The sequence below is a fragment of the Dryobates pubescens genome, chromosome 20 (genome assembly GCF_014839835.1).
Source record: "Dryobates pubescens isolate bDryPub1 chromosome 20, bDryPub1.pri, whole genome shotgun sequence".
Taxonomy (NCBI): domain Eukaryota; kingdom Metazoa; phylum Chordata; class Aves; order Piciformes; family Picidae; genus Dryobates; species Dryobates pubescens.
Genome location: NC_071631.1, coordinates 18,394,256 through 18,535,843, shown reverse-complemented (window position 1 = coordinate 18,535,843; position 141,588 = coordinate 18,394,256). Strand labels below are relative to the sequence as shown.

Below are 141,588 nucleotides of genomic sequence, written 5' to 3'. Positions count from 1 at the left end.
CGGCTCCTGCAAAGGAGGTCAAACGCTTCCAGTCAGTCGCTTGCACCCAAATTTGGAGCTTGCAGCTTTTCAGCAGGTATTTCCAGGGAGCTGCCTTGTCAGCCCTCCTTCATGGGAAACAGTTGTGAAGGGCTGATCATCCCATTTCAGCCATGTAAAAACAGACCTCAGAAGCCTCCACCTCCTCGTGGGAAGGAGTGGGTCTGAAAAAAACCAAAGGTTGGATTTTCGTTCACCCGCCGTGGAGCAGATCCAAAGCCTTGCTGAAACTCCTGCCTTCCTCCTTGCTGGGGTTGAGGGCAGGGTGTTTTCTTTACTTGTTAGGGGGAAAAAATTGTCAACTTTATCTCAACCCTCTGTGTGTGTGTGTGTTTTTATGGTGGTTTGCTAGCACAAGGGGAACTAAGGGTCCTTTCACAACTTTTGGAGCTGGTCCATCATGTTCTTTGCAGAATTTACTCTGTGAAAATACTTGTTAAAGTTGAAGCCCCTGGCTTGCTGTTGATAGAAGCATTGTGTCTGTGCAAAGCTTTAGCCTTAGAATCACAGAATTGTCAGGGTTGGAAGGGAACTCAAGGATCAGCCAGTTCCAACCCCCCCTGCCATGACCAGGGACACCTCACACTACAGCAGGTTGCTCACAGCCACATCCAGCCTGGCTGCAAACACCTCCAGGCATGAGGCTTCCACCACCTCCCTGGGCAACCTGTGCCAGGCTCTCACCACCCTCATGGGGAACAACTTCTTCCTCACATCCAATCTGAATCTCCCCATTTCTATTTGTCTTCCATTCCCCCTACTCCTAGCACTCCCTGACACCCTCAGAAGTCCCTCCCCAGCTTTCTTGTAGCCCTCTTTGGATAATGGAAGGCCACAAGAAGGTCTCCTTGGAGCCTTCTCTTCTCCAGACCGAACAACCCCAACTCTGAGGGAGTGTGTCCTCACAGCAGAGCAGCTCCATCCCTCTGTTCATCCTCATGGCCCTTCTCTGGACACACTCCAGCACCTCTAGATCCTTCCTGTACTAGAGGCTCCAGAACTGGATGCAGTACTCCAGGTGGGGTCTCATCAGAGCAAAGTAGAGGGGGAGAATCACCTCTCTCAACCTGCTGGCTATGCTTCTCTTGCTGCAGCCCAGGCTCTGCTTGGCTCTCTGGGCTGCAAGTGCTCACTGCTGGCTCATGTTAAGCTTCTCATCCCCCAGCACCCCCAAGTCCTTTTCTTCAGGGCTGCTCTCAAGCTGCCCAGCCTATATCAGTGCTTGGGATTTCCCCAGCCCAGATGAGGGGAATTTCCCAGCAGCAATGGTAGAGTCAGCTCTAGGAGCACCTCAGCTGGCTGCAGCAAAAGGCAAATGTGGTATTGGGAAGTTCACAGACCCACAGGTTGCACTGGGCTGGAAGGGACACTCAAAGGTCCTCTCGTTCAACCACCCTGCAGTCAGCAGGGACACCTCCAACTATGGCAGGCTGCCCAGGGCCACAGCAAGTCTGACCATGCCTGTGTCCAGTAATGGGGTCTCAACCACATCCCTGGGCAGCCTGTTCCAGCATTTCACAGAATCAGAGAAGGTTTGAGTTTGGAAGGGACCTCCAGAGATCATCAAGCCCACCCTCCCTGCCAAAACCAGGATCACCTAGGGCAGTCCACACAGGTATGCATCCAGGCATTGTGCAGAGCTTCCACCTGATGTCCAACCTAAGTGTTTCCTTCTCCAGTTTCAAACCATTGCCCCACACCCTATCACTGCAAGCCCTTTTGGACAGTCTCTCCCCAGCCTTCCTATGGGTCCTGTTCAGATATTTAAGATCTCCCTCAAGCCTTCTCCTCTCCATGCTCAGCCTGGAGGGGTGCTCCAACCCTCTGATCATCAAGTTATTATTGAGCTGACACTTAAAAGTTTTCAATCTTCAACCACCCATCAGAGCTGTTAAGAGCAGGGCTTTATTTTTAGTATCATTATGTTTGATCCATCAGTTGTACAGCTAAGAAGGGACAAGTCTGGCTTCCAGGAATCTTTCATGGCTTTCCAAAGACATAAACCAACTCACTTCAAACTGCATTTGATTCAGACTCCACATGAAAATAAAGCACCAAGCCTCAGCCTCACAAATGCAAGTGGGGAAAGATGTGAGGAACACAAATAAGAAGGATATGGCATCTCAGAGAGAGGGGGGAGGGAAATAAACCCAAATATCAGCAATGTGCACTCTGGGAGAACAACAAATGCAGCCACGTTCTGTCCATAACTCAACTGTTACTGGAGCCACTTGGGAAAGGGAGGGGGAAAGTGAGCAGCAGGATGGATGAACTGAAGTCTCTGTCAGGGAGAAAAGAAAAGGAAAGGAAAGAGGAGGGGAGGGGAGGGGAGGGGAGGGAAGGGAAGGGAAGGGAAGGGAAGGGAAGGGAAGGGAAGGGAAGGGAAGGGAAGGGAAGGGAAGGGAAGGGGAGGGGAGGGGAGGGGAGGGGAGGGGAGGGGTGGGGAGGGGAGGGGAGGGGAGGGGAGGGGAGGGGAGGGGAGGGGAGGGGAGGGGAGGGGAGGGGAGAAGAGAGGAGAAGAGAAGAGAGGAGAAGAGAAGAGAAGAGAGGAGAAGAGAGGAGAAGAGAAGAGAGGAGAAGAGAAGAGAAGAGAAGAGAAGAGAAGAGAAGAGAAGAGAAGAGAAGAGAAGAGAAGAGAAGAGAAGAGAAGAGAAGAGAAGAGAAGAGAAGAGAAGAGAAGAGAAGAGAAGAGAAGAGAAGAGAAGAGAAGAGAAGAGAAGAGAAGAGAAGAGAAGAGAAGAGAAGAGAAGAGAAGAGAAGAGAAGAGAAGAGAAGAGAAGAGAAGAGAAGAGAAGAGAACTCTCTGTTAGCTTTCACAGGAGATAAGCATCACACTGTTTGGATTCTGGAGATAAATGGAAGGGTCCAAGGTAAACTATAGAGGGAGAGCAGCTGAAGAGGCTTGTTAAAATCTCCCTGGTGTTTGAGCCTGACAAACTCAGAAGGCAGCTGAGTTTTACCAAGAATTTCTCTCTTTTATTTAAGACACATTTAGATCTTATCTTCATCAGGCAAACTCATTGGTGTATCAACAGTCTGTTGAGTTATCCCAGCTTTTGGAGTCCCCTGGAGTAGATCCACTTCAAGAGCGGTGCTCTGGCCTGAAAACCTCCCAGGCAACTCAACACCACCACTCCCACACCGAAAATCCTCCTCAGCTTTACCTAAATGTATGCTGACATGTCAAATTAATTTCATTTCCTCCTTTGGAATGAGAGCCAAGTGCTGGCTTTTGAGTGAGGCGGCTTTTGACTGTGTTTGGATTGATGCTCTCATATCTCTGGAGGAAACCACTGTCTGAAGGATGTCATTTGGGTATACACTTGGTTGGAAACACCTGATCAGAGCAAAAATGATCTTAACAAGGGAAGTACCTGATTAGGAATCCAGCACTGGAAACCTGCAGTAGAAACTGTAAAAGGACACATTGCAGGAGAATACAAATGTGCAAGCAGCACATCAAAGGTAATTGACCGAAGAACAGCGTGGAGTAAAAGTGGATGGCAAAGCTAAACATGGACCAGCAGGGCAATATCAGGGCACTTCTCAGGCAAATCTCATTTGGGGATGGATGAAGATCATTCATAGAATCAGAGAATTGTTAGGGTTGGAAGGGACCTCAAGGATCAGCCACTTCCACCCCCCCCTGCCATGGGCAGGGACACCTCACACTGCAGCAGGTTGCTCACAGCCACATCCAGCCTGGCTGCAAAAACCTCCAGGCAGGAGGCTTCCACCACCTCCCTGGGCAACCTGTGCCAGTGTCTCACCACCCTCATGAGGAACAACTTCTTCCTAACATCCAACCTGAATCTACCCATTTCTAGTTCTGCTCCATTCCCCCCAGTCCTATCACTCCCTGACACCCTCAAAAGTCCCTCCCCAGCTTTCTCGGAGCCCCCTTCAGATACTGGAACACCACAACTAGGTCTCCTTGGAGCCTTCTCTTCTCCAGACTGAACAGCCCCAACTGCCTCAGTCTGTCCTCATAGCAGAGCAGCTCCAGCCCTCTGATCATCCTCGTGGTCCTTCTCTGGACTCACTCCATGCTTTCTTAGCATGCTGAGGGCCAAACCCCACTTTGGTTCCTGTCCTGTCAAAGCCTCACCCAGCCTGGTCCTACACACATCCAGGGAAGGGGCATCCACAACTTCTTTGGGTGAGCTGTTCCAGTGTCTCACCACTCCCACAGTGAAGAACTTCTTCCTAATGTCCCAACTAAATCTACCCTGCTCTGGTTTGAAAAATGCAGGTAGCAGCTCTCCTGACCACTACTTAGCTTTCTCCTAAACAGAGCCTGAGTCCCTTCAAGCACCTTATTGACCAGGGCTGAGGTTTTGCAGGATCTGGATTTTCCAGTTGGCTTCTGCAGCAGAAGTGTCAACAACACTGGGAGGTCATTCTCCCTCTGTACACCACACTGGTTAGGCTACACCTTGAGCCCTGTGTCCAGTTCTGGGCTCCTCAGTTTAGGAAAGATGTTGAGATGCTGGAAGGTGTCCAGAGAAGGGCAACAAAGCTGGGGAGGGGTCTGGAGCACAGCCCTGTGAGGAGAGGCTGAGGGAGCTGGGGTTGCTTAGCCTGGAGAAGAGGAGGCTCAGAGGAGACCTTTTTGCTCTCTCCAACTCCCTGAAGGGAGGTTGTAGCCAGGTCGGGGTTGATCTATTCTCCCAGGCAAGCAGCAGCAGAACAAGAGGACACAGTCTCAAGCTGAGCCAGGGGAGGTTTAGGCTGGATGTTAGGAAGAAATTCTTCCCAGCAAGAGAGATTGTCCATTGGGATGTGCTGCCCAGGGAGGTGGTGGAGTCCCCATCACTGGAGGTGTTTAGGAGGAGACTGGATGGGGTGCTTGGTGCCAGGGTTTAGTTGATTAGATGGTGTTGGGTGATAGGTTGGACTCAATTATCTCAAAGGTCTCTTCCAACCTGATTTATTCCATTCCATTCTATTCTATTCTATTCTATTCTATTCTATTCTATTCTATTCTATTCTATTCTATTCTATTCTATTCTATTCTATTCCATTCCATTCCATTCCATTCCATTCTATTCTATTCTATTCTATTCTATTCTATTCTATTCTATTCTATTCTATTCTATTCTATTCCATTCCATTCCATTCCATTCCATTCCATTCCATTCCATTCTATCCCACTCTATTCCACTCTATTCTATTCTATTCTGCAACAGATCAGCAGCTTGGCATTTTTAAGATGTCAAAGTCCAGTCTGTCTTCTTTTCTCCTGAAAAATGCCCAGCACCCATGCCCTCCCCCTCATCTCTTGGTGCCATGGTCTAGTCATGAGGTCTGTGGTGACAGGTTGGACTTGATGATCTTCGAGGTCTCTTCCAACCATGGCGATTCTGTGATTCTGTGATCACTCAGCTGCCCACAGCCACCAGGAGCATAAATAAATCAGCTACAAGTTTTCCAAGCAGTACAATTTGGTGGGTTTGTGGTGCTGGGGGTTTTGTTTGTCAGTTGGTTGGTTTGTTTCTAAGGAAGCCCAGCAGTATCTAACAGCTTTCCATGCTGGAGTTTGGGAGCTTGCTTTTCAGAGCCATCAAATATTTATTTTAGGGTAGGGTTTTCTTTCTTTCTTTCTCTTTTTTCCATTAGGTCTTAATTTTCAATATTTTATAAGAAGTTAAATTATCCAGGAGAACTGAGCTGTCCTTTTTTAGGGGGAAAAAAACCCACAACCCAAGGAAGCAACCAAGCAAAAGGGCATTTGCTCCATTAGCAAATGACCACCAAGCACAGAGTGCAGAGAACATTTCTAAAGCAGAGAACTGAGCACAGCCTTTAAAACTCCAGAACTCCTTTTTGCTTCAGATAGGATCAGTTTTAAGGACTGAACAGAGTGGCATCCATCTTCATGTGGAAGAAAGCTGGGGCCAGGCTTTTGGGCAGGGCCTGTGGTGGCAGGACGAGGTGTAATGGTCTGAAACTACAAGAGGGGGATGCAGCCTGGGGAGAAAGAAGAAATCTTTGACACTGAGGGTGGTGAGAGCCTGTCCCAGGTTGCCCAGAGAGGTGTGAGCTGCCCCATGGCTGGAAGCATTGCAGGTCAGGTTGTCTGGGGCTGTGAGCAACCTGCTCTGGCTGCAGATGTCCCTGCTGGCTGCAGGGGTTGGACTGGATGAGCTTGGAAGGTCCCTTTTGACCCAAATTCCATCTTTCTGAGCATCTTCTTTAAGTACTGAAAGGCCACCAGAAGGTGTCCCTGGAGCCTTCTTTTCTCCAGGCTGAACAACCCACACTGTTGCAGCCTGGTCTCACACCAGAGGGGTTCCAGCCCTCCCATCATTGCTGTGCCCCCCTTTAGCCCATTTCCAACAGGTCCGTGTCTCTCCTGTGCTGCAGTCTCCAGAGCTGGCCCCAGCACTGCAGGGGAGGGTCTCAGCAGAGCACAGCAGAGGGCAGAATCCCCTCCCTCCACCTGCTGGCCACAAGTTGGCCAGCACACAGTGCAATCTTCCTTGTCACCAACGTAACTTAGGGGCATACAAGAGGTTGAAATTCCACTCCTAGGAAAAGGAAAGGAGTGAAGAATGTCCATAGGCTGTGGCCCAGGTGTGGTACAAGGGGAATAGCAAGTGAATGGCAGTTTGGGTGAGGGGAAGTGGTCCATGGGCATCTCTCTGCACAGCTCCAGGTGGCAACACACAGATTTATGCCATTTTGCTCCAGACTGAACACCAGCAGGGAGAGCCCAGCTCTGGAGCGTTTCAGACCCTTGTCTAACCACAGAAATATTTCTCCCATGACCCACTTCTGTACCAGGACTACCCAGCCTCCCTGCTGACACATCCAGGGCACCACCAGTGCCAGAAGATGTCACCTCATTGTCCCCACAGATGGCAGCTTTCTGCCTTCCCTACACAGAGGCTGGAAGAGCAGCACTCGGTGATGGACAAACACCTCTGCGGTGGAGCCTGGTGGAGCTGGAACTTGCTGTAACTGTCCTCATTAATGACACACCGCTAAAGGTTATCAATCACGAGCTCACTTGTGGACATTGAAGTGTTTTCCATTCCAAGAAGCAAAGGTGGGCTGGCAGCAAAGAGCTGGAGGTTCATCCTTCCCTCCAGCAACCAGTCGCCCCCTCTCGCCACCATCCCCACCCCCAGTTTGGGGAAATCATTTGCATTCTTCTGCTGAAAGCATTAATTGTGAGGAGAACAAACGGAGTCCCAGGCAATTTGAAGCAGCCCTCATTACTGCCCGAGGGCTTGTTTTGCATCGGCGGCCGTCGCAACAATTGCGCCGCCCTGGCCCGGCACCAAAGCTGTCCTGGGAGGGCTGGTGGGAGAGACAAGGGTTTTGTTCTGCAGGAGCCAGTTGTGCACCTTTAATGATGGCTGCGGGAGCCAGCTCCTGGCTGATGGCTGCACAGCCCAGTGCGTCCCTGCCCGCATTCAGCCCTGATTACCCAGCAGCAGGACCAAGACCAGGGGCCGGGACACGCCGCCCCTCCGTGCTGCTGCCCGCCGGGCTGCAGGGCTCCCAGACAATGTCCTGCTTCTGCGGCCAGAGGCCACCCGCAGCAGGAGATGCCGCTTGCAATTAGGATGTGTTTGTGTTCTTCTTTGCCTGACTTTGTCCCAGCTGGAGGAAAGCTCCAGCCTGGGCTGGGGTGAGCCCTGAGCGAAGCTCTGTGCTGAGAGCCTTGGCCGAAAGGGTTGGAGAACCTTCTGCTCCTCTGCATGGAGGACAGATTGCTGCTTGGGGGGCACAAGGAAGGCTGCAGAGATTTTCAGCCAAGCTCTGCAACAACTCCTAGTGGATTTTCCCCCCTCTATCCCCTTCCCTTCCCTTCCCTTCCCTTCCCTTCCCTTCCCTTCCCTTCCCTTCCCTTCCCTTCCCTTCCCTTCCCTTCCCTTCCCTTCCCTTCCCTTCCCTTCCCTTCCCTTCCCTTCCCTTCCCTTCCCTTCCCTTCCCTTCCCTTCCCTTCCCTTCCCTTCCCTTCCCTTCCCTTCCCTTCCCTTCCCTTCCCTTCCCTTCCCTTCCCTTCCCTTCCCTTCCCTTCCCTTCCCTTCCCTTCCCTTCCCTTCCCTTCCCCTAAGATGTCTGTGTGCATCACAAATCAATGTAGGGAGACAGACATCCAAGACAGGACTAAACCTGTACCTGCTTTTCTCCACGACCTTGATGAAGCTCAACCCATTGACTTTCCTTCCCTCACCCTATCTCACTGGCTTAAATTCCTACATTATCCTAAGCTGGCTGCTAATTCTTGAATGGGTGAGAAGGGCCTAAGGGAAGGAAACTGAAGAAAGGTTTTGCAGTAGTATCCAAGGCTGCTTCAACCCAGAGATTTTGCTTTCAATCCACTTCTGCTTTCTTCCAGCTACTCCAAGACAACTGGTAAGAGAAGAGCAACCATAGATCAGGGGTAGGACTGCTGACAGTGGGGCCAGCAGATTTTGCCCCTGATGCTGGAGCAGCTCTTTGGGATGATCACTGAATTCATAAGTAGCTTAGGGAATATGCTGCCCAGGGAGGTGGTGGAGTCCCCATCCCTGGAGGTGCTCAAGAGGGGATTGGATGTGCCACTTGGAGCCATGGTTTAGTAGTCATGAGGTGTTGGGTGACAGGTTGGACTTGATGATCTTTGAGGTCTTTTCCAACCTTATTGAGTCTATGATTCTATGATGTTGTTGATGGAGGGAAGAGCAAACACTTCAACATCTTTCTTTGTGTTTGCTCTTTGCTGAAATACCAGCAAGGGAGAGCAAAGGAGCTGTGCTTAGCCTCACACTGCAAGAAAGATGTTGAGGTGCTGGAGTGGGTCCAAAGAAGGGCAAAGAAGCTGGGGAAGGGTCTGGAGAACAGGGCTGGTGAGGAGCAGCTGACAGAACTGGAGTTGTTTAGTCTGGAGAAGAAGAGGCTGAGGGGAGAACTGCTGGCTCTCTGCAACTCCTTCAAAAGGATTTGGTCTCTTCCCCCTAGTATCAGGGGACAGAAGGAGAGGCAATGGCCTGAAACTGTGCCAGGGGAGGGTTGGGTTGGAAATGAGGAAATATTTCTTTGCTGCAGGAGTGGTCAGGGATTGGGAGAGGCTGCCCAGGGAGGTGGTGGAGTCCCCAGCCCTGGAGGTGTTCATAAAACCATGTAGACATGGCACTTTGGGACGTGGTTTGATGGCCATGGTGGTGCTGGGCTGATGGTTGGACTCAATGTTCTTGGAGGCCTTTTCCAACCTTAATGCCTCCATGATTCCATGCTTGGAGATAGCCTGGGCTGGACACGTGCAGCTCCCCGTGGCCACAGCTCTCATGTGAGTGTCCAGCTGACATCAGGTGGTCCTCAAGCAGCCTAGCTGTAGCTTTTCTCTCTCTAAACATTTACAGCCAACACAATGTCCATGTGTACGATCAGCAGCGGGCCCGGGCGAAGCCCAGCAGCTGCTGCCTGCATTCCTGCTGGAGCTTGTATACATCCCAGGGCTTTTTAAAGCATCTATTTACATTTGCATTTGAGATCCCTCTGCACTTCCTGAGCAGACTGGGCCAAACCCAGCACTGGTGCAAAGAGGGGACATTGCCCTGACGTCAGCACAGCTATGCTCCTTCCAGCTGGGTGGGAGGACGACCTCTGTTCTTCCCCCATGACACACACATGGATCCTCTGCTTTGTCCTTGTGAAACCAGGTGCTGCTGCCTTGCAGCCTTGCTGCCTTGCTAGTGAGCCCAAGCCATGGTCCCTACTGGAGAACCCCATCTTGTGGACATCCATGGGGCACTCCCTACTGGAGAACCCCATCTTGTGGACATCCATGGGGCACTGTGGGCTCACAGAATCATTTGGATGGGAAGGGACCTTAAAGAACATCCAGTCCAACCATTGACCCAGCACTGCCAGGTCACCAGTAAACCATTGCCCTCAGCATCACATCTAGAGGGCTTTTCAAATCCTCCAGGGATGGGGACTCCACCAGTACCCTGGGCAGCCTGGGCCAAGGTTTGACCACCCTTTCCAACTGCAGTCAGTCTCTGATGGTCAGTCCCTCACAGGACTTTGAAGGGAAGTTCACCTGAGCTCCAGTGAGGGGATTAAACTCCTTCCAAAAGGCAAAATGGAAACTTAGAGATGTGGGCCATGAGGAGCCTTAGATGTTGTCTACAGGGTGAATGCTTCACTCTTCAGGAAGAATAACATGTGAGGATGCTGAGGCTGGTTTTGAGAGCCCAGCACTTTCTCATTTTTGCTAAGAACCTGTCCTGAAGCTTCAGGTAACTGAGATACCTGGCCAGGGGAAGAGGAAAAGGACATTCAGCTGCTGTCTGATGCCTCCCCTTTTCCCCCCCTGCCCTTTTCCCTACCCTTGTATGGACAGGATCCCCAAAGCAAAGGGCACAATTACATTTTTCTGGTCCATTCCAGATGTTTTTTCCTTTGGATGGGAAGATAAAAAGCCCTTGGCATATAGCAAGAGACACAATGATTCTGCATATTGAACAAAGCAAGCTGCAAGGAGATGTACTTAAGGCTGAAATGATGCATTTTGAGAGCACTGGCCCAGGACCAAGAGAGGACTGGAATATCCTGCACAAAGGGTTAAAACATCCTGTAGCTCCTTCTGCAGAGCCCCTAAGCCCAGGTGTGGCCCTGGTGCACCTCAGGAACCTGCTCCTCTCTCTTTCCCAAGCTCCCTCTTATTCACTTTAATTACCTGGTGCACCCCACAGCAGGTATCTCACATGGTTGGTCACATTTAATGGCTCCTCAACAGTGAGGATTTCATCAAATTAACAAGTTCAAAAAAAAAATGTGGAAATGAAGAGAAAATAGGGCCTGGGAGTGTTAAGCATGAACCCCAAATGTGCCTCACTTAACAGTGACATTAACAGATGAGGTTCATTAGTTATTTTCCAACTGGCCAAACCTGAGCTCTGATGGAGATGCAGGGAATCCCAGCAGCTCTCTTGGAATCATTTCACTTTGCATGATGGAAGTGATCCAAGCACTGGGTTCTACACACTGGCCACAGCAACCCCAGGCAGTGCTACAGGCTGGGGTCAGAGTGGCTGAGAGCGGCCAGGTAGAGAGGGACCTGGGGGTGCTGGTTGATGGTAGGCTGAACATGAGCCTGCAGTGTGCCCAGGCAGCCAAGAGGGCCAATGGCATCCTGGCCTGCATCAGGACCAGTGTGGCCAGCAGTACCAGGGAGGTCATTCTGCCCCTGTACACTGCACTGGTTAGGCCACACCTTGAGTCCTATGTCCAGTTCTGGGCCCCTCAGTTTAGGAAGGAGGTTGAGTTGCTGGAGCGAGTCCAGAGAAGGGCAACAAAGTTGGTGAGGGGCTTGGAGCACAGCCCTGTGAGGAGAGGCTGAGGGAGCTGGGGTTGCTTAGCCTGGAGAAGAGGAGGCTCAGGGGAGACCTTCTTGCTCTCTCCAACTACCTAAAGGGAGGTTGTGGACAGGCAGAGGTTGGTCTCTTCTCCCAGGCAACCAGCACCAGAACAAGAGGACACAGTCTCAGGCTGCACCAGGGGAGGTTTAGGCTGGAGGTTAGGAGGAAGTTTTACACAGAGAGAGTGATTGCCCATTGGGATGTGCTGCCTGGGGAGGTGGTGGAGTCACCATCACTGGAGGTGTTCAGGAGGAGACTTGATGGGGTGCTTGGCTGCATGGTTTAGTTGGTTGGGTGGTGTTGGATGATAGGTTGGACACAATGATCTTGAAGGTCTCTTCCAACCTGGTCTATTCTATTCTATTCTATTCTATTCTATTCTATAATGGGAACTGCTCCCCAGCAGCAATGTGCTGGGCTGAGGAGGAGATGCAGTTTGTCATGGAAGAGGAGTGAGGGTTTTGTCTCACTGCAGCATCAGTGTGACCAGAGAGAGAGGCAGAGGGAGAGCAAAGTGGAGCAAAGTCTCCCTCAGGGAGCAGGTTTTCATAGAATTGTCAGGGTTGGAAGGGACCTCAAGGCTCAACCAGTTCCAACTCTCCTGCCATGGCCAGGGACACCTCACACTACAGCAGGTTGCTCACAGCCACCTCCAGCCTGGCTGCAAACACCTCCAGGCATGAGGCTTCCACCACCTCCCTGGGCAACCTGTGCCAGGCTCTTAGGTTTTAATTCACAGGTTCAGAAGAGTGCTGGTCAGCCTTGCTGCCATGTGGCAGCACTGCCAGAGAGGAAATAAAGAAGCAAATGGTGTACTGAATGTATTCTTCTGGCCTCAAGCTGCTCCAGGGGAGGGTTAGGTTGGGTGTTAGGAACAGTTTCTTTCCTGCAAGAGTGGTCAGGCTTTGGAGCAGGCTGCCCAGGGAGGTGTTGGAGTCACCATCCCAGGAGGTGTTCAAGTAATGTGTAGCCATGGCACCTTGAGACATGGTCTGATAGCCATGGTGGTGCTGGGCTGCTGGCTGGGCTTGTTGATCTTAGAGGTTTTTTGCCAACCAAAACACTCCTCTGATTCTATGAAATCCACAGTGAAATATTTCTGTGCTGCTGTAGACAGCACATTCAGCTCCAGCACAGGGCATGCTGATTGCAAATTCCTCCCAGCCCTTCTCTGAAGGACTTAGCAGAGGATGGGCATTAAAATCCAGGAGCCCATCCCCTCTAATGCTGATGGGAACCCAGCCACCCAGCTCAGTGGATTACATCTGCCCTCAGCTTAGCAGAAGCAGCGTGGGAGTACCAGCAGAGCTCTCTTAATGTGCTATTCTGGTCCAGCTACACTCCATGTGTGGACAGACAAACCACTCCCTGCCATATAAGGGGCCAGATGGGAACTGCAGCTTTGCCAGTCTAGTGTCAGTGTGCTGGCATGGACTGGGCACTGTCCTGTCAGTCAGTCACATCAGCCAGTCCAGCAGCAAAAGGCTAAAGGGTTCACAGAATCCCAGCATGGTGGAGGTTGGAAGGGACCTCTGGACATCATCCAGTCCAACCCCCTGTTAAAGCAGCATCACCCTCAGCAGATTGCCCTGGATCAAAATGCCCAGGAGGGCTTGGAATCCCTCCAGAGAAAAAGACTCCAAACCTCTTAGGGCAGTCTGCACCAGAGCTCCAGCACCCTCAGAGCAAAGAAGCTTCCTCTCATGAAACCTTACTGTCTTCCAGTTTGTGCCCATTGTGAGGAGGCTCAGGGGAGACCTTATTGCTCTCTACAACTACCTGAAGGGAGGTTGTAGCCAGGTGGGGGTTGGTCTCTTCTCCCAGGCAAGCAGCACCAGAACAAGAGGACACAGTCTCGAGCTGTGCCAGGGAAGTTTAGGCTGGAGGTGAGGAGAAAGTTCTTCCCAGAAAGAGTAATTGGCCATTGGAATGTGCTGCCCAGGGAGGTGGTGGAGTCACCATCCCTGGAGGTGCTCAACAAAGGCTTGGACGTGGCACTTGGAGCCATGGTTTAGTTGTCAGGAGGTGTTAGGTGATAGGTTGGACTTGATGATCTCTGAGGTCTTTTCCAACCTGGTTGATTCTATGACCTCCAGAGGTCCCTTCCTACCCCTAATACCCTGTGACCCTGTGATCTCTGGAAAGCCCAGCTCAGCTCCCAAGGCAGGGTCACTGTGCTGCCTGCAGTGAGGCTGGCAACAGCCTGTGCTGGGTGCAGGGCTCAGCCACAGCTGCACTGCTGCTGGCACTGATCACAAGTGGGGCAGCTTCTACTCAAAGCCTGAGTTTGATTTAGTTTAGGTTTCAGAGGCAACTTATAAACATTCCCAGCGAAGACACTTCTTCCAAGGGGCTCAGCCAAGTGGGGTTTCCTCCTCATGTTTATGGGAAAGCATTTTGTTTAGATAGAACAGCAAACCAGCAGATCCCCACATTCCTCCCCAGAACATCCCAGCCAGCCCAGCGGCCTCTGGGATGGGAGATTTAGCACAAACTCGAGGGAAATGTGCAGTAAGAGTCCCTTGCTTAAGTCCCAGCAGGGTGTCTGTGGGACATGAGGCACCAGAGGCTGGCTCAGGAGCTGGGAGAGGGTGGAAGACACTGGTGGTAACGAAGCCTGCCAATCAAGACTTAACCTGAGGTTCATTACAGCAGATAAATGCTCCACCTAAGGACTTCTCTAGCCCATGCCTCAATATCACAGCCTGCTTCCAGCCCAGGAAGGCTAGAAAATGAGGGATCACTTGTGCTGTGCTCTTGGGAACTGGGAAAGAAGAGGGTTTGGGGTTTGGCCTTCAGGGCTGCAGCTAGGTTGAACATTCACCTCTGTGTGAACACCAGCAGAAAGCTTTACACCCATGAAGTACCACTGGAAATAGGCTTTAAGTGAGAATGAATTGGTATCTGCACCTCTGAGCAGGGTGAATTTCCCCTGGGCCTGAACAAGTTCTGCCTGAGCCTTTCATGGAGTTCTTCTTTCTTTCATCGAAGCGGGAGGAAAAAGGGCTGAAAACCTCCACTGAGAACAGCTGGCTAATTTTCACTCCTTATAACAAACTCAGGCCAAGATCTGGTTGCTGGCAAGCACAGACCCAACATCTGCAGGAGGAGAAGCCTCTGGCCTCCCCAGCTCGCTGGAATTTTCCAGCTGATGGGAAATAACTCCCAAGTTAACGACAGCATCTGTGGAGGCAGGGATGGGGTAGCCAGGTGGACATCCTTTTGGTACAGAGCTGGAGAGCACAGAACAAGAGACTGAAGAAAAAGCCAACCTTGTGCAGAGCTGGGCTCCACAACCACCCTTTTCCTTCAGGGACTGTTCTGAGTAGCAGGAGCCTTCATGATGGCCTGGCCCAGTTTGCTCCTTGATTTGGAGGACCAGTTTAGGGGAAGTTTCTAATATCCCTCCCATGAGATCACTGACCTCAAAATATCCACTGCCAGTCTCATAAACACAGACACCATGGTGTCCTCATCCAGCAAATGTCTAAGAGCTTTACACAGAAGGTCAATAAAGCTGTTTCTCCCTGTGCACCCCTTGGGGAAATGAGCTCCAGTGCTGCCAAGTGACTTCCCAAGATCACCCATCCAGCTGCACCACCACCAACCTCCTGAGGGCCAACATGTCATAGAATCACAGAATGGTTTGGGTTGCAAGGGACCTTTAGAGGTCATCTGGTCCACCCCACCCCTGCAGTCATCTGCAGCTAGAGCCAGGTTGCTAAGAACCCCAAACAAGTTGATCTGAAATGGCTCCATGCGTGGGGCAGCTAAATACAGCCTTGCTGTAAAGGCTTCAGCTCCTTTGTGATTTGATTCCAGATGCTTCCAAAGGTCCTTTTGTGGCTAACCAATGGTTTTAGCATGGAATTAGACAGTGGGATGCAGCCATGTTGCCTGCAGAGCAGTGCCTGCATGTCCATTGGTACTTGACAGGACTGGCACTCAGGGAGAAGTTGAGCAGTGAAAGCATCAGGACCAATCTCTCCTCTAATTCTGACCAAGCTGAACTCCCCAGACAGAGGCATGGGAAGGTCCCAGCCTTGCTGCCTTGGAAACCAACTGCCCTGGAGTGGTGATCCAGCAAAAACCCTCTCTAAGAACTCCCTAAAAGCCCTCACAGTCCTCCTCCTCAAAGCTCAGCCGGGAAGCAAAGGCTGGCTGGGTGATGCTGGGCACCCGAAGGAGGGAGGCAGCTCAGGGGTTAATGCTCCTGGCAGCGTTTTGCACCATGCCATAAAATGTTTTATGACATTTTTACAACATTGTGCAATGGGGTTTGGGGACCTGAGGAGAAAATATGATGTCAAAGGAAGATGCAGCTGAGTGGAGCCAGCCCAGCAGGTACGATTCCCTCTCCTCTCCTCCCCTCTCTTCCCTTCAGCCTCGCTGCAGGCAGGAGCAGTCCTCCCCACCCCATGGGCCAGCCCAACATTCCTGGTGCTCCTCAGCACATCTGTGCTGGGTTTATGTGCGTGCCACATACTTCCACAGTGAGCACACGTCACATGTTGCTGCAAACAGCCCCAATAAACGTGGGAGCCAAGTGTGCCGAGATCTTACCACATATTAAACACCTTTTAGCCTGATCCATAACTTTGTAATGGGTAGAAAACTAACAAGGCTCATCTTTAAATGGGATTCCATGGTTGCCATTGTCCATTTGCTGTGTGACATCATGGCCTGGGGTGCTGGTGGAAGGGCCAGGAGATGCAAGCTTGCAGCCATCAGCTAAAATCCTTCAGGTCACTAACTTGGTGTGGTGCCCTCCCCCCCATGCTGACTCAAGTGATTTCAGTTGGCCTGGATGAGCTTATAGATCTTTTCCAGCCTAAACAATTCAATGAGACAAGCTCAAACATGCTCATCTTGATAGGAGAGAGGAGGTTCTTTATATGGTGAGACACAGAAGACAAGCAGATGTGTGAGAGGAGGCACTGGAGTTTGTCAGAAGCAAGGCTTATCCCAGTGGCTCAGCATCTTGATAGCCACATGGACGTCATCATCATCATTGTAGAAGACCAAGATCACTTCTGGGCCACCTTTACCCTCCTGGAATAGCTGCAGCAAAGCTGAGCATGGCTGTATGTGGTGCTGCACTGTCAGTCCTTGCAGCAGGTGGTCTAAGGTCTGCCTAAGGTCCATAGAAGATGGTCTGTCTCCTAGCCAGCCATCACTGATGCTGAAAGAGCCACTGTCTAGGGACAGAATGTTGGTGAGCTCAGCCTGGTCAGGAGCAGCAAGGTCATTCTGATGAGTGTCTGTTAGCGCTCCAGAGATGGGGCTCCCCTTTGAATGCCTCAGGTAGGGACAAAACGTGTCTGCGGTTCCAGGGTGTAATTGAGTAGGGCTGCTCCAGGCACGCTGAGATCAGAGGTCAATAAGTAAAAACATTCAGGAGATTTAACACAAATCCCCAAAGCTGGGTGGTGGGGGAGAAGTCTTTATATCCCCCCCACCCCCCCATGCTCTCCCTTCCTTGCTTCAACCCTTCTGGTGACAATGTGGGGCAGGAATGCACTTCTATAACAGAGGCAGCCATGAAGCTCTTCTGTAATCACTTTATTCCAGGAACTGACACCCTAAGAAAAATCCCAAATATCACAGGACTTGGCATGGAATCATACATCTTGGTGACACTAGGTTTGGCAGGAGGCAAAGCTAAGCAAAGCCTAATCCAATCTTCTGCTTTGGAGTTACCAGCACAGCAGCAGCGGCTTGCCTGGGGTGGTTGGGAAAGCAATGCCTCTCCCCACATGGGATGTGGCCAGGCTCTCAGCAGAGCAGGGAGGGGGCTTTAGAAGAAGCCCCAGCGTCTGAACCTCTGCAGGAGGAGACATCCAACTTCACGGCTGATTTGTCTGATCAAACAGAGCAAATCCCCCGCTCTGATCCCGCTGATGGCTCTAAATTGCTTTAGCCATTGTTAAATGAGCCACACCACGGACCTTCAATGGAAGCAAGGCTGCTTTCTTCCCTTTCAAACAGCTCTTTGGCTGGACTTCAGTAGGTGTTTCAGCTCCCTTGGAAGGTTCTGCTGAGACACTGCATGAAAACTCCCCTGGACTGGTTTTGCTCTTTTGTTTCCTCCTCTTGACTATCGAGGTGTTTTTTATTACATGGCTCCAGCCATGCCTGGAACTTCTTTGTGCCTGGAGCTTCTTTGTCACCTGAAGGCAGCTCTGTTCAGAAGGCTGTAATTACAGCCTAATTAGGCAAGAGGGGGAAAACTGACCCCCATGGGGTCAGCCACTGAGTTGAGGCTGGACACAAGCTGTCTGGTCCCACCTCAGCGGGGAAGCCCTGGCTCTTCCCAAACAGGGTCCCTCTTGGTTGCTCCACAAAGTCCTTCGACAGAGGGGAAATGTATAAAGTGCATTGGGAAGAGCTGTCAACCATCCCTAGTCAGTGGTGCCCTGCAGCAGGAGAAGGGGTAACAGGCAAAACTGGAACCCAGCAGAATCTCTCTGAATCATAGAATCAATAAGGTTGGAAAAGACCTCAGAGATCATCAAGTCCAACCTGTCACCCAACACCTCATGACTAACTGAACCATGGCTCCAAGTGACACATGCAAGCCTTTTTGAACACCTCCAGGGATGGGGACTCCACCACCTCCCTGGGCAGCACATCCCAATGGCCAATTACTCTTGCTGGGAAGAACTTTCTCCTCACCTCCAGCCTAAACTTCCCCTGGCACAGCTTGAGACTGTGTCCTCTTCCTCTGGTGCTGCTTGCCTGGGAGAAGAGACCAACCCCCACCTGGCTACAACCTCCCTTCAGGTAGTTGTAGAGAGCAATAAGGTCTGTCCTGAGCTTCCTCTTCTCCAGGCTAAACACCCCTAGCTCCCCCAGCCTCTCCTCATAGGGCTTGTGCTCAAAACGGGAGGAGAAACTTCTTTGCTGGAGCAGGCTGCCCAGAGTGGAGTCTCCTCTGGAGAGATTCCAAACCCTCCTGGGCATTGTGATCCTGAGCAAGCTGCTGTGGGTGCCCTGCTTTAGCAGGGATGATCTCCAGAGGTCAGTTCCACCCCGACCATGCTGGAATTCCTGGTTGTGTCAGCCCCTGCCTCTCCACGACACCACTGCTTGGTGCCCAAGAAGCTCCAGGAATAGAAGCAATTAGAAAAGTTGGATGCTGAATTGCATTGAACCACCCTCACCTTTGCTGCTCTACTGCTCAGGGAGTTTTCCTCACCCCTCCCAGCAAAGGGCTCCTCTTCCACTCAGACTTCACATTTCATGCAGTAATTTTGGAACTGGATCAAACCTGGTACAAATTTAGGCAGCAAAATGGGAAGCCAAGCCAGCACGTGGCACCCTTTGGCAATCACAATCAATCTCTCTGCTGCTGGGGAAGGCATCAGCTGAAAGCCCCAAGATTCCTCACAGCAGGAAGCCAAGTGGCTCCCAAACCAAAATTGTCATGAAATGTAAACCCAAAAGAAACCAACCAGCCAGCCAGGCTCACAGGATGTTAGGGGTTGGAAGGGACTTCCAGAGATCAAGTCCAACCCCCCCGCCAGAGCAGCACCACAGAATCCAGCACAGGTCACACAGGAACACATCCACAGTATCACAGTATCACTAAGGTTGGAAGAGACCTCGAGGATCATCGAGTCCAACCTCTCACCACAGACCTCATGACTAAACCATGGCACCAAGTGCCACATCCAATCCCCTCTTGAACACCTCCAGGGATGGGACTCCACCACTTCCCTGGGCAGCACGTTCCAATGACCAAATGACTCTCTCAGTGAAGAACCCTCTCCTCACCTCAAGCCCAAACCTCCCCAGCTTGAGACTGTGTCCTCTTGTTCTGGTGCTGGTTGCCTGGGAGAAGAGACCAACCCCTTCCTGGCTACAAGCACCCCTCAGGTAGCTGCAGAGGGCAACGAGGTCACTCCTGAGCCTCCTCTTCTCCAGGCTAAACAACCCCAGCTCCCCCAGCAAAAAATCTGAATCCATATGAGGCTGGAAAGGCTCCAGAGAAGGAGACTCCACAACCCCTCCGGGCAGCCTGCTCCAGTGCTCTGTGACCCTCACAGGGAAGAATTTCCTCCTCATGTTGAGGTGGAACCTCCTGTGCTGTAGCTTATATCCATTACCCCTTGCCCTATCACGGGGTGCAAAGCATCTGTTGGTGGCCACATCTCTCCCAGGTGTGCCTGGACACCTCCGTGGGCTTCCTGGCTCCTGGGGCAGCTGCCATCGACAGCATCAGAACTTGGATTACATCAATTCTTTTGCCATTGCCCAACTGAAACCCTGCTCCCCCAGGGAGGCTCAGCTTCACTGCCTGTGGTTATTAATATTGTATTGCCAGCAGCCAGATGGGCCAGGGACACTTTTCATACCTTTTACTGATGTCCTTCACCAGCAAATTATTTCCACTTACCTTTCATCCTCATCTGCTGCAGGTAGAATGAAGTGTTAGCAGCAGCACCTTCTCCCCAGAACAGTCCCCACCAGGAAGGGCCTGGCTGGAGAGCAGACATGGGAAGGTGTCTGTGCTGCTTTAATTAAACAGCTCCCTGGAATGGCTGGGGGGGTGGTGGGGTGGTGGTGCTGTGGTAGTAGGAGGTGGTTGAGACCTCCCTGCCAAGCCTGGAAAATGCTTTGCTGGCTTCCAGCTTTGCTGGGAAGGTTCTCCCCTTTGGGCTTTGTGTTTCCCTTTTCCAGACTTGCTGACTGATACTTGAGGAACTTGCAGCAGTGGGTGCTCAAAACCCCACAGAGCCATCACCAAAGGCTTTCTAGGTAAAGCCTCCACAGACAGACAGGTTCTACACAAGTCCCTAAGCCCCTCACAGCTCAAAACTCCTATGTGGAGTGAGAGGAGGAGCATCTTTAACACAGAATCATAGACTACACTGGGTTGGAAGGGACTTTTAAAGGTCACCTGGTGCAACCCCCCTGCAACGAGCAGGGCTTTCCCCAGCCAGATCTGGTTGCTCAGCCCCCCATCAAGCCTGACCCTGGATGTCTCCTTAACACCACAGTCCTGGGTGGAAAAGTGACTGTGGTGAGGTGCTTCAGGGAGGTCCTTAACCAAGAGGTTTTCTGTCTCCCAGGGGAGAATCAGTCTGAGGAACAGCCAGATGGGTGCCTCTTTGCAGGTCATTTCGCTTGATCCCAGCTCTAGCTGTTATCTATTTGCTCCTGCTGCACTTGAGATGCAAATGATGGCTGAGATAAGCAGAACCACTCTGGGCTCTCTGTTGCCAGAGGAAATTGCCCTGGACTACTCTGCATGCCCCATGGTGTGCAGGGCTGCCCCCACCTGAACTCCCCAGAGGTGAGCCCAGTCCTGGCTTCTGACCCCACAGCTCCTGAGGTGTCTTTGCAGCACGTTGACACCCACGTTGATACCCCAGCACCACCCCTACCTCAGACACTTGCAGCATCGTGGGGTCTGCCAGGGCTTGTCCTGCAGGAAAGCATCTCTCCGAGGCATGGTGGTGACAGGGTTATCTGATGACAGGCTAACACCTCCCTCAAAGTGTCACCAGCACGTCAGATTTGGAACACAGACCTCTGTCGTTAACTCCCCTCCTAATGAGCATTGCTGCTGACAGCTCCAGCGTGACCTCAGGGAAGGTTTGAGGGTGGGCTGGAGGCTCAGGGGGTGTGGATAGGAGCTCAGGAAGAAGTGTGGTGGTAGAAAGAGCTCTGGGGAACAGGCTGCACTCAGACTCTAGAGATGCCATAAATGCAAGGAGTGTGCTGTTCCTGTGCAGAGCACAGCTTGGGCTCAGCAGCTGTTGGCAGCTCACAGCAGGAGGGTGAAGTTTGAGTGATTTGTAAGGCTTGTACCCAGCCATGTGCCCATCCAGCCTCCCTGCTGGGCAGCCCTTCAGCCCCCTGAGCATGGCTCTCAGGGCACAGCATGCATCCATTCTGCCTCTCTGGCTGGAGAGCAGATCCTCCTCACCACCCTCCTCACCTCCCAGCAACAGCTGAGGGTTGGGGCTGGTTCTGGTGGCTTGTGGTCACTTGTGGGCTTTGTAGGAGGGAGAGAGATGGTGAAGTTGAAGGTGTTGGGGTAGCATAACCATGGGAGGATCCTGACAGCACAGCTCTGGCCCAGGTGCAGGTCACCTGGGGATGAACAGCCCACCAAAGAGTAAGTAGGAAGCCTCTGAACAGAGACTGGATATCTAACAACATTGACAAGCTCTATGCCAAGCCATGGATCCTACTAAGCATTGCAGGGGGTTGTTGTACCCTGGGGTACATCACAGGTCCCCAGAGAGAAATGGGCATTTCTGGATTGGAAGTCCCAGCTCAGGCATGGATTTGGGTGCAAAGTACTCGTGGTAGACAGCAGAGGAAGGGCCAGATCAATAAACACTTATTTAGGAGTCACAGTGAGGTGCTTCAAAGTGCTCAGACAATCATGATGACATTTTGGGGGCACTGGGTGATGCAGGGCATTTTGTGATTTGCTACAGAGACTTTCACTCCATGGCCAGCAAGGTGATGTGGCTGAGCTCAGTGGAGGTGCAATACCTCCTTCATGATTGCTCCTTACTCAGCTTGTGCATCCCCAGCAGAATGGATCCATTCCCTATGGGCATGGGGGGCAACCACCATCCTCCCTTGCTGGGCCACTGTCCATGGGAATGTGAGGCACAGATTTGTGCCAGCAATATAACTCTCATTCCTGGCCCAAAGGCTTTGGAGCTTGGCCATGATGATGTTTCCCTGCCTTGGACAAGCCTCTTATAGCTCATCCTTCAAATATTTGCTTCTGAGATATTTCTCCTCCTACAACAACCATCTGATGAAGATCCACATCTCACACAACCAGAAGCAGAGCTAGCCAAAAGCACACTGCTGCTGCAAACAAAACCAGCCCTGAGCTGGACTGGGCCCCAGTGTCCCCACTGCTTCCCTGCTGAGCTTCAGGCAGCATCATTCCAAATGATGCTTCTCCAGCCACACATGGCTGGGCCAGCCTGGGGCCACACTCTGACACAGCAGCCAGAATACAGAATTAACCAGGCTGGAAAAGACCTTTCAGATCATCGAGTCCAAGCTATCACCCAACGCCATCCAATCAACTAAACCATGGCACCAAGTGCCTCATCCAGCCTCTTTTTAAACACTCCCAGGGATGGTGACTCCACCACCTCCCTGGGCAGCACATCCCAATGGCCAATCTGGGACCTCCAGCCCAAACCTCCGGGACCTGCCCTGGGATGGAGTGGCTGAGCCCCTGGCTTCGTTTAGCTTCGCACCGATCCGCCGGTGAGGGCTCACCTGATGCCTGCACTCCCAGAACCAACATGTGCTCCTCGGGCTGGCTGCTTGCTGGGAACATCAGCAGCAAAATAGCAACCAGATGTCATCCAAGAGCCCTCATAAATATTTCATAGCAGCCTGTGAGCCACCCGCTGAAAGACAGAGACCTCAGCACCGGCTCGGAGCTCGTTACTGAACGCGACAAATGCTTCTAATTGGGTTGGTGGCAACGGCAGATATTATTGACAGCAACGGAGGGGACAACCTGCTACACTGTATTTGCTTTGCTCTGGGCACCCCTGCTGATGAAAATGTAAATTGAGGGTGATGGATAAGACTTTGTGGAGAGCTTCTTCTCCGTCTGACTAGATTAACGCCGAAATGTAAGGAAAGGAGGAGGTGTCAGGGGAGGTGGGGAGGCTCTGCAAAGGTGGTCAGGCTGCCCAGGGAGGTGGTGGAGTCACTGTCTCTGGAGGTGTTCAAGAAATGTGTGGCACTCTGGGACATGGTTTAATGGCCCTGGAGGTGTAGGAATCATAGAATTGGCAGGGGTGGAAGGGACCTCGAGGCTCAGCCACTTCCAACCCCCCTGCCATGGGCAGGGACACCTCACACTACAGCAGGTTGCTCACAGCCACATCCAGCCTGGCTGCAAACACAGCCAGGCAGGAGGCTTCCACCCCCTCCCTGGGCAACCTGTGCCAGTCTCTCACCACCCTCATGGGGAAGAACTTCTTCCTAACATCCAATCTGAATCTACCCACTTCAATTTTTGTTCCTTTCCCCCCAGTCCTATCCTTACCTGACACCCTAGGTTGAAGGTTGGACTCGATGCTCTTGGAGATCTTTTCCAAGCAAAACAATTCCATTGTTCTATGAGGTGCAGGCAAAGGTGCAAAGGGAGTCAGCTGTTGGGTGTTTTTGTCCAGCTGTACCCAAACAGGAGCCATGGAGTGAGGAAGATGGATAATTCCCAGGAATCCAACTTGTTTGCTGTTGGAGTGAGGAGCAATCCTGCCACCCCACCGTGCCTGTATTGCTTGGATGTACACCGTGCCACACAGGGACACTGAGAGCAGGATGTGTTCCCAGAGGGCTCCTACTGCAAGCAGAACAAAAATCCCATTTCCTTAACGATCTCCCAGCAATCTCAGAACATGGGAGAAATAAAATGAAGAGGCTGCAGGACTCAGTAAGGTTTTTTTTGGCTCCTGCTCCTGGTTCCACCATGGATTTGCCACAGGCTGCTTGCTTCCCGGAGGCTGCAGTGCTGTCACTGCGCCACTGGGGAGGATGTGGCACAGAGCTGTGAAGGGGAAAAGGACCTGGGGGTCCTAGTGGATGGGAGGCTGACCATGAGCCAGCAATGTGCTCCTGTGGTCATGAAGGCCATGGGTTGTATTAGAAGGGCTGAGGTCACCAGGTGGAGAGAGGTTCTCCTCGCTTTCTACTCTACCCTGCTGAGGCCACAGCTGGAATATTGTGTCCAGTTCTGGGCCCCTCAGTTCAAGAAGGACCTCAGGGAGAGAGTCCAGCACAGAGCCAAGAAAACAATGAAGGGAGTAGAACATCCTTGTTATGAGGACAGACTGAGGGAGCTGAGGGCTCTGTAGCTTGAAGAGGAGACTAAGAGGTGAATGTTCATAAAGATGTGCAGGCTGAGTGCCCAGAGGCTGGAGCCAGGCTCTGCTGGGTGATGCCCAATGACAGCACAAGGGGCAGTGGTGGAAGTTGAGGCATAGCAAGCTCCATGGAAATAGGAGGAAGAATTATTTCCCTGTAAGGGTGACAGAACACTGGAGCAGGCTGCCCAGGGGGGGTTGTGGACTCTCCCTGTCTGGAGATATTCAAGACCTGCCTGGATGTGCTCTTGTGTGATCTGCTCTGGGTGATCCTGCTCTGGCAGGGGGTTGGACTGGATGATCTCTCCAGGTTCCCTTCCAGCCCCTGACATTCTGTGATTCTGTGAACTCCAGGCTCAGTCCCTTGCAGACCCACAGCTCGGGGCTTGGCTCACAGCCCCAGCCGCATCGTGCCGCAGAGGCAGGGGGTCCCCAGGATGTGACAGAGGGCTGTGACCCCCCGTGTGGGCAGGGCAGAGTTCAACCTGTCCGAGTGTCAAATGACTCTGCTGTGGTGCCTCAGTGAGCTTTGCCTGGATGTGTTCCTGTGTGACCTGCTCTGGGTGATCCTGCCCTGGCAGGGAGGGGTTGGACTGGATGATCTCTCGAGGTCCCTTCCAGCCCCTAGCACGGTCTCTGTGATTTGTGGCTGTTTGCAGAGCATTCTGAGGTCTTTGCTTGGGAAAAAAAATTAAAAAGAGCTTTTATTAAAGTTCCTGCCTGCTAAGAGCTGCTGAGGACTAATAACCATGGTTTAAGAAAAGCAATTTGGGGACATGGCAGCAGCCTGGTTCCGTGTGCTGCTGGGTGTGTAATCGCGTGCGTGCGTGCGTGTGGGAGCACATGGACCTCACCGATCCTCCTGAGATCTCCCTCTGCCATTTGGAGGCCAAGGAATCCCACGTGAACCTAAGTCTGTGGTGATATTTTCTATGCAAGCATTAATCCTCTCTCTCTCTCTCTCTCTTTCTTTTTAAGCAGCCCATTTATTAAAACTCGGCAAGTCTCAATTCCTGAAGCTGGTTCCTTGAGATGTCATTATCCTGCTGCTGGAGCAGATTAGCGGATTGCTGGGAGGATGCAATTTGAGCTCAATTAATTCTGCTTCAAGTCCCAATTCAGTGTTGCTAAATAGCTCTCAAAAACCTCTCGTCAGGCTTCCCAGCACTCGGCTGCCTTGGGATTGCAGTTCTGCCAGGGCAGCCCTGCCCAGCTCTGCCCACCCCCATCACGGGCAGATGCTGGGTGTGTTTGCACTGCCACTCCCTCTTTCCTAAGAGGACTTTTCCAAGAATTTCTGCTCAGTTACTATAAACTTGATGTCCAGGGGAGAAAATGCTGAGCTGGTCTTGTAAAGCCATAGAGTCACAGAATGGTAGGGGTTGGAAGGGACCTACAGAGATCGTCGAGCCCAGCCCCACCCCCCCCGTCAAAGCAGGACCACCTAGGGCAGGTCAGAGAGGAATACATCCAGATGAGTCTGGAAATTCTCAAGAGGAAACTCTACAACCTGCTTCAGGGCTCTGGCCCCCACACAGCAAAGAATTTTCTCCCTGTGTTGAGGTGGAACTGGGTTCCAGTTTATGTCCATTGCCCCTTCTGCCATCACAGGACACCACTGGAAAGAAACCAGCACCATCTTCTTGTGTGTGGGTGGAACTGGGTTCCAGTTTGTGTCCATTGCCCCTTGTCCCATCACAGGACACCACTAGAAAGAAACCAGCATGATCTTCTTGATACCCACCCTTCAGACAAATGCCAACCCCAACTTCCAATCCTTCTTCTCTCTTCTTCTGTTAAATCACTGACACTGACTGGAGCAATCCTTTGCCTGTCCACTTGAATACAGCACTGAGAGGGAATGGCAGAGCAAAGCACACAACATGTAAAGCAGTGAAATAAAAAGAATCAGTTCACAAGGCTTGGGATTGTTTTTCCCTCGAGTAAGACTTGCCTTTGACTGTCATAAGTAGGATTAAGCCTTGACTTAACCTGCCCAACCCAGAGCCTTCAAATCCTCACTCATGTGGTTAAGGTTGTGTGGGTGGAAACTGGGCTCCTGGCGTGTGTAAAGTGAGGACTGTGCCAATCACAGCCAGGGCAGAGCCATCCACTGCCTCTTCTTCCAGGCAGGAGTTGTCTTTATGTGCCTTTGCAAAACCAGTGAAAATGGGCCCAGATCCAAGGCTATCCAAACCATTACTGATCCTGACCTAGTTTACAAACAGGTATCAAGTCCACTTCCTTCAGTGCTGTCCTCCCTCCTCTCTTCCTTGCTCTCCCTCTTGTGCTCATAAGCACATACTGCACGTCCTCTTTCCTGCTTCCAGCCAGCATCACTTACAACTGAGCCACCTGATTTAGGTTGGGTTTTTTTTAGCATAAGGATAGACCTTAGCATCATCTTTAGCACCTCCCAATCTGCTGTATCTGAGGGGAGTTTAGGTACCAGGAGGCCATCTGAGACATCAGCAGCAGCGTGAAGAGGAAGCAGCCTCAGGTTGCACCAGGGAGAGGTTAGGTTAAACATCAGGAACAATTCCTTTCCCCAAAGGGCTCAAATCAAGCCTGGAACAGGCTGCCCAGGGAAGTGGTGGAGTTACCGTCCCTGAAGAGGTTGAAAAGCTATGTAGATGGGGTCATAAGGGACATGGTTTAGTGGTGGATGTGGCAGTGCTGAATTAGTGGTTGGACTTGATGATCTTAAAGGTCTCTTCCAACCAGAACAGTTCTGTGATTCTATGAAAACAGAGCAGATGCCTCTTGGAGCTGCTTCTACTGCTTTTATTTCAAGACAAGGAGGCCTTCTGAAAGAGAAAGGACTCGGAGCAGGTGAGGGGCTGGACCTGTTTCCTTGGCAAGGAAGATGCAATGCACAGGATGCTTCCAGCAGTTGTGCAGAGGGAGGTAAAGACCTGTGACAGCTGCAGACTCATCACCCACAGCCTCCTCTTTCCAAATGCTTAAGCTGTAACGAAATGAAACAGAGTCTGTACTGGCAGGTGAGCCCAACAACAAAAGCACTTGCCCAGGGCTCTCAGACACTAGTGGAAATGCCCACGTTGCTGTCTGCCTCCTGATGGGCTTCTAGATGTCTCAGGGACTTGCTTTTGTGCTGCCATCCACCTACCCACATCCTTTGGAGCACCACCCTGGGGCAGCTACACCGAGAAGGTTCAATCCTGTGGCATTGCTGCAAGCACAAAGATGCAAACCAGACCAGAGACTGTCCCATGCCCTGTGCATGATGCTATCATTTATGCCCAAGTGAGCATGCACGCCAGCCTTTGGAGCTGGCAACGTGTTGCACGTGAGCCAGGGACCGTCCCAGGCACTGGCAGCACAGAGAAGTCTTTCTGAACGAGTCCCTCCAATGAAAGGCAGAAAATGTTGCTGGCTGAGAACTGTCAGCTTCAAAGGGATTCCCCTGGCACATTCCAGACCCTTAGCCCATCAGGCAGCAACCTGAAAAAATATTTGGTCCCTAAAGGTCAGCATTTATCACAGTGGTAGCCCAGCTGAGGAGTGAAGGGCACAGCTGAGGGGTGTGCTGGAAAGATCCTGCCACTGGCCACAGGTGCCACACACCAGCCATCCCCCACCAGAGCACCTCCATTACCTCTGTTTTCATTGCCCTTTGCATTCAAGATGGGACAGAAAGCCCTGTCCCTGCTCATGCTGTGCACCCCCATTTGCCAGCATCACCCAGCCTGTGGAGCTCCCAGTGCAGGAGTGTTGATGGCAGAGACAGAATACAGAGCTAACCAGGTTGGAAAAGACTTCACAGATTATCAAGTCCAACCTATCACCCAACACCATCTGATCACCAAGTGCCTCAGCCAGTCTCTTTTAAAACACTTCCAGGGATGGTGACTCCACCACCTCCCTGGGCAGTACATCCCAATGGCCAATCTCTCTTTCCATGAAGAATTTCTTCCTAACATCCAGCCTGACCCTCCCCTGGCACAGCTTGAGACTGTGTCCTCTTGTTCTGGTGCTGCTTGCCTGGGAGAAGAGACCAACCCCCACCTGGCTGCAACCTCCCTTCAGGGAGTTATAGAGAGCAAGAATGTCTCCCCTGAGCCTCCTCTTCTCCAGGTTAAGACCTTACTCCCTGTCATGGATGGGGAAACCTTGGGGAGATGCCACCTCCTTTGCAGCTGGTGTCTGAATGCTCAACATGGACCAGAGCAGCATAGCACACACAGCCAACACTTTCTATGTTCCACCAGCCCTGGCTGTGGCAATGAGGTGACCTGCATCCCTGCACTCTCCCATCTCACACAGCCAGCAACCAATGCTCTCTTCCAAAGAGTTCTCCCTCCATGCTAAGAAGTTTGTGGGATTGGCGCCAGCTCTCCCACGTCTCGCAGGTGGTTTGCTTGGCTTTCACAGTGCTCTCCTTCATACATGGTGATATAATAATATAGGGTGCTCACAGAGATGTATGTTAGGGTGTAGTGCCCCAGAGATTTGGTCTGACCCACTGATCCAGCTGTGCCCTGTGGAGATGATACCCAAGCAGGGAGATCTGCAGCACCCTCCATGTCCTACAGCACCAGGGCTGACTGTGGTGAGTCTGCACAGCCATAGCAGCACTGGGACAGGCAGCTCTGCATGATGAAAGAGAATCATAGAATTGTTAGGGTTGGAAGGGACCTCAAGGATCAGCCAGTTCCAACCCCCCTACCATGGGCAGGGACACCTCACACTACAGCAGGTTGCTCACAGCCACCTCCAGCCTGGCTGCAAACACCTCTAGGCAGGAGGCTTCCACCACCTCCCTGGGCAACCTGTGCCAGGCTCTCACCACCCTCATGGGGAACAACTTCTTCCTGACATCCAATCTGAATCTACCCATTTCTAGGTTTGTTTTTTTCACTCCCTCTAGTCCCATCATTACCTGACACCCTAAAAGTCCCTCACCCACCCCATTTCCCCCTTTTTCCCCTCAAATCCCAGAGCACCTGGGCTCTGTTAGAGTCTCCTCCCACCCCAGGTGTGGCCACTTGGCCCTCCCCACCCACTCCTCTTTTTAATCCCTGCCAGGGAAGGCTGAAGCCCTAAGCTGAGCCCATCTGGGCTGAGGATCCTCCTCTCATCACTGGTGAGTGCCCATGGTGCACACTGGGTGATGGTGGTGGTGACAACAAAGGCCGGGGGGCCTGGTGGCCCTCCGGTTAGGCCAACTGCATCCAGCTCACCCTCGAGGGGCTGAGCCTGAACTTTGTGACACATTGTAGGTGGTGGGATTTTGCTACCCCTCTAAGACAGCAGCAGCAGCCCAGCCCAACCCAACCCTCTCAATAAGACTGAGCAGCTCTTTTCTGCTTGTGAGGACCTTGCCATGGCTGTGGGTGGTTTGCAGCCATTGACTGGAGGGAGCTGGATCGATACACAATCTGTATTGCCTTTGTGGCTGGGAATTCTCCAAAACACAGTTAAATGCTTGGCCAGGCCCAAAGGAGGATGTTGCAGCTGGGGATCATGACCCCAGCAGATGCCTGCCCCTCTGAGGCCACCCTGCCTTTCCCAAATGCCCTTGTGGGGTGATGATTCACAGCTCGTGGGAGGGACTGTGAACTGCACAGGCAGGGCTCGGATGCCAGCACATGGAAGTCAGCTTAGCTTACCACCCTGAGGCAGGACAGCCCTGTGCAGAGACCCAGGGGGATGCACCCAGTAGCTTGCACCTGGAATAACCTTCATTTTGGAGCATGATTCTAACCTTGAAGCCTTGCAGATGCCCAGGTGGTCCCAGCAGAGCTGAAAGTACCAAGCCACCCAACGTTCCCCATGCCAAGGCTGAGCTGCCCTTTCCAGGAGGTGCTTGGAGGTCAGAACCTTAACCCAAGAGGTCCTGCAGACTGTGTTGCCTTAAAGCTTCTCTTTACACAGGAATCTTCCTGGGAGGACCCCATGGCTTGGAGTCTTTCAGCTACATGGGGAGACAGATGGATGGTGTGGAGAGACTTCAGTGCTGCACTGCCCTGCTGCAGTTTCCAAGGCATTTTTGCCAGCTTAGGTTGACAGCTTGAGTCCATCATCTGCATCACTCAACCAGCAGCTCATATTGTCTAGTGTGGCTGGAAAGAGAACAAGCAGCTTCTAAAAGTCACAGCCCCAAGGCCCACCATCAGCTCAAGTGCAGAGAGAAGGAGCAGGAGCTGGACAGGCCTGGAGAAGAAGCCGGGCATGCAAGGAAAGCAGAGAAGGAAGATGCTTCCAGCAAGCAGGAAAAGAGCAGGTTAGTGGAGGTGGGGAGGGTTGCTACAGTTTTAAAATGGGAACTCCCTGTGAATCATAGACTCATAGAATTGTCTTGTGTGGAAAAGACCTTTAAGATCATCAAGCCCAACCACCAACCCAGCACCACCATGGCCATTAAACCACGTCCCAAAGTGCCAGGAAACAAGGACATATATTTTTTTAAGGATCTTTCCCAGGGGTCCCACATCACTGGACCTGATCTGCCACTACAATTGCCATGAGTGCCTGACTAAACACAAACCACCCCTGCCCCAACCCTCCTGGAGATGGTGATGTTGGAACCACATCACCACCAAACCCCTTTCAAACGGGAACTTCAACAGGGTTGACACCAGAGCAAGGAGCAGCTCCACATCACCATCCAGAAGGGAAAAATCAGCCCATGCATCTCTAGAGTGATGAGATTCCCCAAAGAAGGTGGTTTGTTAACACCACAGGTCCATCTCTTTTGCACAGTGCTTGGACATCTGGCAGAAGCATGAGGGGCTGGTGGGTGACCAGCCCTGTCCCTGTTGCTGGCCAGGGAGCTGTGCTCAGTGAAACGCTGACCACCATTCTCATGCAAATGGCTGGACTGCCAGAACAGATGTGAAACATTTGGTTCTGTTCTTGTTGGCTTGTAAAGAAATAATGCTGCTGGGAGGTGGTGGTGGTGGAGGGGGAGAAAGGGGCCAAGCAGGGTTGGGGGAGAAAGTTTATAACAATGGTTCTCCCTTGGTGGCCCGAAGAGATGGAGTTTATGTCAGGCTGTGCCAAATCCGTATCTCTAAGTGAATGGGACAAGCTTTGAGGTAGGGGTGATACACAAATATTATAAATAGAGGGAAATGTAGAAGCTGTGTCACGTCCAGTGTGGAGCCATCAATCACCTCCTTCCCATCCTGAGTTTATAAAGTGGTTTCTGATGGTACTTAGGCAGTTTACGCCGGCGGTGTGGACTGGCTGGAAAAGCTGACTGCATGCTCCAAGTATGTCGCGTTTGCTCGCGGGGAGCTTCGGTGATGAGGTGCCCTGGCAGGTTTTGTTGATGTTAGCAGATGGAAAGTGGGGGGGGGGGGGGGGGGAGAAAGGAAAAAAAGACTCCACCAGCTCAAAGGAACAGGCAAGCTGCAGACACAGCCCATGGGCCGCTCGATCCCCGGCTGGAAGGACCGTCACCTCCTTCCCCGTGCCCTTGTTCGGCACAAGGGATTGAGAAAGGGGACTGGTGGGAGAGGAAATCCACTGCTGACACAGATTCATAATGATGCTCCAGATGAGGGTGGGGGAACGCTGAAACAAGCTGCCCAGGATGGTGGTGGAGGTGCTATCCTTGGAGGCATTCAAGGTCAGGCTTGATAGGGCTCTAAGCAACCTGCCTGAGAATCAGAATTGTCAGGGTTGGAAGGGACCTCAAGGATCATCCACTTCCAACCGCCCTGCCATGGGCAGGGACATGTCATGCTAGATCAGGTTGCTCAGAACCCCAACCAGCCTGGCCTTAAAAGCTTCCAGGGATGAGGCTTCCACCACCTCCCTGGGCAACCTGTCTCACCACCTTCACGGGGAAGAACTTCTTCCTAACATCCAATCTGAATTTACCCACTTCTAGTTTTGCTCTATTAGCCCTTCTAGTTCAGGATGTCCCTGCTGACTGCAGGAGGATTAGACTAGATGAGTTTCAAAAGACCTTTCCAACCCAATCCAGTCTGGAATCCTCTGATTCTCTGCCACTTTTCATCATGGCTTTGTAGCTACAGAGTGACTGCTGTCTGTCGGCACGGGACGCCCATCCAGACAGACAAGTGTCCTCACAAATGGGCATGAGGCCCTTTTTCTGTGCAGAGAAACCTATGAAGACAGCCCTCAGTGAAAGACACACATGTTGTGCAGCTGCAGAGAGCTTGAGCATTGCAAACATGCAGATGCCTCCCCCCAGCCATGTGCATGTCCATACGTCTGGCTGCTCTCCCCTGCCATGCAGATGCTGATCCTCAGACAAGAGCGCCTCTTTGCACACACAGAGGATGCTGAGCTTGACCTTCCCCTTCTTTATCTGTCTGGATACCTCTGAACTGTGGACACAAGCTCACAAAGAGAATCATAGAATGAAGACATTGAGCTGGGAGGAACTTTTAAAGGCCATCTAGTCCACCACCGCTGCATCAGCAGGGGCATTCCCCAACTAGGTCAGATTGCTCAGAGTCCCATCCAGCCTGGCTTTGAATGTCTCTATGGATGGGGGATCCACCTCCTCCCTGGGCCACCTGTTCCAGTGTTCCACTAACCTCATAGTAATAAACTTCCTCCTAACATCCAATCTAAATCTCCCCTTCTATAGTTTAAAACTATTGCCAAGCTAACAATTTGAAGAGGGAACCTCAAGGTTGAGTTTTTCCCACATTCAGTAGTGACTGAGCCCTCCCAGCATATTGCTGCAGATGCCTCTGACAGCTCCCAGGAGGGAGGAGGGAAGAGCTCATTGGTGAGTATGGAGGTCAGGGAGGGAGTCAAGAGAGTGGGATGAGGAAGCCTGAGGCTTGGGGGTGCTAAGAAATAACAGATCTGGTTGGTGACAGACAAATGTGAAGGACAAAAAGAACTATTTCTGGCTATCAGTATGTTCAGACTAACCTGACCTCTTCTCAACCCCTTTATCTGTGTAGAGGAGATGACCACATCACCCTGGACATACCAGGCTGGTCAGGTGGACCTGTCTAACCTCCACTGCTTGTCTTAGCCAAGCTTCACACACAGCTGCATGGAGGGAAAGGTGTCTGCTCATGTTTCATGAAGCACTGAAGCCTATGTTTTGAAACAGCTGAGCTGCCGAGTGCCTGTGCAGCTCCCTAATTACACCTCCAGTGCTCTGCTCCACATGAAAATCAGGCCTAAGATGATACTGGGATGTTGTGCTCCCAAGCTGGTGAAAACTCCTTCCTGGGACTGCCTCCAAATCCCTTCTCCAGGGCCTGGGCTGTGCTCGCTGACCGGGCTCTCACCAAGGCAAAGGGAGGCTGGTTTTTGGGGCCATGAGTTGCACCCTGCTCTGATCATACCCAGGGCTCATCCTAGCAGAGTGATGAGCTCACCCAGGAGCTGCTGTGTAGGTGTGAATCATGGAATGATAGAAGGGCTTCAGTTGGAAGAGACTTTCAAGACCATCTAGTTCCAAATCCCTTGTCATGGGCAGGGACACCTCCCACTAGATCTAGCTGCTCAAAGCCTCATTTAGCCTGGTCTTCAACATTTCCATGTCCACAACTTCTCTGGACAACCTGTTCCAGTGTCTCACCACCCTTGCAGTAAAGAACTTCTTCCTAATGCCCAATCTAAACCTACCCTTCTCTAGTTTGAAACCATTGCCTCTTGTTCTATCCTTTTGTCCTATCACCTTACAAAAAAGTCCCTCTCAAGCTTTCCTGTAGGCCCCTCCAGGGGTTCTGCAGCAGGTGGGTGCAGACATGCTGCCAAAAACACAACAAGGCACTAAACCCCTCTCATGGGGGGTTTGTGGTGGGTTTAACATGACCATCACTGCTGCTCAGCCACCACCCAGCCCCATCACAAAGCTTCAGCCAGTTAGCCTCACCCTGTGCTGAGCAACAACCACCCCAGAGCTGGCAGCTGCCTCGGCATCGCCTCGCCCGAGTGCAGGCTGCCCGAGGACAGGATGCTAAGAATACAGGATTCAGCCCAAACTCCTGGGGTGATGCAAGCAGGCCACATTTCCCATACAAGGCAGGAATCTACATCCCTCGTTCCCCCTTGCAGCAGGAACTAATGCTCTGTTGCTGCTTTGCTTCCTTTTAAAGCTCTCTCCTCAGCCCAGCGAAGCCAATAAGCAGAGCTGTCACCAGCTCCGCTCAGCCGGCATGGAGCGGGAGAGGCAGCTCAGGGTGTCCCTGGGAGGGGGGCAAAGCCCTTCCCCTCACCAGTCCCTAGGGGCTTACCAGCTCTGAGGCTGGGTTTGCTGGTCTGCATCATTGCCCCTCTCTGCCTGCTGGTTACACTGTAGGGCTTTGGTGTTTTCTGGGTGCTGCAAACAGCCTGGGAGCTCCCTGGGGCTCTAGGTTTAGGTCCTGCCACTGGAGCAGTGGTTTCCAGATGTGCTTTCATCTGTCCTGAGTGGGAGGTGGGATATTTCAAAGGAAAAGAGGAAGTCATGAGGCTCAGATTGGTGCCTCTGGTGCTTCAGCTTTCAACCCCACATGTACCATCACTGTACCAAGAACAAGTTACCCCTTAAAACCTGCTGTAAAAGGAGAATCTCAAGCCCTTTACACCCAGCCTCTCATCAGTGGGTATCTCATTCCTCTGTCCAGCACAGCTGCTCTGTCCCAGCCCTTTGGGAGCTCGATTCAGTCCTCAGTGCTCTCCAAATATTGCTTAATATCCAATAAAGTCAATCAAAAGACTTCTCTTAACTGCAGAGCTGCTCAGCTAAGTCTTTACAGAGAGCTGAGGCTTTGTGTGCTCCCTCACGAGGAATGAAGGGAACCAGGACATTGAATCATAGAACTGGTGAGGCTGCAAGAGACCTTTGTGATCAAGTCCAACCACTCACCTAAAGCTCACAACCCCACTACTACTGCTAAGCCACTACCACTAAACAATAGAATAGAATTAACCAGGTTGGAAAAGACCTTCAAGATCATCAAATCCAACCTATCACCCAACACCATCTAATCAACTAAACCATGGCACTGAGTGCCTCATCCAGGCTCTTCTTAAACACCTCCAGTGATGGTGACTCCACCACCTCCCTGGGCAGCACATCCCAATGGCCAGTCTCTCTTGCTGGGAAGAATTTCTTCCTAACATCCAGCCTAAACTTCCTCTGGCACAGCTTGAGACTGTGTCCTCTTGTTCTGGTGCTGCTTCCCTGGGAGAAGAGACCAACCCCCACCTGGCTGCAACCTCCCTTCAGGGAGTTGGAGAGAGCAAGAAGGTCTCCCCTGAGCCTTCTCTTCTCCAGGCTAAGCAACCCCAGCTCCCTCAGCCTCTCCTCACAGGGCTGTGCTCCAGACCCCTCCCCAGCTTTGTTGCCCTTCTCTGGACACCTTCCAGCAACTCAACATCTTTCCTAACCTGAGGAGCCCAGAACTGGACACTAAGCACAGCATCCATCCATCTTTTAAGCACCTCCAGGGATGGTAACTACACCACCTCTCTGGGCAGCCTGGTCCAGTGCTTGAGAACCCTTTCTGGGAAGGAGTTTTTCCTAATATCCAACCTGAACCTCCCCTGGCACATCTTGAGGCTGTTTGCTGCTGTCCTGTCACTTGTTGCATGTGAGAAGAGACCAACCCCCACCTCACTCCAACCTCCTTGCAAGAAGTTGTAAAGGGTGATGAGCTCTCCCCTCAGCCTCCTCTTCTGAAGACTAAACAACCCCCAAATTCCCTTTGCTGCTTCTCACAAGACTTGTGTTCAAAACCCTTCACCAGCTCAGTTGCTCTTCTCTGGGCACTCTCCAGACCCATGAGAGTAGGCAGCTCCCATCTCCACTTAGGATGCCACCTTGTCTCCAGCCCAGTTCCTGGAGTCACTCTCTCCATTTGTCCTCTCCATCCTGCTCTGGGCAAACCTCCCCAAGTACATCTTCACCAAAGCCAACCTTTCTCCACCAAACACACCCAAAAGCACGTTTTTTAGCACCAAGAATGTTTTATCAAGAGTTTGTAGCCAGCCTTCCCTGTATGTATTATGCAGAACCATAAATGCAGATTTAGGGGTTCATTTCCCCAGGTTTTTCATTCTCTGGCTTGGAATACTTTAAAAAATGGAGACTAATATGAAAAAGAGGGGGAGAAAAAGCCACAAAAGGTATTTATTGTTGTTCCAGCCCATAGCCACTCACAACTGTGTCCAACCCAGCGCCGTGAAGCACAAATAAACCAAGACGCAAACAAAGGCAATAAAAGAGACAAGTATCGGCTCCAAAAGCTCTGGAGGAGCAGCAGGAGTGCAACTACTTCATGTTCCAGCTAATATAGCTGTCTGGAGTGATCCTCAGAAAGCTCTACCAGGGAGCAGTTTATGAGTTTCCCTTGGAGAGCTCGGGTAAATATTTGCCTGTGGTGCCTGAGGAGCACTGGGGAGGTGGCTGGTGTTTGCCAGCCCAGCTAACAAACCTGCTGCTTGGGGTGGCCATAGAGTGTGTCCTGCACCATGGGCTGTGGGCATGGAGGTGGAGACAAGACATGACATCATTCCTCTCAGGATGTGCCTGGTGGTGGGTTACTCCAAGAGAAGTTTTTCCATGGATGAGAGGAGCTGATCATGGAATCGCAGAATGGTTTGGTTGGAAGGGACCTTTAAAGCTCATCCAGTCCAACACCCCCTGCAGCCAGCAGGGGCCTCTGCAGCTAGAGCAGGTTGCTCACGGTCCCAAACAGCCTGACCTGCAATGCTTCCAGCCATGGGGCAGCTCAGACCTCTCTGGGCAACCTGGGACAAGCTCTCACCACCCACTGTGCCAAACATTTCTTCCTTCTCTCGAGTCTGAATCTCTCTCTTTTAGTTTCATACCATTCCCCCTTGTCCTGTCAGAACAAGCACTGAAGTCTGTCCCCAGCTTTCTGCTCAGCCCTTGAAGCACTGCAAGGCCACCAGAAGGTCTCCCTGGAGCCTTCTCTTCTCCAGGCTGAACAACCTCAACTCTCTCAGCCTGACCTCACACCAGAGGGGTTCCAATCATTGCTGTGGCCTCCTCTGGCTCCTCTCTAACAAGTCTCTGCCTCCTTTGCTGAGCGCTCCAGAGCTGGCCCCAGCACTGCAGGTGATGTCCCAGCAGAGCATACCAAAGGGGCAGAATCCCCTCCCTGCAGAAGGAGCCAGGGTGAGCAAGCACTCAGCTGAGCATCTCAGCAAAGCATCAAGGCTGCCAAATTCACCCTGCTTGACATCAAGGCTGCCAAATTCACCCTGCTTGACTCCAAGCTTCCCAGCCAGTCCCACCAACCCAGAAGCAGTGGTAGGCCACCAAAACCACAACTGGGAGAAGTGGCTTAAGTAATGAGGGGAGAGGCATGATGGGTCCCGTGGGTCCCAGAGGTCTGTAGCCCATGCCAGTCTTTAGGAAACACTGCTGCAGCTGCTTTCATGGGAGGCTGAGCCCCTAACGAGCTGTGGAGGCCCTCCAGATAAATCATCATCCTGTATATCCCCAGGAAGGACAAGCAGAGATCATTTAACCCTCAGCCCTTTTGCCCCCTAGATTACATTGCACATGACAAAGCATCCTGCTCCAGGCCATGCTCTCCCCTCCTCCATGGCAGGGGCATCACCCTGAGCATGGTGATTGACCACGTAGGGAAGGGCAGGTCCAGCAATCAGGAGCCCTGCCTGGAGCAGCCAGGCAGCCACTGCTGACAGCCCTGAGCTCCCCTCATGGCTTTGAATCCCATTCAGTCTCCTCTTACCGGTCCTTATTAATTCATGCTCCCGATCTGAGGCCTCCCAGATGTCCTCGCATCTTGTGCCAGCTCTCTAATCAAGTTGGCCTGTTCCCCATCCTGGCTGGGCAGGAGGGATCAGAGAGAAGGTGGACAGAGTGCCATGGCCAGGCAGTGGGCACACAGACACGTAGCCTCCTGCCTCAGCCAGAGCAGGACAAAGAGTTCATCTGCTTTCTGCTCACAGGTCTGTTTGCTTTGGGGGGGCAGGCTTCACATACTCTGCCTGCACACCTGGCCTGTGACAGTGATTTTGTCAGGTTCAGCAAGTGCAGGCTGAAAAGGATCCCTCTTTTTTTATCTGCATGCCTTGTCCTGTGGCTGCTCCTCCCTTCAAAACCAATAACATTAAACCCAAAAGGACAATCCCATCCCCATCCTTTTCAGTGACAGGGCTCAAGATTTCAGGATACCTTTTCAACAAAACCTCCCCATCACTAGAGACATTACCTGGCTCCCTAACATGGATTTCATGGCCATGGTGGCCTTAGGTTGAAGGCTGAACTCAGTGATCCTAGAGGTCTTTTCCAAACAAAACAATTCTATGGTTCTATGTCTCCACCACCTGCCCCTACCTGCTCATTCCCCTGGTGATGCTCCATGGGGGTGCAGTTCCCGTTCCCCGTGCTCACAGGTCCCACCCCCTCCTCCCCACTGCCTCCAACCCTGTGCATGCTCAGCACACACTGCACCTAATGAGACCTTGGCAGAGCCAATCAGTTCCTTTTGTAATGATACAGGAACATTCTGGTGGAGCCTGGCTGTGTCACATGTGCACCCACACATATTCTGTCCCAAAAAGTCCAGTGGAGCCAGAACTCACCTAGGAGCCAGAGCACACTGGGATGAGCCCAGCAGCTGTGGTCCTCCTGCCACCACAGCCAGCCTGGGGTTGTGGACAGCAGCAGCTCATCCTTGGCACCTCAACCTAACTCCAGGGCACTTCCCAGCAGCTTCCCCTGCTCCACACCTCACTGGCTCCCAGTCCTGCCAGCTCTCAAGAACAATGCATGTCCGAAGGCAATCCGAAGGCAAAAAGTCCTTGAACTTTCTGTGTGATTTCAAGGGGGGAAAAACCCAGGAGATTACAGAGATCAATAGAGGATTTGGGTAAAACAGGACCTGCCATTGACTCCTCGGGGCTCTCAGCCCCTGTGCTGCTGCTGGCCTGTCCCCAGCAGCTATTGTTCCCATTCACTTTAGATGAAGGGGCTTTTGTTGTAGGATCCCATGCAGGGTCACATTGCCCCTCGGTTATCAATCTGTTCCTCTCTCCTCTGTCCCATACTCCATCTCCCCGCTACAATGGGATGTTTTCTTCTGCAGCAGCTTCCTGACAGGCAGCAGCTCCCTTTGCCTTCAGGCCTTATAATCACTTGTTAAGCTGTGCTAGCCTCAGGCTCCCCGGTCCCTTTTCCAGCATACTCCCAGTTTAACCCCTGATCCCATTCACGCTACGGGTCACCGGGAAAGGGGGGGGGGGGGGAAAACCAGCTGTCCCAGCGGGGCTGGGCTGGGTTCTGTGTGCATGAGGCATCTGAGCTGGAAGCCTGCCACATTCCCAGTTGTATGGCAGCACCTGGAAATATCAGATGGAAGCAAAGTTATCAGCTCTTGTTTGCCAAAGCAGCAGCAGCACATTTGGGCTGCTGAGGTCAAGCCTCTGCAGGCTCGCTTGCCAAAGGGCTCTCCTGGTAAGCACATCTGTTCCTTTGGGGTCTCATGAAGGGATCCCCAAAGAAAGGCATCCTAAACAAGTCCATTTGGAATAGAAAGCCTTGCTAATGGGCTGCTGCTGCTGGTGGAGGGGGGATTTTGGCACCAGGCATGCTGAGAGAGGAGCCCTGCTTGCTCCCGTAAGTAGCAGCAGCAATGAGTTATGCAGCAGAGCACTCCTAGGGGAGGGGAGGCAGGAGTGGGGCAAGCAATAAACTAATAAATAGATAAAAAGAGAAAGGGAAAATCAGCATGGTAAGGAACGAGTGCAAACAGGATCACAGAGCAGAGCCTGCCAGGACCATCCCCAGGCTGAGCCCATGCCAGCAGCAGGGCTGGTGCCAGGGAGCCATGAGTCATGGGCACGACTTGCAGCCCTGTGAGCTGGGATGGCCACGCTTGCCTCTGCCCTGCCAGCCCACCAGGGAGGGTGATGGCATATTTCCATGCCCACCATGGCACACAGAGCTCCCCTGGCCCCCGGGGATGCCAGCAAACTGAGGCACCTCACTGGGATGTGGGAAGGGCGTGCTGGTGTCTGCAATGGGCTGTAGCACAAGGCTTTGGAATAGGCAGATCCATCCACACGGAGGAAAATTAAGGGGAAAACAGAGAAGCTGCACCGAAGATGTTAACTCAGTTGTGTAAGAGACTGAGTAAATGGAAAGCACCTTTTGCTCCAAGCCTCTAAGTCATTCAAGTCCCACCACGTTATCCCTCAGAGGGGTTATTTTTGCAGTAGGGCTGAAGCAGATAAGAGGTGTGCAGTCTCAGGACTTGAAGTCATGACGTCAGCCACCCAATTTCTCTGGCTTTATACTGCCTGGCTCACCAAAGGGGCTTTGTACTAAACGAAACTCATCTGGAAATAAGGACAAACCCAGGCTGCTAATGGAATCTCATGTTTGCAGCTGCATGGGCAGAGTCTGCAGCCCTGTGGGGTGCAGAGAAGTGAAACTATTCCGCAGCTAATTTCCCTTTCTAACAGGTAAAACACCTTCCCTCTTGTGGAGTGGTTGCTGACTGTTGGAGCCACCAGAACCTTCAGCCCCAGTAAGCAGAAACCATGAGTCAGGCTCTGGGGGAAAAAAATAATCAGAAGAAGTGCCTTAAATATCATAAGGCTATTTTAGATACATTTCGATTTGGCTTATTGCTTTCCAGATAGACTCTGGTCATATTTTGCCTGGGCAGCTAGTGACTTTTTTAAAGGCAAGCCTGAGCTTCTCACCAATCTTTCAAGGGCAAAACGAACCAAAACCCAAAGAAAAGCAGCAAATGTGAGGCCTCTGATACAACCCCAGAGGAGAGACACAGCCCCCACCTCACCGTGCTCCTGCACTTCACTCCTCTTGTTTTCTCTGCTTGAAGTGACCATTTATTCAAACGGAAAAAGCGGCTTTGTTCTAAGGGGCTAGGAGAAAAAGTGTCCTAATAACCAGCATAAAGGAGTCAAAGCACTTTGCATTGATCCAGCTCCTTCTGCAGGGCCCACTCCAAAGCCCCATTGATGTCAGCAAAGTCTTTTCTCTGACTTCAATGAGCTGCGGATCACAGCTCAGATTTATAAAGGCATTTAGGTTCCTAATGATGTAAGTAGTTGCCTAGAGGTGTTAGGGGCCTAACCTGCTTATAGCCTTTTGTAAATCACACCAGGCATCCACTTACACATCCCAAGCGCTGAAATACCTGCAACGCTACAGTATCCCGAAGTCACCAAACAGAGGGGGTTGGAATGACGCTCCCTGATGCGAGATGAAGTGATCTGGCCGCGCTGCAGCTGGGGTGGGTAGGGGTTGGGGGAAATCCATACGTTCAAGACGAAGTTTTTGCTGCTTAGAGAGTCAAAAAAAAAAAAGAAAAGAAAGGGAAAAGTCACCAAGTTGGGAGAAGATCTAATAGAATAATTCATTACAAATAACATTTGTTATTAATTTGGGCCTGTTTACTATTTGGAAACACATTTTTATTAGGCAGCCAGCTCTGCAGATGGCTGATTATTATGCATTGCAATTTCCTTCCCCCCCCCCCCCCCCCTTCCCCATCCTCCCTTCTCTTCCTCTTTTCATTGAATAATTTCTGGATACACCAGCTTTATTTCCAAGGAGTTGAAGTTTTAACTCCTCAGCTAGGGCCGCACCAAACAGAAAGGAAAAGGGAGGTGGGGGGGAAGAAAGAAAAAAGATCTAAGTCAAGTGTTTCATGTGCAAGTTTGTTTAAAAATTCTATAATCTATGACAAACATTTCAAATTAAAAGGGCATTCCCACAGGCAATGAAATAATGAAGCCCTTAGAATCAGGCAGCCGAGGCATGAAGCTGATAGCTCTTTCCACATTTTATGTACTCTCCAAGGAGGGGAGCAAATTCGGAGAGCAACAGCGTGTTGTGTTTGTAGATATTTCCTACCGACTGCGGGCCAGATCCCGCAGTCAGCCTCGGGGTGGTTTGTTCGAGTGAGCGAGGTGAGGGTGGGGGAAGTCTGATTTCAGGTCTCTCTGTGCTGTGATCAGGCCAGCGCTGGGCGCAACTGCTGGCTGGAACCCTGCAAGTGTATCTTGCGCCCGTGTTTGGCTGTTTGTAAGGGGGGGGACTGTTCTGCCGTGTAAAGGTACCTGTGTGTGTTGGGGTGGGTATGATCGCTGGGCAAAGCAGGGATTCGTGCAAGCACCTGAGGGATGGGGAGAGGGGTAGTGAAAAAATTCAGAGTGTGTGGACGGAGAGGTGGGCAGAGTGTGGTCAGAGGCTGTGGTCTCATCGCGCTGCACACGCTGAATGGAAAAGTCCCGAGGAGCTGCTTGCCAAACGAGCCTGTCTGCTGGTAGTGGGGTGGATTTCCCACTGCGGCTGCAATGGGCAGCTGGAAAAGTAAGTCAGCCTCTGCAGAGAAGCTGTGGAGGATCGACATCTCCTCTCTGCCCCACGGGGCGTCCCCGCACCCATCGGGACAGCCTCCGTGGCATCCCCATATCCCTCTACCCTTCGAGCACCCCTCTAGCCCCCGGGATATTCCCCTGGCACAGCTTTATGCGCATCATCGCATCCCTCTGACCCTCGGACGCTCTTCTGGACACCCTCGACCCCCAGGACACATCCGCACCCCCTGGGACAATCTCTGGGACAGCCCAGCATCCTTCTCCCCACTAATACAGCCTCTGGGGTATCGTCGCATCACCGCAACCCCCGGGACATCCTTCGGGGCAGACCTCTATCCTCCAGGACAACCGCCCGGGGCATCCCCTGGGACAGCGTCTGGGGAATCCCCGCATATCTCTACCTCCCCGATATAGCCTCCCGGGGCACCCCCGCACCTCGCTCCCCTCGAAGGCTCTCGGAAGAGGCTTCCCCAAGTCCTCCCTTCCCTCCCCCGCCCGCACCCCTGGGCTCCGCCGGGACCGGTCCGGGGGCGGCTCTGCCCCCCGCCCCCGCCGCGCCATTGGCTCGCCCCGCCCGCCCCGCTCCGCCCCGCTCCCGGCGATGTCTCCGCCGAAGTTTGCGGCGGCGGCCGCCGCACGTGGGAGCCCCGCACCGAGCCCCCGGCACCGGCGGGTTCCCGGCATCGCTTCCCGGAGCGGCAGTAGGGGAGGAGGCGACGGCGGCTTCCCCCCCTTCCCCACCCACCCCCCAAAGGGGGATGCCCCCCTGAAGCACCGCCGCGGCCTGGCCCCCGTGCTGGGGATGCGGCAGTACGCAGCCCCCCGCCACCGCGGAGCGCTGCGCGGAGGGGCCGCGCCGGGGGGCGGCCGCGGAGCATGGCCAAGGAGCCCGGCAGCCGCCTCGGGGTAGCATGGCCGTGAGCGCGGCGGCCCCCCCAGCCGCCGAGCCGCTGCCCCGCAGCATCTTCAAGAAGTTCCTGGTGATGCTCTGCTCCCTCCTCATGTCCCTCTACGTCTTTTACTGCCTGGCCGATCGCTGCCAGACCCTGCCCGGACCCATCATCGCCGCTGGTGCCGCCTCGGAGGAGGAGGAGGGTGGCGGCGGTGGGTACCTGGGGGGCTCGGCCGAATTGCCCCCCTGGCAGGCGGCGGCGGCTCGGCGGAAGCGGCTCCTGCAGCGGCTCAAGCAGCAGCAGCGGCGGCGGCGGCAAGAGGCGGCGCCCGGCGAGGAGATGCCGGCCGGGGGCGGTGGGAACCGGGCCGGCGGCTCGGGCGGGGGTGGCACTGCCGGGACCCTGACGCTGCTGCTGGGCGAGGGCACGAAGCGGCTGCCTCAGGCCATCATCATCGGCGTGAAGAAGGGGGGAACGCGGGCGCTGCTGGAGTTCCTGCGGGTACACCCCGACGTTCGAGCCGTCGGTGCCGAGCCCCACTTCTTCGACCGCAACTACGAGCGGGGACTCGCCTGGTACAGGTACGGGACAGGCTGTGGCGGGCGGCGGCGGAGCCGGGGCCGTGGCCGAGCCGGCAGTGCCCCCCGCTGGCCACCGAGCCCCTCCGCCGCCCACCCGTGGATCTTCGACCCCCACACCCTCCTCCCCTCCCCTAATCCCTATAGCTGCTCCTCGAAACCCTGTCCCTGCTCCTCAAACCCACCCGCCGATCTTTTTCTCACACCCCAAATCCCCCAGCCCCGCTGCCCTTGTTTCCCGGTTCCCCATCCTCTGTCCCCCATCCCCTCTCTCAACCCGTTTTCCCCTACCTGCTCCCAAATCCCCCAGACCTTTTCTTTCTCCCCGCATCCTCCTCGCTGCCGCCCCATTCCCTAATGCCCCCACCTCCCATCCTCCTTCCTGCTCCCCATCACCACATCCACTAATTTCTTCCCACACCCCCGCTACCCAGTCCCAATGCCCAGCGCATCCCCCTGCCCCAATGCTGAGAACCTCCCAAGGGTAACTCCCTGCACCCTGGGGTGCTGCTTGTGGGGAGGGCTGGGGGACAATGGGAAGTGCCCCATAGCCCTGGGCACTGCACGGGGATGCTGAGGCAGAGCTAACCCCTCCAGAGGAGCCCAGCCCCTGCTAACATCTTGCTACCCCCTGACTTTTTGGGGAGGGGGCTGCAAAACCCGCGGTTCATCTGAGTTCCCAGCCGTGCTCCCCGCTCCCCCCTCCCCCCCCCCGTAGCCCGGGGTGCTTTCCTTTGCCGACCACGGTCTCATCACCTCCTGCAGCTCTCAGCCCAGAGATGCAGCTTTTAAAATCAGCTTTTCTGTGTTTGGTGAGGAGAAAACCCTCCGTTATTTCCCCATTTCCCATGCAAATGTTTCAGCAGCCCTATAAGGAGCAACCCAAAATGTCAGCTCCAGGAGCACAAGCCACGCTCCCACCTTGCCTAAGCAGCAGCAGCAAAAAGGCAGATGAGGTTCTTCTCGTGATTAATTAGTGTCTCATTAAGCCAAAGAAAAGGGAGCCCCTTTAAAACGAGACGGCAGACTCCAAAGGCAAGGGGCAGGATCCTCGTTGGTGATGCTTAGGTGTTTTCCTGGTGTGTTTTAAAGTTACCAGAGGAGCATCTCCTGGCGGATTTCTGATGGATAGGACTGGTTGGGGTGGGGGTGAAACTGCTCTCTTTTTCTTTTTGCAGAGTGTGTGTCTGTCTTTGTGGCTTTCTTGAATGAACAAGGGGGAAAAGAGAGGATTTGGGGTACCCCTGGAGCTTGTTTCCCTTTCCTGTTAATCCCGGGGCTCTTAGCAGAGAGGGGAGGATGATATTTTTGGGGGGGGAGGGGGGCTCAGCTTGCAGTGGCAGGATGGCAATGTGGAGTAGGATAGTACTGACAGTCCGAGTGTTTGTGTGGAAGTCCTAACACGTGGAAGCAATGAGCTTCCTTCTGCATCTGCCGGTGGCAGAAGCGCTCTGGGTTGGTTGTTTTTTGGCTTTTTGCCTCTTTATTTTTTTTTTTTTTTGCAGGCAGCAGAGTGTGGGTTCTCCAAGCAGAAAGATTTCCTTTCGTGTGGGCTGGAGCTGTCTACAGAATGATATTTTTAGCGTGTGCTTATCCAATTTCCACATGCTGACCCCCCCCCCCCCCCCCCCCCCCCCCCCCACTATCAGAAAGGAAACATTAAAAACGGATCTGAAAAACCTCAGGAACTTTTCATCAAGGCTTGACTTTGAAAAATAAACAGAGGGCGGTGGGGTGGCATCGGCTGGGATGGATGGTGCGGCTATGCAGAGCGGCTCGTTTGTCAGCGATGCTCTCCAAGCTTTGGGGAGCAGATGGCGGTAGGGTAGACCCCGCTGGCTGGAAAGGGTGCCTGAGCGAGGAGCGCAGAGCTAGGCAGGGGAGGAGCCATAGGCGGTTGGAGCCCAGCGCAGCCCTCAGTGGAGGGGATTTAATTACCCAGAGGTTTGGTCGTGATCTTGCAGCTCTCACTCATCCAAGGTGCTCCCTGCGGGCTGTTTGTGTAATCACCGTGTTTTAGCGTTTTGCTACACGGGCTCTGCCATTAATGGCCGCAGTTGGTTTGTTCTGCTATTTGATGTACTGAATTTCATCTCCTTCTTTTTTTCTTAAAACGTATTTCTTTAATTTATTTATTTATTTTTTATTAGCCCAGTGGAGAGGCTGAGGCACAGAGAATTCTTTGTACGGGATTATTCCTCTGAGACCTAATCTTGCTGCCTTTGCTTGTAGGAGTAATTTTTACTACCACACGGGGTCCCGGCGCGATGGCAGAGCCGTGGTGGCAGCCTGTTGGTAACCAGTTACCAGCTGGTTATAAATACTCATTAAAACATATAAAAAGAGAGAGATCTGTCTCTCTCCCTGGGCTTGCTGCGACTTCTGAGGAGGGTTCAGCGCCGGGGAAACGGCCAGATGTTTGCCAGGGGTTCTGAGTGCTTATCTTTGGCATCAGAGGCTTGGGTTTCACGTGCATTGCTGTTTCCCAGCAGGCAGACTAAACAGCATCATTTACAAGGTATAAACACTTGGGTTTGCTTTCAGCGCCCACAGGAAGCCCTGGCCAAGGCAACGAGAAGCTGCTGGCTGTTTGCAGCGGCTTGGGCTTGCATCAGCCTTCATGGCTGGTGATGGGCAGTGCTGCTATCTATTCCTGGAGCATGGCGTTGGGCTGTCACAAGGATGCCACCCCAGAAGTGTGGCAGGGTGGCTGTGGGGTCTTGGGCATGGTGAGATTTTCCTTCTGGAAACAAAGGAGCAGCTCCAGTGACTGCTGCTTGTTACGGCATGAGCGTGGATCAATGGGGCTGAGCTGTGGCAGCAGCAGCGAGCTGGTGCTCCTGAAGCAGCTGCTGAGGTGCTGGTACCTGTGAGGCAGCAGCTGGTGAGGCATGGGCTGGGCAGGCGAAAGCCCTGTCACCTCCTAAGGTGTCCCGAGTGCTCAAACTGCTGTCTGCTCAGTCAGGTGGAATAACCCGGAGGCTCTTGCAGCCCGCTCTGCGCCTGGGTAAAAGGCAGCGGTCCTGCCCGGAGGCTGCTTTCACCAACCCCTACCCGAGTGGGTTAATTTGGTATGGGTGACACCTCCGTGCGTGCTAGTGCGTGGGTTAGGTATCGAGGGGGCTGTGTGCCCAGGGCAGCTTTCGCCGTTCCACGTTTAGGAGCCCTCCCTTTGCACGGGGTCGAAAGGAGGGAGGGGGGCAGCCCACAATACTGGCATTGACTTCCCAGCGCAGGGATCTCAGCTCCAGCCCTGAACAAGGCTATTGAGGCTGCAGAGTTCAATAGCAGGTGAGCAGGGGCTTTAAAAGAGCTCAACTGCCACTCCCCACCCCAAAAAGGGCTGGGGAGAACCCCTCAGGAGTAGGAACTAAGCCACTCAAGTGAAAAGGGGGGGGGGAAATAAAGCCCTGCGACCTCTGTATTTGTGAGTGATGCTGTGAGCCTGGCTGGTTCCCTCTGATCCTTTGTTAGTCTGGTGCTGATTGAGCTGCCTGTTGGAATGTCATTATACTGTCACTCACCCCAGGAACATTTATTTCATATGTTTTAATCTGCCTGCCGCTGGAGCACCGCTGCCAATGTCACTCGAGCGAAGCCAAGCTAATGTCATTAGATTACACCCCATCCAGGGGAAGATGAAAGATGATTCAAACTTACTCCAGCAGCTTGGGAGTTTAAGTATCGCTCCTCCCAGATGCTTCCAGAGCTGGGGAGTTCTCTCTCCTAATTAATGCCCTCTTGGGATTTTGTTTTTTTCCAAGGCTGGTGTGGTGTTTTTTCCCCCCCCTTCCTTTTTTTCTTTCTAATCCAGGCAACCACTGATGTTCCTCTATCAAAGAGAACGTCTCAGTTGTTGAAGAGGTCTGGGGTGGAAGAAAAGGAGGTTTATCTGGGGAGGGGATGAGTTTACAGCAGCTGTTAGCAGCTGCATCCCACCTTTTCCCATCCTCTGTGCCTCACACCGTGGTGAAATCAGAGCCCTGGGGATGGAGGGGCTGCTCCTGTAGAGGTGGACAGCCTAGAGGTCCTCAGGGTTTTGTGGTCACCACAATTCAACAGCACAGTCTGGGAATATGAGAATGGGAACATAGATATGGGGGGGTAAGAGGGCATGGATGATGCCAGAGGAGACTTCAGCAAAATGAAAACAATTCATGGAAGGTGGAGCAGGACCAAATGGCCATCAGGAAGAAAGACCTCGTTGCAAACCAACTCTGTGGGTGGGAGATGCTGTGGCAGTAGCTGCCTTAAAGCCCTCTTCTCCCTTACCTTTCTTCAGGCATCCCTGCAGCTTCTGCAAGGAACACCTGGTCTTGGAAGTGTTCAAAAAGGGATGGGATGTGGCACTCAAAGCCATGGTTTAGTGGTCACGAGGTCTTGGGTGACAGGTTGGCCTTGATGATCTTAGATGTCTCTTCCAACCTCATTGATTCTGTGATGCTGTGATTCTGCATGTGCCCAGCTCAGAACGTGGGTTGTGCTGTTGGCCATGGAGTTTGAGCCACTTTGGGTTTTCTGCTCCTTGCCGTGTGCAGGCCTGGAAGGTCTTGGTTTGGCCACACCTGCTCCTCACCCTGGGAACATCTTGTCTCCCAAACACATCTGAATCACTAATAGCAGCAAGCTCAGCCTGCAGCAGTTTCTCTGGAAATTGCAGCCTTGGACAAGCAGACGTTGGAGAGGATCAAGGTCCTTGTTTATTTATTAGCTGTGTAATCAGACACCTCCCCACACTGAGCTCCTGGTGCCAGGTGCTCTATAAAAAGGGAACAAAAGATGATCTTGGCCCCAAAGTGCCGGTAATTCACTGTAAACAACAGGTGGAGATAGGGTGAGACAGGTACAGAGATGGTGGAAAGGGCTGGTCGGTTGGGCAGTGTGGGTCTCCTGGTCAAGGATCCACTGGAGATGGAGGATGAGGTGGATTTATGGGTGGTTGAAGGGACCTCTCCTTGCAGGAAAGGGCAATGAGGAGGAGGAGCTGGTTGGAAATGCTGATGGGATCAGAATTGGAGTAACTGAATCTGTTATAAAGAGCTAGTATCTGATTCTGGTGCTCCTGTGCTTTGCTGCTGCCTTTGTGCATGATCTGAGCTTGGTGTTTCCATAAAGATTTGAAAGAGTGTGAAGGCTGGCACCCCACTGCTGGGGAGATGTCTTTGTGTGCCTCAGTTTGCCCATCTGTAAGCTGGGAGGGAAGTCACTGTCCCTGTGCTGCAGGGATGGACAGCAGGACTGTGATGTGACAGCACAGAGATGAGGTGCTGTGTGGAGTCCAAGCTTGGGCTGTGATGTGGGTTAAATAGAATAGAATAGAATTAACCAGGTTGGAAAAGACCTTTGAGAGCATCGAGTCCAGCCTATCACCCAACACCATCTAATCAACTAAACCATGGCACCAAGTGCCTCACCCAGGCTCTTCCTAAACACCCCCAGGGATGGAGACTCCACCACCTCCCTGGGCAGCACATCCCAATGGCCAATCTCTCTTGCTGGGAAGAATTTCTTCCTAACATCCAGCTTAAACCTCCCCTGGTGCAGCTTGAGACTGTGTCCTCTTGTTCTGTTGGTGATTGCCTGGGAAAAGAGATCAACCTCCACCTGGCTGCAACGACTTTAAAGAGTCCAAGGGGAAAACATGTAATTAAAATCTCCAGATCAACTTCACTCTGCACTCTGATGATACCAAGGGTGGTACAATGATGATTGAGGCAAGTTCCTCCCCTTGGAGACCAACAGGTTAAATATCACTTGGCTTTGTGCCCACTTCAGCCATAGAGGTTTTCCCCTGAAAGAAGGAACCCTTGACCTCCACTGGCAACCAAACTGGGTGAAATCCATCACCAAAGCTGCTGGCAGAGGTCTTGCAGCCTTGACACAGCTTTGGCTCCTGTCCTCTTGTGGTGGAGTGGAGCTGTGCCATCTGGTGTGCACACTGGATGGATGGCACCATCCAGTGATGGCATCATGCTGACACCCATCCCCCTCATCCCCAGCAAGGTCTAACCACAAAGATCTGGGGCTGGGCTCTTTCCTCACTTAGTCCCTAGATGAACCCCAAAGGGTTATTATGTTTGGTGGGTCTTTCAAGCATTTTGTATCTATACAGATCCTGTCAGAGGTTCCTATCCACGGCTGAGTTCCTGACACTGAGCTCCTGAGGAGACACTAACCCCATTCCCATTAGGAGGCGTCAAAATGAGTACTTGAGGTTTTATTGGACTCTCCTCTTGGTGGATCCTGTGGTCTGCACAGGGATGGGGATGTACCAGAGAGGTTCAGAATTCCATAGACCCCATCCTCCTCCACCTCAGTACTGCTTCATGCTCCTAGGGCACAGAAACTGCAGAGGATTGCCACCTTCTTCATCCACCCTATGGGTCTGCTTGGGCTGGGGAACTTGGGAACCAGGGCTCAGGAACTGGGGCTCCCCTGGCTCTGCCTGCTGGTGCTGAGCAATCATGAAAATATGGCCTTGGCTGTCCAAGATCTTGTCAGTTACATCCCTTGTGCTGGGTCTTGTGGAAAGCAGCACAAAGCTCCAGCTGCCTGGGGCGAGAGCCCATTTATGGCAAAAGCTGTGACACCCCTTCAGGAGCAGCAGATTCACCCTGCTGAATCCACTCATCCTCCTTTAAGGTCAGATCTTGCACATCATGCCCACCTAGGCTTGTAGCCTGCCCTCCTGTCACCGGCTCTGTCAGCTTCAGGGGGGCTCCTGGGAGTGATCAGAATGAGTCTGGGGTCCAGGGCTGTGTTCTGGCCACCCCATCACCACCACTCTCTCTGTTCACCGCAGCCAAGCTAGGATTTCATCCCGACCTTTTGAAGTCTATAATAAGAGCAGCGAGGTCTGGGGAGGGGGAAGGGATCTGGTGCCTTTCCAAAGAGTTCAGAGCAAACAACAAGTGATCAAAAAGCCTGAGAATAACACCCCCCAGCCCCCCCCTCCCCCCCCCCCCCCCCCAATGGAGGCATTAAACCTCCTGAGCTGCTAATTATGCTTTTCCCTTGGAGAATACGGAGGTAACCCAAACTGCTTTTGCAGAGGCTGGAGGTGGGGGGGGGGGGGGGGGGGGGGGGGAGCAGGGGTGGCTGTTGGGGCCATAAATCTTTGCAAATTCTCATTAGGTGCAGGTATTCTGGAAGGGAAGTGGATTAAGTTGCAGCTAAATGTTACAGGGAATGGATATTTGGGGCTAACCCTGTTACAAAGCCCTGTGTGGGTCAGTGGGGCTGTTCACGGGCGGCCCGCAGGACTGGGGCCATCCCGAGGGCTGTGGCAGTGTCTCTGGCTGTCTGCTGCCCAAGCCAGCTCCTGGGAAATGCAGTTGTTCACGGGCTGGAGTTAACCACGTTAACCTCCTGAGCCGTGCCGGTCCCCGGGGACACGCGAGCGGGACGGTGCCCGCAGCGAGAATATAAATAGAGTCGCTGGGGGAAGTGAATTATTCTTGGTGTTGCTTTCCTTGGATGATGTGATTCTGCAGGAGGAAATCTTTCAGCAAAAGAAATAGCTGGTTCCTTTCATGCATGGCAAGGCCCATCCTTCTTGCTTCCTGGAAGTGAGGAGATTCATAACGTGCTCTTTCTGTTGCAACACCATCTGTTGCAGAGATATAAAGATCCCTGCTCAAACTCCCCCAGGCTTGAGGCTGCTGCTGCTGGCTATGACTCTGATGGGAGCTAGAGGAGAAACTTCCCATCCCTGCCCCAGGGGAGCTTTGGAAACCTTGTGTGGTTGTTTTCTCTGCTGTTGAGCAGCCATGCCCGAGTATCGCATCGGAAGACCTCACCGGGGCACCTCCAGACCTTCCATGCGCAAACCCATGCAGATCCAGCACAGCATCTTCATCAGGATCCTGCCTCACTCCTGCCTCTGAGCAGGAGATGGAGCAGCATCCCCTGCCCCAGCCAGTGACTGCAAACTGGGATCACAGAATCATGGAACTGTTCGGGTTAGAAGAGACCTTTGAGGTCATCAAATCCATCCACTCACCTAGAGCTCACAACCCCACCACTGCTGCTAAGCCACTGCCAGTATGTCCCTAAGCACCACACCCAGGAGGCTTTTAAAGGCCTGCAGGGGTGGTAACACCACCACCTCCCTGGGCAGCCTGGTCCAATCCTTGAGAACCCTTTCTGTGAAGAGATTTTTTTCCTAATGTCCAACCTGAACCTCCCTTGGCACAACTTGGGGCTGTTTCTTCTTTTCCTGTCACTTGCTGCATGTGAGAAGAGACCAGCTCCCACCTTACTCTTAACCTCCTTCCAAGGAGTTGTAGAGGGTAATGAGGTCTCCCCTCAGCCTCCTCCTCTGAAGACTAAACAACCCCAATTCCCTCAGCTGCTCATCACAACCCTGTGTTCAAGGCCCTTCACCAGCTTAGATGCTCTGCTCTGGACCTGCTCCAGCACCTCAAGGTCATTCTTGTAGTGAGGGGCCCCAAACTGAACCCAGTACTCAAGGTGTGGATGTGAAGAGTTGGATCAGCTCTGACCGCAACTACCCTTCCCCCACCTTCCCGTGGTGAGAGGTGGCCAGGTTCAAGCAGAGCATGGAGATGGGAAGCTGATTATTTATCTACCTCTCTCCCTACCTTCTCTCACAGAATCACTAAGGTTGGAAGAGACCTCAAAGATCAAGTCCAACCCATTGTCTCTCCCTCCCTTCCTCCTTCCCTCTCCCTCCCTTCCTCCTTCCCTCTCCCTCCCTTCCTCCTTCCCTCTCCCTCCCTTCCTCCTCTCCCTCCCTTCCTCCTCTCCCTCCCTTCCTCCTCTCCCTCCCTTCCTCCTCTCCCTCCCTTCCTCCTCTCCCTCCCTTCCTCCCTTCCTCTCCCTCCTTTCCTCCCTCCCTCCCTCCCTCTCCCTCCCTTCCTCCCTCCCTCCAGCAGGATCTCTTTTCGCTGCAAGTTTCAGCAGGGCTGATTTGTTCTGACAGCACCCGGTGGTAAACAGCTCCTTCCTGCAGCCTCTGCTCTCTGGGGAAGCCTTTTAAGGGAAAATATCAAACCCAATTGTTTTGACTTCTGTGTTTCTCTGCTGGTTTGTGTGTGCTTTGGTGCTCTTGGGTGCATCTTGGGGCTCTCAGCTGTTGCCTTTTTGCCACTGACAATTTGATTTCTGCATTCCTAGTGTCACATTCTGATGTTGAGCATCCAATGCCAGAGCCTTTCAGTGTTATTTAAATGCTTCTGGACTGTTTGGAAAACCTTTTTTATTGGGGGTGGGGGGAAGAGATTCTCAAGCATTGGTATCTCCCAGCTCAGAGTAAAACAAGTGAGGAAAGATCTGGGGAAAGCTCTGTGTCCTGACCCCTCCAGTAGAGGGTTAGCAAGTGAAAAGAGGGAGATGCAATGTGGTGTGCAGAGAGCATGAGGAGGTGGCCTGGCTCTGGTGAGATGTCCAAAAGCATGCTCCAGGATCAGTGATTCCACAATAGAATCAGGCAATTGTCAGGGTTGGAAGGGACCTCAAGGATCAGCCACTTCCAACCCCCCTGCCATGGGCAGGGGCACCTCACACCACAGCAGGTTGCTCACAGCCACATCCAGCCTGGCTGCAAACACCTCCAGGCATGAGACTGCCACCACCTTCCTGGGCAACCTGTGCCAGTGTCTGATGGGATGCTGATGTGCTCTGAGTCTGTATAAAGCTGGAGATGCCATCTTTCCCATTTTGCATCCAGCCTTTTTTTCTGCTCTAACATCCTTCCCCAGCTGGTCAATTTGCTGCTTAAACCCCTTTGGTCTCAAGCTTTGCAGGACTCTGGGTTGTGCCTTGCCAAGTTTTGCAAGGGTGTTTGGGAGGACCTTGGGTCACCCAGTGCAGCCAGACATGGCTTTCCCCTGCTCCTGCTGGACAGATGTGGGCAGCAGTTGGTTGACCCGGGTGCAATTACTGTTGTGCCATCAGCATACTGGGATTTGCATAGGCAAAACTGGTGGCAGCAGCAGGAGGGTGCATGGTGTGCCAAAGCCTGAAGCAGGGGAGATCTTCCTCCTCTGGGACACAAACCCTGGATCAGTGACCTCAGCTGTGGTGTTTCTTGCTTTCCAAAACCCTGCTGTTAGGAGGTATTGGCAGGTCCATGGCACAATGATGCTCCCCAGCTCTGGCAGCTGGTCTCTGGGTTAGTGCATAGAATCAGTAAGGTTGGAAAAGACCTCAAGGATCATCAGGTCCAACCTGTCACCCAGCACCTCATGACTACTAAACCATGGCTCCAAGTGCCATGTCCAATCTCCTCTTGAACACCTCCAGGGATGGGGACTCCACCACCTCCCTGGGCAGCACATCCCAGTGGCCAGCACCTCTCTCTGTGAGGAACTTTCTCTTCACTTCCAGCCTAAACCGCCCCTGGCACAGCTTGAGACTGTGTCCTCTTGTTCTGGTGCTGATTGCCTGGGAGAAGAGACCAACCCCCTCCTGGCCACAATCTCCTTTCAGGTAGTTGTAGAGGGCAATGAGGTCTCCCCTGAGCCTCCTCTTCTCCAGGCTAAGCAACCCCAGCTCCCTCAGCCTCTCCTTGTAGGGCTTGTGCTCGTGGCCTCTCCCCAGCCTCGTTGCAGTGCCATGGCCATCAGCAGCATTGGGGGAATGGAGGATGCTCTCCTCCACTGGTGGGGAAACAGGCAGAAAGACATCCAGAGTTTCTGGCAGAGCAAGGCTTAGCACATAGGACCTCTTGGCACCTAGGTCCAGGCTGCTGTGGATCTCTGTGGCAGGAATGGAGGCTAGGTGGGGCAAGCACCAGTGATGGGTGTTTAGCTTCCCTCTGCATCAGCTACAGCCCCTCCTGGTGCTGCTCTGCTCCTCAACCTGCTCCTTGTGCTGAAGGTCATGGAAAGTTCCTCTGACTCCTCTTACAAGGGCTGAGGGTGCTAATCCCCGTGTCCGGGCTAACTTCCAGCTCAGGTAATTCTAGTCTCTCCCCCTAAAAATTAATCCTGCAGTTTCAGCTGGCTCCAGGCCTCTTTGTTCCCCATCCACAGACCTGCTGGGCACCAGGCTGCTGGCACAGACCCACCATGGGGCTCAGTGTGTTTGGCTTTTGGTGGCTGGGAAGTGGTTTTTCTTTTGGCCTGCAAGATGGCTTGGGTGTTTCGCTGTGCAAAAGCTGCGTGTCACGGCAAGGGCTACAGTGGGGGCTGTGCAATATCCCTGCCCTGCTGAACGGCTTTACAAGGCTTTGCAGTTGTGCATCATCCACAGAATCCCAGCTTAGATCTGAAGGGACCTCTGGGGACCATGCAGTCCAACCACCATGCTAAGGAAGGGGCACCCACAGCAGCTTGCCCAGGATCACAATGCCCAGCTGGGTTTGGAGTCACTCCAGAGAAGGGGACTCTGCAAGGTCTCTGTCCAGCCTGCTCCAGGCCTCCAGCACCCTCACACCAAAGAAGTTTTTACTCATGTTCAGATGGAACTTCCTAGATTGCAGTTCGTGCCCACTGCCCCTTGTCCTCTTGCTGGGCACAACTGAAAAGAGTCTGGCCCCAGCTTCTTGCCCCCAGCCCTTCAGCTCTTGCTGAGCATTGATCAGATCCCCTCTGGGGCTGCTCTTCTCCAGTCTCAACAGCCCCAGGGCTCTCAGTCTTTGCTCCTCACAGAGCTGCTCCAGGCCCCTAAGCATCTTTGTAGTCTCCATTGGACTCTCTCCACTAGTTTCCTGCTTCTCTTGACTGGGGAGCCCAGAACTGGACTCAAGACTCCAGCTGTGGCCTGAGTAGGGCAGAGTAGAGAGGGAAGAGGACCTCCCTCTACCTGCTGGCCACACTCTTTTTGATGCACCCAGCAGAGGAGCTGGGCTCAGGACTCCAGAGCTGCCTTCACAAGGAGTCATAACACTGCTCCTCCTGCTTGCTCTTGGCTCTCCACCCTCCCTTCCAGCAGCAGCAAATCCACTGGAAGAGCCTCAGAAAGGAGGAATTTAGTAGGACGCAGAAGCAGTTAGCCTGGGACGCTTCGGAGGGGCCAAGAGAGGGGGAAGGGCCTCCCAGCCTGACCCAGATGCAGCCACAGCATTTAATTGAGTTTGACCAGCTCCAGTGCCACAGGTCAGGGTCAGCCCCGGCAGCAAAGCTCACTGAGGCACCACAGCAGAGTCATTTGACACTCGGACAGGTTGAACTCTGCCCTGCCCACACGGGGGGTCACAGCCCTCTGTCACATCCTGGGGACCCCCTGCCTCTGCGGCACGATGCGGCTGGGGCTGTGAGCCAAGCCCCGAGCTGTGGGTCTGCAAGGGACTGAGCCTGGAGTTCACAGAATCACAGAATGTCAGGGGCTGGAAGGGAACCTGGAGAGATCATCCAGTCCAAGCCCCTGCCAGAGCAGGATCACCCAGAGCAGATCACACAGCAACACATCCAGGCAGGTCTTGAATATCTCCAGAGAGGGAGAGTCCACACCCACCCTGGGCAGCCTGCTCCAGTGTTCTGTTACCCTCACAGGGAAATAATTCTTCCTCCTATTTCCATGGAGCTTGCTATGCCTCAGCTTCCACCACTGCCCCTTGTGCTGTCATTGGGCATCACCCAGCAGAGCCTGGCTCCAGCCTCTGGGCACTCAGCCTGCACATCTTTATGAACATTCACCTCTTAGTCTCCTCTTCAAGCTACAGAGCCCTCAGCTCCCTCAGTCTGTCCTCATAACAAGGATGTTCTACTCCCTTCATTGTTTTCTTGGCTCTGTGCTGGACTCTCTCCCTGAGGTCCTTCTTGAACTGAGGGGCCCAGAACTGGACACAATATTCCAGCTGTGGCCTCAGCAGGGCAGAGTAGAGAGCGAGGAGAACCTCTCTCCACCTGGTGACCTCAGCCCTTCTAATACAACCCATGGCCTTCATGACCACAGGAGCACATAATTCTTCCTCCTGTTTGCATGGAACTTGCTATGCCTCAGCTTCCACCACTGCCTCTTGTGCCTCTCATGCCATTGGGCATCTCCCAGCAGAGCCTGGCTCCATCCCCTGGGCACTCAGCCTGCACATAATTTATAAACATGAATGAGGTCACCTCTCAGGCTCCTCTTCTCCAAGCTACAGAGCCCTCAGCTCCTTCAGTCTCTTCTCATAAGGAAGATGTTCCACTCCCTTCATCATTTTTGTGTCTCTCCACTGGACTCTCTCAAGCAGTTCCCTGAGGTCTCCTTCCTGAACTGAGGACCCCAGAACTGGACATGATATTCCAGATGCAGGGCAGAGAGGGAAGAGAACCAGGGCAGAGCAGAGAGGGAGAAGAACTTCTCTCAACCTATTGACCACAGCCCTTCTAATCCACCCCAGGATGCCATTGGCCTTCTTGGCCACAGGGGCACAGGCTTCATCTGCTCTTTGCCTCCTAGTTGCAGTGAGTTGTTTGGCCAAGTGATAGCAAACTGATGGGTCACAGCTGATGTATGGAGGTACCCCTGTTCCTGCTGCACCCATCCCTGCAGCCTGGCTGTTCAGGAGTCCTTACAGCAGCATTCCTAGGACCATAGAACTGCTGAGGCTGGAAGAGCCCTTTGACATCATCAAGTCCAACTGCTTGCACAGAGCTCACAACCCCACCACTACTGCTGAGCCACTGCCACCAAAGCACATCCCTCAGCACCATACCCAATCATCTTTTAACTCCCTCCCAGGATGGTGACCCCACCACCTCCCTGGGCAGCCTGTTCCAGTGCCTGAGAACCTTTTAAGTGCCCTGTCTCCCTGCCTGCTCCAAAACAGAGGTGGGAGGAAGAAATTGCTGCTTCCCTATCACTACCTGCCTGCTGGGCTGTGTGGTGGGGCACCAGCTCACCTGCCTAGCTGCCTGATCTGGGTGCCAGCACTGCAGGCAGGTTTCCTGCAACAGCTAAGAGGAGGAGCCATGGGTTTGATTCATTCATCACAACCCACCAGCCTTCTCAGCCCAGATGTAAAACCTCTGGCTTGCTGGTGTACCTCTAGATTCTTTGGTACTTCAGAAATATGCTATTGTAGTCCTGGGGGTTTTGAGTAATTGTTTATTTTTGGACAATCTAAGCAACAAGGCTGGGGAGAGGCCTTGAGCACAGCCCTGTGAGGAGAGGCTGAGGGAGCTGGGGTTGCTTAGCCTGGAGAAGAGGAGGCTCAGGGGAGACCTCATTGCCCTCTACAACTACCTGAAAGGTGGTTGTAGCCAGGAAGGGGTTGGTCTCTTCTCCCAGGCAAGCAGCACCAGAAGAAGGGGACACAGTCTCAAGCTGTGCCAGGGGAAGTTTAGACTCGAGGTGAGGAGAAAGTTCTTCGCTGAGAGAGTCATTCGTCATTGGGATGTGCTGCCCAGGGAGGTGGTGGAGTCCCCATCCCTGGAGGTGTTCGAGAGGGGATTGGATGTGGCACTTGGAGCCATGGTCTAGTCATGAGGTCTGTGGTGGCAGGTTGGACTTGATGATCCTCGAGGTCTCTTCCAAGCTTAGTGATACTGTGATACTGTGATCTCTCCAACACATGCTTCAGATGCTATCTCAGCTCTCACCCCAGAGTCCTGTCCCCAGCACTGCTCTCACTAGGAAGCTGCCTGGGCTTGGTCACATTGTAGCCCTGGGAAGAGATGGGAAAGACATCAGGGGTGGTGATCACTGAGGCAAGGAAGGAATCTGGGTGTGTTTCCTCTGGGGTAAATCTGGCTTAAAATTAGGAGCGGCTCTGGATTTTATTAAAGGCTTGCAAGCAGCACTTGGCTTCATTAGCCAGAGCCAGCAGTGCTGTAAAAGCTGGTGTAAGCCCACACCTAGATGTTGGAGCCCAAGCCTAGGTGACCTGCTCAACATTGGCTGCTCCCAGGGGCTTTCCTGGCTACCACCCTGCTAGAGACACAGGGTGAGAGGTGTCAAGGAGCCTGAGCCCATATTGGGGCCCAGTGGGGGTTTTGGCATGGATAAGGTCATCTTCTCCCCTCCATCCTTGGGAGTTTCAGCTGGACAGCCATGGTCATTCCAGGGTGGGTGACCTGGTGGGTCTGGCCTCTGCTCATGGGTATCTTTGTGGTCACCTTGATTGTTAGGAGACAGTTCTTCCCAGAGCTTCCTACATATCCCCAGTATAAAGCCAAATTGCCCAGACCAGTGGGTTTTGCACTTGTTCTGAGCCTGTTCTTGTAGGACTCTGTCTCTCTGTCTGAGTAGGACTGTGCCTGGGGCTGCCACCCCTGGGTCTGCAAGTGGCTCTTGTGGGGAATGCATTTAGGAGTTTGACCTCTTGGCTTCTCAAAGATGTATCAGCAAAGAGATCATAGAATCACTGACTGTTTTGGGTTGGGAAGGACCTTTGCAAGTCATTTAGTCCAACCTCCCTCCAGTGTGCAGGGACACCTTCAACTAGATCCCAAGGAAGCCCTGCCCTGGCTGATCTCCTAAGCCAGACATTAGCTGCATGGCTTGTCCTAGGAAAGGGCTTGGAAGGAAAGGGCACCATTCACTCAAAGCCATCCTGTCCCTGCTCTGTCCTCAGGGAGGGGGCACTTACTCCATCCCTGTACTTAAAAGTGGAACCCTGAGATGGTCTCACTCCCACCCTGACCAACCTTTCCCAGCCCACTCCAAGCCCTTGGGTTCCCAGAGCTGTAAAATGGATTGCCATGGGGGCTGAGGAGATGGGAGAGAGCCTGGTGCTTTCCCTGCAGGCATCCTGGCAGACCTGTCGTGGGCAGAGCTGCAGCCAAGAGGCACATCCCTTGCTGGAAGCCATGGGCTGTGAGGCTCTTGGGGTGGGGTGTGGGAGGGGAAGAGTCAAGAGGGAACCTTAAGGAATGATTAATGGCCTCAGCCATGGCAGGGCCATGGGTCAAAGAGGCCCAATTATTTCCTGGTGATATTCCTGCTGCAGGGGATGATAAACTTACATGGCTGCCATGGGCCCACCTGACCCCCTGGCTTTGGAGCAAAGTGAAGGCAGGGATGATGGGGAGAGCCCTGAGCCCTGACCATGCTTTCCCCAGAAGGACTTTGAAGCAGGAGCCCATAGGTGACCCCAACAGTGCTGACTCAGGCACCGTTCCCCCTCTCTCAGCACGGCTTTCCGGGAATGCCATCCTCACCAGCTCCTGCTAGGCAAATCACAGCCCTAGTGTGTTTAGGGGGAAAATTGGATTTGCCTTGTAATCTAATCAATGTTAAATAACAGTAATTCTGAACTCCCAGGCTCTGTGTTTAAAGTGCTGCTGGTCTCTGGGGATCATCAGAGTTATTTAATCTAATGAAATCGCCATTAGGGTCTAATGAGGGTGCACCACGGGGATGGCTTTCCTAGGAAAGGAAAGCAGTGGTTAAATAATTACCAGGCAGGGCCAAAATATTCAGCAGGAGTAAATGGGAAGAGGGGAGTAAGTTGAAGGTTTCACCTGGTAGAGACCCAAGACCTCTTTGGTTGCTTCTTCCTAGACTGGTAGAATTGTTTGGGTTGGAAAAGACCTCTAAGATCAACCCAACCCCACCATGGCCATTGACTCCTGTCCCAGAGTTCCATCTCCACACATTTCTTGAACAGCTCCAAGGATGGGGACTCCACCACCTCCCTGGGCTGCCTGCTCCAATCCCTGACCACTCCTGCAGCAAAGAATTTTCTCCTAATCTCCAACCTAACCCTCCCCTGGCACAGTTTCAGGCCATTTCCTCTCCTTCTGTCACCTGATACTAGGGAGTATAGGCCAACCCCACCACAATCCAACCTCCTTTCAGGAGGTTGTAAAGAGCAGTGGGGTCCCCCTCAGCTGCCTCCTCTCCAGACTAAACTAAATCTCAGTTCCCTCAGCCCTTCTTTCTAGTGGTGAGTGTCACTGCTCAGGACGTGGTGGCGGTAAGCACATGCCCAGGTTCCTCCCAGGACCTCCCTGGGCAGGCTGGGCCACAGCTGTGCCACCTTTCCCCTTTTTCTAGCCCAAGCAGGAGTTATGTTTTCTGATCCATCTCAAGCACTGAATCACAGAATTGCCTGGAGTGGAGAAGACCTTCAGGATCACTGAAGCCAGTCATTAGCCCAACACCGACAAGTCCTCAACCAAACCATATCCCTAAGCACTACATCTACATGGCTCTTAGATCCCTCCATGAATGGAGACTCCACCACTGCCCTGGGCAGCCCTTTCAGTAAAGAAATTCTTCCTAGCATCCAACCTAAACTTCCCTTGGTGCAACTTGAGGCCATTTCCTCTTGTTCTACCACTTGTTACTTGGTTGAACAGAGCAACCCCTGCAGCACTCCATCCTGTGTCACCACCTGTGCTCCCTCCAGTGGGGTGTCTTGAAGGTTGGATTGGATAATCTTAACAGTCTCTTCCAACCAAAAAATTTCTATGATTCATACAATCACAGAACACCAGGTTGGCAGGGACCTCAAGGAGTCTCAAGCTGTGCCGGGGGAAGTTTAGGTTGGAGGTGAGGAGGAAGTTCTTCCCAGAGAGAGTTGTTAGCTATTGGGATGTGCTGCCCAGGGAGGTGGTGGAGGGGACCCTGGAGGGGTTCAAGAGGGGATTGGATGTGGTACTTGGTGCCATGGTTTAGTCATGAGGTCTGTGGTGACAGGCTGGACTCAATGATCTTTGAGGTCTCTTCCAACCTTGGTGATATTGTGATACTAACATCCAGCCTGAACCTCCCCTGGCACAGCTTGAGACTGTGTCCTCTTGTTCTGGTGCTGCTTGCCTGGGAGAAGAGACCAACCCCCACCTGGCTGCAACAACCCTTCAGGTAGTTGTAGACAGCAATAAGGTCTCTCCCCTGAGCTTTCTCTTCTCCAGGCTAAGCAACCCCAGCTCCCTCAGCCTCTCCTCATAGGGCTTGTGCTCCAAACCCTTAACTCCTTTTCAGAGGGAGACAGGACCCAGTCCCACATTTCCCATGTGGGCTTTGTAGCAGCTTCTAAGCCACCAGCCCTTTGCATCATTCCTGAGCAAGCCAAGCCCTCCTGAGCCGCCTGCTTTCCGCCGCGCTGAACTGATTGCGCTCCGATATGCTGGAGTCAGACCAGCAGCAGGCAGGGGCTCTGCTGTTGCCAGATGCCAGCACTGCTGAACCCCCCTGGGTGACTGGGAGGGGTGTTCCTTCCCTGGAGCACGTGCTCTGCTTGCCCATTATTATGTCTTTAATAAAACTGATCCTTACTGTACATCGCTCATTTCCTGCTAAAACTGCAGCCATTAGAGCAATGAGTTGCAATTACCTCCTGAACAGCGTGGTGTGTGATCCCAGCATGGTGCCTGCCCAAAGGAGGAGTGGAATAGAATAGGATAGGATAGAATAGAATAGAATAGACCAGACCAGGTTGGAAGAGACCTTCAAGATCATTGTGTCCAATCTATCACCCAACACCATCTAATCAACTAAACCATGGCACTAAGCACCCCATGCAGTCTCCTCCTAAACACCTCCATGATGACGACTCCACCACCTCCCTGGGCAGCACATCCCGAAGACAAATGTCTCTCTCTCTGAAGAATTTCTTCCTAATATTCAGCCTAAACCTCCCCTGGCACAGCTTGAGACTGTGTCCTCTTGTTCTGCTGCTGGTTGCTTGGGAGAAAAGACCAACCCCCACCTGGCTACAACCTTCCTTCAGGGAGTTGTAGACAGCAAGAAGGTCTCCCCTGAGCCTCCTCTTCCCCAGGCTAAGCAACCCCAGCTCCCTCAGCCTCTCCTCACAGGGCTGTGCTCCAGACCCCTCCCCAGCTTTGTTGCCCTTCTCTAGACACCTTCCAGCAACTCAACATCTTTCCCAACCTGAGGGGCCTAGAACTGGCCACAGGACTCAAGGTGTGGCCTAACCAGTGCTGAGCACAGGGGCAGAATGACCTCCCTGCTCCTGCTGGCCACACTGTTCCTAATACAGGCCAATGATCTTAGAGGTCCTTTGCAAATGAAATGATTCTGTGATTCTATGATTAGGAGCAGAGAGATCATGGAGGTGTTGGGTTGACAGTTGGACTCAATGATCTTAGAGGACTTTTCCAACTGAAATGGTTCTATGATTAGGAACAGGGAGATTGTGGTGGTGGTGGGTTGACAGTTGGGCTTGATGATCTTGGAGGTATTTTCCAACGGTTCTATGATTCTGTGCTTCTATGATTAGGAGCAGGGAGATCATGGTGGTGGGTTGACAGTTGGGCTTGATGATCTTGGAGGTATTTTCCAACAGTTCTATGATTCTATGAATAGGAGCAGGGAGATCATGGTGGTGGGTTGACAGTTGGGCTTGATGATCTTGGAGGTATTTTCCAACAGTTCTATGATTCTATCACAGTATCACAGTATCACCAAGGTTGGAAGAGACCTCAAAGATCATCAGGTCCAACCTGTCACCACAGACCTCATGACTAGACCATGGCACCAAGTGCCACATCCAATCCCCTCCTGAACCCCTCCAGGGATGGTGACTCCACCACCTCCCTGGGCAGTACATTCCAATGATGAATGACTCTCTCTGTGAAGAACTTTCTCCTCACCTCCAGCCTAAACTTCCCCTGCTGCAGCTTGAGCCTGTGTCCTCTTGTTCTGGTGTTGGTTGCTAGAGAGAAGAGACCAACCCCTTCCTGGCCACAACCACCTTTGATTCTACAATTCTATGATTCTGTGTTGAGGAGCAGAGAGATGGGGCAAAGGAGGGATTTCTGGAGGAGGAAGGATCATAGAATCATAGAATCAGTAAGGTTGGAAAAGACCTCAAAGATCATCAAGTCCAACCTGTCACCCAACACTACTAAACCATGGCACCAAGTGCCACATCCAATCCCCTCTTGAATACCTCCAGGGATGGTGACTTCACCACCTCCCTGGGCAGCACATCCCAATGGCCAGCAGCTCTCTCTGTGAAGAACTTTCTCTTCACTTCCAGCCTAAACCTCCCCTGGCACAACTTGAGACTGTGTCCTCTTGTTCTGGTGCTGATTGCTTGGGAGAAGAGACCAACCCCCTCCTGGCTACAACCTCCTTTCACGTAGGTGTAGACCTCAATAAAGTCTCCCCTGACCTCCTCTTCTCCAGGCTAAGCAACCCCAGCTCCCTCAGCCTCTCCTTGCAAGGCTTGTGCTCGTGGCCTCTCCCTAGCCTCGTTGCAGTGCCATGGCCATCAGCAGCATTGGGGGAATGGGGGATGCTCTCCTCCAGTGGTGGGGAAACAGGCAGAAAGACGTGAGACATGCCAACGGGCAGGCCTGAGAGCCCTACACTCCACGAGCACAGCTCAGCCACCACGGCAGGACGCGGCGTGCTCCCCTGGGGAGCAGCGCTCAGCACCAGTCTGGCTGAGTCACAGCTCTCCTCAGCGCTGCGTGGGAGCGCCGGCAATGCCCTCTGTGCTAACAAGAAGGCCCAGGAGCTGCTGTTGGGAAGGAGGGTCCCTGTGGGCAGCTCCTCAGCGACAGCCGGGATGTCTGTGTTCATTATGCGCATCCCTTTCACGCCGCCTTCATTATTCGCCTGCTATCTAGTGTCATTAAGATATCAAGTTCATTTAGGTACATCCACATTGGCAGTTTAATTATGTCTGGGTACCACTCTGTATTTTATTCATGGACTATCTGGGGGCGGTTGTCAAACACAAGCCCAGGAGATAAAGGTTTGGTGGCTGGCAGAATGCTAATGCCCTGCTGGCTTTCCCCCCTTTGACAAACACCCAGCGCCGCTTATTACCAAACTGATTATTTCATTCATTAACACCACATACATCAGCTCCCTTCAGCCACCATTATTGTGTACATTCATCTTTTCATAAACAATTACCTGACATGGTTGGGAAAAGGCGAGGGCCGGGCAATGAATGCTCTGACGGGAAGTTCCTGGCGTGGGTTAGTGACAAGGTGCTGGGGAAAGGGGGTTGAGGGGCGGGGGCCGGGGTGTGTGGAATGCCCGGTTAGTGTGAGAGCTTCATTAATCAAATTAGGGACAATAGCACGTCACATGTGGGCCATGTTTCCCAACAATGCTGGACCCTTCTGCATTGTGCTCCCCATCCAGTTTGTGATGATGTTGGGGGGTGGGGGAGATGGAGTGAAAGCTGGGAGAGGCAGCAGGATGGCTGGGGAAGCATCGGCTGCGGCCAGACCTGTGCTGTGTGTTTCTCATCCGCCTTTTCCTTGGCTTTATTAGCATCATTATTATTATTGTTGTTGTTGGGAGGAATCTCTGCATGAGAACAGGTTCTCTGTTTACTGTTTGTGCTTTCTTTTTCTTTCCTTTCTTCTTCCTCATATGGCTGTCCTGGAGCTGTAATCCTCCACGACAGCATTAGTGGTGGTGGCAATGATTAAGACATCATGAGCATGCAGCCAGCTGGGGAACAAAACCCCTCTGGCTCTTCTTTCTGTGTTGGGGTTTGTTGTTGTTGTTGTTTGGTTGCTTGGGTTTTGGGGCTTATTTTTGTTTGTTTGGTTGTTTCTTAACTGTAAAAGGATAAGGATGGAGAAAAAAAGTACAAAGAGACACAAACAGTGAAGGCTAAGCAAATTCCTGAGCTAAGGGATCCCTGCAGAGGGAGATGGTGGTGAAACCCTCTGCAGAAGGTTCATGCTGCTCCTGGCCCAGCTGGGAGGTTGGTCTCACAGCTTGTACCTGCCACATCTCCCAGCACAGTCTATCTGGAAGGAAGCAGACCTGAAGCTTCCATCAGTGGTATCTCTTGAGCACAAAGCCCACAGGGTTTCAGTGTGGTGTTGAAGCCTTATTTGTCTCTTTAAACACATCACCCTGTTTTGTACTGGGGTTGGTCTCTTCTCCCAAGGAACAATTGACAGGCCAAGAGGAAATGGCCTCAAGTTGCACCAGGGGAGGTTTGGGTTGGACACTAGAAGAAACTTGTTCACTGGAAGGATTCTAAAACACTGGAGCAGGCTGCCCAGGGAGGTGGTTGAATCCCCATCCTTGGAGGAGTTTAAAGGACACAGAGATGTGGTGCTGAGGGACATGGTTTAGCACCACATTTGGTGTAGTTAGATAATGGTTGCATTCATTGATCTTAAAGGTCTTTTCCCATCGAAGTGGTTCTGTGATTGTAGCCTCAGCTCCTTCCACCAGCAAGCTCACTCCCTCTGACACAGAGAAGGAGCAGCTGCAGGAGGCCACCAACACAGCCAGAATCAATTCAGCTTCTCACTCTAACAGACACACTCAGCAAGCAGTGCTTCAGGGTCACACTTCTGCACTGCTCCAGCACAGGATCTGCAAACTAAATAAAGGATCCAAGTGTGCTGTAAGTGCCTAACTCCCCTTGGCCCCTCTGAGAGAAGCCCCTCTGGAATAGCTAAGAAGCTTTTACTGTTGCTTTTGCTAAAGCATTACTCCTCCTTGCTGTCTCCACCAGTCTCTTTGATCACTCTTCAAAATCTTCACCTCCAAATGGCTTAAGAGCTGATATCTCACTGCTTCCTGGGGAGACCTGGGCTCCCAGGACACAGGGACTTTTCAAAGACTCCACCATAGTTCTCCATATTGGGATGGAAAGATCACCCCAGTGGTCACACAGCCCTGAGAGGTGAGACCCCCATGCCCCAGCCACAGGGTGATCCCAGAATCCCAGCATCCCAGCTTGGTGGGGTTGGAAGGGACCGCTGGAGAACATCCAGTCCAACCCCCTGCTAAAGCAGAGGCACCCACAGCAGCTTGCCCAGGAGCACAATGTCCAGGCAGGTTTGGAATGTGTTCAGAGAAGGAGACTCCACAAGCTCTCTGGGCAGCCTGGTCCAAGGTGCCACTACCCTCACAGCACAAAACGTTTCTCATGTGTAAGTGAAACCTCCTGAGTTCCAGCTTGTGCCCAGGATGCCCCACTGTGGTTGTGAGCTGTGGTGTCAGGGTGTATTTGAAAGCCCTGCTGCTGCTAAGTGTCAGAATGGGCTTGGACAGTTTTTTCCCTGCATTTTCTTACATTTTCCTGGGGGAGCACAGTGAAGGAGAGAGCACACTCAGCCTGGGCTTCTTCCTCTTTGTGGATGCTGAGGAATGAAGTAAGAAGGAAGCTTGGTCTTGCTGAGCAGGGCAGCCATGAAAAACAAAAAGCTGGAGATCATCTGAGCCTGGAGAGGAGAAGGCTCCAGGCAGACCTTCTGGTGGCCTTTCCATACTTCAAGGGCTGATCAGAAAGCTGGGGACAGACTTTTGAGCAGGGCCTGTTGTGACAGAACAATGGGTGATGGTTTGAAACTAAATAAGGGAGGTTCACAGTGAAGAGAAGGAAGAAATGTTTGAGGGGGGTGAGACCCTGGCCCAGGTAGCCCAGCGAGGTGGGAGATGCCCCATCCCTGGAACCATCGCAGGTCAGGCTGGTCGTGGCTCTGAGCAACCTGCTGTACTTGCAGATGTCCCTGCTGGCTGCAGGGGGATTGAACTAGATGAGCTTTACAGGTCCCTTTCCATCCCAAGCCATTCTGTGATTCTATGATCTTCAGGAGCCAACCTGAAACCCCAGCCCATGCCAGTTTGACGCTGGGTGAGGAACAGGAAGATTTGTTGGCCTGAATCCAAATGAATCAAGCTGACTCCTGAAGCTGAGGTCACTAATTGGTTTGGGGTTGGTTTTGGTTTGTTGTTTTTTCATCCTTTCATATTCTGGAGAATATTTTCTTTCTTGTGAATGGTATTTTTTTTTTTCCCCATGAATGACCTGAATTCAGCCTTAGAAACCTTGGTGTCACACTCATGCCTGAGCCATAGCCTCCATGTCCCCCTTCCAGTGATGAGAAGGTGCTTGTGGGGCAAACCCACGGAGCAGCCAGACCTGTGCTAGGTGCTTTACAGTTTGTCTCATGAAATTTACATCTGCCACCAACTAAAGTGTCAGATGGCTCTGTCTGATGTGGGGTTAAGACAGTGATGCATTCCCAGGGAGGAGGTGGAATAGCTGAGCACGGGGAGGGGAGAGAAAAAGAGCTCTCAATGCATGACCTTGTGAGCTGGGGCCAGGATCCCTTCACAGGCTGCGGGACTGGAGGAGGTCAGGCTGTGACTGCTCGGAGCTGTTTCCTCAGCACCAGCCCCTGCCTTGCCCCCAACTTGCAAATTAGGCAAGGAGGAAGCTTTTTAAGCTTTCTATTTTCTGGAGACTTTTGCCCTTTTTGCACTTGACTGCTTTGCTCCAGGAATGAAAGTAGGGAGCCCTTTCCCAGCCATTAAGGTTTCATTTAGCGAAAGGACAAAGAATTGGCACGGGGAGGATGAAGAATGACTGCAAGGGTAAACTTGTGTGACTCCTTACGTTTTAGATCACAGCCTGAGGTCAGGCTCTTGGCTTTTTTTTTCTTTTCATAATACAGATAGAGGATTTTGTGGCCTTGCAGCAGGAGGAAATGTGTAGAGATACATAAAGAAGTCACTTCTCAGCATAATGTAAGAAAGAAGCTCTGTTCTCGTAAGGGAGGTCCTTTGAGGTGTCTGGCTCTTTGACAAAGCTCTCTGTTGATCTCCATGCACCCTCTCCTCTCCTCTCCTCTCCTCTCCTCTCCTCTCCTCTCCTCTCCTCTCCGAACCTCTCCGAACCTCTCCGAACCTCTCCGAACCTCTCCTCTCCGAACCTCTCTGAACCTCTCCGAACCTCTCCTCTCTGAACCTCTCCTCTCTGAACCTCTCCTCCTCAAACCTCTCCTCTCATCTCCTCTCTGTTGGAGCACCTATCCTATGAGGAGATGATGGGTTGGACTTGATGATCTTGAAGGTCTCTTCCAACCTGGTCTGGTCTGGTCTGGTCTGGTCTGGTCTATTCTATTCTATTCCATTCCATTCCATTCCATTCCATTCCATTCCATTCCATTCCATTCCATTCCATCTTTAAGGTCCCTTCCAACTGAAGCCATTCTGTGATTCTATGAACATTAGATTCCCCTTCTTGTTGCCTGTAGCTCCTCAACCACTGCCCTCCTCTCCAGTTCCGCTTCCCATCCTCGCTTCTCTCCCATCCTCCTCTTCTTCCTTGAGGAGAAGGCTTGGGCTGCTGTGAGTGTGTGTGACCAAATGTGTGCCTGTGTTTGTGCCTAAGAAAAATGAGGCAGGCACAGAAAACAAGCAAATCACATTATATATTGCAGGCAATAATGCAGCTCCCAGGGGACAGAGATAATATAGTGAGAGACAAAGGAACAATAGACTTTGCTGGCCTGAGAGCTCACTTGATTGTGGTTTTTCTGGTATTATTCTTGACTTCCTCTGCGTGAGTGTTGGATTGAGCCTCGAGGCTGATAAGAGATCAGGACGAGGGCCAGGGGGTGAGCATCATGTTGAACAGGAGCCCTTCTTGTACGTCTTGATCTTGGAGAGAGGCTCTTGTTCTGCACAGGAGCTCCTCAGCAGCAGGGGTGGGGGGTGGTGTGCTGCTGGCTGTGATTTCTGTGGTTTGGAAAAGCTCGCTGCTGTCTGAGGGACTTTGTCTGGAGCCGTTGGAGCAGGTCCTAAGGAGAGCCACAAAAGTGATGTGATGGCTGGAACCCCTCTGCTGTGGGGACAGGCTGAGAGACTTGGAGTTGGTCAGGAACACCTTTTTTTTTCCCCCTGACTCATCTCCATTCATTGGTTTTCTGTGTCCTTCCAGTTTCTGGGCAACATCCAGAGGAGGGCCACGAAGATGATCAGAGGGCTGGAGCACATCTATGAGGACAGCCTGAGCAACTTGGTTCTGTTCAGCCTGGAGAAGAGAAGGGTCCAGAGAGATCTGGTGGTGGCCTCTCAGTAAAAGGGGCTGATCAGAAAAATGGGTGCAGACATTTAGCAGGGCCTGTTGTGAAAGGGCAAGGGCTGAGGGCCTGAAACTAAGAGAGGGAGAATCAGACTGGACCCTGAGGGTTGTGAGCCCCTGGCCCAGGTTGGCCAAAGAGGTGGTAAGATGTCCCATCACTGGAACCATTGCTGGTCAGGTTGGCCAGGTCAGGTTGTTTGGCCTTGTGAGCAACCTGCTCTAGTTGCAGATGTCCCTGCTGACTGCAGGGGTGTTGGGACTAGGTGTCTTTCAAAGGTCCCTTCCAACCCAAACCATTCTGGGATTCTGAGTCTGTGGCTTGCATTCCCAGTTTGTGGTGGGTGCTGTGGTACAAGGCTGGTGTGCCACGAGCAGTCTGGGGGGGAAGCAGCAGAAAGTTTCAGATGTAGAAAGAGGCATCAAGGTGAAGCTGATGCATTATCTATGCAGAGTGTTGCCCCCACACCATGGCTTGGGGTGCTGCCAGGCATAACAGGGGTGATACTGTCCAGTCTGAAGGTGACTGAGCAGAGGGAAAGGACCAGGTTAAAGCAGAGACTACCAGGTTGTGTGGTAGGGATGATTTTCCTCACCAGCTCAGGCAGTGAAGAGCTTTCCCAACCAAAGTACCTCCAGCTCTTGCAAAAAAAAATAGCTGGGATGTTCTGGGATGTAGGGTCCCAAAAGTTCCCTCTACAGAGGTAGATAAGGCTCTGAGATCTGCTTCAGGCTTTCTTTCTTCATTCCTCCCTTTCTCCCATTCTCCCTTTCCCCGTTCTTTTTCCCATCTCCTCTCCGAACCTCTCCGAACCTCCCCAGACCTCTCCTCTGAACCTCCCCTCTCTGAACCTCTCTGGACCTCTCCTGTCTGAACCTCTCCTCTCCTGTCTGAACCTCTGCTCTGGTCTGCTCTCTGAACCTCTCCTCTCCACACCTCTCTGAACCTCTTCTCTCTGAACCTCTCTCTCCTCTCCTCCCTCCTCTCTCCTCTCCTCTCCCTCCTCTCTCCTCTCCTCTCCTCTCCTCCTTTTAACCTTTCTCATTTTTTTCCCCCTTTCCCTTTCTCTCTGTCTTTCCCTTTCTTTCTCCCTTCTGCTTTTCCCTCTCTGTCTGTCTGTCTTTCCCCCCTTCCTCAGACCTCAGCAGATTCCAGGAAGGCATCAGTTGTCTTTAACACCCAAAGGAAAAATCGAAGGGAAGGGTTCAATTACTGGCATGAAAAATGAGTCTCCTAACCCGGCTCTATCCATTTGCTAGTGGTGCTTGGTTTAAAACTGAATTATGGAGGCTGCACTTTTTTTTTTTCCTTCCTTTTTTTTCCTGCTGGAGACAAATGCATTAATTTTTTTTTTTTCCTCTCTCCAAACAGACAAGAGGGAAACAGAGGGAAAATAAGATAATAAGAGTTTCCACCGTGATTTATATGCCTTTGTGACAAATAACGGGGCGGCCGGCAGCCCGCGGAGGAAGGGGGGAAGAGGGGAAGGAGCGGCGGGGCCCGGGGTGGGGGAGGAAGGGGAGTGGCAGGGCCGCCTGTGAGGAGAGCTGCCGGGAGCCCAAGTTTGAGTGTTGGTTTTAGATGATATAAGATCACTTTCTGTCTCTGACTGGCTTGAAAAATCTTTCCCTTTCCCCGTTATACACACGGAAAATCCATACCATATGATGCGCTTCAGATCGGCGCGGGCCGGAGTGTTTACACAGGAAGGGATTGTGTTTCCCCCCCGCCTCTCCCCAGCCCCTCCTCCTTCTGCCGAAGGATAAACTGGGACCTTTAGAAAACAAAGTGCTGGTTACCATTTTTAACAGCTTTGCTCTCGCCTCTATTTATCCCGGGCGGGAAAGCCCTTCCCCAAGGCCGGCGCTCCGAGGCACAAAAAAAACCCAAGCCCGGGAGGCGGGAGCAAGGGGGTTGAGTTTATTTTGGTTTATCTCTTCGCTCTGGGTTTGATTTATATGCTAAGAGAGAGATTTTGTGTTTTTATTACGGTGCAGGGTAAATTGGGTTTCTTTATTGCTCATGAGAGCCGTTTCCCAAAATTGGACTATTTACGGCGTACGCTGATTGCGAAGTAGTGCCGACCCTTAATGCCTAACTGCAGGGAATAGAGAAAGAGCAACCAAACCCCACCAAATTGTGAGGGCTTATGTTAGCTTTATAAACTCTTCTGATAGAAGATGAAAAAGGCAACTTTTTTGATTGTTTGTTTTGTTTTTTTCTCCTGGAGATGTTGGGGCGCATTTCCCTGGAGGTGTTCAAAAAAGGATGGGTCGTGGCACTTGGAGCCATGGTTTAGTTAGTCAGGAGGTGTTAGGTATTAGGCAATAGTTTGGACTTGATGATCTCTGAGGTCTTTTCCAACCTGGTTGATTCTATGATTCTGTGATTCTGTGATTCTATGTTTAGTTGATTAGATGGTGCTGGATGACAGGTTGGACTTGATGATCTCAAAGGTCTCTTCCAACCTGGTTAATTCTTCTTCTCTTCCCTCTCCTCTCCCTCTCCTCTCCTCTCCCTCTCCTCTCCCTCTCCTCTCCTCTCCCTCTCCTCTTCTCTTCTCTTCTCCTCTCTTCTCTTCTCTTCTCTTCTCTTCTCTTCTCTTCTCTTCTCTTCTCTTCTCTTCTCTTCTCTTCTCTTCTCTTCTCTTCTCTTCTCTTCTCTTCTCTTCTCTTCTCTTCTCTCCTCTTCTCTCCTCTTCTCTTCTCTTCTCTCCTCTCCTCTCCTCTCCTCTCCTCTCCTCTCCTCTCCTCTCCTCTCCTCTCCCCTCCCCTCCCCTCCCCTCCCCTCCCCTCCCCTCCCCTCCCCTCCCCTCCCCTCCCCTCCCCTCCCCTCCCCTCCCCTCCCCCTCCCCTTCCCTTCCCTTCCCTTCCCTTCCCTTCCCTTCCCTTCCCTTCCCTTCCCTTCCCTTCCCTTCCCTTCCCTTCCCTTCCCTTCCCTTCCCTTCCCTTCCCTTCCCTTCCCTTCCCTTCCCTTCCCTTCCCTTCCCTTCCCTTCCCTTCCCTTCCCTTCCCTTCCCTTCCCTTCCCTCCCCTTCCCTCCCCTTCCCTTCCCTTCCCTTCCCTTCCCTTCCCTTCCCTTCCCTTCCCTTCCCTTCCCTTCCCTTCCCTTCCCTTCCCTTCCCTTCCCTTCCCTTCCCTTCCCTTCCCTTCCCTTCCCTTCCCTTCCCTTCCCTTCCCTTCCCTTCCCTTCCCTTCCCTTCCCCTCCCCTCCTCTCCCCTCCCCTCCTCTCCTCTCCCCTCCCCTCCCCTCCCCTCCCCTGATTCTGTGATTCTATATTTAGTTAGATTAGATGGTGTTGGATGATAGGTTGGACTTGATGATCTCAAAGGTCTCTTCCAACCTGGTTAATTCTATTCTGGTCTAGTCTAGTCTATTCTATGATTCTGTGATTCTTTGACTCTTTGATTCCATGATTCTATGATTCTATGACTTAGCAGCTCCCAGGAAATCATCTCCTCTTAGCGAGCAAAGGAAGGAATTCTTTGCAGCAGAAAGAAATTCTTTCCAGTGAGGGTGGGGAGACACTGGAACAGGTTGCCCAGGAAGGCTGTGGATGCCCCCTCCCTGGAGGTCTTCAAGGCCAGGTTGGATGGGGCATTGAACAGCCTGGGCTGATGGGAGGTGTCCCTCCCCATGGCAGTGGGGTTGGAACTGGCTGATCTTTAAGGTCCTTCCCAACCCAACCCATTCTATGATTCTAAGCAAAGGCTGTCAGTGGGAACTGGAGACTCTGGAAGGTTTTGAAGCAGTTCTGTGGTTTGCTCGTTGGCATCATCCACAGGAAACACATCTGGGAGGCCACAGGTCACCAGGGCTGCAGTACCTAGACTGATGGTTGTCTCCAATTACTTATGGGGATGATTCAGTGGATTGTATTCCCCGTGGGTTTCTGAGTGGCAAATCCTGCGGCATTCAGGCGGATACGAGAGCAGAGGGGGGCTGGGAGGGAGGCTTTAAAGCACAACCCAAATCTGTTCCAGGGCAGATGGTTAATTGTGTGGGTTCATTTATTTGCCTAATGCAAATCATGTCCTGCTTGCCCAGTGGCACCAGGGGAGCTGGATTCCTGTTTGTTTTTGCTACAAACTGGGCTGAGAGCTCACTGCATGAGAAGCTCCCCAGCAGTGAGAAGGTTTTGTGGTACGCAGCAGAGGATCACCACATCTCCAGGGCTGGTGGAGAGGAGAAACATCAGCTCCTGTGGAGAAGGGCTGGGATGGGAATAAGTTACCAACACCACGTTGGTATGCAGAATCCAACCTCCTATCTTCATGGCTCCGGGCCTGTGAAGTGGCTGTAGTGGATGGCAGCATCCCCTCCTCCCATCCCAAACACAGTCACTGGGGTGTGCCTGTGGGTCTGTCCCCTCCAGCTTCCCTCCAGCCTAGGACCCGGAGGGTGCTTCAGGGCTTCCCAACTTCCCAAATGGGCCTAATTGAAGCCTAAAGAGATTTTTCACAGATTCATGGCTTTTCAAAGGAGAAATTTACATATTAATAAGAAGCTGTTCAGACTGATTGGCTTAATGTGTTTGGGGTAAGTATAATTAAATGTCAAGGGAAATATATCATGAGGTAATGAAGCTGAAGCTAATTTATCAAAAAATGAGTCCTAGAGAGGGAGACATTTCCAATAATAAACAGTTCTTTAACCTTCCTCTTTAAGATGATTTGCTTAGTCAGGGCTGAAATATGTGGTCTTGAAGATTCTCGTGTGTGAGAGGCATGAGATGGTTACTGCTGTGGGGGTGGAGGATTTGCAGTGTATAAACCCCTCCAGTATAAACCCCTCTGCCCTGGGACTCTAAGGCTGAGCCCATCAAGGGGGTTCACCCAGGTCCCAGTGGGGGAAGGTGCAGCTCTGGTCCCTCTGAGGCCAGCAGCAGCATGTAGGTGGTTGTTTGGGATTGGTGTACATGTGTAAGACTTCCAGGATGCCCTTAGGGGAGAAGAACAGGCTTGAGGTTTTAATTATGTCTGATGCTGGGTCACTTATGCCCTTTCTTGCCTTCTTCTTCAGTCTTTTCTCTTTACTCTGTAAGCTCTTCAGAGCATTGCCATCTCCTGCTCTGTTTTCATGCTCCTGGGGATGAAGATCAGCTCGTGCAGGCACATCCTGAACACAAACAAAAGATGCACTGCACATTCAGAACAGTGGTGCTGGTCCCAAAACTGTGGGGTTTAACCTCCTAACTGAGGAGAGTGAGGGCCAGGCTGAAGGCCATCCCAGTCCCTAGAAAAGCTGTGACTCTTTAGCATCCTTCTGTGTGATGGAAAGAGGTCTTGAACTCCCTTCCCATGGCATAGCCATACAGTGGACAAACAGCCCTGCTCCCCTCAGCAAACCTCTGCTCTGAGGGAGTTCATAGGGTTCATTTCCAGCCATGCACTGTTTGTCCTCTGCTGTCCACCTCCTGGCACTGGGAGCTCTTGATTTCCACTCAGTGCACTTGCAAGGAAGAAAGGCAGGATGCAAGGCTGTGAAAGGATCCTACCTTTCTTTACCATGAGAGCAGTAAAATACTGGAACAGGTTGCCCAGGGAAGTGGTGGAGGCCCCATCTGTGGAGACATTCAAGATCAGCCTTGATGTGGCCCTGGGCAGCCTGATCTAGTTGGAGATGTCCCTGCTGACTGCAGGGGGATTGGACAGGATGACCTTTGAGGGTCCCTTCCAACCCAACGCAGTCTGTGACTCTGTAGTGATAGGACAAGGGGCAATGGTTTTAAACTGGAGCAGGGTAGATTTAGCTTGGACATAAGGAAGAAGTTCTTTGACATAATGTGGCACAGAGGGGAATCAGCAGGTTGCACAATAACAGAGACATCTGTGGAGGAGAGCAGAAGTAGTGTCTGTTCTCATTAAGAGGCGCCACAGTTACAATATAAACCAGCACCAACAGAACCAGCCTCCAGAAGCCTGAATTTACCCAAGCAAATCCATCTGGGAAATGAGGAATCACTTCTCATTTGGGAGCTGTGTTGGAAATATGATGGAATCACTGTGGGGCTGGTTTGCTCCCTTGGAAGGATTAACTGGTCCTGGCAAACGGCTCGTGCCTTTTGCTTGGAGCTGCTGCAGTTAAGCTCTCGTCGGAGAAGGTTCGTGGGGACTGGAGAGGCCACTGAGAGGTCACATCCAAAAGGGCCAGAGGTGATGAGGGAGTGCTCCCCAGTGCATTAAGAGTTTGAACTTAGGGGGGTTTAGATGAAAAGTTAGGTCAGAAGGGAGACATGAGCATGGAGACACTGCAGCAGGTTGCCCAGGGAGATTGTGGCTGCTCCCTCCCTGCAGGTTTTGAAGGCCAGGCTGGATGAGGCCTTGAGCAACCTGGGCTGGTGGGATTGTCCCTGTCCATGGCAGGGAGGTTGGAACTAGATGATCTTTGAGGTCCCTTCCAGCCCAAACCATGCTGTGATCCTGTGACTGTGTTCATGTAACTGCGCAGTGCTGAGCGGGGCTGGTGACCGGGAGCCCTGGACTGGGGGCACCAGGGAACCCCAGGCTGGATGTCATGCAGAGTGCTTCTCCCTGCACTACCCTCTCCCCTCACTCCATCCATGTGGGAGCTGGCCTGTTGCTGTCTGTGAGAGCAGGATGAGGATGGTGGAGGACATGGAAAAAAGTCTTCTTCTAAAGCTTGTGGAAATCTCCTTGCAAGGAGCCAAACAAAGAAGGAACTGCCACAGTGTGTCAAATAATGTCTGCTGCAGAGAGGTTATGTCATGAGCTGGGGTTCATGAACCCATCCCCAACCCCAGAACTGAAAGCTCCTTTAGGTGGTGCCTGGTGCTGTCTCCATTCCTGTACAAGGCATGGAGATGTGGCAAAGCAGGCTATGGCCAAGGGGTCCAGAGCTCTTCACAGGCTCACAGGGCCTTAGGGGTTGGAAGGGACCTTCGAAGATCATCAAGTCCAACCCTCCCTGCCAGAGCAGGACCATAGAATCCAGCACAGGTCACACAGGAACACATCCAGGTGGGGCTTGAAAGGCTCCAGAGAAGGAGACTCCACAACCTCTCTGGACAGCCTGCTCCAGTGCTCTGTGAGCCTCCCAGGGAAGAAGTTCCTCCTCATGTTGCGGTGGAACCTCCTGTGCTGGAGTTTCCATCCATTGCCCCTTGTCCTATCCCAGGGTGCAAGTGAGAAGAGCCTGGCCCCTCCCTCTTGACCCCCAGCCCTCAGATATTTACAGACAATTATTAAACCCCCTCTTCTCTTCATCTTCATCTTCTTCTCTTCATCTTCTCTTCTCTTCATCTGCTTCTGGTAAGCAGAAGACGGTTGGGATTTACCAGCAATGCCGCTGAGCATGACCCAGCATCCTCCCAGACAGAGGCAGAAGTGCACCACAATGACTTGGCTTTTGAGCCACTGGAAAGCAAACAACTACAACTGCAAACAAATGCCTCTTCTCCAGCTGGTCAGCCTGGAGGAAGCAGTGGTGGGACCCGTGAGTGCCTCAGTTCCTTGTTCCAGCAAGGAAAATCAATGTCCTGCATGGCTAATGGCACCAGAGACTTTCTGCTTGTCAATAGCACTTAGGCACAGGCAGTCTCCAGGAGCTGTCCAGATGTACTTCCCAGGGCAGTGGATTTTGGGGAGCTTCTCAGCACAGTTCCTTCTCCCAGGCTGGTCACAGGATGCCCTGACAACAGCATTGTCTCTTGCCCCCAGCTTCATCTCTGCTAGCAGCCAGGAGGCCACCAGTGCAGGGCTCCCTGCTTACCTGCTGCCCTCAGAGCAGCAGCTCTGCACATCAATAATTAATGAGAGCAATTAGGCAGAGGGCTGGCACGCAGTAATTAGCTCTGATCAGTGCAGTGGCCCTTCCCAGGGGCTGGGAAGCTGAGGCAGGAGCTGAGCACTGACGGCACAGTGGAGGGTGGAGGGATGACAGAGGTGTGGAGCCAAGACCCTCACGCAGGCTCCCTCTGTGTGCAAATGTTGCCCTGCCCCTTTGAGATGCCCCTGGGCACATCACTGCAGGCCTGAGGGAGCTGATGCCAGTCTAGGGGGCAGGGGACTCTTGGGAGCAGAACCAACCCCTGCTCTTGGGGACATTCCTTATCAAGTCCAAGTTCAGCCTGGAGAAAAAAAGGCTGAGAGGAGACCTGATTGCTCTCTACAGCTCCCTGAAAGGCAGTTGCAGCCAGGTGGGAGCTGGTCTCTTCTCCCAAGGAACAAGGGATAGGATAAGAGGAAATAGCCTCAGGTTGTACCAGGGGAGGTTTAGGTTGGACATGTGGAACATTTTCTTCCCCAAAAGGGTTGGCAAGTCCTGGCCCAGGCTGTCCAGGGCAGCCCCATCCCTGGAGGGGTTTCAGAGCTGTGTAGCTGTGGTGCTGAGGGCCATGGGTTGGTGGTGCCCTGGCAGTGCTGGGTTCAGGGTTGTGCTCAATGATCTTAAAGATCTCCTCCAACCAAAACAATTCTATGACTCTGATTCTATCCTGGGGACATTGCCACTTCCTGCCAGGTCACCTCAGGCCTAGATCCATGGGGCAGCAGCTGCCCTGCCCTTGGCCAGGGATTGTTCCTGCTCTTCCTGAGCAAGGTCATGGCCCCAGGATCCGGAAGGAGAGAGTCCTCCTGTGGAGTTATCAGAGCAGCCCCTGCACACACGACCCTTGCTCTGTGGAGGTTCTTTGATGGGTTTCCCAGCTCCTCAGGAAGAAGAAGACTTCCTGACTGTGACCTCAGGCTGAGGTGACCCTGGCTGTTGTCCCCATGGATGCTATGCTGGGAGCTTAGTGTCCAAGTCCCTCTTTTGGAAGCAGCGAGGTTGCTCGAATGGTTTCCTCTTCAATGCTGCAGTGCTGCCCACAGTGCTTGGCATGCAGCAGGGGTGCAGCTGGGGGGATCTGCTGAGGAACTGACACAGAGCCTGACACACACACAGGCACAGCCACCTGCCTTGTCCCTGTGCCTCTCAGAACCAGCTGCCAGCTGGACTTGTGTTGAGGCTGGGGCCACCAGCGCTGGTTGCTGCTGGAGGTTTGGGTGGGGACAGGGCAGACAGACAGCTGGGGGTCCTTGTGGGCTGCAGTTCAGCTGGAGGTTGGCACCGTGGATGCTGGCTGCATCCCATGTCAGGCTGTCAGCTATCTCCCAAGCTTCACTGGAAGGAGAGGAGGGAGGGATGGGAAGGCAGCTCTGATAAGATGCTGCATGACAGATACAGTGTGGAAACAGCTGCTGCTGGCTGCAGATGTGAGGAGATGCACAGCTACCCAGACTTGCTCAAATCAGCGCTGTGAGGACAAGCTCAGGACCTCCCAAGGCTGCTGCCTGTGCCAGGCAAGCTCAGAGCAGGCAGTTTTGGGGGGGTGGAGGGTGGTGGGCCCTGCCTCTGTGAGAGTGGTTGGTTTGGGAAGGTCAGACCTGCAGCCAGGTTTGGGGGAGTTTGGGAGTGTGCTCAGGGTGCTGTGGTGCCTCCACGTGCTTTGAGAGCTGCCCTTTCCTCCCAGCACAGCTCAGTGCAGCATGTCTGCATGTCTGCTTTGGTGTTTCAAACCCCTCTGGGCTATTTGGGATAGTTCTGGGAGGGAACCTGTCAGAGGGAGTGTGCCAAGGTGGCAGGAGGCTCCTCAGCACATCTAGGTGGGGGAGGGGGCAGATATCCCAGGGACCATTTACTGCTTGTAGAAGCGAAGCAGTTCTGCCAGACACCTCCCAGCCCATGGTGATCCCAGGAGGTGATGTGCTCCTCCTGCACAGTTTGTAATGGCTCAGGAGGGACAGAAGAACAAAGCCAGAAGAAAACCCAAGGTCTGACCCTGCCACCATGGCTTCACCAGGGTGCAGATGTCCTCTGGGAGATAAGAGTTGTGCTGTAGGGGATGAGATCTGTGCTGTAGGGGATGAGAGCTGTGTTGTAGGGGATGAGAGCTGTGTTGTAGGGGATGAGAGCTGTGCTGTAGGGGATGAGAGCTGTGTTGTAGGGGATGAGAGCTGTGCTGTAGGGGATGAGAGCTGTGTTGTAGGGGATGAGAGCTGTGTTGTAGGGGATGAGAGCTGTGCTGTAGGGGATGAGAGCTGTGTTGTAGGGAATGAGAGTTGTGTTGTAGGGGATGAGATCTGTGCTGTAGGGGATGAGAGCTGTGTTGTAGGGGATGAGAGTTGTGTTGTAGGGGATGAGATCTGTGCTGTAGGGGATGAGAGCTGTGTTGTAGGGGATGAGAGCTGTGTTGTAGGGGATGAGAGCTGTGCTGTAGGGGATGAGAGCTGTGTTGTAGGGAATGAGAGTTGTGTTGTAGGGGATGAGAGCTGTGCTGTAGGGGATGAGAGCTGTGCTGTAGGGGATGAGAGCTGTGTTGTAGGGGATGAGAGCTGTGTTGTAGGGAATGAGAGCTGTGCTGTAGGGGATGAGATCTGTGCTGTAGGGGATGAGAGCTGTGCTGTAGGGGATGAGATCTGTGCTGTAGGGGATGAGAGCTGTGCTGTAGGGGATGAGAGCTGTGTTGTAGGGGATGAGATCTGTGCTGTAGGGGATGAGATCTGTGCTGTAGGGGATGAGAGCTGTGTTGTAGGGGATGAGATCTGTGCTGTAGGGGATGAGATCTGTGCTGTAGGGGATGAGATCTGTGCTGTAGGGGATGAGAGCTGTGTTGTAGGGGATGAGATCTGTGCTGTAGGGGATGAGAGCTGTGCTGTAGGGGATGAGAGCTGTGTTGTAGGGGATGAGAGCTGTGCTGTAGGGGATGAGAGCTGTGTTGTAGGGGATGAGATCTGTGCTGTAGGGGATGAGATCTGTGCTGTAGGGGATGAGAGCTGTGCTGTAGGGGATGAGAGCTGTGTTGTTGGCCCTTCCCAGCCACACTTAGATTTTCCCAAGTGTTTTCTTCACCCAGACAAAACACTTTGGCAGCAGGCTGGGTGGGAATGGGAGGGACCCATGGTCTTTCTTATCCTCTCCCAGGGCTGTTCCTACCTCTCATTTCATTCCAACCTCAGCCCCATCCATCCTCTGCTAAAACCAATGGCAAGGGTGTCCTTTTGATACCATCTGTGGGACTTGATCTCACCTCCAGCAGCACAACCAGCAATTTTTCTCTTTCCCTTACAGCCCTCTCTGATCTTTTGCCACTCTCCTTTCAGCTTCCTCAGTCCCCCCAGCTCTTCTTGGAGGGTTTGATTCATTTCTATCAGCTTCCTGAAGCCCATCTTTCCATTTATTGATTTCACCCAACATCTAAAGGCAGGCAAAGCAGGAGGCTCAGCTAACTCAAACGTGCCCTCATGGCTCATCAAAGGAGATTTAGAGCTTTGCTAGAGCTGCCAGGGCAGCAGAGCCCTGGGCTTGAGGCACCAGCCTCATAGGAGGGACCCATTCATCTCCTTAGGCAGTGGGGTTTAATTAATGTGCACGTACACACTGCTGGTTACATCAAGATCTCACTCCTGCCAGAGCATCTTTCTCTCCAGTCAGCTCCTGTACATGCTGTAATGGTTCTTCTGGGAGCACAGGCAGGAGGCTGGGGGAAAACCAAGCACTTGGAATGGCAGCTTGTGATTTTGTTCATAAATTACTGCTGCAGAGTCTCTCTTTTAAATTATTTGGAAGAAGAGGAGAAATGGAGGAGGAGGGAGGGGGGGAAAAGACACCTTGCTGGTAACCACAGTAGCCCAAGGAGCAATGCACACAACACTTCAGAGGTGGGAGGCTGCATCAAGTCACTGTGATGGTTGTGCCTCAGCATCCCCATCGTCCTTGTTCAGTATCTTCGTGCTCAGGAAGGCTCTGTGTTTCCTCCAGGACTGGCAGTGTGTTACATGCCCATCAGAGTGGTGCCAAGAAGGCAAAGGACCTCCTGGAGTACATTAAGAAGATCAAGGGAGGTTCTTCTCCCCCTCTACTCTGCCCTTGTGAGGCCACAGCTGGAGTCCTGGGGCCAGTTCTGGGCTCCCCAGTTCAAGAGGAACTGCTGGAGAGAGTCCAGGGGAGGCTGCAGAGCTGCTGAGGGGCCTGGAGCAGCTCTGTGAGGAGCAAAGGCTGAGAGCCCTGGGGCTGTTGAACCTGGAGAAGAGCAGCCCCAGAGGGCAGCTGAGCAATGCTCAGCAAGAGCTAAAGGAGCTGTGGGGGGTGAGAGGCTGGGGCCAGACTCTCCTCAGTGGTGCCCAGGGACAGCACAAGGGGCAACAGGCACAAAGTGAAACCCAGGAGGTTGCCTCTGAGCAGAAGGAGAAATTTCTTTGTTGTGAGGGTGCTGGAGGCCTGGAGCAGGCTGTCCAGAGAGGTTGTGGAGTCTCCTGGTCTGGAGAGATTGCAAACCCCCCTGGCCATTGTGCTCCTGGGCAGGCTGCTGTGGGTGCCCTGCTCAAGCAGGGGGTTGGACTGGATGATCTCCAGAGATCTCTTACAACCCCACCATATGTGTCTGCTCCCTTCTTGGAGACAGCAATTGTGGCAGCATTTCCATAGGAAGGTATGAAGTCAAATAACCTTCCTGAGACCATTTTCCTTCTCTGCTCTCCCAGCCCTGCCAGAGCTTCCACCATCCTGCCAGTCACTTACCGCTTGGCATGCAGAAGGCAGCACACAAGTAAGGGGGGCAGAAGCTGCTGCCATGTGGCACTAAAGGGCACTGCAGTGCCAGTGCCCGTCCCAGTTGCTGCTTGGTTTTCCAGGTGGTTGATGGAGAGGTTTGCCTCAAGCCTGGAGCACTGCTAGCTCCCAGAGATGCAAGGGATGAGTTCTTTCTCCTCTTCCTCCCATGCACAGAGCTCAGATCACAGTCTCACAGTATCACCAAGGTTGGAAGAGACCTCAAAGATCATCAAGTCCAACCTGTCACCCAACACCTCATGACTAGACCATGGCACCAAGTGTCACATCCAATCCCCTCTTGAACACCTCCAGGGACGTTGACTCCACCACCTCCCTGGGCAGCACATTCCAATGGCCAACAACTCTCTCAGTGAAGAACTTTCTCCTCACCTCCAGCCTAAACTTCCCCTGCTGCAGCTCGAGACTGTGTCCTCTTGTTCTGGTGCTGGTTGCTAGAGAGAAGAGACCAACCCCTTCCTGGCTACAACCTCCCTTCAGGTAGTTGTAGAGAGCAATGAATCATTTGGCACAAAGAAGCCAGCTGCAGTTTTAACCCTTGGTGGTGCAAAGGCAGGACTCAGGATGGATGTTTGCTGGTGGGCCAGTGTCTGATCCTCCCTATGCCCCCCAGTCACACTTCTGGGAGTAGATTTGGCCTTTCCTTCCCAGAAAGGCTCTTCTGTGGGACTGAAGATCCCACAGCTGATTGGGCTCTTTCCAAAAGAGCAGCATCTCTTTGATAAGGCTTTTCCTGGGATGACCTCTTTGGTGGCACTTCCTCACAAACAGCACTTGCTACCTCAGGAGACTTCCTTTCCCACCACTGCTGAGGGCTGGGAAGCTCCAAACCCTGGCTGCTGAGTCTGGAGCAAAAGCAAACTGCAGCTGGTTTAAGCTGAAGGGGGCAAAAAGTAACAGAGGGCAGAAGTTTCTTGGATGCTGCTCTAAGGTGCTTGAGATCTCATTCACTGGCAACTTATCTCCACTCATGGAAACAAGGAGGCTCCTCAGATGCTCTAATATCTGCTTGGGGGCTTTCCTTCCCCACCACCATGTCTTTGTGTGTATTCCACTGCTTGGATCAGGAGCTCAGGCTGGGGGCAAAGATGAAAAGCAGTCAGGGGACAGGTCTGGGCTGGGCACCACATCACAGGATCACAGGATCAGAGGATGCCAGGGCTTGGAAGGGACCCAAAGAGATCACTGAGTCCAACCCCCCTGCCAGAGCAGGAGCAGAGAATCCAGCACAGGTCACACAGGGACACATCCAGACAGGCCTTGAAAGTCTCCAGAGAAGGAGACTCCACAACCTCTCTGGGCAGCCTGTTCCAGTGCTCTGTGACCCTCACAGTAAAGAAGTTCCCCCTTGTGTTGAGGTGGAACCTCCTGTGCTGCAGCTTACATCCAGGGAGCAAGTGAGCAGAACCTGTCCCCTTCCTCCTGACCCCCAGCCCTCAGATATTTATAAACATCTATTAAATCCCCTCTCAGTCTTCTCTTTTCCAGACTAAAGAGCCCCAGGCCCCTCAGCCTCTCCTCCCCAGGCAGTACTTCAGTCCCCTAAGCATCCTCGGAGCCCTCTGCTGGACCCTCTCCAGCAGATCCCTGTCCCTCTGGAACTGGGGAGCCCAAAACTCAGTGCAGTACTCAAGGTGAGGTCTCACCAGGGCAGAGTAATGAGTGCCTGAGATTTCTCCTTCACCCTGGGTTGTTCCCTGCTCTGGCACCAAGGAGCTGCTGCAAGCTGCAAACCCCAATGGTGCTCCAGAGCCATTCTCTGCATCCTTCTCCTCCCCAGTTATGTAGCAGTTGCTGTTCCAGGCAGGGCACAGCTCACTTTGCTGCTGCAGGTGAGCTCTAGGCAGACCTGGTCATAACCTCAGATGACCTTCTTGTGGACTTTCAGTGCTTAAGAGGAACCAATAAGAAAGCTGGGGACAGACCTTTGAGCAGGACTTGTTGTGACAGGACAAAGGGTGATGGTTTGAAACCAAAAGAGGGAGACTCAAAAGAGGGAGAGAAGGAAGAAATATTTGACAATGAGGATGGTGAGAGCCTGGCCCAGGTTGCCAGGGAGGTGGTAGCTGCCCCATCCCTGGAACTATTGCAGGTCAGGTTGTTTGGACCACTGAGCAACCTGCTCTAGCTGCAGATCATAGAATCAGAGAATCAGAGAATTGTCAGGGTTGGAAGGGACCTCAAGGCTCAGCCAGTTCCAACCCCCCTGCCATGGGCAGGGACACCTCACACTGCAGCAGGTTGCTCACAGCCACCTCCAGCCTGGCTGCAAACACCTCCAGGCAGGAGGCTTCCACCACCTCCCTGGGCAGCCTGTGCCAGTCTCTCACCACCCTCCTGGGGAGCAACTTCTTCCTAACATCCAATCTGAATTTACCCATTTCTAGGTTTGCTCTATTCCCCCCAGTCCTTTCACTCCCTGACACCCTCAAAAGTCCTTCCCCAGCTTTTTTTGTAGCCCCCTTCAGATCCTGGAAGGCCACAATTAGCTCTCCTTGGAGCCTTCTCCTCTCCAGACTGAACAACCCCAATTCCATCACTCTGTCCTCCTAGCAGAGCAGCTCCATCCCTCTGCTCATCCTCGTGGCCCTTCTCTGGACACCTTCCAGCACCTCCAGATCCTTCCAGATGTCCCTGCTCATGGCAGGAGGTTGGACTTGATGCCTTTTGAGGGACATCCCTTCCAGCCCAAACTCTTCTGTGATTCTCTGATTCTAAACAGTCACACTGGACTGGAAAGGAACTCACCTTCAGGGGTTAAGAGGAGATGATTGGGGCAAGCTTTACTAGAAGCCAGAGAGCATGTGAGGCTGATCACTGTAGCCACAGCAGCTTTATCTTTGAGGGTTATGATGGCATTAGGCCTGGTGAAGAGCTGCCTTTATCTGCTGCCACCAGCCTCCCTTTGAGAGAGATCTGGGTTAGATTTCTGTGGGAAAGGTTTGCACCAAGGCAATCCGCAGCTGCTTTTGTGCTGTGCACGCTGCCAAGGAGCTCAGGAGGTCCTGAGCAGGACATGGCTTGGTCCAGCTGGGAGCAAAGCAGCAGATGGACTTCAAACAGCAAACTCATCTCAAGTTCTCTGGATCCAGTGGCCAAAAGCTGCTCCATCTCAGTGGGAAACAGCAGCACGTGGTTGCTCCTCCTACACGAAACAAGCTCCCAAAAATCTCAATTCTGGAACAACCAATTCTTGGTCTCTCACTAATCACCAGCTCCTCGTGGTGATTTAAGCTGGCCAGACAGCAGCAGAGGTCAGCTGAGGCAAACCAGCTGCTTTAACCCATCTCCCAGCCCCCGATGGCGCTGAAGAGGGCACTGAGCATGGGCTGGAGGCAGACCCTGACACCACCTATCAGTGCATCCTCTCCTCCAAGCTGAACTTCCAGAAACACCACCCTTGGCTGCTCAGTCTCATAAGGAGAGGGCCTGAGATGTTATTCTGGTTTCTTGACCTGAAATGATGCTTTCTGCCCCAGAGCTGTGCTCTTGCTAAGAACAGGATCTCAAGATCAGGAGGTGTCTCTGTGGATTCTGATCTCCAGGGCAGGGGGAGGGTCAAGCTAACACTTGTTGTAAAGGCATCACTGTACACTCCATAAAGAGATATCAAAGCCATACAGGCATGATACCAAAGCTCAGTTCCCACACCAGCACTGTCTGAGGGGTGGGAGCCTGTTGCTGGGACACCCCAGCACCTAAGTGCCAGTGTCCAGGACTAGCACACCAGGGAGCATCAGGAATTCCCAGAGCAGATCCAAGTGTGTCACTGGGGGCTGTACCAATCTGCTGGTCAGCCTTTGCACAGCATCCACCCCTAATCCACCCCTCCAAAGTAGCTGAGCCTGCAGCTGCTCCTCTCTCACCCTGGCTGGGTGCTGGAAGTTTTGCTGCAGTGGCTTGGAAGGAAGACTGTGGGACTGGGGTTGTTTAGCCTTCAGAAAAGGAGGCTGAAAGAAGACCTCATTGCCCTCTACAACTGTCTGAAAGCAGGTTAGAGCCAGGTGGGGGCTGGTCTCTTCTTGCATGCAACAAGTGACAGGCCAAGAGGAAGGAGCCTCAAGCTGTGCCAAGGGAGGTTCAGGTTGGACATCAGGAAAAATGTCTTCAAACAGGCTGCCCAGGGAGGTGGTGGAGTCACCACCCCTGGAGGTGTTTAAAAGAGGTGTGGATGTAGTGCTGAGGAACATGGTTTATTGGCAGTAGTGTGGGGTGAGCAGTTGGACTTGGTGATCTCAAAGGTCTGTTCAAACCTCAACAATTCTACAGTTCTATGGTCCTGAGACCTTCCTGGGGCCTTCCAGTATCTGAAGGGGGCTCCAAGAAAGCTGGGGAGGGACTTTTGAGGGTGTCAGGGAGTGATAGGACTGGGGGGGATGGAGCAAAACTAGAAATGGGTAGATTGAGATTGGATGTGAGGAAGAAGTTGCTCCCCAGGAGGGTGGTGAGAGCCTGGCACAGGTTGCCCAGGGAGGTGGTGGAAGCCTCCTGCCTGGAGGTGTTTGCAGCCAGGCTGGATGTGGCTGTGAGCAACCTGCTGTGGTGTGAGGTGTCCCTGCCCATGGCAGGGGGGTTGAAGCTTGAGGTCCCTTCCAACCCTGACAATTCTCTGATTCTAAGACAACTCCAAACCGTTGCATTACCACAATGAGGTCCTGCAAAGCCTGCTGGGGGGGACAAGGGTCCACAGTCCCCACGAACATCATCCCCGGGAGCTACCTCTGGGAGCTCTGACCAGACGTGGGAACAAGCATCTGGGACACCACTGCTGGGCAGAGAGTCTGGGGCTGGAAAGGGCCAGATAGAGCTGTGCATGCAGGGCTGAAATGCTCCATTTGAGGAAGGCCTTCCTCCCCTATTAAGTAATTAAATAAAGCCCCAAGCTCTACTAAAATTAAACTAACAGAACCCATTTATTCTGGCAGGGCTCTCTGGTGCCTGCTCTTGCCAAAAAAACATTTTTGTGGTTCTTGTCTTTTCAAGTGGCTCTTTTGCAATAAAATCCAGATGCCATTAGTCCGGGGGGGGGGGGGGGGGGGGGGGGTCCAGGCAACTGTTTACATCCCTGAAAGATGCCCTTTGTAATGAATTGATCTCCCCAAAGCCGCGGCAAGGCATTCCCCGCGGCTCCCGGCACCTCCCTGCCCTCTGGCCCCGGCGGCAGAGGTGTGTGCTCGTTCCTGGGTGCTGAAGAAAGCTTTTGTGTTGTAGCCTCGCCAGCGAAAGGGTTAACCTCCTCCTGGGGAAGGCACAGCTGAGCTCTCCGCTCTTAACCAAAACGCCGAGGGAACTCAGCTGCCTCCCCACCGCCCTCGTCCCACTGCTGGTTCAGCAGCTCCTGCCCCTGCTCAACAGCAAGCTGCAGTTGCAGGAGGGGAAGGGAGCAGCTGGGGAGCAGGGTATGACCTGGTTCCTTCACCCTTTAAGGGGTTCAAGTCCTTCCAGATGACTCAGTTGTTGCAGGGTTTCCAAAGCAGAGGGCAAGGACACAACATCTGAGAAATGCGGGGTCTGGTGCACGGGAGGACAAACAAAGGTGATGCATGAGAGGGCCCTGAGCAAAATAACCTCTGAACAGGGGCACAGGCCAGAGCAGAGAGGTGCCCAGCACAGTACCTGCTTCCAGATGGTGGCTGCTATCAGGTATCTGCAGAAGGGTGTTTGAAAGGCTCTGGGGAGATCTTCTTGTGGCCTTTCAGTGCTTAAAAGCAACAATCAGAAAGTTTGGGGACAGACTTCTGAGCAGGGTCTGCTGTGACAGGGCATGGGGTGATGGCTTGGAACTGTTGGGTGATAGGTTGGACTCCATGATCTCAAAGGTCTCTTTCAACCTGGTCTATTCTATTCTATTCTATTCTATTCTATTCTATATTCAGACTGGAGAGAAGGTCTCACCACCTTCAGTGGCTCAGGTTGCCCACAGAGGTGTGAGCTGCCCCATGGCTGGAAGCACTGCAGGTCAGGATGTTTGGGGCTGTGAGCAACCTGCTCTGGTTGCAGATGTCCCTGCTGGCTGCAAGGGGCTTGCACTAGATGAGCTGTAAAGGTCCCTTCCACCCCAAAGCATTCTGTGATCCCATGGCAGCTGATGGTTTGTAGGGCTCCTTGTCCTGTGGTCTCCTCCGTTAGGGGCTCCCTGTGGCTGAAGTTCTGGGTCTGCTGGGTATCTTTGCCACCAGCTCATTCCATCCAACCTGAGTTCAGCCAGTCTGTTTCTGAAGCTTTGTTTTGGCCTTTGCAGCACCAAGTGATGGCAAATCTCACCATAGAATATTGTGTCTGCTCAGCAAAGGTCATCCTCATGTGGCTTTTGAACCTAGCTCCATCCTTTGTGTCAGCATCAACTGCCTCTGTCTTCACATCTCCAGGATATGCAGGAGCTCTCTCAGTTGCTTCTCTAGCCTGAATGTTCCAAATTCATGGAGATTCCCCCAAACAGAAACTTAAGGGGGCTACAAGAAAGCTGGGAAGGGAGTTTTTAGGGTGTCAGGGAGGGATAGGGCTGGGGGGAATGGAGCAAAACTAGAAATGGGTAGATTCAGATTGGATGTGAGGAAGAAGTTGCTCCCCAGGAGGGTGGTGAGAGCCTGGCACAGGTTGCCCAGGGAGGTGGTGGAAGCCTCCTGCCTGGAGGTGTTTGCAGCCAGGCTGGATGTGGCTGTGAGCAACCTGCTGCAGTGTGAGGTGTCCCTCCCCATGGCAGGGGGGTTGGAACTGGCTGATCCTTGAGGTCCCTTCCAACCCTGACAGTTCCATGATTCTATGACTCATCAGAGCCCAGCAAAGCTTTGGCTTCTCTAGGACCATGTCTTTGCTCAGGCTCTGCATAATGTGGCTGCAAAGAGACAGAATTGCTTTGGGAAGGGTCAGTCCTTGCTGCCTCATTTGTAACAGAGCAACTCAGCCTGGGGTTGGGTTGTTATTGGTGTTTTTAGCTGTTGTGAGCTTTTCCTTGTTGCTTTTTTCCCCCCTTTTTTTGATAGATGGCTTTAATTTTGCTGGAGTATTGCACAGGTTTGCAAACCAGATGTTGCTGCTGCAAGACAGCAACAATGAGGCAGGCAGGGAGCAGTTCATCACAGCACAGGAGGCTTGCAACCGTGGGGAGGTCAAAGGCAAGGGCTCAGGGCACAGAGGGGATGTGGGTCCCTGCTTCTTGGGACCTGAGGCTGCAGTTGCCATGAGAACTGCTGGTAGCACAGCAGTGAACCTTGGTGGTGCTGCAGCCACCTCCCATCCATCTCCCATCCCCCCTGGGAAGGACTTGACCACAGAAGGAGACCAAGCTGTGGAGAGTGAAAGTGCTGGTAGCACAGCAGTGAACCTCAGTGGTGCTGCAGCCACCTCCCATCCATCTCCCATCCCCCCTGGGAAGGACTTGACCATGGAAGGAGACCAAGCTGTGGAGAGGGAAAGTGCTGAGGGCCTGGCAGGAGGGATGGGTCTGTGTACCCAAGTGATGATGGGGATGGGACAGTCACTGGGGTTTTGCAGGTGCTGGCTCCTGTCTGTGGGAGATAAATGAAGTGATGCAGGTGTGAGGGGGTGGGATGTAGGCTGCCAGGCAAAGGGGAACAAGGAGAGGAGCTGGGAGAACTCAGGAGGAGCAGACAAATGGCTGCTCATGTGGCTCCCAAACCTTTCTAGCTTACCTTGTGTAAGATGGAGGAGCTCAGGTTGTCCTAAAGGTAGTGAAATAAGGATGCTGAGACCCTGGCCCAGGTTGCCCAGAGAGGTGGTAGATGACCCATTCCTGGAACCAGGTCAAGTTGTTTGGGGCTCTGAGCAACCTGCTCTAGGTGCAGATGTCCCTGCAGACTGAAGGGCTTGCACTAGATGGGCTTTAATGCTCTCTTCCAACCCAAACCAGTCTGTGGTTCTGTGATCCTGTGGCCAAATCCTGCAGTCATTAGCAAATCACATCCTATGCCTGACCCTGGAGGGCTTTTGAGCTCTCAAGGAGACCGTGGAGAAGGATTATAACATCATAGAGTGGTCTGGGTTGGAAGGGACCTCCAAAGCTCATCCAGTCCAACTCCCTCTGCAGTCAGCAGGAACATCCTCAACTAGATCAGGTTGCCCAGAGCCCTGTTGAGCCTCACCTTGATTATCTCCAGGGGTGGGGCCTCAACCACTTCCCTGGGCAGCCTGGATGGATCCCAGCTCAAGCCCTAAGCCCCTTCCCACTCCTGGCTGGGAGAGATTCCCAAAGCAGCAGCCTGTGTGCAGAATTTTTTCAGGTGGAAGAAGGAAATTGCTGAGGTCAGGAGGCTGATATTGCACATTTTTACATGACATCAGCTTGCTGCCACCTTGAAAATACCAGAAGATAAAGTCTTACATCCTGGCCCTTGAAAAATCCCCTGTGCCCTGCAGGAAGGGAGTGCTGTTACCAGAAATTCGCTGTTATTCCAGGGAGTTTAAGCCAATGTGCAGGAAACTCCAGCATGGGCAGAGAGGAATTTAAAGGGATGGGACATTTGAAGTGTAGAGGTGAGCTCTGATCTCACATTGCCAGTGCAAGAAGGGAGCTGAAAGACCCCTCAAGTAGTTCTTTATATGTTGTGGAGAGACAGAATGGGTTTAGGTCTAATCCTAGGTAAATAGGCAGGCAGAGGAAGTGGGAAATGAGGAGTGTGTCGAGGTGCTTGGCTGAATTGGAGCATGATTGGACTTGATGATCTCTGAGGTCTTTTCCAACCTTATTTATTCTATGGTGCTATGCCCAGGCAGGTGGTGGAGTCCCCATCCCTGGAGGTGTTCAGAAAAGGATTGCATGTGTCACTTGGTGCCATGGTTTAGTAGTCATGAGCTGTTGGGTGACAGGTTGGACTTGATGATCTCTGAGGTCTTTCCCAACCTTACTGATTCTATGACTCTGTGACTCTATTATTGGACTTGATGATCTCTGAGGTCTTTCCCAGCCTGGTTGATTCTATGAGTCTGTGGTTATTTGGCCTCTTGACAGTCCAGGCAAGGAGGAAAGGCAGCTGGGCTGGAGGCGTGAGGCTCAGGAGCATCCTGCCCTCTGTACCCAGGCCACCCCCAGAGCACCGCCAGCTCTCAGCTTCCCCCAGCCGACCCAGCGGCCTTCAGCACTAACGTGTCCCTCCCCTCCTTCTCTCTCAGGGACCTGATGCCCAGGACCCTGGAGGGGCAGATCACCATGGAGAAGACCCCCAGCTACTTCGTCACCAAGGAGGCCCCGGCTCGCATCTCCTCCATGGCCAAGGGCACCAAGCTGATCGTGGTGGTGCGGGACCCGGTGACCAGAGCCATCTCGGACTACACCCAGACGCTCTCCAAGAAGCCTGACATCCCCACCTTCGAGAGCCTGACCTTCAAAAACAGGACTACAGGCCTGATCGACACCTCCTGGAGCGCCATCCAGATCGGCATCTACGCCAAGCACCTGGAGAACTGGCTGCTCCACTTCCCCCTGGGGCAGATCCTCTTTGTCAGCGGGGAGAGGCTGATCAGCGACCCCGCGGGGGAGCTGGGCAGGGTCCAGGACTTTCTGGGCCTCAAGAGGATCATCACCGACAAACACTTCTACTTCAACAAGACCAAGGGCTTCCCCTGCCTGAAGAAGGCGGAAGGCAGCAGCAAACCTCACTGCCTGGGGAAGACCAAAGGCAGGACCCACCCTGACATAGACCAGGAGGTGGTGCAGAGACTGAGGGACTTCTACCGGCCCTTCAACATGAAGTTCTACCAGATGACAGGGCAGGACTTTGGCTGGGACTGAGGCTGACACACACAAACAAACAAACAAACAAACAAATAATAATTTAAGTAAAAGGAAAATATAATATAATATATATTTTTTTTACCTACCAGTAGAGAGGGGAAAAATACAGAAGAATAAGAAAATAATAATAGTTGTGCTGAAACCTGATTTGTTCTGATTACTTCTTTTGGGGGGGAGTGGGGGTTGACTCTCTTTTGACCTTGCTTTGTTTCCTTTCTCCTCTCAGAGAGGAGCATGGAGAAGGGTGCTTGGGGGGACCCTGGGGACAGCCAGGTTTTGCCTTGCAAATGCCATTTGAGACCAGATCTCAGCCATTTGAGACCAGATCTCAGCCATTTGGGACCAGATCTCAGCCATGTGAGACCAGATCTCAGCCATTTGAGACCAGATCTCAGCCATTTGAGACCAAATCTCAGCCATTTGAGACCAGATCTCAGCCATTTGGGACCAAATCTCAGCCATTTGAGACCAGATCTCAGCCATTTGGGACCAAATCTCAGCCATTTGAGACCAGATCTCAGCCATTTGGGACCAAATCTCAGCCATTTGAGACCAGATCTCATCCCTTTTGACCATGAAGCAAAGGTTTTGACCATGAAGCAAAGGTTTTGACAATGAAACACACACCTCAGGGATGAGGTGGATGTGGCCATGCAGAAAAGGAGGCTGTGAACCTGCTCCTGTTGGGCATCACCTGTAGCTTGGCTGCTTCCTTTGGTGGGCCCAGGGCTTAGCACTGTCTCTGTAAACCACCAACAATGAAGACAAACAGGTGTAAAGTTTTGAGATGTCCTCAGAGCCCCCTCCAGCACTGAGAACGGTGCTTGGGGGGACCCTGGGGACAGCCAGGTTTTGCCTTGCAAATGCCATCTGAGACCAGATCTCAACCTTTTGAGACCAGATCTCATCCCTTTTGACCATGAAACAAAGGTTTTGACAATGAAACAAACACCTCAGGGATGAGGTGGATGTGGCCATGCAGAAAAGGAAGCTGTGAACCTGCTCCTGTTGGGCATCACCTGTAGCTTGGCTGCTGCCTTTGATGGGCCCAGGGGGCTCCCTCCAGCATTGAGAAGGGTGCTTGGGGGGGGACCTTGGGGTCAGCCAGGTTTTGCCTTGCAAATGCCATTTGAGACCAGGTCTCAACCCTTTTGATAATGAAACACCTCAGAGATGAGGTGGATGTGGCCATGCAGAAAAGGAGGCTGTGAACCTGCTCCTGTTGGGCATCACCTGTAGCTTGGCTGCTTCCTTTGGTGGGCCCAGGGCTTAGCACTGTCTCTGTAAACCAACAAAAATGAAACCAAACAGATGCAAAGTTTTGAGATGTCCTCAGAGCCTCCTCCAGCATTGAGAAGGTTGCCTGGGGGGGACCTTGGGGTCAGCCAGGTTTTGCCTTGCAAATGCCATCTGAGACCAGATCTCAGCCATTTGAGACCAAATCTCAGCCATTTGAGACCAAATCTTAACCTTTTGAGACCAGCTCTCATCCCTTTTGACCATGAAACAAAGTTTAACCTCTCATTTGGTTTTCAGAACCTGACCTTCAGGGACTTTTTTTTTTGTAATTGAATTAAATCTTGGGTGATTATTAATGTGTTTTTTTTAAATTAGCCAATTTTCTGTTTACTTTTGCCCTCCCCTCCCCCCCCCCCCCTTTAAAATCAAGCTCTTTTCATCAACCCATCTACTTATTTTTCACCTTCCAGAAGCCAAACCTAATAATCCTTTGCTTTGTTTTCAGACCAAACAATTTGGGTAGCCAAAAAAGTGAAAGAAAACAAATGAGCCTTTTGACTCTTGTGATGAACACTGCCAGGTTGTCAAAAGGCCTCATTCAGAGGAGCTGGCTCTAAACCAGTGCTCCCCACTGCCAGCAACATGCACCCCTTCTGCTATGCTGACAGCAGAGTGCTTTCCATGGGGGTGTGTGGTGGGGTCCTGTCTGAAGGGGTTTGGGTGATGGGGCAAGGAGAACTGAGGGGGAAGGAGGAGCAAGAGCATTGGGTGTGCAGGGCTTTAAAAGTTGCCAGGCAAAGCCAATCTCCAGAGTGCAGTAACCAGGAGCTTTAAATCCTTTGCTTTGATCCTTATCACCCTTTTTTTTTTTGGGGGGGGGGGGGGGGGGGGGGCTAGTGGAAATGTCTCAGTGGCAGAAATCTATTAGTGAAGCAGGATTTTGTATTACCAGGGGCTCATTCATCTGCTGGCTCTGTATCTTCAGCATTTCCTGGACCATAGGAGCACCTCATTATCCCTTGGTGCTGTCTAAGCACAACACAGTGATGCTCCCTCTCCTGAGTCTACTAACTTCACAAAGCCCCAGATGTGGTAAAACAAGTTATGTGTGGGATCACCTGGTAATCTGGTTAGGAGGAAGGCTGGGGACCAAGTTCCCTGGTTGTCCTGCACGCTGGCCAAGGTCTTTAAATCACAGCAGAGCAGAGATTTCAAGGAGTCTGGAGAGGAGAAAGTACAGGGTGGAGTCATTTCCACCTTGGGTTGTCTTGCTTGACAGGTTAGGAAAACAGCTTGATGCTTGCTCAACTTCCTGGCACCAGGTTCCACTGCAAGTGTGGAGCCACACTCCCTCCTGGCTGTCCTGAGCCTCCCCCTCCCTACCCATTCCTGCACATCTCCCTCTGTTCCCAAGGATGCAGAGTCCTGGGACCTTGCTATTCCCTGAAGTCACACAGGGTTTTGCAGGCAAGGCCCATTTCCCAAGGTAATTAAAATAATTAGGTTACAGGGCCCCAAGACCTTCTCACACTGTTGCATCCCAAAGCCTTCCCTTCAGGTTTCTGTGTCCTGGCTGGTGAAGCAGCAGTGCTGAGCAGGTGGCACCAAAGTTGGCTGTGCTTAGCAGTTGGTCCTGGTATGGCAGGGCTCAGTGCCACCCCTGCTATCTCCCCTGGTACTTCAGCTCTTTCTCACCATTCTTCTGGTGTGTCCTGTTCTAAGGCCCTTTTTGGCAGTGTCCTTTGCCACATCTGGGGAAGTGCCTCCTGCAAACACTGCAGGAAGGCAGGTGAAGGCTCAAGCAGAGCCCAAACAGCGCTTTCTCTTGCTGCCTCCCTTCAGCCCCTCAATGCTCATGCAAGAAATGGCATGAGAAAAATCAGAGGTGGTCAAGCACCTTAGGCTTCATGTGGTCATGGTCCCTCCCAGTATCTCTGCAACTCATTGCTGGAGCTCAAAGCTCCCAAATCAGAAATAACTGGAAGGGTGTTGGAATTCTGGTACCAGTCCCTCAAAGTGCCACTGCAATCTGCTCCCTGCCCATGCCAGTCAGATCAAGGGCAAATGGCCTGAAGGCATGGCCAAAAGAAAGGGGATTCATTGCTGGGAAAACCTTTCTAACAGCAAGGCTTGTTGGGGCAGGGTTGGGAGATGGCCACCATCCCTTCCACCCAAGTGCAAAAGCCTTGGCAGTGAGGAGCAGGCATGACTCACTGATGGGCACAGCTGAAGGGGCATTACTGAGGGGCACAAAATCTGAGGTTGTCCAAGCTGAAGAAGAAGATTTAAGATGCCATTTCTTTGGTGCTTCAAGGAGACATTAGGTTGGGCTGATCTGTACCTGCCCTTGACAGGTATAAGCATCACTGAAGGCTATGATTATAAAAAATCAATGTAATTCTCTCCCTGTTGTCTCTCCCACAGTCACATTTAGCCCAGTATAAAGCAGCTTTATAGCACCACAGATTGTTCTCCTGTTGGACCAGCTGTAGCAATGCCAAGCACCTTCAGACGAGTTTCTGCCACTGCCACCAGATCACTCTCATTGCATCAGCAAAGCTTTGCTGTGCACACAAGCTCAGCTAGCACATGTGCCTTTAAAACCTCTTCCCAGCACACTGAACTCAACTCCACAGGCACTCTCACAGAATCACAGAGGGGTGGGCTTGGAAGGGACCTCTGGAGATCATCCACTCCAACCTCCTGCTAAAGCAGGGCACCCACAGCAGCCTGCCCAGGAGCACAGTGCCCAGCTGGAATTGGAATCTCTTCACACAAAGAGACTCCACAACCTCCCTGGACAGCCTGCTCCAGGCTTCCAGCACCCTCACAACAAACAACTTTCTCCTCATGTTCAAGTGAAACCTCCTGGGCTCCAGTTTGTGCCCATTGCCCCTTGTCCTGTCCCTGGGCAGCATTGAAAAGAGCCCAGCCCCAGCCTCGGCCCCCACAGGTCCTTCAGCTCTTGCTGAGCATTGCTCAGCTCCCTTCTGGGGCTGCTCTTCTCCAGGCTCAACAGCCCCAAGGCTCTCAGCCTTTCCTCCTCACAGAGATGTTTCAGGCCCCTTAGCATCTTTGTAGCTTCTGCTGGCCTGTCTCCAGTAGTTCCCTGTCCCTCTTCAACTGAGGAGCCCAGAACCAGACAAAGGACTCCATCTGTGGCCTCACCATGGTAGAGTAGAGGGCAGGAGAACCTCCCTCGACCTGTTGGCCACACTCTTGTTAATGCACCCCAGGAGACCATTTGCCTTCTTAGCCACAAGAGCATATTGATGACTGATGAGGAACTTGTCCACCAGCACTCCCAGGTCCTTCTCCATGGAGCTGCTTTCCAGCAGGCCACCCCTCACCTGTACTGCTGCAGGGAGTTGTTCCTGCCCTTGTTGAACTTACACGAGGTTTCTTTCCCCTAAACCCTTCAGTGTTTCACTTCCACCAGCTTCTGAGGGTTTGATTTCCTTGCTGCACAGCCAGTGGAACTACAGTGGTGTCTCAGACTCTAATTTGATTCTTTTTTTGATCATAGCCATAAGTAGTTTTGAAAAATCCCTCCATGTATGAACAAAGGCTTTTAAAAGAGGCTGTGCAATCAGGTTCCTTTGAACTGCTTTGAACTGCACTGACATTGAAGCCTCTGAACTCTTCAGGATCCTGTTAAAATCCAGACATGAAGTTTAAATTATTTTATCCTCAGAAGAATGGGAAGTAAACTATTGACACTATTGAAATTATTCATCAGGAACAGTGTGGCCAGCAGGAGCAGGGAGGTCATTCTGCCCTGTGCTCAGCACTGGTTAGGTCACACCTTGAGTCCTGTGTCCAGTTCTGGGCCCCTCAGTTTAGGAAAGATGTTGAGTTGCTGGAAGGTGTCCAGAGAAGGGCAACAAAGCTGGGGAGGGGTCTGGAGCACAGCCCTGTGAGGAGAGGCTGAGGGAGCTGGGGTTGCTTAGCCTGGAGAAGAGGAGGCTCAGGGGAGACCTTCTTGCTCTCTCCAACTCCATGAAGGGACGTTGTAACCAGGTGGGGGTTGGTCTCTTCTCCCAGGCAACCAGCAGCAGAACAAGAGGACACAGTCTCAAGCTGTGCCAGGGGAGGTTTAGGCTGGAGGTGAGGAGAAAGTTCTTCCCAGAGAGAGTTGTTAGCCATTGGGATGTGCTGCCCAGGGAGGTGGTGGAGGCCCCCATCCCTGGAGGTGTTCAAGAAGGGGTTGCACATGGCACTTGGAGCCATGGTTTAGTCATGAGGTGTTGGGTGACAGGTTGGACTTGATGATCCTTGAGGTCTCTTCCAACCTTATTGATTCTATGAGTCTATGAAAACCTCGCCCCCTCCTAGCCCTCCAGTCCTAAGCATATGTGAGGGGACAGCACAAGTCTCAATGAATAAGAAAGAAACTATCTGCTAGGGGTTGATTTATTCTCTTTTTTTTCTGAAGCAGAAAAAAAACCCACACAGCAATGATGAGAAACTAATTAAGTGCATTTAAATTCTTCTGCTTCCAACAATCCAATGTGCCATTAGGCACTGATGAACCTTAAGGCTTATAAACCATGCAACATTTAGATGTGAGAACATTTGCTTTAAGAGGGGGGGGGGGAAAGCAACACACACACACAAAATGAGTAGCAAAAAACCATGAAACATTCTGTTGGGTGCCAGATTCATCATAAGGGAGAAAGCTTTTCACACTGAGAGTGGTGAGACCTTGGCCACAGGGGTGGGAGATCCCTGCAACCGTTGCAGCCAGGTTGGTTTGGGCTCTGAGCAACCTGCTCTGGTTGCTGATGTCCCTGTTGACTGAAGGGTTGGACCTGGTGAGCTTTAAAGGTCCCTTCCAACCCAGCCCATCCTGTGATTCTATGACCTTGGAGCAGACAGACACATCTCCTTCAGCTCTCCATTTCCAGCACTGCCCAGGTACCCTTGATCTCAGGCAGCAGATCTCTGTGGGTCCACACAGCACCTTGTTCAGCCCAGCCCCAATAACAGGGCACCTGTCTTGGTCCACAGAGGGAAAGAGACTCTGTTCTTTAAAATATCCCTGTGTTATGAAATTAGAGGCACAAATGAGGCCAACATATCAACAGCTAGACTATTTATTACACAAATGAAGTGGATGGGTCAGAAGGGGAGAGAGAGAAAATAGAGAGGGAGAGAGAGAAGAGGGAGAAAGAGAAGGGGAAAGGAATTATATTACCACACCCCTCACCCCCCAAGAGAGTTTGGGTCTGTGGAGGAAGGGTGCTGCAGCTTTGGCTGTAGAGGAGGGGACATCCTTGTTGGCTGTGCTGTCCTCTGAGCAGCCTCTTCAGTTCCATGAATTGCAGCAGGCAGAACTTAGGACACACAGAGAGGGTTCCTCTTGGTCTGCTTCTTCCAGGCTCCATGGTGATGTCTCTGTCCTTTTCTCTCCTGGTATCCTCTCTGTTTTCCTTCAGAGCAGCACTGCCCAGGTCTTTTCCTTCGTTCCTGTTTTCCTTCTCAGGAGCATGGTATCATAGTATCATAGTATCAGTCAGGGTTGGAAGGGACCACAAGGATCATCTAGTTCCAACCCCCCTGCCATGGGCAGGGACACCCCACACTAGATCAGGCTGGCCAGACCCTCAACTTCCAGGGCTGGGACAGGGCCCCAACCACCTCCCTGGACAACCCATTCCAGGGCTTCACCACTCTCCTGGGGAAGAACTTCCTCCTCACCTCCAGCCTGAATCTCCCCACCTCCAGCTTCATTCCATTCCCCCTAGTCCTATCACTACCTGAGATCCTGAGAAGTCCCTCCCCAGCCTTCTTGTTCCTTCTCTTGAGCCAGTAGTTGCTCAGATCTTTTATACAGTTTTTAGGTATGTATATTCCAGAGAGTATGGTCAGCAGTGGCCTCTGCCCAGTATTCCCAGGGCAGCTGCAGTCTGGTGACCAATCTTTATCTATGCACCTTCCAGAGAGTCCTTCCAGTGGTGTCTGCCCCATACAGCTGTTGTCTGGGCAAGCAGCAAAGGTGATTTTATCTTTGTTGACTCACATCAAGAGAGACAAGATTTATTCTCTCACAGCACCACAGCCTTGGAGCACACCAGGAGCTTTGAAGCAGGGGTGCTGAGCACAAATACTGTCCCCCAAAGTCTTCAAAACTCAGGTTTTTCTCCACTGATGGGGACACGCTTTGGCACTGTCTTGGAGAGGCCCATTCAGAAGAGCAGCTGAACCTGAGAAGCTCCTTCAGCCAGGGAGCAGCCCAAGCCTGACCTTAGGGAATTTTGCACTGTGTTTCAATTGCCCACACCTGGAAAACTGCAGAGAAATGGGGATTTCTTCACCCCTTTGGCAAGACAAAGCCCAGCCCCTCTGCTGCTGCAATTCACAGTATCACAGTATCACAGTATCACTAAGGTTGGAAGAGACCCCAAGGATCATCAAGTCCAACCTGTCCCAACAGACCTCACGACTAGACCATGGCACCAAGTGCCACATCCAATCTCCCCTTGAACACCTCCAGGGACGGGGACTCCACCACCTCCCTGGGCAGCACATCCCAATGGCGAACGACTCTCTCAGTGAAGAACTTCTTCCTCACTTCGAGTCTAAACCTCCCCTGGCACAGCTTGAGACTGTGTCCCCTTGTTCTGGTGCTGGTTGCCTGGGAGTAGAGACCAACCCCTTCCTGGCTACAACCACCTTTCAGGTAGTTGTAGAGGGCAATGAGGTCTCCCCTGAGCCTCCTCTTCTCCAGGCTAAACAATCCCAGCTCCCTCAGCCTCTCCTCATAAGGCTGTGCTCCAGACCCCTCCCCAGCCTTGTTGCCCTTCTCTGGACACCTTCAAGTCTCTCAATGTCCTTCTTAAACTGAGGGGCCCAGAACTGGACACAGGACTCAAGGTGTGTCCTAACCAGTGCTGAGCACAGGGCACAATGACCTCCCTGCTCCTGCTGGCCACACTATTCCTAATGCAGCCAGGATGCCATTGGCCCTCTTGGCCACCTGGGCACACTGCTGGCTCATGTTTAGGCAGGTGTCAATCAGCACCCCCAGGTCCCTCTCTGTTTGGCAGCTCTCAGCCACTCTGACCCCAGCCTGTAGCTCTGCATGGGGTTGCCGTGGCCAAAGTGCAGCCCCTGGCACTTGGACTTGTTAAATGCCATGCCATTTCACACCACCCTCATTCCTGTAAGGGCAAGGAGCAGACTGCTGCAGCCACGCTGCAGTTTGAGGTGACTCTGTGCTGTGGAGGATTTCTTCAGCTCCTAAGGGAATGCTGCCACCCAGTAATCCATGCAGTTAAATGGGATATAAACACCAAGGTGGCAGGAACCCGCAGGAAGGCTGGAGAAGGACTTTTCCTAAGGGTGCCTAGCAATAGGGCACGGGGCGGATGGTTTGAAGCTGAGGGAGAGAAAGTTTGGACTGGATCTGAGGAAGATAAAGGTGTTCCAGACCAGGTTAAACCTTAAGCAGCAGAGTCTAGTTGAGAGGCATCCATGCCCATGGAAGAGGGGTTGGAGTAGGCAATGCCTTCCAACCTAAGCCATTCTATGGTTCTATGATGATTCTGTGAAGAGAAGTGTCTGGGTCCTCTATGTGGTATTCAGGGTGGTCTTTGGGGTGCAGCTGCCCAGGGGGGTGGTGGAGTCACCATCACTGGAAGTGTTTAGGAAGAGGCTGGATGAGGCACTCAGTGCCATGGTTTAGTTGATTAGATGGTGATAGGTTGGACTCAATGATCTCAAAGGTCTTTTCCAACCTGGTAAATTCTGTACTAGATTCTGTACTAAGTCAGATTTCCAGCAATGATGGGTCAGTCACTCCAAGAAGGACAGTGAGGTGCTGAAGTGTGTCCACAGACAGGCAACAAAGTGAAAAGTCTGCAAAGCAGGTCTGGTGAGGAGCAGTTGAGGCACCTGAGGCTGTTCAGCCTGGAGAAAAGGAGAAAATGAGGTTGAGAGAGGAGAAAAGGAGGTTGAGAGGAGACCTTCTGGCTCTCTACAACACCCTGAAAGAGGTTGGAGCCAGGTGGAGGTTGGTCTCTTCCCCAAAGAACAAGTGATAGGACAAGAGGAGAGAGTCTCAGGCTCACCAGGGGAGATTTATGTTGGACAGGAGGAACAATTTCTTTCCCCAAAGGGCTGTCATGCCCTGGAAGAAGCTGCCCAGTGGTGGATTCCCCATCCCTGGAGGGATTTCAAAGCTGTGTAGATGTTCTGTTGAGGGAGGTGGTCCAGTGGTGGACTTGGCAGTGCTGGGTTAATGGTTGGATGTGCTGATCCTAAAAAGCTCTTCCAACCAAAACAGTTCTGTGGTTCTATGGTCTGGCCATGCCTACCCTGATCTGAGTGATTTGGCCTAACACTTGGCCTCCTTGGTTCTCCCCCAGTCACACAAGCATCCACCACATTAGAGCTCCACATCAGGGGGGGAAAAAAACCCCAATTAAACATTGCCCTTTTCCTTAACCATTAAACCAATTCTTGTGGATACATAATGGTTTCTGAGTTTTCTCTCCTCCCTCCCTTCCCTTCACTTGCTGGTACTGTCACCTCTCTCTCCCCCCCCTCCTCCTTTGGTGCTATTTCAGCATGAACCAGGCTGATTTTCATTTCATTTAAGAATAAAAAAAGCACACATTTAATAAAGTTTACGGGTACTGAGAGGCTGTGCTCTCTTTTTGCTGGCAGCAGCAACCTGGAAAGAGTGGGCTGGCTTCTGAAAGGAATAAAAAGGGGGGTGGGGGGGGGAGGGGGAGCAGGGAGAAACACAGAATTCCCTACTTGTGTCTGATTTTAGTCTCCTAAACCTAATGAACACATCCAAGTGCTGGGTTCTACACATTGGCCACAGGGACCCCAGGCAGTGCTACAGGCTGGGATCAGAGTGGCTGAGAGCAGCCAGGCAGAAAGGGACCTGGGGGGACTGGTTGATAATAGGCTGAACATGAGTCGGCAGTGTGCCCAGGTGGCCAAGAAGGCCAAGGGCATCCTGGCCTGCATCAGGAACAGTGTGGCCAGCAGGAGTAGGGAGGTCATTCTGCCCTGTGCTCAGCACTGGTTAGGTGACATCTTGAGTCCTGTGTCCAGTTCTGGGCTCCTCAGTTTAGGAAAGATGTTGAGCTGCTGGAAGGTGTCCAGAGAAGGGCAACAAAGCTGGGGAGGGGTCTGGAGCACAGCCCTGTGAGGAGAGGCTGAGGGAGCTGGTGTTGCTTAGCCTGGAGAAGAGGAGGCTCAGGGGAGACCTCATTGCTCTCTACAACTCCCTGAAGGGAGGTTGTAGCCAGGTGGGGGTTGGTCTCTTCTCCCAGGCAACCAGCAGCAGAACAAGAGGACACAGTCTCAAGCTGTGCCAGGGGAGGTTCAGGCTAGAGGTTAGGAAGAAATTCTTCCCAGAGAGATTGTAATGTGCTGCCCAGGGAGGTGGTGGAGTCACCATCCCTGGAAGCTTTTAAAATAAGACTGGATGGGGTGCTTGGTGCCATGGTTTAGTTGATTAGATGGTGCTGGGTGATGGGTTGGACTGGATCATCTCTAAGGTCTTTTCCAACCTGGTTAATTCTGTATTCTATAACTCAAGAGCTGGGGAGGCTCTGCCTGCTGTGTGCTCCCCAGCAGCATCGCTGGCGCCACCTCCTATGTTCTACTTCACGTTTCCCCGGCCAGCTGAACTCCACACCCCTTTCTTTAGGCTGCAAAATAAACCCCACCACCCTTCAGAATTCCAGCTTCCTACCATTCACTCCATCACCTTTGCTGCTCCTGCCACCTCCCCAGCACTTCACCACCAGCTCCATAAATCCCTGCTTCCTCCCCACCTCGGACAGGCCAGGAGCGGAGCCAACTCAGGGTGCGCTGCATGAAACCCAAGGTGAAAGCGAAGCGACCAAGAAACACACAGAGCGGAGCACCGCTCCCCCTGGACTGTATCAGGTTTTCTGTGTGGCCAAGTAAAGTGATATTCCATTTATTTATTTATTTATTTCCCCTCCTGGTGTATAAACAGATCGAGTCCCAGGGAAAATAGGCTCCCAAACTTCATAAGGTTTTATGAAACCACTGAAGTTTAATCAAATCTTTTGGCTTCCCCAGGAAAAAAAAATACATATTATATATAGAATACAATCTTTTGGCCTCCCCATTCCTTTTCTGAGCCCCCTTTTGATTTTATTTTCTTTTAATTACCCTGATCCAGGGGTTTCTTTGCACTCCACCCAGCCAGGACTACCCAGATCAGCAGAGGGGAATTCTGCCGAAGCACAGAAACGCCGCCGCGGGAATGGGAAGAGAAAGGCAGCGGCGCCTGGGCAGGAACACTCCGGAGGAGCCAACGTGCAGAACAAATTCCCCTCCACCAGGCAATAACAAGGCTGCATTCCTCAATTCAGAGCAGTTTTATTACCTAAGCCATTGGCCAGCCGTGGCTTTTGAACAAAATTATACCTCCTTCATCTTCTGCCTGTCCGCGCTCGGCGCTGCCCCGGCTCGCTCCAGCCCGGAGGTAGCTCAGCTCATTGCTCCGTGGGGATTGTTCTCATTAATCCAGGTCCAGCTCTGCCCTCGGGCTCAGGACTGCACCATGTGAAAGCAGCTTTGGATGCAGACATCCACCTGGGTGTGAAGTTGCTAGCGAAGGCCAACGCTGTGCTCAGCCTTGAGCGCGCCGCTCGGCTCGGGATCTTCCAAAAGTGATGACCAGCCCTGCAGACAGCCTGGCTCACTGTGAGAGCTGCTGAGAGCCAAGCAGAGCTCTTCAAGAAAGGCTTAGCACTTGCATTGCAGCATCATTAAATAGGAATCACGATGATAATCATCATCTCATGGTTCTTAAGACAATCCTGTAACTTCTGGATGTGTGAGTTGTGTGAGTGCTACCCAGTGAGTAAGGAGCTTCAGACACAGCTGAGTGCTACCCAGTGAGAAAGGAGCTTCAGACACAGCTGAGTGCTACCCAGTGAGTAAGGAGCTTCAGACACAGCTGAGTGCTACCCAGTGAGTAAGGAGCTTCAGACACAGCTGAGTGCTACCCAGTGAGTAAGGAGCTTCAGACACAGCTGAGTGCTACCCAGTGAGTAAGGAGCTTCAGACACAGCTGAGTGCTACCCAGTGAGTAAGGAGCTTCAGACAGCTGAGTGCTACCCAGTGAGTAAGGAGCTTCAGACACAGCTGAGTGCTACCCAGTGAGTAAGGAGCTTCAGACAGCTGAGTGCTACCCAGTGAGTAAGGAGCTTCAGACACAGCTGAGTGCTACCCAGTGAGTAAGGAGCTTCAGACAGCTGAGTGCTATCCAGTGAGTAAGGAGCTTCAGACACAGCTGAGTGCTACCCAGTGAGTAAGGAGCTTCAGACACAGCCGAGTGCTACCCAGTGAGTAAGGAGCTTCAGACAGCTGAGTGCTACCCAGTGAGTAAGGAGCTTCAGACACAGCTGAGTGCTACCCAGTGAGTAAGGAGCTTCAGACACAGCTGAGTGCTACCCAGTGAGTAAGGAGTTTCAGACACAGCTTACCAGGCAAAGAACATCTCTCCTGCCAAACTTCTTTGCTGTTTCCCCTCCTGTAACTTGGAACAGTCACAGAATCACAGAATCAACCAGGTTGGAAGAGACCTCCAAGATCATCCTGGTAATGGAGGGTCCTTCACAGACACTTCAGCATCTGGCCTGTGTGAGTCCCTCCACTAATGCTGGGGCAATGGTGATGCTGTAGACAGGATTAGTCCTGCTGAGCCCCAGTCCCTCCAGCTCATTTCTTTTGTTCTTTCACCAGCAGCTGTGATTTAGGGCATGTGAGCAACATCTGAAGGAAATGACTAGAGAGGTATTGGCTGGGGAGCACTTACCTTCTGTTGCACAGGGCTTATGGAACACAATCAATAGATTTCTATACTGCTGGCTGCTGGAGACCCCCCATGGCTGGGCACAGAGGAGATGGCAATGGAGTGGAAAAAAAATTTCTCCTGAGAAGGACAAGTTTAAGAGTAGAGGAGAGCAGCCAAGTGCATCACACTGACAGGGCAAAGGCAGGCATGAATCTCATGACCCATTTCTGCCCTCCTGCAGCTGCACCCTGCCTTGTCTGCAGCTCACCAGGGCTCAGCTGGTGCAGAACAGCCTCAACAGCTTCTTCAGGGTGGGCAGAAAGGTTTGTGTTTGCCCATGGGCTCCCTTCCAGAACTGGGGCAGGCTCCAGCAAGGCACAGGGATGGGAAGGGCCGGTGAAGGCAGAGCAGAGCATCCAGCTGAGGCTCTCCAAGCACATTCAGCAAGTTCAGCAGTATCAAAGATTTCCTGGCTTGCCAGGAACTATTTCCTTACTGCTTTTTCAATCAGCTCTTCTGGCCAAAAGAGTGTATCTGCTAAACCCAGACAGGGTCTGTCATCCAAAGTGGAGCCACAGACCAAGAACCCCAGCACAGGGGCAGCTCCTACCCCACAGACAGGTCTCTAGCCACCTGCCATGGGAATTAGCACAGTATCACAGTACATTAGAGGTTGGAAGGGACCTCCAGAGATCATCAGGTCCAACCCCCCTGCCAAAGCAGCATCACCCAGGGTAGTCCTCACAGGAATGCATCCAGATGGGTTTTGAAAGCCTCCAGAGAAGGAGACTCCACAACCTCTCTGGGCAGCCTGCTTCAGTGCTCTGTCACCCTCACTGCAAAGAAGCTTCTTCTCATGTCGAAGTGAAATCTTCTATGTTCAAGTTTGAACCTGTTGTTCTTTGTCTTACTATTGCATACCCCTGAAAGGAGCTTGGCCCCCTCCACTTGACCCCCACCCCTCAGATATTTATACACATTGATGAGATCCCCTCTCAGCCTTCTCTCCTCCAGACTAACCAGACCTCCCTGGCCCACAGCTAGCCTGGCTGGCACAAGCCTTGTCATCTGCAGCAGATACTCATATAAGAAAATGTGGGAGATGCTGCTGTAGTAATGGACATCTGCCATCAGGATCACATCTGGGCTTTCACAGGCTCAGAAAACCTTATCAATGGAAGGGCTGACTTGTGTCCAGCAGGAGCCCAGTCCTTGCTGCAGCACCCCACGGACCCCAAGTGCAGATCCTGTCTCCATCAAACAAGCCAGGGCTCTTTCTTCATGCAGTGTGAGAATCATAGAATCAATAAGGTTGGAAAAGACCTCAAAGATCATCAAGTCCAACCTGTCACCCAACACCTCATGACTATTAAACCATGGCACCAAGTGGCACATCCAATCCCCTCTTGAACACCTCCAGGGATGGGGACTCCACCACCTCCCTGGGCAGCACATCCCAATGGCCAACAACTCTCTCTGTGAAGAACTTTCTCCTCATGTCAGTCCCAAGTCTCATGTTTTAACCACCCAAACCCCTCTCAGATACAACACACCCAGAGCTGAGGAGCTTGTGTGGGGAGCTCACAGGGAGGGGTCCATGGAGCACATTGGACCTGAGCTCAGCACCAGCACTGCAGAGGGAAACGCTGCAGAGGAGCCTGCCTGGACACAACCACTGCCTGGACACAAAGCACTGCCCAGCCAGCCAAATTGGCTGGAGCAATTCATCCTGCTTTGACAGCCCATATTTTACCAGCTTTGCTGAGAAGAAAATTGTCATATGCTTCCATTTTTTTCTTGGAGGAGCTGAGTTGTCCTTTGCATAGCAGCTGCCAGCATAAATACACACGAGAAACAGGTCTGGAGTTCCTGAAAGATGCCTACAAATTGTAAACAATTCTCAAGGCAGCTGGGGAGAAAGAGCCAGAATTTCTATATTGTTTATACTTGGGGGGGAAGAAATAAAGCAAACAAACAAACAAACCCCCCACCCCAACCAATAGTCACTGGAGTTCAGGCAAGCCAAGAGCTTTGGAGAGAGAATTTTTCAGCATTTGGTTTCAATTCCCCCAATCCTTCAGGAAAGAAGCCCCATTCATGCTGCACTGAGCTGGCAATGCCAAATGAGAAGTATTGATGGGCTAGAAAAATGGGGGGGGAGGGGGATTCTACCTAGAAAAAAAAAAAAAAGAAGAAATGGACTCAGGCCCCCTCAGTTTAAGAAGGACATTGAGACACTTGAACATGTCCAGAGAAGGGCAACGAGGCTGGGGAGAGGCCTTGAGCACAGCCCTGTGAGGAGAGGCTGAGGGAGCTGGGGTTGCTCAGCCTGGAGAAGAAGAGGCTCAGGGGAGACCTTCTTGCTCTCTACAACTCCCTGAAGGGTGGTTGGAGCCAGGTAGGGGTTGGTCTCTTCTGCCAGGCAAGCAGCACCAGAACAAGAGGACACAGTCTCAAGCTGTGCCAGGGGAAGTTTAGGCTGGAGGTGAGGAGAAAGTTTAGGCTGGAGGTTAGGAAGAAGTTCTACACAGAGAGAGTGATTGCCCATTGGAATGTGCTGCCCAGGGAGGTGGTGGAGTCACCATCAGTGGAGGTGTTTGGGATGAGACTTGATGGGGTGCTTGGTGCCATGGGTTAGTTGATTAGGTGGTGTTGGATGATAGGTTGGACACAATGATCTTGAAGGTCTCTTCCAACCTGGTTTGTTTATTCCCTTCCCTTCCCTTCCCTTCCCTTCCCTTCCCTTCCCTTCCCTTCCCTTCCCTTCCCTTCCCTTCCCTTCCCTTCCCTTCCCTTCCCTTCCCTTCCCTTCCCTTCCCTTCCCTTCCCTTCCCTTCCCTTCCCTTCCCTTCCCTTCCCGTCCCTTCCCTTCCCTTCCCTTCCCTTCCCTTCCCTTCCCTTCCCTTCCCTTCCCTTCCCTCCCCTCCCCTCCCCTCCCCTCCCCTCCCCTCCCCTCCCCTCCCCTCCCCTCCCCTCTATTCTATTGGAATATGCTGCCCAGGGAGGTGGTGGAGTCCCCATCCCTAGAGGTGTTCAAGAGGGGATTGGATGTGGCACTTGGTGTCATGGTTTAGTCATGAGGTCTGTGGTAACAGGTTGGACTGGATGATCTCTGAGGTCTCTTCCAACCTCGGTGATTCTGTGAAAGAGTTCACAGATCACAGGATGTTAGGGGTTGGAAGGGACCTCAGGAGATCTTCAAGTCCAAGCCCCCTGCCAGAGCAGGAGCATAGAATCCAGCACAGGTCACACAGGAACACATTCAGACAGGGCTGGAAACTCTCCAGAGAATGAGACTGCACAGCTTCTCTGGGGAGCTTGTACCTGTGTTCTGTGACCCTTACAGCAAAGCAGTTCCTGCTCATGTTGAGGTGGAACTTCCTGTGCTGCATCCATTGCCCCTTCTCCTGTCACAGGACACAAGTGAGGACAGGCTGTCCCTGTCCCTTCCTTCCTGACCCCCAGCCCTCAGATATTTATAGACATTTAGTAGATCTCCTCTCAGTCTTCTTCTCTCCAGACTACACAGCCCTAGGGCTCTCAGCCTCTCCTCAGCAGGCAGTGCTCCAGTCTCTTCAGCATCCCTGTAGTCCTCTGTTGGACTCTCCAGCAGATCCCTGTCCCTCTTGGAGAACTGGAGCCCAGTTCTCAAACTGGGAGAGGCTCCCCGGGAGGGGTGGTTGAATCCTCATCCCTGGAGGTGTTTGAAAGATGCAGAGATGAGGGACATGGTTAAGCACCAGGCTTGGCAGAGTTGGACAATGGTTGGACTGGATCATAAAGGTCTTTTCCAAACAGAAAAAAGATTCTGTGGACCCTCTTGGATGACCCTTTCAGAAACAGAAACTCCAAGAGCCCTCGCTCGGGAAGTTTCCCCAGGCCGATCACTTCCCGCTCGAAGCTTCGCTTCAGTAGAATTAGCTGTTTGCTTTGCTTAGCAAACAGAAGTATTCTGTCAGGACAAAACCCATCCTGGCAAGGACCATTTGGCAGCCCGAGAGCAGGAATGTTCCTCCTCAGCCTGGTCCTGCACCCAGCAGCTCTCCCTGAGCCTTCCTTCCTCCTCCCTGGCACCGGCCCCCGCTCCCCGCACGGAGGCTTTACAACTGGGCCGGGTGGAAGCCAGAGGTCTTTCATTTCCTCTTTGCATTAGAGCTCATTAGGAAAAATCCAGAGGCCCCCTCGTTGAACAAATGTCTGCATTTGCATCTCTTCTGTGCATGTTTAAGTTAGAATTTCCTGTAAGGATTGGGGGGGGGTTGGGGTTGGTTGGGCTTTTTTGTTGTTGTTTTTGTTTTGCTGCTTGTTCTTTCCCTTTTCTTCCTCCTTTCCTGCAGCACTGACCCTGGACTCATTCTCTCCTCACAATTAATTACTGAAATAATTTCCCTCCCCCCCTCCCCCATTTCCTGTCACTGTCTCTCAGCTGGATGGCTCACAGGAACATCATTTGCTGGTTCTGTTGTTAGGGAATTATCTATTTAAGCTGTTTGTTGGTTTTAGTGATTCCCCAGCCAAACTCCATGGCAGCACTCCCATTGCCAGGCTGGAGAAGACACCTCTCCAAAAGAAAGGAGGAGAAAATAGGATAGGATAGGATAGGATAGGATAGGATAGGATAGGATAGGATAGGGTAGGATGGAATAGAATAGAATGGAATAGAGTAGAGCAGAGTAGAGTAGAATTGAGTAAAGTAGAGTAGAGTAGAATAGGAGTAGAGTAGAATAAAATAGAGTAGAATAGAATAGAGTAGAATAGGATAGAATAGAATAGAGTAGAAGAGAATGGAATGGAATGGAATGGAATGGAATGGAATGGAATGGAATAGAATAGAATAGAATAGAATAGAATAGAATAGAATAGAATAGAATAGAATAGAATAGACCAGGTTGGAAAAGACCTCTGAGATCATGGAGTCCAACCTATCACCCAACACCATCTAATCAACTAAACCATGGCACCAAGCACCCCATCCAGGCTCTTCCTAAACACCTCCAGGGATGGTGACTCCACCACCTCCCTGGGCAGCACATTCCAATGGGCAATCTCTCTTTCTATGAAGAACTTCTTCCTAACATCCAGCCTAAACCTCCCCTGGTGCAGCTTGAGGCTAGTTACTAATGGATTTTCTCTGGGTGAATTTTGGATGCTTCGGTGCCCCTCCTAAAATACATCAGATCTGGGGCATGTGATCATTTCCTGAAGTGATCTTTGTTGTTAAAACTTCTTGCAGTCACCAAACTCTCCTTTGTGGAGGTGTTCATGGAAACATTTGCAGGTCCAGACTCCTTAAAATGTTTTAAGTCACCCTGCACAGCCACCAAACACTGGGATAAATAACACAAAGGGAGGCCAGGAAGAGCACCAGTAAGAAAGGCAGCCACCAAACCACTGAGAGCTGAGGTTGTTCAGCCTGGAGAAAATGAGGCTGAATGGAGACCTCCTGGCTCTCTGCAACTCCCTGAAAGGAGGTTGGAGCTGGGTGGAGTCAGTCTCTTCTCCCAAGTATCAAATGATAGGACAAGAGGAAATTGCCTCAAGTTGCACCAGGGCAGGTTTAGGTTGGACATGAGGAACAATTTCTTCCCTCGAAGGCCTTAAGCAGGCTGTCCAGGGTAGCGGTGGAGTCCCTGTCGGGATTGAAAAGCTGTGTAGATGTGGTACTGAGGAACATGGTTTAGTGGTGACCTGCCAGTGCTGGGTTTATGGTTGGACTTGATGACCTTAAAGGTCTTTTCCAACCAAACCAATTCCAGGAGTCCATGCCTCTATGCAGTATCCAGCCAGAGGTTTCCCACTGTTGGCCTCACATCCACTCGGGAAGCCCACGGCTGTGTTTGCCCAGAGGCAGAGGCTGTTAGCCACGGTTTCATAAGAGCAGAATTCAGTGAGCATGACCAAAATCGAAGCCAAGGTTTCTCTGAGCTCCTCTTTGCCATCAAATCCTTGCCCTCTGAATGCACAAACAAGGGATCCTGTGATGTTCTTCTTGAAAGTCCCAAAAGGCATCAAAACTGGGCACTGGGTGCTCTGCAGACCACCAAGCAAACAGCAAGGGAGCCCTGAGTGAGGCAGTCCCACCCCTGCTTGGCTAAGGAAGGGTCCAGCAACATTCTCATCATCAGACCACCCTTTGGACAAGAAAGGAAGATTTAAAGCTCATCTCCAAGCTTCTGGCTCTTAGTAAGGTATTTAATTTCAAGCCAGAACAAGTGGGAACTCGATCACCTCTCGCTGCTATATAGGGGGCAAATATGGCCCCAGTTAGGGGAATGGAGCTCTGTGGGCTCAGGAAGCAAACCTGTGATCCATCTTTGACCATGATGCCCAACACTGTTGCCCTAAGTCTTGATCCTCCTTGGCTTTTTCCTTCCTTTCCCATCATCTCTTTTTCCATTTGCTTCCCAGCAGCAGCCTGCTTCTCTGCCTGAGCACTGGGTATGAGGAAGGTTTCTGCTCCTCTCCATCCCTCCAAGGTTCTCCATAGCTCATACACACACCAGGAACACCCACCCTGAACAAGCTGCTACACTGCACAGCCCTTTCTCAGTGCTGACTGCTTCCAGACCAGAACCCTGCTGCTCACAAGGAGAGGAAGGCTGCAGATTCCCAACCCTTCCAAAGCTATTCGCTGCCCAAGACCATCCAGGATGAAGATGGGAAAGCAAGTTAACTGCCAGTCTGATGAACAGCAAAGGAAGCCCATTCCCCCTTGCCTGGACCAGTTTCCTTCTCACAGGACTGATTGGGCCTTCCTTCATCTACTAGCTGCAGCTTTAGACTCTTAGGGGAGGTTGCAGGAGAAACAGAAGGGAGAAGGAAAAGACCTCTGAACCAGTTGTCCCCAGCCCATTCTGCAGCAACACTGAGGCTGAACAGAGAAGAACCACACAGAACAGCCTACTGCTTGTTCTCCTACAAAGAACCTCAGGGTCTCACAGGCAAGATGCTACTTAGGACCATAACTGTTGCCCTCTGATCCAGGTTTCCTGGAGAGACAGAGGCTTGTGTCTGAGCACACGCAGGGGTGTCCATGTGGGAGACTGGAGCATTCCAAGCTTTGGCAAACCCTCTGTGCACATCAGAGAGTTCCTGCTCTGAAACACAGGGGAGGCAAGTGGGAAATGAAAGAAAAAGGACTCCCAGATGTTGCACTTGACTTTCTATCAGGATCTTTGCTACCTGTGTGGCCCTGGCAGAGCACTGGGGCTGCTTGGATGTGAGCTGCTGTGCTCCTGCTGGATCCATCCTGAGATATGGAGCTGGCTGGTGGTCAGAGAGAAGCAGCCAAGCTGCAGCTATTCCTTCCCTCCCTCCCTCCTCTCTCAGCCTGTGGGCTGTGCTCCAGTATCTCTGCTGGGAGGAGGAAAGAAGGTTTTTGTTAATCAGATGAAATAAAGATTGAAGGGATGAAAGGAAAGGTTCAAGGCAGCTGCAGGTGGGCAGACACTGAGTAACCAGAGTGCAGCAGCTGTTTTTATAAGGCTTACTCCAGCAGAAGTGTTGCTTGTCCTTTACACCCCTGCTGTGCTCTATGCACAGCTTGGCCTTGGAGCAATGTGGCTTTTTCACCCTCCTTTCTCCAGCCCTTCTCCCCACACCCCGCCCTGGTGTCTCTGGGCACTGGCAAGCACTAGCCATCATGCTCAGAGCTGCCTACACAAACTGCTCAGGGAAGGGAAGTGAACAATTCTGCCAGATACAGGGTTTGGAGATATCCATGCTCAGCCCTTGGCCACCATCCCTTCCTGTGCCACCCCCCCCACCCCCCCCCCCAAACCAGAATTAGGCTCAAATCTTCAGAGCACAAGAATTAATCTCTGCCTTTGCAATCCCAGATCCCATTTATCAGCACAAAACCTACCAGTTTCCCTTGGCTACCCCCTGTTGAAAACTCCTAAGCTCTCCTTCCTTTTCAGCACCACCACACCCATCCCCAAGCAGAAATGACACCAAGAGCTCCTGCAAGCATCCATCCACACTGGGTGTAGCTCCATCCTCAAGCTTAGCTGTGAGCACTTTGCACCATGGTCAATTGGAAACAGAGACACTCAATCATCTTCCTTTTCTTTTTCTACCACAGCCCACAAGCACTGAAATGCAGCCAAGTTTGGGAGGTACTGGTAGCTTGGTGGACAGCTGATCTCTGAAGCAATTACATGAGCCAGCTCAGGAGGATATTGCATTCCAAGGCAACTGAAGCCTGCTCCTGGTTTTAAATCAAATTCTCTGCTACCTTTTGGCAGAAGGCTTCACTATACATGAGGTCTTGTTTGAAGATTCATGCACTTGGCATCCTTCTGCTCGGGTTAGGTGCTGCAGAGCTCGTCAGGTCTGCAAGGGTCTTTATTTGTGCATCATCCACACAAGACCAGCACGGTGGAGATGGGAAGAGACCTCTGGAGATCATTCAGTCCAACCCTCCTCTTAAAGCAGGGTCACCCACAGCAGCTTGCCCAGGATCACACTGGCCAGCTGAGTCTGGAATCTCTCCAGACAAAGACTCCACAACCTCTCTGGGCAGCCTGCTCCAGGGCTCCAGCACCCTCACAACAAAGAAGTTTCTCCTCCTGTTCAGATGGAACCTCCTTGGTTCATGAATTTGCCTGTTGCCTCTTGTCCTGTCACTGAGCATCACTGACAAGAGTCTGGTCCCAGCCTTTTGCTCCCCACAGTCCTTTAGCTCTTGCTGAGCATTGCTCAGATCCCCTCTGGGGCTGCTCTGCTCCAGACTCAACAGCTCCAGGACTCTGAGCCTTTCCTCCTCTCAGAGATGTTTCAGGCCCTTCAGCATCTTCATAGCCTCTGCTGGGCTCTCTCCAGTAGTTCCCTGTTTTTCTTGAACTGGGGAGCCCAGAACTGGACCCAGTCTTCCAACTGTGGTCTCACTAGGACAGAGTAGAGATCATCAGCTAACTTGCTGAGAGTACATTCTGTGCCTTCATCCAGTTCACTGACTCTGGTGTTGAACATGAAACTCATAAACTCACATCAAGCACATTTAGGTCCTGGTGACTGATGCCCTCTCCATGCTGTCAAGCAAGAGTTGAGCTCTGGGTCCAGCCAGCCCTTTCATAGTCACTGGAGCAAGTTCCAGCTGAAAGGTTCAGACTCCAAAGAGCCAGAGGAGACTGTGGGTGGAGCTGGCTGGGGCTCAGGACTGCATTTCCATGTCGACTCAGTTGTGATGGGAAATGACAGCCGATGAAAGCTGCTATTCATGGACTTCTAAGCAGCTTGTAACCCACCTCCCAGTCCCAGCCCCTTGATGAGATTCTCTCTGGCATGAATACAAGCCCAGAGGCCAAAGTTCCTGGAGAACCCACCCCAGCCCATGGCTGGGAGTGTCACAGGGCAGGGATTTTACAGCTGTGCATCACAGGCTGGGTCCTGTCTCACCAAAGTCATGGCCCAGCCTGAGCTCCCCTTCCACACAGCTGAGACCATGCTTCAGGTGGGACGCTGGCAGTCACCAAGTCCCCATCTGTGCGTCTGTGAATGGCACTAGTGCCATGGAACACTAACAGGACATTCACTGCAGAAACAATTGTGCTCCAGCCACTCTCCTGACCCGAGGAGGATGTATCAAAGGAGTGTCATTAACTTCACAAAGACAAGTGCTAAAACTCTGTCAGCCACCAACCTGAGAAGAATCACAGAATCACTGAGGTTGGAAGAGACCTCAAAGACCATCCAGTCCAATCTGTCACCACAGACCTCATGACTAAACCATGGCACCAAGTGCCACGTCCAATCCCCTCTTGAACACCTCCAGGGATGGGGACTCCAACACCTCCCTGGGCAGCACATCCCAACGGCTAACAACTCTCTCTGGGAAGAACTTTATCCTCACCTCCAGCCTAAACTTCCCCTGGCACAGCTTGAGGCTGTGTCCTCTTGTTCTGGTGCTGGGTGCCTGGGAGAAAAGACCAACCCCCTCCTGGCTACAACCTCCCTTCAGGGAGCTGTAGAGAGCAAGTAGGCCTCCTCTGAGCCTCCTCTTCTTCAGGCTCCCTCAGCCTCTCCTCATAGGGTTTGTGCTCCAGACCCCTCCCCAGCCTCATTGCCCTTCTCTGGACACATTCAAGAGTCCCAATGTCCTTAAACTGAGGGGCCCATGGTTTAGTTGATTAGATGGTGCTGGGTGATAGGTTGGACTCGATGATCTTGAAGGTCTCTTCCAACCTGGTCTATTCTATTCTATTCTATTCTATTCTATTCTATTCTATTCTATTCTATTCTATTCTATTCTATTCTATTCTATTCTATTCTATTCTATTCTATTCTATTCTATTCTATTCTATTCTGTTCCGTTCCATTCCGTTCCGTTCCATTCCATTCCATTCCATTCCATTCCATTCTATTCTATTTCCATTTCCACAGCAGGCTTTCCAGACATCACCAGCCACAGCCTAGGAACCCAAATGTCTATTTATGGGTAATCAACCCAGACAGATGCCTCCTGCATGCAAACAGCCAGTGCCCCTGAGACAAGGGGCTCTAAATAAATAATGGGCACGTCCTAGAGCTGAGCATGGCTGCTGTTTGCATCATGAATAAGTGAGGAGGCTTTTATTTACTCCTTCTGGGGGCAGAGCACACAGCAGAGATGCTCCCACACAAGAAATTGTCATTACTTCAGAACAACCATTGGGTTCCCACCAGCTGTTTGCTCCTCAGGAGACCTGCACGGCTTGCCAGTGAGAAGGGACAACAAACATGAGATCTCCATCACCGTGGTCAGCTCCCTGCTGGTGAGGTGGGGACTGCACTGAGACAGTGTCCAGGGACACAGCTGAGCCACAGTTGTCCTGCTAGTCAGGGAGGATGGAGGCTCCATCACACCAGGAAAGTCTCTAGATAGAATCATAGAATTGTTTTGGTTGGCAAAGATTCCCAGGATCATCAACCTAAGGCCTCCATGGCCATTAAACCATGTCCCAAAGTGCCTTCCACCAAAAGACAGCCACATTTTTCAACATTTGAGAGCCAAAATCCATCTCTAAGCTTGAATAAGTGGTTGCAGGATTTGTATTTCTCACACAGCTGTGAGAAGACCATGAGCTTGTGCACCAAGCCTGCTGAGAGGGGCTCCTCTGCTGGCTTTGCATAGGAGGCACCATGGCCCACAGTGGGAAAGGCCTATTGCCAGCCTCTGACTTGGTGCTAGGGTATTGCTACCTCTTTCCTACATGAGCTGCTCCAGGAACACAGAATCAGAAAATTGTCTGGGTTGGAAAGGACCTCAAGGATCAGCCACTTCCAACCCCCCTGCCATGGCCAGGGACACCTCACACTGCAGCAGGTTGCTCACAGCCACATCCAGCCTGGCTGCAAAAACTTCCAGGGACGAGGCTTCCACCACCTCCCTGGGCAACCTGTGCCAGGCTCTCACCACCCTCATGGGGAACAACTTCTTCCTAACAACCAATCTGAATCTACTCATTGCTAGTTTTGCTCCATTCCCCCCAGTCCTATCACTCCCTGACACCCCAAAAAGTCCCTCCCCAGCTTTTTTGTAGCGCCCTGAAGATCCTGGAAGGCCACAATTAGGTCTCCTTGGAGCCTTCTCTTCTCCAGACTGTACAGCCCCAACTCCCTCAGTCTGTCTCCATAGCAGAGCAGCTCCAGCCCTCTGCTCATCCTTCATGGCCCTTTTCTGGACACCTTCCAGCCCCTCCAGATCCTTCCTGGCACAGAGGCTCCAGAACTGGACGCAGTACTCCAGGTGGGGGTCTCACCAGAGTGGAGTAGAGGGGGAGAATCACCTCCCTTAACCTACTGGCTATGCTAAAGTATGAAACCATGCCCAGTATGAGAACCTGCTGTGGTGCTCACTGTAGCAACTGGCCTGGCAAAAGTCAGACAGGATGGGAGGAGAAGGGAACAGCCCCAGCTCTTTCAGTCTGATGAGCTGCTCCATCACTCCTTGAGCTGGCACCAAACTTTTACTACTACTCCTCAGAACCAGGGCTGGTAGAAACATGTGTCAGAAAAATTTGTTTTCAAAAGGAAAAGTTCATTTTTAGATTTTTTTTTTCCTGGTGTTCCTTTTTTTTCCTTACATTTTATTTCCTTAAGGTTTGTTTGGTTTTTTTTATTTAAAGCAAGTTATTTCCTCTTCCTTCCCCCCCACCACTCAATCCTTCCCCACCCCACTGAAGTCATGTCTCATCTTGCAGAGGAAATTGAAAATGAAAGGAAGAAAGGAAGAAAGAAGGGGAGAAAGAAAGAGAGAAAGAGAGAAAGGGAGAAAGAAAGAGAGAGAGAAAGAGAGAGAGAAAGAGAGAGAGAAAGAAAGAGAGAAAGAAAGAAAAGGAAGGAAGGAAGGAAGGAAGGAAGGAAGGAAGGAAGGAAGGAAGGAAGGAAGGAAGGAAGGAAGGAAGGAAGGAAGGAAGGAAGGAAGGAAGGAAGGAAGGAAGAAGGAAAGGAAGAAAGAAGGAAAGGAAGAAAGGAAGAAAGAAGGAAAGAAAGAAGGAAAGAAGGAAAGAAAGAAGGAAAGAAGGAAAGAAAGAAGGAAAGAAAGAAGGAAGGAAAGAAAGAAAGAAAGAAAGAGAGAAAGAAAGAAAGGAAGGAAGAAAGAAAGAAAGAAAGAAAGAAAAAGAAAGAAGGAAAGGAAGAAAGGAAGAAAGAAAGGAAGAGAGGAAGAAAGGAAGAAAGGAAGAAAGAAAGGAAGAAAGAAAGGAAGAAAGAAAGAAAGAAAGAAAGAAAGAAAGAAAGAAAGAAAGAAAGAAAGAAAGACAGAAAGAAAGAAAGAAAGAAAGAAAGAAAGAAAGAAAAAGAAAGAAAGAAAGAAAGAAAGAAAGAAAGAAAGAAAGAAGCCAAACAAGTCTGAGTGAATTACTTTGGCATGAAGCCGAAGTGTTTCAGCTCCAACATATTGCCCCAACACCTCCATCATCGAGTACCCCAACCAGGGACCAGCAGCTGCCATGAGAAGAGGCAGCACAGCCAAAGCAAACTGCTTGGGGTTTTTTTTTCCAGTCAAACCTGCCACTTTCCAGCTGAAAAAAACAAAGGTTGGCTTCTCGTCCCTGCGTGTCAGCACACAGCCCCTTGCTACAGAGGATGGGCAGGGCTCCGACAGAAGCTTCCACAGGAGCTGGTGGGTTCTCTGCTGCCAGGGATGAGCAGACAATTCCACACAGCATGATGAAGATAAGTTGCTGGTGGCTCCACGGGATGGGGTCCTGCCTCTGCCGCTGCATCCCGGGTTCTACACATTGGCCACAGCAACCCCAGGCAGGGCTACAGGCTGGGGTCAGAGTGGCTGGAGAACGGCCAGGCAGAAAGGGACTTGGGGGTGCTGGTTGATAGTAGGCTGAACATGAGCCAGCAGTGTGCCCAGGTGGCCAAGAAGGCCAATGGCATCCTGGCCTGCATCAGGAACAGTGTGGCCAGCAGGAGCAGGGAAGTCATTGTGCCCCTGTACTCAGCACTGGTTAGCCCACAACTTGAGTCCTGTGTCCAGTTCTGGGCTCCTCAGTTTAGGAAAGATGTTGAGTTGCTGGAAGGTGTCCAGAGAAGGGCAACAAAGCTGGGGAGGGGTCTGGAGCACAGCCCTGTGAGGAGAGGCTGAGGGAGCTGGGGTTGCTTAGTCTGGAGAAGAGGAGGCTAGACTAGACTAGACTAGACTAGACTAGACTAGACTAGAATCAACCAGGTTGGAAGAGACCTTCAAGATCATCGTGTCCAACCCCTCATCCAACACCATCTAATCAACTAAACCATGGCACCAAGCACCCCACCAAGTCTCCTCCTAAACAACCCCAATGATGACAACTCTGCCTGACCCTCTTGAACTGGGGAGCCCAGGAGTGGACACAGTACTCCAGGTGTGGACCCACCAGGGCAGAGCAGAGGGACAGAAACACCTCTCTAGACCTGCTGGCTACACTCTTCTTAATGCAGCCCAGGGACAATCCTCTGCAGGACTCAGGGCTGTTCTTTTGCACACAGTACCTTTAAGCACAACCCAAGAAAGGCAAGGAAACCCTTCCCCAAACTTCTGAAGCCAAAACCTAAATGAGGTGATTAATTACTCTGAAGAAGGCTGTTTATAGTTGGGCCTGCCCAAAGCAGAATGCCTGATGTAATGCACTATCTGGGAGCGGGCTGGGTTTCATTTCAGCACAATCAGGACCTAAATCTGTGTCTCCTTCTCTCCCCTCATCCAAGCTGGAAAGGGTTTTATGTTCCAGGGTGCTTTAAATTACACACAGCACGTTCAGGAGGGGACATGGGCTATCCTGTTGCCAAAAGCTGCTCTGGAAGATCATCTATTAAACTGTATTTATTTTTTATGACAAACAAGATAAATGACAAAAGAGCTACTGAGGGCCTGCTAATGAAGACCAAATGCCTCCCCAGGCACTGCTCCTGTTACCAGCATCCACACAGGAGCTGCCTCAACCTCCTCCCAACCACCAGCGATGGCTGAAGGAAGGCAGGGGGCTGTGTAAACCCCAGTGTCAGCCCCCAGGGGATGATCACAGAGGCACAGCATCGCAGAAACATTCAGGTTGGAAAAGACCTTCAGGATCACCAGGTCCAACCCAGAACCCTCCTGTACAAAGTTCACCCCTAGACCATATCCCCAAGCACCACATCCAAACCACCTTTAAACACATCCTGGGTTGGGGACTCCACCACCTCCCTAGGCAGCACATTCCAATCCCTGACCACTCTTGCTAGGAAAATGTTTTTACTACTGTCCAGTCTAAACCTACCCAGTCACTGCTTGAGGCCATTCCCTGTTGTTCTGTCACTAATGACCTCTTGAGAAGAGACCAGCACCAGCCTCTCCACAGTGTCCCTTCAGGTAATTGTAGACAGCAATGAGGTCTCCCCTTGGCCTCCTCTTTTCCACACTAACCATCCCCAGCTCCCTCAGTTGCTCCTCATGAGATTCATTTTCCAGGCCCTTCACAGCTTCCTTGCTCTCCTCTGCACTGGCTCCAGCAACCTCCACATCTCTCTTGGACTGACCATCCCTGGAGGTGTTCAAGAGGGGATTGGACATGGCACTTGGTGCCATGGCTTAGTCATGAGGTGTTGGGTGACAGGTTGGACTTGGTGATCTTTGAGGTCTCTTCCAACCTTGGTGATTCTGTGATTCTGTGACTGAGGTGCATTATAGCTCCTGATGTCTGCATCTGGGTATGAGATCAGGTTGGATGGTGCTCATTTGGGTATCAAGGTCAGGTTGGACAGGACTCTGAGCAACTTGATGTAGTTAAAGTGAGAACACCTGGAGAACAAGTTGCATGAGGAGCAGCTGTATGAAATGAAGTTGTTCAGTCTGGAGATGAGGAGGCTGAGGGGAGATCTCAATCTCTTCAACAACTCCCTGAAAGGAGGTTGGAGCCAGGTGGGGGGTGGTCTCTTCTCCCCAGTATCAGGTGATAGAACAAGAGGAAATGACCTCAGGTTGCACCAAGGGAAGTTTAGGTTGGATATAGGAAAACTTTCTTCCCTGCAAGCATGGGCAGGTGTTGGAACAGGCTGCCCAGGGAGGTGCTGGTGGAGTCACCATTCCTGGAGGTGTTCAAAAAATGTGTAGTCCTGACACTCTGGTCTTTCAGACTGTCTTAGCAGCACAGACTTCAGGAAATATCTCCTACCCAGAAAGTCCTCCCAGGGTGAAATCAAGCCCTGGCCCATACATCTCTCAAGATGCAGATCTTCACCCAGCCAGCAGGATCTTTTGCTCTGTAGACCAATAATAAAGACATATTAAGTACACAAAATAAAGGCACATAACAATGTCCAACCTGCCTTAGTGCCCTGAGGAAGAGCACAGAATCCCTGGGAGGCAATGGAATCAGAGCTGAGCCCAGCACACCAAAACACCCTTCAGCTCATCATGCTCCAAACCAGTTTTATTTCTCTCTAAAAATGTGCTTGGACCCCTCCACTTGGGAGCAGCCTTCACCTCACCTTCTTCTTAGCAGATGTGAATGGTCTCTCTCCACTTTCCTGCTCCTCCTCCATGCCAGTTGCTCCCTGTCCTCCTCAGGGCCTCAGCATCCACTTCCCCAGCACCCCAGCAGCTTTGCATGCAACCACAGAGTGGAGAAGGGCCGTGGCCATCCCCACCAGGGTATTTCTTCCTTCCCTCCCCACCCTCAGCTTTGCATGGCAAAGGAAGGAGAGGTAAGTGAATGCAAAGGCAGTGCTCCATCGGTGTGCTCCTCCACAGGCCACCACTACCAAGGATGTTGCTGACACAGAATCACAGGTTGGAAGAGACCTCAAAGATCATCAAGTCCAACCTGTCACCACAGACCTCATCGCTATGGCACCCAGTGCCACATCCAGTCGCCTCTTGAGCACCTCCAGGGATGGTGACTCCACCACCCTGGGTCTTGAGAGAGGGTCTGCCCCCCAGTAGCGTGAGGTGTGTTATATGTGTGCCAAGCTCCTCAGCTTTGAAGGGGAAAAAACAAATGCTGTAGGGAGAGCAGAAGACCTCTTGGAGAGATCCCTTCAGCCTAGAGTTTCACCTTCTCTGCCAGACACCAAAAAAAAAAAAAAAAAAAGAAGTCCTGGGATTTTCCTTTGGAGGTTTCCCTTTAGCTCAATGATTGCTTATTATGGCACTAAGCAACCCTCCTACCTGGCCCTTCGCCACCACCGCCGCAGTGGTGGCCACATTCTGCAGTCCTTTGGGTTCCCCCCCTTAGAGCAGAGCAGGCCTGCCCATGTTTCCTTGGCAGGAAAGCAGGCTATGACATGAGCTCTTGTGGCTGAAACTCACCATAAACCTAGAGCTATTTCAGTTTGAGTGGCAGCTCCATTTCCACTACAGTGGTAATGTAGGACGCCCTTCTCCTCCCATCCTGTCTGACTTCTGCCAGGCCAGTTGCTAGAGTGAGCACCACAGCAGGTTCTCATACTGGGCATGGTTTCATACTTTAGCATAGGCAGTAGGTTGAGGGAGGTGATTCTCCCTCTCTACTCCACTCTGGTGAGACCACACCTGTAGCTCTGCGTCCAGTTCTGGAGCCTCTGTTACAGGAAGGATCTGGAGGTGCTGGAAGGTGTCCAGAGAAGGGCCACGAGGATGAGCAGAGGGATGGAGCTGCTCTGCTAGGAGGACAGACTGGGGGAGTTGGGGCTGTTCAGTCTAGAGGGGAGAAGGCTCCAAGGAGACCTTATTGTGGCTTTCTAGTATCTGAAGGGGGCTACAAAAAAGCTGGGGAGGGACTTTTGAGGCTGTCAGGGAGTGATAGGACTGGGGGGGATGGAAAGAAAACTAGAAATGGGGAGATTCAGATTGGATGTTAGGAAGAAGTTGCTCCCCAGGAGGGTGGTGAGAGACTGGCACAGGTTGCCCAGGGAGGTGGTGGCAGCCTCTGCCTGGAGGTGTTTGCAGCCAGGCTGGATGTGGCTGTGAGCAACCTGCTGCAGTGTGAGGTGTCCCTGCCCAAGGCAGGGGGCTGGAACTGGCTGATCCTTGAGGTCCCTTCCAACCCTAACGATTCAATGGGAACCCACCCATCACAAGAAATTCCTCATGCATTGGATGAATAGCTAGCCATGAATAATGTGGCCATGGTTTAATAAACATTAAACTCATGGTTTAATCAGGACCAACTATGTCATTTTTCCCTGCAAGAGCAAGGCTCTGGCTCTGGTTTTGCAGCAGAGGAAGAGCACACATGGCCTCAGTGACACTTCAAACACATTACTCCTGCGTTTCTCCGTGGTGCCAGCGAGGAGAAGGCTGGAGCACATTAACCATTTCTTCTCCTGCTCCACCCAAAAACTCTCTGCATCCCTTCTGCTGGAAACACAGAGCGAGGTGGATGCAATGGAAAGGAGGTCATGGAAGAAAAGTCTGTGTCAGTCTGCCAGACCCATCCTGCGCACACGCTGGCATGTGTGTGCACACATGTCCGTCCATGTCTCCCTGTTCATTTGCATGTCCATGGACACCTCTACAAATACCTGAGAGGAGCTTGGTCTCTTTGTCCAGGTAACAAGCAGTAGGATGAGAGGAAACAGGCTAAGGGAGCTGGGATTGTTTAGCCTGGAGAAGAGGAGGCTCAGGGCAGACCTTCTTGCTGTCTACAGCTACCTGAAGGGAGGTTGTAGCCAGGTGGGGGTTGGTCTCTTCTCCCAGGCAACCAGCAGCAGAACAAGAGGACACAGTCTCAAACTGTGCCGGGGAAGTTTAGGCTGGAGGTGAGGAGGGAGTTCTTCCCATAAAGAGTAATTGGCCATTGGGATGTGCTGCCCAGGGAGATGGTGGAGTCACCATCACTGGAGGTGTTTAGGAAGAGACTGCATGGGGCACTTGGTGCCATGGTTTAGTTGATTAACCAGTGTTGGATGATGGGTTGGACTCGATGGTCTTAAAGATCTATTCCAACCTGGTTAGTTCAGTTCTATTCTATTCTATTCTATTCTATTCTATTCTATTCTATTCTATTCTATTCTATTCTACTCTACTCTACTCTACTCTATTCTATTCTATTCTACTCTACTCTACTCTACTCTACTCTATTCTATCTTGGCTTTTTGAAGGAGTTATAAGCTCAACCTCAATGGCACCCAGTCAAATCCTCCCCTCTCTAGACCTTTCAAGACTCTTTGTAAAGCCTTTGTGAAGCCCAGATCTCCCTCTGCCTGTGTCCTCTGATTTATTAACTGTTTTCCAGCAGCTTGTGGCTGTTTCTGCAGCCAGAGAGCCCTGCGAGCTCTCGGGCCGCGCTGCTGGCTCGGAGCTACGCATTCGTCCCTCTCCAACATTCAGAGCCACGCTGACTTGATTCCAAGCAGCTAAGGGCATCCTGCAGTCCAAGTGGTTCATTATCTCTGGCTTTCTTTAAAAGGTCAAGAAATGCTCTTTGCCTGGCAGATGGATGAGCTCAGGAGTCGCAAAGTCTCAGGGTCTGTAGCACAACAAAGTTCTTCAGCTGCAAGCTCTAACCCTCGGCACAGGCAGCACCGAGAGCTCGTCTGAAGTGTTTAGACAAAACAAGCCAAACCCAAACAGGGAGTCAAGATTTTGAGAAAATGATTTTTTTTGTTGTTTCCTTTTCCTTGTGAAAAAAACAACCACACATAAAAATCTGAGAGAAAAAAAACAACCCAACAACCCAACACGAGCACCAAGTTGGAGCTCGAAGCAAATCACTCAGCTCTCCAAATAACTCCGTTTCTCGTTCTTCCGTTGTTTGTTTTCTAACCTGTTGCCCTCAGGCCCTTCCTCCATATTTTTAAACCATTTTTTCCCCCCCTCTACTGCAGCTACTGGAGGAAAGAAAAAGGCAAGAAGAGAGGAAAACCTCCCTGCCTCAAATAAACAGCCAGTTCAGCAGCCCTTCAATCATTTGGTGTTATCCTGCGGAATTCAAAGCACATCAGCATCAGATTTCATAGGATCAGTCGGGGTTGGAAGGGAGGATCCACAAGGATCATCTGGTTCCAACCCCCCAGCCATGGGCAGGGACACCCCACACTAGATCAGGCTGGCCAGAGCCTCATCCAGCCTGGGCTTAAACACCTCCAGGGACGGGGCCTCAACCACCTCCCTGACCATGAGCTGCAAGGGAACTGCTGCTCCTGGTGCACCAAGTGAGCATCTTTTGGCCCACAGCTGTTCTGGGTTGGGTGGGTGCAGGTCAACACCCACAGCCTGTGTTCACATCCCAGCTGGGCATTGGGAGTGGGATTGCACAGGCAGCGACGACAGCACAGCGTTAAAAATCCATCCCCTCTCTTCATGTCCTCTGCTGCAGAGTCTTGCTGACCTTTTAAGCTAGAAGAAATCAAATGAAGACAAATGCTCCAAGCACTTAACAACGAGTCCCCAAAAGAGAAAACCCTTGGGAGTTTGCTGTCACAAAGCATGGACCTGGCTGGTGTGAAATCCTGCAGCTTGCCAGCAGCCAGTCTCCTTGGCTGGCACACGAGAAGGCTTGTGCCCATTTGGCCCTGACTTCCACATCAACCAGGGTGCTCAGGAGCTCTTCCCTCACAACCCTGAGTCCTCATTACCCTTTGCAGCCCCACAGCTCTCCGTGGAGTTTTGGACAGTGTTCATGAATGCCAGCCCCAAATTCCCAGCCTGGCAACACTCAGCAGAACTCAGACTTTAAGCTCTGCAGACCTTTATGGAGCCCCAAGCTGAGTTTTATTAACTCCAGTAGCTGCCTGGACAAAGCATCCTTTATAAAGCCCATTAAGTTCCTGCTTTTAGCAAATACTTTTCCTGTCAGTGCTGTAATTAGCTGCCAACGAAGCAGAAACCCCCAGACTGGCAGGATCCACTCCCAGGGCTGTAAGACCCTTTCCTGTGTCACAGGTACAAGTGTCACAGCAGCAGAACCTGCCTATTTTGGGAGCCATGAGAGGAGGCACAGAGGAAAGACTGAGTGTAGGGGCAGGTTGTGAGCTGGAGGGAGAGGAGCAGGGGAGGAGATGCTCTTCGGGATGAGTTTTCCACTCCAGTCCTGAATTTGTCTGTGCTACTCCCAGCAGCAGAGCCTGGGAGCCTCTGCTTTGCCTGCTCAAAGGGTGAAGGCAGTGCCTGCAGATCCCAAAGTGCTTCTGCCAGGCAGGGAAAGGAACAAATGGCTTTGCTAGCCTGGGGGGGGAGTTGCTGTGTGTGGCTGCTTGGACATTATCAGCCCAGTGCCTGTCTGCAAAGGGCATTTGTGCCACAGACCCAGCTGCTATCTCAGCATGGAAATTCAGCCACAGGCTCCCAGTTCTCAAAGTGATGAGAGTTGGTGAGAGACAGCAACCATGGCTGGTGCATCTGCACATGGAGAAGGTGCATCTTGCTGAGGTTTGGGGCACATGGGGCTTTGAGTGGCTCTAAGAGTAGATGCTCCCTCTTGGACCAAGGAATGAAGCTCCTAAGTATGCTTGAACCCTGCTGCTCTGCCCTGTAGCCAAGCTCCCTGCATCCACATGAGCCCAGCTTATACCAGTGGAGGATGGATCCCCCCCAGCCCCTCCAAGTCTGGTTCTGTTGGAGCAAGGAACGAAGCTCCTTAGCATGCTCCAAAGGATGCCTGAACCCCACTGCTCTGCCCCATAGCCAAGTTCCCTGCATCCACATAAGCCTAGCTTACACCAGTGGAGGATGAATCCCCTCAGCCCCTCAGATGCTGTGGTTGTGACTCTGCTCTGTTTAATGCCTCCCCCCAACAAGGCACCTGAAGGCTCAGTACTGCTCAGTCCCATAAACCAAACCCTTGTAGCTTTAAGGCTGTGCTCCAGAAAGAAAAGGCCTTTGAGCACAGTGAATAGCATCACTTCTTCTCCACGCACCATCTGCTTGCCAAGATGAAAAGCTCTGGGCTGCTGGAGGCTTAGTCACTGGGACAAGAATAGGTCCCACTGTACTGACACTTCCCAGCTCCCAAAATAAAAACCCTGGCAAGTCATTGACTTTGGTTCCCCTGGAGTGAGCTGGTGTGAGGAAACACCTGACTCAGCTGTTACCTCCTCCTAATGCAGCAGCAAATGATGAACACAGTCCTAGGACACCCCTGGTCAACGGCCCCTTTGAGCAGCCTTATCAAGGCTGGTTATTTATCAGAGGGGGAAGGGGAATTGCTGCTTTAGAGCACCCTTACAAACATGCTTAGCCACATACAGAGTGAGTGGGGAAAAAATACAGGAGAGATCCCAGTGGCCAAGACTCTGTGCTGGGGTGCTCAGAGGTGGCAGCAGGTCCCTCCCCGTGTCCCTAGGGACTGACACCTGGCCGTGCGCCCAGATTTCAGCATTTGACTCCCCTGCTTCTCAACCAGCTCGAGAGATGATTTCAAACCGCTCATGCTTCTCCAAGCCAGGGTATCTGAGGAGAGAGAGGTGGGTTTGCCTTCTGCAAGAACTTGAAACCTCAGATGCCTCCTGTTTCCCAACCCCAGCAGGGTCTGGAACGCTGCTGCCTCGCTGCGAGGGCTTGGGCAGGGCTGTGTGATGCAGCCAACCCTCCTCACACCGCTTTGCTATTGCAGGGTTGCCCAAGGACACGGTGCTGTTCCCTACATGCATGGGAAGCCTGGACCACCTCCAGCACCCCACCAGGGCTTGGGATATGGCACAGTTCCACCTCTCCAGTGCTGGAGCAAAGCAGGCATCTGTGCAGTCCCCAAATCTGCTGCGCTACACAAAATTTCAGCGCTCTTACTCACCCCTTCCAAAGTCTGGGCAGCCAAGAGGAGACGGTGGGTGCAGGGATGCAGTTCATTTCCCACGTGGAAACCAGCTTTCCCCAGAGATCACACAATCCCAGCATGGTGGGGGTGGGAAGGGGCTTCTGGAGATGGGGCAGCATGAAATAGGGGCAAAGGTCTGGTTAGCAAAGTCCTGATGTCTCTAAGTTCCAGAATCCCAGCACAGCAGAGGTTTGAAGGGACCTCTGAGGATCATCCAGTCCAACCTGCTGCTAAAGCAGGGCACCCACAGCAGCTTGCCCAGGAGCACAATGTCCAGGAATGTCTGGAATTTCTCCAGAGAAGGAGATTCCACAAACTCTGTGAGCAGCCTGCTCCAGGGCTCCAGCACCCTCAGGGCACTCCCTTCCAGTCCTGTTTCACTGCACCTCCCGCCACCTCCGTCTGGGACAGGCTGGAAGAGCAGCTGGTGCCATCCAAACAGAGCTGGCAGCAGGTATTTGAGGCCACATCCCTGGAGACATTCAAGGTCAAACTTGCTGTGGCCCTGAGCAACCTGATCTAGTTGGAAGTGTCCCTGCTCACTGCAGGGGGGGGGTGTGAGACAAGACGAGCACTGAGCATCCCTTCCAACCTGCTGCGCTCTGTGATTCTTTAACCGGTGACCCAACCCAACCAATGCATCAATCCCATCTTCTTGCTTCCTCCCTCCCTCCCTCCCTCCCTCCCTCCCTCCCTCCCTCCCTTCCACCCTCCCTTTCTTTTTTCCACTCCTTTTTTTTTCTGTTGCCTTTGTCACCTGCAAATTTAGATTAACAAGGAGGTTTGACAAAGTGCTCCTGTATATGTTAATAAACCCATTAGTGTCGGCTCGCCTGACATATAACCTGCAGAGCCTCCAATGTTTACTAATATGATTGTCACAGCAGAGGAACATTACTTTTTAATGACATTTCATATCACTTCACTTGAAGTAATATCCTGGGACACGATAATCAGAAAGCCATTTAGCCACAAAACCATGCACTGAAGAGAGGCTGAGGCAGTGGGGGGGGGGGGGGGGGGGAGAGAGTGTGGTAGAGGGGGTAGAGGTGGGGGGAAGGAGGGTAGAGGGGGTAGTGAGGGGGGAAGTGGGGGGGTGGAGGATGAGAGCTGCTCATTTTTGTCCAGAATTAAAACATTTGTGTTTGCTTCAGAAGTTGGAAGGGCCTCACTCGTGGCGAGGAGGAACAGGTTGTGAAATATTTATGGGCAGCGGCTCGCTGCAGGTAAATGGGGCTGCAAAAACGAAGGGCTGGGGAGAGGCTGTGAGGAGCTCTGCTGTGTTCTGGTTTATTCATTCATTTCTTGCTTGCTTTCTTTCTCTTTTTTTTTTTTTTTTGCATGCCATAAGTCAATTGACATTTCAGATGCAGGCTGTGCTTAATAAACCAGCGAGGGCCTGAGAAGTTCTTCTCTTTTACAGCACGTTGCTGGAGTGGTACAACTGGTCATTACCAGCCCTCCCGAATTTATTGCTGCTCCCAGAGCAGGGGGAAAAAGCTGCAAGACAAAATGAGATGGAGTTTGGCTTTTATAGAGCACCTCTCATGCTCCAGGTGATTCCAAAGTGCTTTATAAAGCAATGAGCGTGGTACAAGGATAGTGGTGGCAAGGTGGCTGCAGACAGCCGGGCTGCTCTTATTAATAGCTCTCTGCATAGCTTGCCTGCCCAGGGCATTCTCTGAGCCTCACACCACCTCGAGATGCAGCTGATGGAGGAGCAGAGGATGCTCAGCCATGGCAGAGGGGACAGGGGATCTGTTAGAGGGTAGAAGGGCTCTCCAGAGGGACCTTGCCAGGCTGGACAGATGGGCAGAGTCCAACATGGATGGCATTCAACAAGTCCAAGTGCCAGGGGCTGCACTTTGGCCACAACAATCCCATGCAGAGCTACAGGCTGGGGACAGAGTGGCTGGAGAGCAGCCAGGCAGAAAGGGACCTGGGGGGACTGGTTGACAGCAGCTGAACATGAGCCAGCAGCATGCCCAGGTGGCCAAGAAGGCCAATGGCATCCTGGCCGGTATCAGAAACAGTGTGGCCAGCAGGAGCAGGGAAGTCCTCCTGCCCTGTACTCGGCACTGGTTAGGCCACATCTTGAGTCCTGTGTCCAGTTCTAGGCCCCTCAGTTTAAGAAGGACATTGAGAGACTTGAAGGTGTCCAGAGAAGGGCAACAAAGCTGGGGAGGGGTCTGGAGCACAGCCCTGTGAGGAGAGGCTGAGGGAGCTGGGGTTGTTTAGCCTGGAGAAGAGGAGGCTCAGAGGAGACCTTCTTGCTGTCTACAACGACCTGAAGGGAGGTTGTAGCCAGGTGGGGGTTGGTCTCTTCTCCCAGGCAACCAGCACCAGAACAAGAGGACACAGTCTCAAACTGTGCCAGTGGAAGTTTTAGTCTTGAGGTGAGGAGAAAATTCTTCCCAGAGAGAGTTGTTAACCATCGGGATGTGCTGCCCAGGGAGGTGGTGGAGTCCCTGTCCTTGGAGGTGTTCAAAAGGGGATTGGATGTGGCACTTGGTGCCATGGTTTAGTAATCATGAGGTGTTGGGTGCCAGGTTGGACTTGATGATCTTTGAGGTTTTTCCAACCTTGTTGATTCTATGATTCTGTGTGGTCAGGCACTGAAACAGATTGCCCAGGGTTGGTGCTGGGGTCACCGTCCCTGGAGGTGTTTGAGAAATGTGTGGACATAGCACCTTGGGAGAGGGTTTAGTGGCCATGGTGATCTTAGACTCAATAATCTTAGAGGTCTTCATCAACTCAAACAATTCTATGACTCTATGATCCCCCACCCCGCCCAGGGCCTCAGAGCTGCACTGGGGTAATTCAATAAAGCAAAGAGATCCTCTTGAGGCAGATAAAGATGCTGAAATTAATCATAAACTGATAATTTCTCCTTTTTTCTCTTTTTTTTTTTTTTGCAATAAAGCATCAAGAGGATCCCCCACCCACCCAACCCCCCCTGTCAATCTGGTCAGAACAACCTTCCTGCTAGAAGCTAGCAATTGATTTAGTGGAAGTCTCCCATCAGATGGTGGATGGAGCTGATTAAAGCTGTGCCTGCACTATTAATAGGAGCAGGGTGCTGTTCTGTCATTATTATTAATTATGCTACTGTGATTACTATCTGTTCAGCTATCCCCTCCCATCCTCCCTTCTGTAATCCCAGCACTGGCCAAGCACAGATGAATACCAATTCTTACTCTCTTTTTCTTCCCAGTTTTCCAGGGGAGGGGTGAAAACAAACAAACAAACACCCCCCAAAAACATAAGACCAAACCCCTTAATTTACAGAGTTTCTTATTAGTGTGTGTCTGTGTGTGAGGAAATGAGTGAGGGAGTGGTGGGAGATGAGGGGGTGGTAGGAGATGAGTGGGTGGTGGGAGATGAGGGGGTGGTGGGAGAAGAGGGGGGTGGTGGGAGATGAGGGGGTGTGAGGTATGTGGGGGAGCATTTGCCTGTGAAAAATGTACAAAGGGAAAGTTGAGCCCCCCCCCCCCCAAAAAAAAAGAGACTTTGTGTTTCATGTTGAAGCCACCAGACTCCCACTCCATCCTCCCCTCCCGCAGGAGCAGGCCCACAGATGGGGTCAGACCCCCTGGAAAGCGCTCTCCCACACTCACAAGCATGTCCCTACCTGGAATAAAAGCACAGAATTGTTAGGGTTGGAAGGACCATCCAGTTCCAACCCCCCTGCCATGCCCAGGGACACCTCACCCTACAGCAGGTTGCTCACAGCCACATCCAGCCTGGCTGCAAACACCTCCAGGGATGAGGCTTCCACCGCCTCCCTGGGCACCCTGTGCCAGTGTCTCTCTGGAAGCCAGGTTCTCCCTGAACTCTTGGCCACTGGCCCCAAGATAGTCAGCATCTTTCCTTCACCAAATAATTAGAGTGTGATAAGAGGAAACAAATGGGCCCTCGGAGCAGTGAGGGCTGCAATAAGAGATGAATTATTAGTCCAAGATGGAAATCTCTCGTGATAAATGACTGGCCCCAAGCAAGGAAGGATTCAGCAAAACACAACAATGTCCTTGTTGTGGCACGAGGAAGGGGAAGGAACAGCCTTATAAGGGGCAACAAAGCCTCTGTGCTACCACCTTGACCAATTGATTAATCAAGGGTACCCCACAGCATCAATGTGTTTCCCTCTTTGCATTAGCTACAGCGTGGAAATGGGGAGGACAGCGCTGACGTGGTCGCTTCAGGACCTGTTTGGAGACCAGGGCTGACAAACACTACCATCAGGAACGAGGGTAGAGCAGAGCAGAGCCTGCCAATACATCCCAAGGAGCAGTGTCAAAAGCCCATTGATCCATGCAGTGCTTCAAAGGCAACACAAACCAGCAGAGAGACACTGTGATCTGGGAACAGAGAAAAGCAAGGGAGAGGGAACCAGGTTTTCCCTTTTCTGCAAGGAGCCTGGCTCAGCATGTGAAAAGATGCCTCGTGCTCCAGGTGAAGGAGCTGCCATTTATTAGCACTGGCCCCATTCCTGCTATTTTAAAGCCTAGTTCAGAGCAGGGAAAAATATCCATTGGTGTCACTGAAAATAAACCTGACAATGAGGCACCAGGCAAGGCATTGAGATCAGCAGGTTTTATCATCACAGCTTCTCCTGGACCTTGATGGTGGAGGGCCAGGCTGTCCAACTCCAAGCAAGGCAGAAGAATCACAGAATCTTGGCTTGGAAGGAACCAGAAAGATCATCTAGTTCCAAACCCCCTGCCATGAGCAGGGTCATCTCCCACTAGACCAGGAGGCTCAAGACCCCATTCAGCCTGGCCTTGAACATCTTCCTGGACAACCTGTTCCAGTGTCTCCCCACCCTCACCGGAAAGAATTTCTTCCCAATCTCCAGCTCAAAGTCATAGAATCATAGAATCAATAATGGTGGAAAAGACCTCAAAGATCATCAAGTCCAACCTGTCACCCAGCACCTCATGACCACTAAACCATGGCATCAAGTACCACATCCAATCCCTTCTTGAACACCTCCAGGGATGGTGACTCCACCACCTCCCTGGGCAGCACATCCCAATGGCTAACAACTCTCTCTGGGAAGAACTTTCTCCTCACCTCAAGTCTAAACCTCCCCTGGCGCAGCTTGAGACTGTGTCCTCTTGTTCTGGTGCCGGTTGCCTGGGAGAAGACACCAACCCCCTCCTGGCTACAACCTCCTTTCAGGTAGTTGCAGAGGGGAATGAGGTCTCCCCTGAGCCTCCTCTTCTCCAGGCTAAGCAACCCCAGCTCCCTCAGCCTCTCCTCACAAGGCTGTTCTCCAGACCATTCCCCAGCCTCATTGCCCTTCTCTGGACACCTTTAAGTGTCTCAATGTCCTTCTTAAATTGAGGGGCCCAGAACTGGACACAGGACTCAAGGTCATCACCCTTTGTCCTGTTGCTGCAAGCCCTTGCAAAAAGTCCCTCCCCAGCCTTCTTCTAGGCCCCCTTCAGGTACTGAAAGGAGCCAAAGACCTGTGTGGATTGGTATCCAGCCACCAGCAAGGACACTACTGGAATTTCTAAGTCCCTGCAGCCTGGAATGCAGTTATCTCTGGGGACTGGTAATTGGGCCTTCAGGTACCACTATTTTTAGTGGGAGTTTTAAGTAGAAGCAGTTAGCAGAACTGTACATTATATATATATATCTATCTATATATATCTATATCTGTGCATATATATATATATACTTCTAAAAAATGTGACAGAAATGGCTTGAGCTGGAACTGCTGAATGTCTTTCTTTGTCCTCCCCCAGGAACCTCTACCAAAGCACACCTCTCCATCTAATGAGATTAGCAAGGTACCATGCTAGATCTTTATTAGTTAAAGCTGACCACAGTGCAGCACTTGGCCTGAATTGTAAATGAGCTGCCGGCCGGGGCGAGGAGGGAGCCAGTTCGCAGATTTATTCCAAACAGGTCTCTGCTCTTTGCCTCTGGGGATTATCCTCCCTTCTCTTTAACTCCCTGAAAGCTTCTAGCCAAAGTTTGGCTCCCCTCGCCCTCCCTGAAGCTGCTGGTGCCTCTGCTTCCCACTCACACCAGCTTTCTGCAGGCTTCATTCCACTAGTGGTGGTGACTTCCATGACTGTGAGGTAAGGGAGGAACAAACTCCTGGACTCTTCTGGCATTGAGGACATTCATATAGGGCAGTTCCTGCCTTCTCTGCTTTCCTTGACTGGCAGCTTGAAGAGACTAAAATATCAAATACCAACAGTGCAGCCTGGATGTTGGTATCAGCAGGAGTTACTTTGCCAGCCATCTTCTGCCCTTAGAGAGGTCACTTTGATCCCAACATTTGATACGGTAAAATGGGGACAGAGAGAGACAAGTGAGGAAGATCATTTCTCTTATGAGGCAACCCTCACATGCAGTGGCTGATTGGAAGTCTTTCATGAGCTCTGCACACTCCTTTCCCAGGTCACACCCAGAACCTCCTTTTAAAGGCCTCAGGAGGAGCAGCACATGCCTTGGGGGAAGGAAGAGAGACCGAAGCATGACCACGTAGGAGCACTGCACTGCAGACGAGTTTCTTGCTGTGGAGTAGAAATGGGAAGCATGAGCAGAGCAGAGCTGGTTTCCATCAGCCTGTTATTTATAGCATTGGTTTCACACCCTAGGTTATACACACATGTTCTTCCAGGCTCTCTCAGGGCTCTGCCACGCTTCCTTCTCACCTGAGCAATGAATCTGTGTGCTCCACCCTGCCATGGTCAGGCTCTTCATGTCTCATTTAGTTGTGCCTGAGCTAAATGCGCTCCACAGAGCTTGGCTGCTCATGAAATGGGAGTCTGCGAGCAGAGGATCTCCAAACACATCTCTGAGCCTTGGGCTAAGGTGGTGAAGACAGACTAGTTTATCAACAGTGCCCAAGGGAGAGATCTCCTGGAGCTTTTGATTCACAGGCCCCAGAGGACTAACTACCTCTCTACGGCTGAATCAATTGAAAACAACTTTGGCACTAAGAAAAATATGGTCTCATGAAACGGTAAATTGCTCTGCTCAGCTGCAGCACTCTAACAGCTGCATGGTGGCAAAGACCTGATGTGAAGTCCCACCTTGGCCAGCTCATTGGAGACTGCACCAAGGACCTCCCATGCTACCATCCATTATAGAATAGAATCATAGAATCAATAAGGTTGGAAAAGACCTCAAAGATCATCAAGCCCAACCTGGCACCCAACACCTCATGACTACTAGACCATGGCACCAAGTGCCACGTCCAGTCCCCTCTTGAACACCTCCAGGGATGGGGACTCCACCACCTCCCTGGGCAGCACATTCCAATGGCTAACAACTCTCTCTGGGAAGAACTTTCTCCTCACCTCCAGCCTAAACCTCCCCTGGCACAGCTTGAGACTGTGGCATCTCATCCTGATGCTGCTTGCCTGGGAGAAGAGACCAACCCCCACCTGGCTACAACCTCCCTTCAGGGAGTTGCAGAGAGCAAGAAGGTCTCCCCTGAGCTTTCTCCTCTCCTCTCCTAAACAATCCCAGCTCCCTCAGCCTCTCCTCACAGGGCTGTGCTCCAGACCCCTCCCCAGCCTCATTGCCCTTCTCTGGACATCTTCAAGAGTCTCAATGTCCTTCTTAAATTGAGGAGCCCAGAACTGGACACAGGACTCAAGGTGTAGCCTAACCAGTGCTGAGTACAGGGGCACAATGACTTCCCTGCTCCTGCTGGCCATGCTATTCTTGATGCAGAGCTCTCCAGCTGGGCCTGAAGCAAGTTCTTACCCAGCGCAGTTGAGAGGGAAATCTGCACCCCATCCACTTGCTGAATATCCAGACAGAGCAGAGTGAGGGTGGTAGGGTCCCATCTGGTGCATTTGGAGCCATCCAATGTTGTTCTAAGTAGTGAGGTAAAACAATGGCTGTTGAATGAGATTTGTTGTCCACAAAAACACCCAAACTGCTGGCATGTGATCAGTCATTGATTGTAAACCCAAATCACACTGAGAAAAGCCAAGATGCTGTCAAACAGCTCCAAGACATCATTAAGACAGAGACTATCCCCAGTCAGTACATTTCAAAGCACCATGAGAAAACTGGTGCTGTCCTTCAGGTTCCACTCAGATAGAGGTGAGGGTGGTGAACATGGCTGAGGGCTCTCCTTGGAAGCTCTCCACATCACAACACAGAGACTGGGGCAGTTTCTACACAGACACAAGGCTCTGTCCCTGAAGCCATGATAATCAGCATCAACAACCTAACCCTGCTAAATTGTCCTGGCAAAGGAAAGCTTGGGTCTACATCATGAGCAAAGCATCCTCCTCCACAACCTGCAGAAGTATCACAGTACATTAGAGGTTGGAAGGGACCTCCAGAGATCATCCAATCCAACCCCCCTGCCAAAGCTGCACCACCCAGGGTAGTCCACACAGGAATGCATCCAGGTGGGTTTTGAAAGCCTCCAGAGAAGGAGACTCCACCACCTATCTGGGCAGCCTGCTCCAGGGCTCTGTCACCCTCACTGTAATGAAGCTTCTCCTCAAGATGAGCTGAAATCTTCTGTCCAAGCTTGAACCTGTGTTTTCTTGTCTTATTACTGTGCACCACAGAAAAGAGCTTGGCCCCCTCCACTTGACCCCCACCCCTCAGACATTTATACACATTTGATGAGACCCCCCTCTCAGCCTTCTCTTCTCAAGACTAATTAGCCCCAGGGATCTCAGTCCCTCCTCACAGGGGAGATGCTCAAGTCCCCTCATCATGGAATTGTCCTGGTGGCTCTCTGTTGGATTCTCTCCAGCAGTTCTCTGTCTTTCTTGAAAGAAAGTAAAATGGACAGTAACTTAGATGGTCTCCTTTGGAGGCATGAGCTTGCCAAGCTGCCCTCCAGTAGGACCTCACAGTCATAGTCAGGGGCTCCAGAGCTGCTGTGACGGGCAGCAGAACAGGCACATTATGCCAGAGTCACCTTCTGGGCACCTGCAGCTTAGTGACCAGAAAAGCACAGAAGCACCTTGGGCTAAGCAGGATGTACTCAGGAAGCTGGGTGATAGGTTCAGTCCTACTACTAAACCTGAGGGTGGTTCAGGTTAGATGAGATAGGTCTTGGACCCTTCTTCTGCAACATGAGGACTTGATTTGGGTGCCTGAATGCAGATCCCTGCATCTAGTGCCACTGCAGAGGTGGCCAGGGCCACACAGATGTCTCAAAGGGCACAATGAGCTTACCAGGTAAGAGAATGGTACCTGAGCAGGAACTCAGGAGGGAACTGCCATTTCAGTCTGAGGGCTGTGGGGTGGCAGAAGGCAGCTGCTCTCACTGTGGTATTTAAGGTGCTTAATAATTGAGCTTATCAAAAAGAAGAGGAAGAAGTACCTTATTAGCAATGAAGAGCACTTACTGAAGAGGAGATCTCTTCTAGCAGAAGTCTCTTTAATCCAACCAAGCCATATCACCATCCAATGGCTGGAAGCCAAAATTAGACAACTTCAAACTGCAGGGATGATGCCAGTTTGTAATTGAAAGAGTAATGAGCCATTGGAATTACTCACCCCAGGCTGTGATGGATTCTCCACCATCTGAGAGGATGCTGTTCTGAAAATAGGGCCACATTGCAGGCACATATTTCTGTGTTTGGGAATTGCTGGTGAAGGCTTTCCAGCTTGCAGGAGTTGCTTGTGCTCTAAAAAAAAAACCAACCCCAAACAAACAACCAAACAAAAGAAGCATTGTGCTGCTCAGTTAAAGATGGAGAAGGGAGGCAGAGTGACCTTAAGCAGGCAGTAAGAGCCTTAGGGACAGGACTCTGATCATTTCAACACTTCCACTGCCCACTCTGGAGCTGCCCACAGCCTCCAGGCAGCCTGCATTTTCCTGGCAGCACCATCAGCTGGGTGACACCAGCAAGGAAACTGAGAGTTACAAGGCCAGGTCCAGCTGAGAGCCAGAGAACAGACCAAGCACTCCTCCTGGGAACACCTCCAAAGCTGCTCCTTACAAGAAGTCTGAGAAGAACAGGACTTGCAGGTGAAGCATGGTTTTGCTGAGCTTTATGGTCTCCCAGGGAGAGCCTTCTCCAGTACCAGTCTGCAAGTACTCATCTCTCTCTATGCCTTTTGTCCAACTCAGTAGTACTCAAGAGCCCTCAAGCATATACTCAGCTACTATGGATGGGTGCTCTGCAGATGACCTCTGCTCTTGGGAGACCACACCTGGAGTACTGCATCCAGCTCTGGAGCCCCCAGCACAAGAAGGTCATGGATCTGCTGGAGAGGGTCCAGAGGAGGCCATGAAAATGATCAGATGGCTGGAGCACCTCTCCTACAAGGACAGGCTGAGACAGTTGGGGCTGTTCTGCTTGGAGAAGAGCAGGCTCCAGGGAGACCTTAGAGCAGATTCCCAGTACCTGAAGGGAGCTACAGGAGAGATGGAGATGGGCTTTTTATAAGGGCCTGTGATGGTAGGACAAGGGGCAATTGCTTGAAACTAGAGCAGGGTAGATTTAGATTGGACATTAGGAAGAAGTTCTTCACTGTGAGGGTGATGAGACACTGGAATGAGTTGCCCAGAGAAGCTGTGGATACCTCATCCCTAGAAGTGTTTAAGGCCAGGCTGGATGAGGCTTTGAGCAAGCTGCTCTGGTGGGAGGTGTCCCTGCCCAGGTCAGATGAGTTGGAACTAGATGATCTTGAAAGTCCCTTCAAACTCAAGCCATTCTATGCTGCCTTTCTCTTCCCAAGGAGAATTCCCATCTCTTGCATATGACATAGAACAAAGCACATGAGAGGTACATTTCCTTCTCATTTCCAGCAGGCAGGAAAAAGAGAAAACCACAGGGGAAACAGTCATCTGCCAAGTCATTTGTGCTGGACCCCTTGTATGGGAAACCCTGCTGCCAATCATCATGACAGAGCTATAAACACCCAGGCTCAGATACTCCCTCAGTGAGAAAGTCTCTGTTGGTGACTCAAGAGCATGCAATAAAAATTAGCAGGAAGGGCAAAGAGAGGTAAAAGCATTGACGGTTGGACTGTCTTGCTGCTGGGCCCTGGGAAAGAGGTAAAGCCCAAAACCAGGGGAATAAAGGATTCCTTTTACTCCTCTGGTGAATAGAATAGAATAGAATAGAATAGAATAGAATAGAATAGAATAGAATAGAATAGAATAGAATAGAATAGACCAGGTTGGAAGAGATCTTTAAGATCATTGAGTCCAACCTATCATCCAACACCACCTAAACAACTAACCCATGGCACCAAGCACCCTATCAAGTCTCCTCCTGAACACCTCCAATGATGATGACTCCACCACCTCCCCGGGCAGCACATTCCAATGGGCAATCACTCTCTCTGTGTAGAACTTCTTCCTAACATCCAGCCCAAACCTACCCTGGAGCAGCTTGAGACTGTGTCCTCTTGTTCTGGTGCTGGGTGCCTGGGAGAAGAGCTCAACCCCCACCTGGCTACAGCCTCCCTTCAGGGAGTTGTAGAGAGCAAGAAGGTCTCCCCTGAGCCTCCTCTTCTCCAGGCTAAGCAACCCCAGCTCCCTCAGCCTCTCCTCACAGGGCTGTGCTCCAGACCCCTCCCCAGCCTCGTTGCCCTTCTCTGGACACGTTCAAGTGTCTCAATGTCCTTCTTAAACTGAGGGGCCCAGAACTGGACACAGGACTGAAGGTGTGACCTAACCAGTGCAGAGTACAGGGGCACAATGACTCTCTGATCCTCACCAAAAACACCTTGTGCAACCCTTTGCATGGGGTGGCAGATGGGCCCCATCCATTCATGGGCTGAGCAGGTATCTTCCATGTCTTGCTATGAAGCTTTGATGTTTCTGGAGAGCAGGTGCAGCACCCTCATCCAAACTAAGACTTTAGCTTCTTCCAGCCCCGTGGGCCTGGCCCAGCTGGAAAAGTTGTCCTCTTCACTAGCAGAAGGAGGACTGCCACAGGAGCTTCTGCACATTTTTTTCATGCCATTCTGCATGGAACAGTTGGTTTCATGAGTACCTGCAAGAAATCTGAGCCCCTGGATCTTTACTGGCAAGACTTACTTTGGCTTCTCCGCTAAGGAGAGCAGCAAGACTACTAAGAACTGCCTCCTGAACAGCAACAACCTGGGATTCAGAGAGGAACAAAATATTTGGAGATAATAGTCACTGGTCTGTGGATCCTTCCTGCTCCCAGACTTCAAGGTTGGCTGTTTCCTGAAATGTCTGCCCAGGTTTGGATGAGCTCAGGGATCCTGGAGGCTGAATACACGCAGCTACAGATACCCCTTCTCTTGGAGCAGCCAGTGTAACACCGTGGAAACCACTGGAAAAGCAGGATGGATGAGAAATTCTTCCCTCACAACGGGAAGCAGAGCAGTCAGGATACCAAGAGGGTGGTCTGCCTGTTAATTCAGGAGACAGGATTCAAACTGAAAGCTCCATGTGGAGCAAATTAGCAGAAACTAATTCTAATCCGTCCCACGCTGGCACAGAGGCACGTCAGCCCTGCTGAAAATTGCACCTCCCTTCAGATCTGGGCTGCCCCTTGTCTTACATGGAGAGAAGAAAGGATGGGGAGAGGCTGCAATCGCAATTTGTGTGCAGATGGTCCACATTATTGAGCCTCTGTAGAGTATCAGCCACTTGCCCCTGTGCCCCATGATAAATCACAGTCTCCTTCAATGTTCTCAGGGAAGAGCAGCGTTGTCCCAGATTCCGATTGAGTTTAAACTCTGACTGGTTAAGGAGATGTAAATACTGAGCCCCTATCAGCCTGTAATTGTCATCATCATCCTGTTTAAGGAACTGCTGCCATCTCTGAGCAGCTCCTCCGTGTCTCCTCCACCCCAGGAGAAGGTCTGGACCACATTTCCGGCAGCCGGCAGCGAGCTGCTTTTCTTTAGTTGACGCAAACAGAGTTTGTCAGCTTGTGCATCCTCGGCTTCTGCCTGGCTTATAGCTGCTGCAGAGTCCTTGGGAGCAGCTGAGCAGCTGGAAACAGAGAACTCAACAACCCTCCCTACAAAGGTGCCCATTCAGCAGCCACCAGTCCCCCAGGTCCTGCCCAACAAGAGCATCCTCTGTGCGGCGGCCTTTGGGACAACGTCCTTGGTCCTTGCCTGAGAGAGGGGAAGTGACACTTCCAGTGGCTCTCATGGAAGGCAGAGCCAACACGTGTGCATTCACTTTCTTCTGCAGACAGAAAACTGGAGAAACACCCTGCTGGGCCAAAATAAATACATTTGGCATCTTTCCTGTGCCTGCACCGGCACGTTCTCGGTGCTGGAACTGAAAACAGCCCTGAACCTTATTTACACTAAAGTCTCTTTCCATCACTTTGGCAGTGGGAAGGGGCTTAGCCTCTGTGCATGTTATATTTTCTTCCCAACCTGTGTAAACGAGGACCAAGCTTTTTGCATGCTTTAAAATAGTTGTAAATGACCCTTTATGCCATCAGAGAGGTGTCAAGAGGCCTCCTTCAGCCTCATTCTGCTTTCATAGCATCCTCCATGCACTTAGTTGTAGTTTCCCAAACCTGGGCAGTTCCCCTTGACCTTGGCAGTCTGTGCAGAGGTTTTACGCTTCTGGGACTGAAGCCAGGGGCTGAAGAAGGTGTGTGAGCTCAGACAGGAATACATAGAATCATAGAATGGTCCAGGGACCTCCAAAGGTCATTCAGTCCGACCTCCCCGCAGTCAGCAGGGACATCCTCCACTAGATCAGGCTGCCCAGGGCCTCATCCAGCCTTACCCTATACATCTCCAGGGAAGCTGCCTCAACCACCTCCCTGGGCAACTTGTTCCAGTCTTCCACCACCCTCACAGTAAAGAACTTGTTCTTGACATCCAATCTAAATCTGCCCTTCTCTAGTTTGAAACCATCTCCCCTCGTCCTGTCCCTGCAGGCCTTTGTAAACAGTCTCTCTCCATCCTTCATCTGGGCCCCCTTCAGGTACTGGGAGGCTGCTATTAGGTCTAAAACCATCAAAACCCTTCAAACTCCATGGGACTTGAAGACTCACCTGGAAGACTTCTCATCCCCCATGGGTTCTAGACCATTTGTGATGGATTTAGTCTTTATATTAGTTGTTTTAAAGATTACATTTTGGTATATTCCACAGTTTTGGGCTTGATGATCTTCGAGGCCTTTTCCAACTGAATCAAATCTATGATTCCAAGCCCTCTTTACAAAACCATGAAAGGGAGAAAAAAGAGGCAGAGAGCAAAAATAGCAACACATGCTGGATTGCCATCAGGGTTTTGATGCCTCACAGATGGACTTGCCATGCCTCCTGCTCAGGCCCAGGGGAAGCCACCATGACATATCCTTGCCCAAGGCACTGGCTTTGCTCAGTTGCCAGTTTGCTCTGTGCACACTGAAGGAGAGCCTCACAAGAAAGGAGTTGACATT

At 51.9% G+C, this 141,588-nt stretch overlaps 1 protein-coding gene across 1 annotated transcript; it reads left to right on the top strand.

The window, feature by feature from the left end:
• Positions 1–43,183: 43,183 nt before the first annotated feature.
• LOC128898215 (heparan sulfate glucosamine 3-O-sulfotransferase 3A1-like) lies at positions 43,184–92,031 on the top strand. Its single transcript, XM_054170730.1, has 2 exons — positions 43,184–44,042; positions 91,400–92,031. Exons 1-2 carry the CDS (start codon positions 43,480–43,482, stop codon positions 92,016–92,018), a joined length of 1,182 nt encoding a protein of 393 aa, XP_054026705.1. The 5' UTR covers positions 43,184–43,479; the 3' UTR covers positions 92,019–92,031.
• The last annotated feature ends 49,557 nt before the right edge of the window (positions 92,032–141,588 follow it).

Bases quoted from the DNA above. Each gene is read 5' to 3' on its own strand.
- LOC128898215 (XM_054170730.1), top strand. From the start codon at position 43,480: ATGGCCGTGAGCGCGGCGGCCCCCCCAGCCGCCGAGCCGCTGCCCCGC. The intron at 44,043-91,399 runs GTACGGGACAGG...CTTCTCTCTCAG, and splicing joins CGGGGACTCGCCTGGTACAG to GGACCTGATGCCCAGGACCC.